Source organism: Arvicola amphibius, chromosome 10 (assembly GCF_903992535.2).
Source record: "Arvicola amphibius chromosome 10, mArvAmp1.2, whole genome shotgun sequence".
NCBI lineage: Eukaryota > Metazoa > Chordata > Mammalia > Rodentia > Cricetidae > Arvicola > Arvicola amphibius.
Window position 1 is genome coordinate 80,228,648 of NC_052056.1, and position 122,082 is coordinate 80,350,729.

General features: G+C 48.5%; 4 protein-coding genes across 8 annotated transcripts; 3 read left to right on the forward strand and 1 right to left on the reverse strand.

The window, feature by feature from the left end:
* The first annotated feature begins 28,306 nt into the window (after nt 1-28,306).
* Nucleotides 28,307-46,040, forward strand: Ppp1cc (protein phosphatase 1 catalytic subunit gamma). Its single transcript, XM_038346233.1, has 8 exons — nt 28,307-28,575; nt 39,956-40,087; nt 40,745-40,975; nt 42,710-42,814; nt 43,602-43,825; nt 44,019-44,153; nt 44,845-44,905; nt 45,749-46,040. The coding sequence occupies exons 1-8, from the start codon at nt 28,521-28,523 to the stop codon at nt 45,817-45,819; spliced, it is 1,014 nt and encodes a 337-aa protein (XP_038202161.1). The 5' UTR covers nt 28,307-28,520; the 3' UTR covers nt 45,820-46,040.
* An 11,555-nt stretch (nt 46,041-57,595) lies between these two features.
* On the forward strand, nt 57,596-84,110 carry Hvcn1 (hydrogen voltage gated channel 1). 3 transcript variants are annotated; one of them, XM_038345746.1, is made up of 8 exons: nt 57,614-57,660; nt 58,020-58,149; nt 63,387-63,508; nt 74,608-74,880; nt 78,940-79,044; nt 80,081-80,312; nt 82,005-82,117; nt 82,429-84,110. In XM_038345746.1, the coding sequence occupies exons 3-8, from the start codon at nt 63,488-63,490 to the stop codon at nt 82,492-82,494; spliced, it is 810 nt and encodes a 269-aa protein (XP_038201674.1). In that variant the 5' UTR covers nt 57,614-57,660; nt 58,020-58,149; nt 63,387-63,487; the 3' UTR covers nt 82,495-84,110. The 3 variants fall into 3 exon arrangements, with proteins under 3 accessions (XP_038201676.1, XP_038201674.1, XP_038201675.1); XM_038345747.1 differs by having other exon boundaries at nt 57,642-57,660; nt 58,095-58,149; XM_038345748.1 differs by lacking the exon at nt 58,020-58,149 and having other exon boundaries at nt 57,596-57,660.
* On the reverse strand, nt 79,393-109,917 carry Tctn1 (tectonic family member 1). Of its 3 annotated transcripts, none has more exons than XM_038345743.1 (15): nt 109,571-109,917; nt 105,667-105,787; nt 100,796-100,926; nt 98,716-98,867; nt 94,872-94,971; nt 93,142-93,251; nt 92,302-92,322; nt 90,731-90,865; nt 89,622-89,747; nt 89,228-89,313; nt 88,219-88,359; nt 87,230-87,392; nt 84,237-84,356; nt 83,440-83,602; nt 79,393-81,141 (listed from the first exon to the last, which is right to left on the reverse strand). In XM_038345743.1, exons 1-14 carry the CDS (start codon nt 109,881-109,883, stop codon nt 83,459-83,461), a joined length of 1,863 nt encoding a protein of 620 aa, XP_038201671.1. In that variant the 5' UTR covers nt 109,884-109,917; the 3' UTR covers nt 79,393-81,141; nt 83,440-83,458. The 3 variants fall into 3 exon arrangements, with proteins under 3 accessions (XP_038201671.1, XP_038201673.1, XP_038201672.1); XM_038345744.1 differs by lacking the exon at nt 79,393-81,141 and adding an exon at nt 81,266-81,553; XM_038345745.1 differs by lacking the exon at nt 92,302-92,322.
* Nucleotides 109,918-115,500: 5,583 nt separating this feature from the next.
* Nucleotides 115,501-115,746, forward strand: LOC119824561 (cytochrome c oxidase subunit 7B2, mitochondrial-like). Its single transcript, XM_038344753.1, has one exon. The coding sequence runs from the start codon at nt 115,501-115,503 to the stop codon at nt 115,744-115,746; it is 246 nt and encodes an 81-aa protein (XP_038200681.1).
* The last annotated feature ends 6,336 nt before the right edge of the window (nt 115,747-122,082 follow it).

Here is a 122,082-nt window from a genome sequence, read left to right on the forward strand (position 1 = left end):
CCTACACTTCCTCCCCACTTTTAAATGACAAGGCTGGTTCTGCAGGGATCCTGGATGAGTGACACGGTTTGTTTTAAAACAAGAATAAAGCGGGGCATGGTGGTACTGGCCGGCCGTCTCAGCATTTGGAAAGTGGAGGAAGGAGGATCAGGTGTCAAGGTCATCTTTGGCTGCAGTGCAAGTTTCGAAGCCAGCCTGTGATATGAGACCCTATCTCAAATAAATGAATAAATGACAAATAAATAAATATGAGGACGCTTGAGAGGACATATAGCTCTTTGGGTTTGGGGAGCATTTATGATGGCAGTGGTGGCCCCAGGCTTGAGGCAGCCCCTAGCCTCCGCTCCTCTCCAGCAGGGGGAGCTGTGTGCACTGAACTTACCACCCGCGGCTCCAAGTAGCCGGCTCCGCGAGCGTTTGGGCTGCAGCCAGCTCCACACCCCGCGTTCTCCGCCCTGGAATACCCGCCTTTGTGACAGCGGCGACTCGCGTTCTCTATGGATAGCCGAGACCACAGGACCCACGGGGAACACACAGCTTCCCCGAGGGGACAGGGCAACACACTCCTTAGCTACCCTCACCTACCCATGTGAAACCAGCCGCGCCAAGAGATCTCCCTGGCCACCAAGTCAGTTCCCATCCCCTTCCTGGGCCTTTCTCTCTTGTCCCCTCGCTTCTTCATTAAAGGCCTCCTTTCTGTAACACGGGGACCTAAGTAGACTTGTTTTCAGAGTTTAATTTATTTTATTTATCTGCCTGGAGATTGACCCTAGGGTGCTAGACCTCCCCGTCTTGTCACCGATGGTTTGGCTGCTTGACTCAGCTCTCAACTGTCCGCCGCCGCTGGGCGGGCAATGGTTAGAAACATGCTTCCCTGGGGAAGGCTTACCCTCGCGGTCTTCCTGGGTGCAGAGCTCAATCCTCTTGCCAAAAAGAACAAGCCCCGCCCCCACCCCCATTTGGCCTAAGCAAACAAAACTGCCAGCAGTAAAACAGAGCCAGGATGGAGCCAGCTGGGCAAATGGTGTGGGGGTCAGGAGCAAGGGGCCTGACGGCTTGCCCACCTCTGCCTATGAGAGTCAAAGGCATACGGAAACAAATGCAAAAGACTCCTCTATCAGATTCCCATTTACCCAGGTGACCCTCAGACACAGGGCAGAGCTCCATCAGGGTCAGAAGGCCAGGTCAGCCTGCCTGGTCAATGGTTGATCCAAGAACACAAGAGCCTAACTGGTACCCTACGGTTTCCTGGAGACTGCCACGGGGATGGGCTGCCTCATCAGAAGCAAAGGAGAGGCCCAGGGTTCTTTGCCATCTCTGAGAAAGAGAAAGGAAACAGGAAGCATGCTGCCTCCCGTTTGTTGCTGGCAGCTCTCTTGCAATATTGAGGGAAGCCGGTGTGAGATCGGATGTTGGGGGGGGGGGGCGGGGGCGGGCTCCTCAGATATTGCCTGGGGCCGCAGGTTAAAGCCCTGACACCCTCCGTGGCCATCAGCCGTGTAAAGCTGGAAGTGCAGTTTCAGGACTTTTCATTAGAGGCCAAAAGGATGGGCTCTGTCTGAGTCACAGTTCTGGCCTGGGTGCAGATGTGTCGCCTTAAGAGTCATTAATAGATAACTCTAAATCCTGCGAGATCCTTATCTAGCAGCGGGTTTAGTGATAAAGGAGGAGCTAGGATTGTCCTTTCCTGGAAGGGTGGATGCGATGGACCAGTCACTCGCCTGAACAGGAAGCCAGCATGGTGGGTTCTGGGAGCTTTAGGAATTCACAAGCCCATCTGAAGTACAGATAGTACTGGTAGATAGTGCTTGGCCTCCTGTGCACTCCCTGGAGATGGGTGTCTTGGTTGCTTGGCCCTTGTCTACTCCCATCCCGGAGAACATTCTCCACCGCCTCTTTTCCACACTCTGCTTGAATTCTTCAACAACATTCCCAAGAATTGGAGATCAAGGGCTGGAGAGATGGCTCAGAGGTTAGGAGCACTGACTGCTCTTCCAGAGGTCCTGAGTTCAATTCCCGGCAACTGCAAGGTGGCTCACAACCATCTGTAGTGAGATCTGGTGCCCTCTTCTGGCCTGCAAGCATACACACAGAACACTGTAAACATAATAAATAAATAAATTTAAAAAAAAAAAAAAAGAATTGGAGATTAAGCATGAGAGTTCAGTCTTGGATCCCAATCCTGGTGACAGTACTCAGTGAGGGAAGAGAGGTACAGGACAATGTCTGTAGACCCCCGCTCCATTTTGCTTATTTTATTTTCTCATTTTTGTTTGTTTGAGGAAGGGCCTCACTATGTAGTCTGGGCTGTCTTGGAGCTCCTTGTGTAGACCAAGGTGACTTCGAATTCACAGAGGTCCACTTGCCTCTACCTCTTCAGTGCTGGAATTGAAGGTGTGTGCCGCCATGCTGTGCCTCATGCCTTCATTTTATCGTCCCTTTAGGTCACATTCCTGCTTAATTCATCAGTGTGCTGATCCCTTGGTATATTGCCAACCTGGCTGAACTCAGGGCCTGAGAGTCTGAAGATGCAGAAATAAGAGTGAGGAAATAACCAGGCAGTGGTAGCGCACACCTTTAATCCCAGCACTCAGGAGGCAGAGGCAGGCGGATCTCTGTGAGTTCGAGACCAGCCTGGTCTACAAGAGCTAGTTCCAGGACAGGTTCCAAAGCTACAGAGAAACTCTGTCTATAAAAACTAGAAAAGAAAAAAGAAAGGAAGGAAGGAAGGAAGGAAGGAAGGAAGGAAGGAAGGAAACAAGGGTGAGGGAATAGCTGAGGTCAGCTCTCACAATGCCCTGCTCCAGAATGCCCTCACCAAGGTCTCTGGGCATTGCCCTAACCTTCAGTCATTTGGATTCCAGGAACAACAGAACTCATAAACATGACAGCCTCTAACCCAATTCTTCCTCTGTTGCATCCCAAAGCTCCCATCAGTGCCTCAGGGCGGAAGCCCAGGGTCACCGGACCCCTTTAACTCGTTTCTTCCAGGGTGGTCACATTGACTTCTATGTCTTTGTCCGTGCCTCTTTCTAATTGGCATGTTGAGACAGGTAGCCAAACCGATCCCTAATTTACCCCAGCTTTATCCTAAAACCCCACTAACAGCCATCACATCCCCTCCTCATTTCCCCCGTGACAAACAGGTGACCTTCTTGTGTCCTGAGCGTCTGTCCAGAGGGCAGTGATGGAGACCAGTCGGGGAGGGAAGCCAGCATTCAATTCAATTTGGCACCATGCTGCTGTCCATGACCCGCAAGACACTGGGGACACCTGGCCACCGTCTGGAGGTGGCAGGAGGGATGAGATGCCCCAGGCTGCTCTGAGGAAAGGCAACTCTATCTCTAACTCTATCTCTAACTCTGAGGAAAGGCTCCTCAGCAAGAAGACGGAACCATTCTCCCCATCCCCTCTTCTCTGTCTCCATGCTCACTTTTAGGATAACAGGAGGAGTCCTAAAATTACAATCTTAGCCAGGCACTGATGGTACACGCCTTTAACCCCCTCACTTGGGAGGCAGAGCCAGGCAGATCTCTGTGAGTTCAAGGCCAGCCTGGTCTACAGAGCAAGTTCCAGGACAGGCTCCAAAAGCTACACAGAGAAACCCTGTCTCAAAAAAACAAAACAAAACAACAAAAACAAAAGAAACTTAAAACACTACAACTCCCAGGATTCTTTGCATAATAGGTGGGGCCTCACAAGAAGATTAAGCAGTGTTAATCTATACAGCTGGATGGTTTAGTGAGCCCAGCAGAAGTCCTAAGACCTCAATTGCAGGGACAAGTGCCTCCTTGTCTGCCATCCTCAACTCCTGCCATACCTTGTTGTGCTAACAGAGAACTGGACCCTGCACCAGAGGGAAAGCCAGAAGTCCCTGGAGTTTGACTTCCTCACAGCCTCTTCCCCCTAGCCAGGGTCTGAGGGGGTGGCACACTGGGCCAGTCTGTGTCTTCTGTGGTATGACAGGGTGAGCTGCCACACACAAATCAGGAAGGAGCTGAATCCAAGACCCCACATGCCTTCTCCTTCCTTCTCCTCAATCCCAGGAGGGTAGCACCAGGCAGGGAAGATCGTTCATTCAGTAAAGACACTTGCTGCCAGAGGTCAGCCTGAGGTCAGCCTCTGGGCCCCGCTGGTAGAAGGAAAGACCCATTTCCAGCATGCTGTCCTCTGACCAGCACACATGTTCTGTGCTGTGCACTTGCCCCTACTCAATCAATAAATAAATGTGACATAAACATTTTTAAGTGAATGTCATCTTGCTTCTCTTGATAGAGGAGAAGCACTTTTCAGACCTCTGGAAAAGTGGAGAGCTCTGAAGAACACATCAGTCATGGCCCTTCTGCAACACACCCTGGTGGCCCAGTCCATGCCCACAGAATTTCCTAAGGCTGCCGCTATGGTCCCATCCTCAGCACAGCTTGGAGAGTTAGCTAGGTCCTATAGTTACACAGACCTGGGCTGCCAGTAGCTAACTAGCTGTGAGCCTTTGGGCTAGGCTTTGGCTTCTTTTGGACTCAGTTTCCTCGTCTGGGAATTGAGGGTAAGGAAGCTAGCCCTCCCATCATTTCACCTTCACAGCCTCCTGCTCCTTCACAGCAGCTCCTGCTGGGCATGCCCAGTCCTGGGGTTGGATTACCGTGACCTCTGGCCACACCAGGCATATGGGGACCAGGGTTGGGCAAGCTTCCAAGCAAGCGAGGCTTAAAGAAGCCAGGAGGAGGTGTTCTGGCAGGAGAGGCACCCCAAAATGACTAGACTCTGTTGCCATGGCTTCTCTGTTATAGGCCATCTCTCATGATGGCGGCTCAGATCAGCTGTGCTCAGTAAGCCCTCAGAAAGGCTGGAGGAACAACCCAGTCATGGCTTATCATAGTGACAAGACACAGACTGAACTCAGCAAGATTAAAGACAAGGGTCAGAGTCCGGGAAACAGTGGACCTGAACTCCCAGAGGAATCTCCTGTGTTGAGTTCACGAAGCTTTAGCCTGTGGCTCAAATTACTGACAATAGGAAGATACCCCAAACTTTGGCATCTACAGTGCTTATTGAGGGTCAGACACGTGAACACAGATGACCCTGCATGGCCAGTCTTTGTCACTTGGTCTCACTTACTCCAGAGGCCCCACTCAAATACAAGGCTGGGAACCCACAGCAGTTATTCTGGGGCTGGAGGTTGTTTTCCAGGAGCCTAGCGACAGGCACGCCTTCCTCAGGGTGATGAGGTCTGAACAACCCAGATCTAACTAACAAGTCTGCACCTTTGCTACACCGCCCACAAAGGCATTTCGCTCACTAACGGCATTATTCATCCAGAATGGGTCAGAGAAGGCCTTAAGGCCCCAGGTCGCCCCGCCCACACCCACTTTTCCTGCTTCCTCCTCCAGGCTCTTTGTGATCTGGGCTTCTCACCCACAGTGAGGGGCTCAGCCTCAGGGAAGGATTTTCACATGGCATGGGAGTTGTGAATGTGGGGAGGGGGTTCCCAAGCCTGATTTTCATGTCCTGGCCCCTAGGCCGCCTTGAGAAGATATCTTCTCTGACAGATTTAGATGAATCCCTTATCCAAGAGCTCAGGTCACCTGCTTCAGCCTGGCCAGATCCGATTACTCGCTGTGACCCCAAAATTCACTCATGCACACCAGCCAATGATCAGTCCCAGCGGGGATGGTGAGGATGGGGGGGGAGGAGTGGGGGAGTTGTGGGGGTGGATTTGGGAACACCTTTGCTTCTGTGCAGAAGCAAGTGAGGCAGAGTTGTCATGTCAGGACACCCCCTGCCCTGCTCCAGATCTGGGTCACCTTAAACTGATTTTAGTGATCTAGAAAGATAAAAGCTGAGACAAAGTCAGAGGTCACTTAATGAATTAGAGTTGCCAGCAAGCTCCAAGACAGCTCAGGATGCACTGGAGAGGTGGCCCTTTTGAAGGCAGTGTTCATCTTTTGTTGCCTTTTTGTGATTTTATCTTTGGGTGCTGGGAATGGAGCCCAGGGCCTCCCACATGCTGGGCAAGCACTGTATGCTCTCAGCCACTGAGCGGTTCTCTTTAATGTTTAGTTGGCATGTGCTTTTTTCTGCATGCCTGTGTATGTCTGAGTGTGTGTGTGTGTGTGTGTGTGTGTGTGTGTAGAGTTCTCAGGAGCCACCCATCTCTGCCCTCAGTACTGGGAGTACTGGGAGTACTGGGAGTGCATGACCATGTACCATGTCTAACTTCTTTATGTAGGAGCTAGGGATTCAAACCCAAGTCCTTATGCCTTCAGAGCAACTGATTTTGCCCACTGAGTCGTCTCTCCAGACTCTAACATGTTTGTTTGTCTTGTTCTCCTTCGTCTCTCAGCCTCATGCCTCAGACCCTTCCAGTCATGGGTCATTGCCATCAGCACCTGCCTTTTAGGGTTCCCTTCTACCCTGAGCTTCTGGGTTGGGACGATCTCCTGGCAGCTCTCATCCTTGACACCCAGGTTGGCTCTCAGCCCTCACTGCCAAGGTGTGCCTGCTGCACCCCAGACGTTATGAAGGCTGTGGTAGGTAAGAGCTCATTCTCTCTGCATCCATTCTAGGAAATCCATGTGGGGAATTCAGCCATGGGTGTTGTCATAGTGAGCTGGAGGACATGTGACAGACTTGGATGGACCTGAACTCAAATCCCACCTCTGCTATGTGCAGGCTGTGTGACTTGGCCAAGTGACTTAACCTCTCTGTGCCCTGGCGTGATGGGGAAGCTCAGCCAATCACATCTGGCTAGGGTGTGGCCGCCTGGAGCCCAGGTAGATAAACGGGGGAGATAGGTGCTCACCTGACCCGTTTGAACTTCGGACCTTCTACTCCGGTAGCGTGAGTTTCCCCGTTTTTCAATTATTAAATTATATCTGTTGTTTTGAGCTGGTCTGGTTATTTTAGCGTACCAATCAAATAAGCATTCACTGACACTGGCCTGGTGCAAAGACCTTGTGTTATACAACTCTGAGAGGCACAAAGACTGACAGGAAGTTGCCTGGATCCTGCAAAGTGAGGGCTTCTCGGGTCAGGGTTCTCTAGAGGAACTGAACAGAGAATGAGTCTATGTAGACATATATTTATAAAGGGATTTATAAGAATGGTTTATGGGGCTATGGTCTGGCTAGACCAACAGTGGCTGACCCTAAGATCAACACTCCAGCAGTAGTTCAGCCCAGGAGTCTAGGTGTCTCAGTTGGTCTTCCATGTACGTTGGAAGTTGTCTCAAACACGAGTGAATGAACGTCTCCAGCAGAACATATGAACTTGCCAGCAAGAGCGAGGGCAAGAAGACAAGGAGCAAAAGTTTCCACGTCCTTCATGCGGGCTGCCACCAGGAGGTGGGACCCAGATTCAGGGTGGCTCTTCCTACCTCAAAAGACCCAATCAAGAATAACCCTTCACAGGTGTGTCCAGCTGCTTGGTTTTAGTCGGCTCCAGGTGTGGTCAAGTTGACAGTCAAGATTACCTATCACAGGCTCGTCTCGATACGACCTCAGTACCCTCGTCACGCCCCCTCCCTGGAGTCCTGTCCTCCAGCCCACCTACTTCTAAAGCTGGCTTCTTCTTATCCCCACCTCATACTGGAGCTGCCCATGCACCCGCCGGCAACCTCATCTTGTCAGATTTCCTCCCCAAAGCCCAACACCATCTCTGTGTCTGTGCATGCACAAGCTGCCGCATGCATGCAGAAGTCAGAGGACAATTTGCCGGTGTTGGTTCTCTCTTTCCACCATGGGCTCTAGGAATCAAACTTGGGTTTGGTCACAAGCACCTTTCCCCGCTGCTGAGTCTTGCTCTTCTAGTGTCTTGTTTTCCTCTCCTTGGTTGTTCATCTGTGTGGAATGTTTTCCCGTTGACACTTCAGCTCCAACCCAATCTGCTTTGCAGGGAGCACCTACCTGGGACTCACCTGGGACAACTCTCTCTCTCCCTCAGTCACATTCATTTCCTAATGAGACTCTCTGGCTCAGAACTCAGGGAGCACCGGAGGCAGAGGGTCACTGAGACATCTTGGTCTCACTGGGCTCTAGCTCAGTCTCCTCCACGATCCAGCTTTGCCCTTCTCTGTTTGAGTCTCTATTTCTCTAGCCTTCAGGTGGAAACAATGACACCCACGTGACAGACACTCTATGAGACCTAAGTAGGCCACTAGACACCCTGGTTAGTAGTGACTCCAGCACCCCTTGACAAGGGGTGACCACCGGACTATCGGACAGTGTGGGCACAGGCCGGGGTTGCCACAGCTTCAGAACAGCTGGATATTTGTGTGAGTGGAGGCTGGAAAACAAGAGAGGCTGGGGAGGGGACCCTAAGGCCAGCCGGTGACCCACTTGGACACCGGAACAACAGAAAAGAAGAAATGAACAAGCCAGGGAAGCTTCACGAAATAGTGAGGGGACAGCTCCAGGGATAAGGAAGCAGGACGCAGATACTGCCACCTCCCAACTAATCAGAGCCTGTCCCCCTCCTGTCTCCTCTGTGCCCACTGGCCAGGGCCACAGAGAGAAATGGTGGATACAAAGACTCCAGGTCCTTCCACGTGGCAGATTCTGTCCAGAGACAGGAAGAGAAGGCTGGTTTCTGGGTGTGTCCTCGTGGGATGTGCTGTTAATTAGAAGAGTTTACTTTCAGACAGGTACTCCCTGTGTAGTCAGATCAGCCTAGGCTACAAAAGGCCCTGACATACACACACAGACACACAGACACACACACAGAGACACACACAGACACACACACACACACACACACACGGATGAAGGGGAGGGAGTCCTGCAGAAGACTTGGGTTTGGTTCTCAGAACTGACATAGAGGATCATAACGGCATAACAGCCTGGAGCTCCAGCTGGTGCCCTCTTCTGGCCTCTGGTGGTACTGTGGGCACACAACACAGCACACACACACACACACACACACACACATATAAATCATGAAACAAAAACAAAAATATAGCTCCCAGGTAAGCATACACTTTTAATCCCAACATTTGGAGGCAGAGGCAGGTGAATCTCTTGAGTTCGAGGCCAGCCTGGTCTACAGAACAAGTTCCAGGACAACCAGGAGTACACAGAGAAACTCTTCTCAAAAACAAAAACAAACAAACAATTAATTAATTAATTAATCAATCAATTAATTAATTAAAAAACCAGTCCTCAAACTTCTTTGAGTCCCACTGTCCTTAGAGTAATTCTCCCCATGGTGCTTAGCCCTCCCCGACTGCCCCATCTATGAAGTGCCATGGCCCAAGCAGCCTCAGAGAGTTGCTGACCTAGCAGATTGGCATCTGCGTGGAAAGACACACTGAGAGGAGACATCAGGGAAGGGGGTATGTGCCTGCTGGGCACTGCACAGGTCCTCACATGCCAGAATCAGATCATACGCTGCCTCATTTCCTGCGCTACACTGGGCTTGGGGTGGTAATTGCTGTCTATTCCTGGAAATGATGTCAGGGAGGAGGAAGCACGCTGTAGTGCTGAAGCTGAACAAACCGAGCTGCCAGTTGGAAAGAGATGCCAGTTGCCAATGCATTTCTCCCAAGATGTTGGGCATGACTGTATCTGCGGCTGGGCAATTCAGAAGAGCCTGGAAGTCCTGAGCTGAGGCACCTGGGTGAGTCCAACCTCAAGTTCTTCAAGGTCACCTGTGGGAGTTCCAGGTCTGAAGAGACAATGCCCACCTAACCTACCTGCTTCGCCTCCTAATAGCATATACGGTGACTGCTGGCATGCTCTGTGACCAGGCTGCTCAGAAAGGGCTCAGCCCCCTTGAACAGGTGGGCTAGGGGCTTGTAGACAAACCACAATTAATATCTTTTCTTTCTTCTTATTTTCTCTTTTGAGTTAGGGTCTCACTATGCAGCTCTGGCTGTCCTCAAACTCACTCTGTAGACCAGGCTGTCCTCAAACTCATAGAAATCCACCAACCTCTGCCTCCCGGGTGCAGGGATTATAGGTGTGTGCCACCACACCTGGCTCATACTCAGTTTCTGATGTGTCCAACTTCTGAGCATTTAGACCCATGCCCAGTTCATTAGCTAGTACTCTCCTGCCTGCCACTGTCTGTTCCAGGCTAGCAGGCAGGCAGGAGATTCTGAGACAGGAAAAGCTAACAGAGCTGGGCCTCTTTATCCTCCATCCCCACAGACAATGAAATCTAAGGCAGCAGCCAGGCACGGCAGATAGCTAGAGGGAGTGTGCATGCCTGGAATCCCAGCCCTGCGGATCATGAACTAGGCTGAGCCATATAATGAAACCCTGTCTCAAAAGTGAAGAGTAGAGATCTGTGGGTGTGGCTCAGCTGGTAGAGTGTTCACCTAGCAAGCGTGAGGTGAGTTCCATTCCCCAGTTCCATGTGTGTAGTAGTGTGTGCCTGGTGTGGTAGTGCTCACCTATAATCCCATCATTAAGGAGGTGGAGGCAGGAGAATCAAGAATTCAAGATCATCCTCAGCTACTGAGGAGTTCAAGGCCAGCCTGAAATGCTCTCTCTCTCTCTCTCTCTCTCTCTCTCTCTCTCTCTCTCTCTCTCTCTCTCTCAAAAAAAAAAGTGATACCACCCCCAGGCCCATCTTTCTTCACACTCAAATTTGCTGCCTTAACTACTGTTCCTAAATACTTTCAACACACACAGCTGTTTGAATCTGCAGCCATGGAACAGCAAACCCACCCAGCCTGCCCTCGCCAACCTAATGGCAGACATTAACAATCCATACTGAACTCATTCATCTGAAATCTGGCTTCAGAACTCCCCACCTGCCACCCCAAACCACCACTGCTCATCACCTATTGGAGGGGACAAGGAATTTTCCTTCCCTGTTTTGGAACTTTCCACACGACCATCTTCTCTGTGCCCCACAGCTGTCGTCAAAAGGCCCTACTCTTGCAGGAACACATTTCCCCACATCCTGTCATAAAGAAACCACAGACGCTCTGTGTTTGGAGAAGAAAGCAGGTAACCGCTTTGGCACTGTCCTTGGTCCTCTCAGGAAGTCCTGTTGTTACAAAGGAGAGAGCCAACAGGCCTGTGTGGGGAGCAGCCCACCACTTATGTTAAGAACCTTTCCAGGCCCGCTCTTACTCAGAAGAAATCAGCACTTAGCATTAAGGCCTGGCACAAACCAACTCCAGTTTTGGCAGAAGAGAGAAGCCCAGTGGCTGTTTGTGCAAATGAACTTGTTGTCCTTCCCTCTTCCTCCTCCTCCCTTTCCCCCTCCCCCCTCCTCTTCCTTCTCTTCCTCTGCTCCTCCAGCAACCCTTTGCCCCTCTTCTCCTTTTCTGGACTGCCTCCCCCTTCTGCCCTCCTCCCTCCCTTCTCCCTCCTCCTCCCTCCTCCTCCCGCCCCTAGAGCCAAGCTCAAGCCCAGACAGCAGCAAGTCAGTGACTATGAAATCACAGGCAATTTCTCGGCCACCAGATGTGCAACATATTTAGACTGAAGCAGCTGGATAATCGAACAGCTTCCTGGTCCCCTCCCCCAAACATCCCCTGCCGGATGTCCTCTGTCTGCTTGAGGACACACGTGTACACTCTCAGCTCTCTGAGCCCGGGTGCCGAGCCCTGGTTCCATCAAGCCCCAAGCAGCATCCCTTAATAGCTCCAGTTGGAATTTTGCCCCTGGACCCTCCTACCCACTCTCCTCCTCTCTAGTCCAGCTAAGAAGCCTGGTGCTGATGAAGCAGCTTGGCCACCTTCCCCTGGTGTCCTGAGACCTTCACATGACTTCCAGAGATGCTGGGAAAGCCAGCCGTAGCCCTGACCCCATTGTAAAACAGAAGAGGTTCCAAGCTCATCAGATCCAAAACCCTCCCTAGACCGATTCCCAGCGCCAGGGCCTGGCAAGCCAGAAAGACCTACAGATGGGGCAGGGTAGGGTAGTGGGCTCCACCAGCAACTCCGGGACAGGTGGACAACACTGACCTCACACCCCTCCAGGGATCTTTGATGCTGTGTAACTGTGTGACCTCAGCTGGTGACAAATGACTCAGTGGGTAGAGGCGCTGGCCGCCATGCCCGAGGACCTGAGTTTGACAGAAGGCAAGAAATGACTCTCATGATGGGAGCCACTGCATGCATGTTGTGTGTGTGTGCATGTTTAACACACTTAAACAACAACAATAATAATGCAATAATAACAAAATCAGAAACAACTGTGTTGCCTCAGGTAAGTTGCTGTCCCTCTCTGTGGCCAGTCTCCTCACCTAGGGGACGGGAGTGCTCACTGCCCATCCTCCGGAGAGTGACTGTGAAGGCTGGAGAGGACAGCAAACATTCAGCACAGAGTCTGTGGTGCGGTTATCACTGCAGTAAATATCGTGTCCATCTTTGTGTAAACCAAGACCTGGAGTCACAGAAGGATCTGGCTGCCTCATTTCTTACTAGCCTCCCTAAGAGGTTCCCACTGCCTTACCCATGGCCCAAGAGCAGTGACAATGGCCATAGCATTAGTCTCCCTGACACTGAGCAATTATCATGCATCAGACTGATCCCAATACCCTGTTCCTGTCTGCAGGGTCCTCAGAACATCCCTGTGACGTGGGTGCCATTATTAGCCCATTTTACAGATGACACCACAGAGGCCCAGAGAGGCTAGGGGGTTTCGCAAAGTCACACAGATGGCAGATGGCAGGGCTAGAGTGCCATCATAGGTAGGTGACACTAGAGTCCATGTGGGGACCCCACCCTCGTCCTGTTTGCTGCTGAAATTTGGAAGGATGTGCCCTAAAGCATGGCTGCTCTCATTTGCTATTTTCTTTCTCTGCTTTCACCTACACATGCAAAACATCAAGAGGTCTTGAATGGAAAAAACATTGCTGGCGTCAGAGATAAAACTGGATTGCTTTGATCTTGCCCACACTTGCCACTGTGAATCACGTGGTGAGGATTCTCATCTGCTTATACCCAACCGCCACCTTCCAGATCCTTCTACAGCCCCCAAGGCTTTAGAAACAGTAGGGAGAGTAGGTGAGGTCCTTGAATTTACTGTGTAGCTAAGAGTGAGCTCCACTTTCTGAGTCTGAGTCCTCTGCTGATCTCCAGAGTGCTGGGATAACAGGCATACAACACCACTCCTGGTTTACAGTCTCTTAAGTTGCTCCCAGGGCCTCATGTATGCTAGGTAACCACTTTGCCAACTTGTGCTACTTCCCTAGTCCTGTTTGTCTTTTGTTCATTTATATGAATCTGTGTGTGCCCATCTGGAGGGCCGATGCGCTTCCTGTAGCGACTTGGGACAAGAAATCGGTACACTCTTGAAGCCTGAGGACTTTTGGCTAGCCTGGATGACTTGGAACATTCAAGCCTGGGTTTCCGTGGGCCTGTGCACACCAGCTTCACAGCCTTGCATATTTATGTTTGAGCTACAACACCTCTCCCAGAAGCCCCCAAGGCCTTCCATACCAGCACTAAGAGAGCCCAGAGTTTCTCTCTGTCACTGGGGGGAGGTGAGGATGCCTGGGTTGTTCTGTAGATTGGGAGGCTGGGAGAGGAGACAGAGAAAGACAGCAACTAGGGAAGAAGTTAACAAAAGAACGCTGTGAATCCAGGTCCACACTTGTACTTCCAACACTGGGACCAGAGGCAGAAGGATTACTGTGAGTTCAAGGCCAGCCTGGCCACTGCAGAGTGAAATCTTGCCAAAACAAAATGCAAACAACAATAACAGGTACCGTGGTTTGTAAAAGTGACCCAGGCCATGCCCACGTTTTAAAGGCTTATTCAGTGGGCTCTGAAACCACTGGGAGCTAGTGGGCCCTTTAAGAGGTGGAGCCTAACCAGGGAATTGGTGGTGCAGGCCTTTAATCCCAGCACTTGGGAAGCAGAAGCAGGTGGATCTCTGTGACTTCAAAGGCAGTCTGGTCTACAGAGCGAGTTTCAGGACATCCAGAGCAACATAGTGAGACCCTGTCTTGAAAAACCAAAAATAAAGGGGGCGGGGGTGGAACCTAGAGGGAGGAAGTTAGCTCACTGGGGGCTCGTACTTAAGAGGATACTGGGAAGCCTGTGGTTCTCTCCTTGTCCCTCCCTTCCTTCCCTCTCCATCTCAATTCCCAGCCACGTCTCCCACCTTATCCCAGAACTAGCAGCCACTGAGTCAATAAAGGGTCAACAACTAAGTCAAAACAAACTTCTTCTTTTAAACTCATTGTCCGGGGCTGGAGAGATGGCTCAATGGTTAAGAGCACTGGCTGCTCTTCTACAGGTCCTGAGTTCCATTTCCAGCAACCACATGGTGGCTCACAACCATCTGTAATAGGATCCGGTGCCCTCTTCTGGCATGCGGGCACTCATGGAGGCAGAATGTTGTGTACATAATTAATAAATTAATTAATTAATTAAAAAATTCATGGTCGGGTGTTTTGCTGCAGTTTGGAAAGCTGACTAACACAAAAGGCAGATTTGGTCAAATGTGTTACCTCTTCAGGTCGCTTCAGCTCAGAAAAGACCAGGACAGTGCAGCTGGAGACACGGAAGCTGGGCTTTCCTTACCAGCTCCTATCACTCACTGGGGGGAGAAGGTGGGGGAGAAGGTACTCTCTTTTCCTTGCTGAGCAATCACACTTATCCTCTTGCCTCCACCTCCTGAATCCTGGGATGCCAAGCGTGTACAACAAGGTCAGGTTTATGCAGTGCTGGGAATGGAACCCAGGACCAAACTGTACACGCTAGGTGAGCCCAGTACCAACTGAGCCACATCCTGGTACCCGGTACTGACTCTCTTTAAATGCTGTCGCTTTGGAGCCTGTCCTGGAACTAGCTCTTGTAGACCAGGCTGGCCTCGAACTCACAGAGATCCGCCTGCCTCTGCCTCCCGAGTGCTAGGATTAAAGGTGTGTGCCACCATGCCTGGATAAATAATGGTTCTGAAGCCAGGACTTGAGAGCACCTGGGAGGTTGGGGCAGGAAGGAGCAAGTCGGACATGGAGGCATTTGACTACAATCCAGGCTACATAGTGAAGTCTGAGCTAGCCTGAGCTACTTGACATCCTGTCCCAAAAAGCAAAAACAAATAAATAAGAAAATAAAAATGAGACTGACCCAGAGACACCATCTGTGCTGAGCAAGGACTTTGTTCAATTGTGGCCTTATCCATGGTGGGACTTTCAGCCCAGAGCAGCCCTGTCCCGTTCCTGCCAGGCACCTTCATAAAGCAGCTGGGCCTTTATTTCCTCACAGATGATTTTTAAAAAATTAGCAGGTGACAGCAGACCTGAGTAACAATGTTCAGAAATAATTTTCTGATGCAAGCAGGGGTGGGCAGCTGGGTGAATGCCGGGAGAGAAGTCAGCACCCGCCTTCGAGCTCAGCTACCGTGTCCTTGACCCTGTGTCTCCAACCAGCACCCCATCTTTTCTTCAAAGACCCCAGGCTTTGCCTTAGGACACCATCCCAGTATTGTTGCACTTACTCAGTCCTGGATGTGCTAATTGCACTTCCAGAGACTCAGGCTGCCCAACCAGAGCATCCCATGACTCTAACCACTGTGACTCCAGTACCACATGGACCACCGAGTACCAAGACCCAAAAAACAAAATTTCTCTGTATAACAGTTCTGGCTGTCCTGGAATTCACTCTGTAGACCAGGCTGGCCTCAAACTCATAGAGATCCACCTGTCTCTGCCTCCTGAGTGCTGGGATTAAAGGTGTGTGCCACCACTACACAATCAGGGCCAAAAATTTTGCTTCCGTTGTTGAATGGATGAAGCTGCCACCTTCTCACCCAGCTTTTGGGTATCAGAGTGGAAGGATGAGGGAGACGCTTGCGTCAGGCTCCTCTCGCAGAGAGGAAGGCCTGACTGAGGGAACCAGATTGACATGAAGCCAAGATGAACTGAATGATGGGGAGACAAGAGACAGAGATCAGCCCTGAGAGCATTCCAGAACTGATAGATCAAGCCATACCTGAATTTTGTTGTTTTAAATCATTCATTCACTCTTTCTTTTGTGTCTGTTTAGTTTGGGTTTTTAAGACAATGTCTAACTGACCCAGGCTAGCCAGAACTCACTGTGTAGAGCAGGCTGGCCTCAAACTCCCATGGTCCCATGGTCTTTTGTCTTTCCTGTGCTGGGATTAAAGGTGTGAACTGTTCTGGCTGCCTGCACTTATGCACTGCCCCCATGCAGGTTGCCTGAGTTTTCTGGTTCTTGCAAGTGGCAGTGCAGTGCTCTGTTCTCCAGCTGCCACTGTGCCATAGTCTAACATCATCTGCGGCTCCCTCTCTCCTCAGTTAGTCTGTGTCCCTGCTTCCGTCAGCTGTGACATGAAAAGGTTATCTTCCCCATGAAAGGTGTGTGGGGGAAGGGTCTGTTTTACTCATTGCCCCAACCCTGTTTGGCATGGTGCTCAATAGGCGCTTTTATTTTGTGGGCGTTTTCATGTGTAAATGATGTGTGTGTACACGGGTGTGCATGTGCGTGTGTGTGGAGCATTCTTTCCATGTGTTCGGGCACACATGTGTCTTCCTAAACTGTTTTCCACTCTATCTACCGAGGGAAAGCTCCTTCCTCCCCCTCCCTCCCTCCCTCCCTCCCTCCCTCCCTCTCTCCCTCCCTCCCTCCCTCTCTTTCTCCCTCTCTCCAGCTTGCCATGGGAATGTCCTGTGTCCCCTCTTAAGGGCTGGGGTTACAGCCACCCTCCAAGTCTGCCCAGCTTTTAGTGAGTCCTGGGGATCAGAACATAGCCCCCATTGCTGGTGCAGCCAGCATGTTATTTTCTGAGCCATCTCCCCAGCCCAAGGAGTGGTTTTCTGAGCAGACTGGTAGGGAGCCCTGCCCTTGGACCTTGCCCCACTTTCCAGATAAGAAAAACACAGCCCAGCAGCTTGGTGTAAGCAGGGTGTGTTCACTAACAACCTGCTGTATATCTGAAACCCCAAGGTTCAAAGTCCATTGCTTTTTCCAAGTTCCCTCTATCATCCTAGGGCTTGACAGCATAGTCACCATGGCAACCATTACTTACTGACATCTTGCTGCTGACAGGCAAGTCCTCAGGCATGAGTCTCCTTGATAGCTCCAGTTTCCCAAGTGTCACCACAACAGATAGCAGCCATACAAAGGTTCAGAGAGGCCCGAGTCATAGAATTGGAAACCAGCAATTCCAGTGTGACAAATGGCCAGCTATTCCCCCTCGTCCTCTTCTCCAGTGCTGGCCCACAGTGCCGTCAATACACACACTGAAAATACTTATTTCCCCGCAACTGTCTTTCTTGTCTGGTGAAGACTGAAGGGAAATCTCACAAGAAGTTTCTAGAACAGTTCACTGAAATTTTTTTGTAAGTTATGTTTTTTTATTTGTTTGTTTTTGTTTTTCGAGACAGGGTTTCTCTGTGTAACAGCTCTGGTTGTCCTGGACCTCACTCTGTAGACCAGGCTGGCTTTGAACTCACAAACATCTGCCTGTCTCTGCCTCCTGAGTGCTGGGATTAAAGGCATGTGCCCCCGCCACGTAAATTATGTTTTAAGGACACCTCTCCCTTTCTTGAATTAACATTGTTGGAAGTGTCTGTGATGTCAAGAGCCGCAGCAGCCACTTTGTGATTAAGAGGCGGCCAATGCTTTGAGATAGTAAAACAGCTGTAAAAGATTGCTCCGGTCAGACATAGTGGCACCTACCTTATACTCAAGAGTCGCAACCGGAGGATGAATAGTTTGAGGCCAGTTGTGGCTACAGAGTGAGACCCAGTATCCCCCCCCCCCCCGCAAAAAAAGTCTCCAGATATGCTCAAAACTGTTGATGTCACTCCCTTTAAAAGTATTTCTCTTTATTCTATGCTGAAGAGTGTTGGACCTCACATGTCTGGTGCCTGCCAGCTCAGAAGAGCTCATCTGACTCCTGGAGCTGATCCACAGCGAGGGTGCTGGGATTGAAACCAGGCGCCCTTCGAGAACAACCCAGACCCTTGGTCATTAAGTCTTCTCTCTAGCCCTTTTATTTCCTGCTAAAATGCCAATCATCAGCCTAAAGGGGTGGGCAGGGGAGTAGTTTAAGGAGACAGAGTAGCCGCAGTGGAAAGCTATGAAGCCTATGGAAGAATTAAGGGGGTATGCATTGGGAGGAGGGACACCTCAGACAATCTGATCCTCAACTGCTTACCAGGGAAATACTGGGAATTTCTAAGATTTTAATGAAGGGTTTATAAGGGTAATGAGGAGCCGTAGGCCAAGAGAAGAAGGGAGATAAAATTATTTTCACACATTTTTAAAGTTCCAAAACCTATTTATACCACTAGTCAAAAGGTCATATTAAGCCGGGCATTGTGGGTTTTAGTCCCAGCACTCAAAGGCAAAGGTAGAGGGGTCTCTGTGAGTTCAAGGCCAACCTGAGCTACATGACCAGCTGCAAATCAGTCAAGGATACATAGTGAGACCCTGTGTGGTGGCTCGACAGAAAATGACCTCCATAGGGAGCAGCACTATTAGGAGTTGTGGCTTTTGGAGTAGGTATGGCCTTGTTGGAGGAAGTGTGTCACTGTGGGGGTGGGCTTTGAGGTCTCTTATGCTCAAACTACATTCAGTGTAGTACACAGTTCACTTCCTGTTCCTGTCAGATCAAGATGTAAAACTCTCAGCTACCTCTCCAACACCATGTCCGCCTGCACAGTGCCTTGCTTCTCACCATGATGATGATGAACTAAACCTCTAAACTGTAAGCCAGCCCCAATTATATGTTTTCCTTTATAAAAGGTGCTTTGGTCATGGTGTCTCTTCACAGTAATAGAAACCCTACCTAAGACACCCTGTCTCAAAAAAAAGTTTTAGGTTGAGTGTTTGTTGCTCAATCATTAGGACCAAAGTTTAGATCCCAGGATTCATGTCTGGTGACTTACAGTTGCCTGTAACTCCATCTTCAAGGGACCCAAGAGCCTCTGGTGCTGCAGGCGCACACAATGGATGTACACTCAAACACACACATAAAAAGAAGTTGGGGTTTTTGTTTTTGTTTTTGTTTTGGGGGGTGGTTTCAAGAAAGGGTTTCTCTGTGTAACAATCCTGACTGTCTTGGAACTTGCTTTGTAGACCAGGCTGGCCTCCAACTCACAGAGATCGGCCTGCCTCTGTCTCCCGAGTGCTGGGATTAAAGGTGTGTCCCACCACCACTCGGCTTAAAAAGAAATATTTTTAAGACAAAATTTGGGCTAGAGTTGTAACACAGTTGGCAGAGTGCATGCTCAAGGTGTGTAAAGTCCTGCAATTCAGCCCCGGGGATGCATGAACCAGACACAGTGATGCACTTGTGACCCCAGTGCTTGGGAAGTGGGGTCAGAGCACCAGAAGTTCTTGGCTCCCCTCAGTTACTTAGGAGTTTAAAGACAGCCTGGGCTACGTGAGACCCTGTCTTAAAACAGTAAAGGCTTAGGTGGGGGGAGATGTACACCTAGAGAACTTCCCAACAACTTGGGAAGCTGAGATAGGAGGATTGAAGGCCTGCTATATAATATGCCTTTCTTCAAACACCCAAGGGCTGTGATTACTGTTAAATGGCAGAGCACTTTCCTGGGATGTTTGAACCCCCCTCCCCACTCCATTAGGAGCCCTGCAAAGAAACCTGAGCCCTGCAAAGAAAAAAATTTAAATTATTGGTTTAAGACCCTGCTACATTTCACCATTTCTCCTTACAATCATGATTGCATCTAATGAAAAATATGAATACAGTTGAAGAGTAAACCAATGCTCAAACCCTAAGCTTGTCTCATGTTTTTATAAATAAAGTTTTATTAGAACACAGTCACAGCAGTGTATTTGCATATGGACTTGGCTACCTCTGCCTTATGCTGGCGGTTGAGTATCTGAGTCTTTTCTATCGAATATTATAAAACTTATGTTTAGGACAAAGGGTTTAAATCTTTTAAACCCCCTAACTTTGTAAAATTTCTATGTAAATGTCTCAATCGCTGTCCCACCCCACTAAATCTTTTGTTCCCACACAGCCCCACTGCTGTCTTCCAGGAATCTGATGGGCTGGAGCAACGACTCCTTTCTCATTGCCACAGTGACCCTTCTCTCCGTCCTTCTTCATGTCTCTGCATTGCAGCTTCTTTCTGAGGGTGCTCCTCGGCGGGCAGATGACCACACTCCCAGCATCCTTCATCCCTGGTCCCCTGTGCATCCATAGCAACTGTGTCATCACCACCCTCTGTTTTTGCTTCCACTCCCATGTCAAACTACCAGTGTGAAGATCAGAGGCTAGCTCATAGGAGACGGTCCTCTTTCCACCAGCAGGTTCCCGGTAGGAACGCAGGCCTGGGGGTTTGGTGGCAAGCGCCTTTACCTACTGAGCCATCTCATTGGTTCCCTCACTCCCTCTTCACATCCTGAGGCTTGCGGGATGGGGCTGAGGAAGGCAATGCAGAACTGGGAAAGACTCAGTTCTGTCCCTGGCATAGACTTTACTTACAAAACTTAAAAAAGCATGGTCAGTGCTGGAGAGGTGGCTTTGCAGTTCAGAGCGCCTGTCGCTCATTGCAGAGGATCCAGGTTTGATCTCTACCATCCATATGGTGACTCACAATTGTGTGTAAGTCCAATACCAGGGCACCAGGCTTGTACATGTTGCTCTTTTATATATATATATATATATATATATATATATATATATATATATAATATATATAATATATATATATATAGGCAAAATGCTCACAAACATATGTTGCTAAATATTTTCATTTTGTTTAGAAGACCTTGTATTTGTTACCTATGTGTGCTCTGTACACATGTAAATCCAAATGCTGGTGGAGGCCAGAAGACAGCGTTGTTGGACCCTGGCCCTGTAGTCATAGGCATTTGTGAGTAATACACTCTGTTCGAGACCAGCCTGGTCTACAAGAGCTAGTTCCAGGACAGGCTCCAAAGCTACAGAGAAACCCTGTCTCAAAAAATAAAAAAAATTAAAAAATTAAAAAAAAATACACTCTGGGACATCTCTCCAGTCCCTGTTATTTTACTTTATTTCTTTTGTTTGTTTTTCTTTAAGTTAAAATGTATTAAGTTATCATGTACCAAATACTCAGGTTCAAAGTAATTTCAAAATATATACAGGCATTTAATTAACTTAAGTGAGAAAACTGGATGGGAAAGCTCAAAACTCCTGACCGATGGAAATGAATCTTAAAATCAATGTCATCATCTGTTACAAACTGTTTTCCCCAGTACACAACATTCAATTGGTTCAAAATTATCTAGGTCTTTAAAGAGGAAAATTTATAGTAAAAGCACTTGGTATTCAATAGTGCTCATAACCCTAAATTTGTTCATAAATTGAAATGTTAACTGAATCCATTGTTTCTATAAAATAAGTTAATTTTAAGCAAAATTACCTCAGTGACATTTCTTTTGGTTTTTTGAGACAGGGTTTCTCTGTAGCTTTGGATCCTGTCCTGGAACTAGCTCTTGTAGACCAGGCTGGCCTCGAACTCACAGAGATCTGCCTGTCTCTGCCTCCCAAGTGCTGGGATTAAAGGCACGCACCACCACCACCTGGCTGTGTGGAATAACAATTGAGATATTTTAGCCTGAAAACTGTGTCTTTTACATAATGTCTGTTTGGAATGTTGCAAATGTGAACAGCATGAAGGACCCCTCTGTCCCTGGACACTGGGGTCACAGGTGTGACATATGAGCAGAAAATACATTTAGTCTAAAGGAGACTCTGGACGCTTTCTACTGATTCTGCAGATCCTGACATTGGGCTGGTGGGGGGACCACCAGGATGATGACCAGGGACTGGTTATGTTGGGACTGTGGAGGGCAGTTAGCCCAGGACCCTGACATTAGCCTGGCTTCTTCACCGCAATAGATGAATTTCTTGGAAAAGAGGCCTGGCTAGCGCACAGACCACAGAGTCTCTGGGGACCCTGGCTGCTCTGTCTGTGGCCAGTATTTGATGGTTTTGTGATGCATTGCTGAGAAAGGTTGGACAGGGGACTGTGGCATCCCACTGGACAGGGGACTGTGGCACCCAGACTAGCCAGGACAGGGGACTGTGGCATCCAGACTAGCCAGGACAGGGGACTGAGGCATCCCCAAATGAGAGAGCCGGGGATCTGTCCCAGGAGGTGCTTTCTCTTAAGATTTTTTAAATCCTATTTCCCTTCTCTTTCTGTCTGTCTGTCTTTTTCCTTTGTTTCTTTTTTCTTTTCTTTCTTTCTTTCTTTTTTTTGGGGGGGGTTTTTTTTGGGGGTTTTTTTTTTTTTTGGTTTTTTTTTTTTTTTTTTTTTGGTTTTTCGAGACAGGGTTTCTCTGCAGCTTTTTTAGAGCCTGTCCTGGAACTAGCTCTTGTAGACCAGGCTGGCCTCGAACTCACAGAGATCCGCCTGCCTCTGCCTCCCGAGTGCTGGGATTAAAGGCGTGCGCCACCACCGCCCGGCTCTTTTTTTTTGGTTTTTTGAGACAGGGTTTCTCTGAAGCTTTGGAGTCTATCCTGGAACTAGCTCTTGTAGACCAGACCAGGCTAGCCTTGAACTCGAACTCACAGAGATCCGTCTGCCTCTGCCTCCCGAGTGCTGGGATTAAAGGCATGCAACACCACCGCCTGGCTCTTTTCTTTTTAAAAGCAATTTCAGGTTATAACTTTTTTTCTGCTTTGAAATAGGGCCTTATATTCCCAGGTTGGCCTCAAAGTGACCCTGTAGCCAAGGGTGATCTTGACTTTAGGATCTGCCTGTCTCCGTTTCCTGAAAGCTAAGGTCACAAGCAGGCACCAACATTGCCTATTCTTTTGTTTTTGTTTTTCCCCCTGTGGTGCTGGGAATGGCTCCTTGGCTCTGTGTGTGCTAAGCAAGTACTCATAACTGAGCTATATCCCCACCAGAACCACACCAAGCATAAAAATGACAGCCAATTCTCAAAAGGGAAAGGATAAACCGCCTGCTAACAGGCCGAGGGAGACACGTTCTGCTTATCCTAGGGAGGAAGAGCATCCAGGTAAAAAGCTGAAGTCCAGCCTGGTCTACAGAGTGACTTCCAGGACAAGGAAGAAAGAGGAAGAAAGGAGGCAGGAAAGGAGGCCCTTACTTTGTGATCCTGGCAATATGAGCTCAATTCCTGCAATGCACAAAGAGAGACCTGGAACAAAGTGCCACCAAAAAGTTGTCCTGTGACCTCTGCACCTGTGCTGTGGGAAGCATGCACACAACAATAGATAATTAATCAATTGTATAAATAAATAGTTAAAGGAAGGAAGAGGAACACAGGCCTGCTAGTCTGTTTATTCTGGGACCAGAGGGAGCCAATTAACATTCCTGGCTGTAGGGGTCGGAGACAGCTCAGTGATTAAGAGCATTTGCCGCTTTTCCAGAGGACCTAGGTTTGATTCCCAGCACTCACGTGGTGGCTCACAACTATCTACTATTCCAGTTCTAGAGGACCAAGTTCCCTCTTCTGACCTCCCTAGACAGGCAGGTCAATGTGCATGTACATAAAATAAAAATAAATCTTTAACAAAATGCTGCCAAAAAGGGATGTGACCCTGCAAATGTCAACCAGCAGATGAAGGAATGTCACACAAATGGACACAGCTTTGATGCACATTGAGGTGTCTGGGAACTGAGAAGTCGACGGGAAAAGCCACCTATCACATGACATTAATTGTCCAGAAGGAAACAGATTGGAAGTTATCCGGAGAGAGACTAGCAGACGGGAGGTGATTGCTAATGGAACGCGGTTTCTTGCCTTTGATGAAGATATTTTAGCAACCAGGCCGGAGGGGGAGGTGTGCCATCCCAGCTGCTCCCGAAGCTGGGGCTGGAAGACTACAAGTTCAAGGTCAGCCTGGGCTTCTTTGTGAGAAAGTGGCTTTTCAACAAATATTTGAAATCAGCTGGGAGGTGGGGCTACAGGGTAGAGGGTCAGGGGGCAGTCAGATCCCATAGCCTCAAGGGCTTCAACAAGACCGAGAGAGCCTCAAGGAAAGGCCCAGTTAGCCCAGGACTGATGGAGGCTAAAACAAAGAAAATGACCTTCAATCTGAACAATGAAGTGAATAATCTCAGAGGGAATGGGGTCCTCCCGGGGGTTGAATGGGGTCCGCCAGTGGTTTGGGGTTGGGGGTGTTTATGGACAGAGAGGCTTCTAGCATGGAAGATTCCTTTTACAGGTTTGTTACCCTGCCTTCTTGAAGTTTTAATTACCAATGGAAGCTGGTGCGCTGGTTATCAGGAGGGCGGCTGTTCTCCTGGGGAAGGGGAGATTCCTTAGTGTGTGAACCTGCACGCCCACCACTCTTCAGGCTCCAGGGACAGTTAGAGGCCTGCAGATGCTATCAGAGTCCTTAGCTTAGGAGGCCACAGCACTTTGCACTTCCTTGCCAGGATCTTCCTTATTAATCCCTTAGCCCAGGAAACAGAAAGTCACAGGAAAGAGGTGTCCCAGATCCAAGACCCTTCATCCAAAATTCTGCCAATGTCCTCAGTGGGTTAAACCCCGGATGGCTCAGGGCCTTCTAGACACCTCTCCGTCCAGTCATGTTGACAAGCACGGTAAACCAGCACGTGTTCATCTTAAAATGCGGGAGGGTGAAATGGGTGAAGTGACGCTCGCCTTTACTCCAGCACTCCTGAGGCAGATGGAGGCAGAGCTCAGTGAGTTCGAGACCAGCCTGGTCTACAAGCAAGTTCCAGGACAGCCACGGCTGTCACACAGAGAAACTCTGTCTTGAAAAACCAAAAAAATTAACAAACAAGCAAGCAAATAAATAAAAATTAGCAAAATAAAAGCTGAGAGAGCGGGGTGGGGTGATGGTCTTGTATACACTTAATCCCTGTACTTTGGAGGCAGAGGCCAGATGAACCCGTGATAGTGTAGTCCAGCCTGGTCTACACTACAAGCTTCTAACCAGTCTCAGAAAAAATAAAGTTTTAGGAGACAGATGTTTAAGAGACTCTCAGTGCTACAGAAATCAAGAGACCTGACTTCCTCTGCTCTGCTTCCCAGGCGCTGGGGTTAAAGGTGTGCACCTCTATGCCTGGAGACAGGGTTTTTCTGTGTAACCACCCTAGCTGTCCAGGAACTAGCTCTTGTACACGATGCTGGCCTCGAATTTACAGAGATCCAACTGCCTCTTCCTCCCCAGTGCTGGGATTAAAGGCATGCGTGAACTACCAAAGGCTTTTTTAATTTACATATTTTGTGTGTGTGTGTGTGTGTGTGTGTGTGTGTGTGTGCCCATAGAGGTCAGAAGACCGTATTGTATTGGTAGCTCCTGGGACTGAGCTACCACGTGGGTGCTGGGAATTGAACCTGGTCCACTGGAAGAGACAGTGCTAATAACCACTGAGCCATCTCTCCAGCCCCCGCTGTTTTCGTTTCGAGAAGGGTTTCTCTGTTTAACAGCTCTGGCTGCCCTGGAACTCACTCTGTAGGTCAGAACACTGAATTTTAAAACCTGTATGTTCAAATTTCCCAAAGGTACTGTGACGTGACTCTGTTGGTAGAGTGGTCTCCTAGCATGGCTTCTGTCTCCACTATGGCAGCTGCACCAGCAATTTCAACATTCTGGAGGTGGAGGCAAGAGGATGGCTAGCTGAAGGTCATTCTCTAACAGCTTTGGGTTCCTGGACGTAGTTCAGGCTCTTAACTTGAGCTTTGCCCATTCTCAAGAAGCAGGTGTGGTTATGGACTTTGGAGGGGAACTGTCCCCTGAGGTTGCCTGATTCGCAGAAATTGTCCCCCGTATCAGCTCACTCTGTTGTTTTCCTTCAGCCGTCACCATGTGGACAGAGTGACCCACACACCTACTGTTTGGCATCTGGAGAATTATGAGTGTGGGCATAAACATTTAGATCATGCCATTGGTTTTCCCATAGTGATGCACAGTGTATGCCACGGTTTGTTGGGCTCCTGAGGCCTCATTTAGGGATTTATTAACAAAAAGCTGTGGCCGGGCGGTGGTGGCGCACGCCTTTAATCCCAGCACTCGGGAGGCAGAGGCAGGCGGATCTCTGAGTTCGAGGCCAGCCTGGTCTACAAGAGCTAGCTCCAGGACAGGCTCTAGAAACTACAGGGAAACCCTGTCTCGAAAAACCAAAAAAAAAAAAAAAAAAAAAAACAAAAAAAAAAAAAAAAAAAAAAAAAAAGCTGTGGTTTCAGGCTCTCTCCTGTTCTAGCCCTGCCCTGGAACTCACCAGCTGTGTGACCTTCAGCAAACCACCTAACTTCTCCGTGCCTAACTTTATCTGTGAAAAATGGGAATGACGGGAATATAAAATCTCTAGGATTGTTTTGGGATTTCAGCCTCCACAGTGATGGGATTAAAGTTTTATAACCAGCCTTGAGGTAATTTTTCCATTAATTTTTTTGTTTGCTTTTGTTTTTTGAGACAGGGTTCTTTGTAGTGTTTTGTTTGTTTGGTTGGTTTTTCGAGACAGGGTTTCCCTGTAGCTTTGGAGCCTGTCCTGGAACTAATTCTTGTAGACTAGGCTGGCCATTAAAATATTTTGTTACATCTTATTTAGTTTGTATATATGTTTGCTTGAAGGTCAGAGGACAACTTGTGGGCATTTTTCTCTCTTCCTCCATTAGGGTGTTGGGGCTGGAACTCAGATTGTCAGGCTTGGTGGCAATCACCTTTACCTCACGGAGTCATTTAGCTGGCCCCCACAATGGGACAATTTTTGGTTCATACAAATAAGAGTGTAGTGTATTTGTCTCTATATGAATCTCCCAGGAAAGAGAAAGGTTTTCTGTCTTGCTCACCATGCTCCATACCTAGAAAAAACTCAGAACAGAGTAGTCACTCCGTAAATATTAGACTCCTGAGTGAACCTGTCTTTCATATTCCTTCCCCCAAAGAGACATTGGAAAGACACATCCTGCCCTGGATGAGCCCAAGGTCCCAGAAACTCGATGAGAGCCACACAAGATATTCACAGCAGGGCTTGGCATCGACCCCAGATGTCAAGATGTCTACTGAGCCAGGTGCTTTGGGCTGACAAATAACACTTGTGAGACTGGTAGGCAAAACCATAGCATGGGAGAGTGAGTTGGTGACTGAGCAAAATGGAGCAGACCCGTGAGAGGCACCGGGGTCATCTGAAGCTCCACCGTGGATGGCAGCCAGCAGCAGGAAGAGTGCTCGGGATCGGTGCACCCCATGCCATGCTGCTGCGACTTGGGAAGGCAATGCTTACAGAAAATGAATCTCCAGATGGGGAAGCCACCTCGCAGGGCGCACAAGAAAGGGAATCCGTGCATCCCTCCTGCATTGAAAATCATGAGCTTCTGGAGTGGGGATGGGGAAGGGGACTTTGTAAACTGTGAAGTGTTGCTTGGAGAGATAAATGGGTCAGGTGGGTGTGCAATTCCAGATTCAGTTAGCCTTTGAGGCTGTAGAGTTGAGCGCTCCCTGGAGAAGGGTGTTCTGGGGAGTCAAGGAAGCCAGAAGCAAGCAACGGCGAATATGCTGAAGCCCGGCGGGCGCACAGCAGCCTCTAACCCGGCGAAATGTGCAAATTCCCATCTTATTTTCTGCCGCACGCTCATTCAATCCAGCTCGGGCTAAGTCCAGGGGAGAATCTTTCAGCTATTATATAACTTTATGAGTTCAAGAAGAATAATTCAAAGATAATTCTGACACCTTACAGAATTCTCCCAACCTCTGCCTTAAATGTAAAATTGCAAGAAGCGCAAGCAAGAGGTACCCAAGTTACTGAAATATATGCCACTCACGATGGATTAACATTTTGGTTTATCTGAGGGAGGCTTTCTTTTTTTCAAATACTGGATGTTAGATACTTTATTGTAGTATTACAAAATCTTGGCAGTGCTTGAACCCAGGATCTCACACATACTAGACAAGCGTTCTTATCATGAACCATATATTTAGCTTCTCTTGTTCACCAATATGATCCATCGTATTTGAATCCTCAACGCTCTAACCTCCTTATGATCCTTCATGGGCAACCTCAACCCAGACTGGTTTCGAGGGGTGACTCCCTGGTGGGCTCCCACCCCGCCAAGTCAGCCGACATCTGTCTGTCCAAAGCAGCAGGACCGAGAGGAGACCTTCACCCTTGCAGCGCGCAGCCGATAATAGCCACCTCCAACTCGCGCGCGCCAACTTTGCAACTTCACTCTCCAGCCATGGGTGGGTGTTCTATTTCTCTCCCTGCCCGTTTGGCGGAAGGATCCCGCGCGCGGATGCGGTGTCGCTCAACCGTTTCTGCCAGGGCCCCGCCTCCTGCGCGCGGAGGCCCCGCCCCCTCCAGCAGCCGGCCCCGCCCCCTCCCGCGTGCCCTATGGGCCTGTAAAGAAGTCCCGGCCCGGCCGCTGCACTCCCGCGCGCGCATCCGTGCGCCGCCCGAGGCTGGCCTGACGAGTCGGCGGCCATTTTGTTCTTCTCGTGGTTCCAGTGGCGAGAGGAGGAGGAAGCCGGGAGCGGGGCGGCTGGGGGGGGGGACCCGCCGCGGCTGCTGCTGCCACCGCCGCCGCCACCACCTCTCGTGGGGCTCGTGGCGTGAGGAAGGAGGACGTGTGAGACCCGGGCGCGAGCCGGCGGCGGCGCCGCTGCGGGAGGGTCGGTGGCGGGACGGCGATGGCGGATATCGACAAACTCAACATCGACAGCATCATCCAACGGCTGCTGGAAGGTGAGCCGCGCGCAGGCGGGTGGGCGGCGGGCGGGGGCCGGTGGGCACCAGGCCCGGGGGGGTGGCGGTCCTTCTCGGAAGCCTCTTGGTTCTGGGGCGCGCACACAGCGCCTCCGGGTCTGGGGACCCCGTCTTTTTATTACCCCACCCTCCCCGCCCATGCTTTCACATTATCATAATCTGGAGAGCCCAAGGACCCATCGATGTGACTTGGCGGGCGACGTCCCAGGGCGATGAGAGCCCGGAGTCTGCATTCTCCTCCCCACTCAAACCATCCTCCCTCCCGCGCTCTTTCCCCTTGAACGTGCATCTGCACACGGACCCAGCCCCGGCCCGGGTGACCGTATCGCTCTCTGCTCATCAGATTGTTGTCCTGAGGATAGGGGCACGCTGCTGCATTCATTCAGCGAGCGCCCTGCCAGGTAGGTGCTGTTATCCTGGAAGTGTTTCGCTGGAGAAACTTCAAAGACCTCGCTGGACCAAGGACACAGTCAACAGTCGGGTTTCAAACCCCTGGCAGCCAGGATCTAGACAGAACCTGATATCATTCACTGTTCACCCTGTGGGAGCGCAGGGCATACCCTGTGACATAGGAAAGGTTAAAGATAAAGCTTTCCTTTTGTCCGACTTAAGACGGAGTGGGGGGGGGGCGCTGCCGTGGGTTCCTGCTTGTGAGATTAAAATTTTACGTAGGGTCTCAAAATCCCGCTCCCCACTAATTCCCGAGCAAATGCTGAGGTGTTCCGAATCCCTTTCTGGATTTGGGCCCTTGACAGTGTTACCTAGCTACTTTGACTGCTTTTGCTTTTGGAGTGTAACATGCAGTATGTACATGGTGACGGGCTGCATAGTTTTGCTGGTGGGTGTTTTCAAGTGAGGCCTTGAAAGAGAAGTAAAATGTCTTTTTAAAAATTTGTGCATTTTCTCCCTTTAATACTTTGTTTTGTTTTTATTGAGACAAGGTCTCTCTGTCCTGACTGGTCTGGAGCTCAGTATGTAGACCAGCTAGGGTCAAACTCTCAGATCCATCTGCCTCCCTCCCCTTCCTGAGTGCTGGGATTAAAGGCTTTTATTACCATCCCCCTTAGATAGAGTCTCAAGGAGCCAGAACTGGCCTTGAACCTCCCAATCCTTCTGCCTCCCTAGTACTAGAATTTATAAGCCACCAAGCCTGTGTTTATGAAGTGTGCTGGGTATTGAACCCAAGCCTTCCTCTATGCTGAGTAAGCACTACACCACCTGGGCTGCATCCCCAATTCAGATTTGATTTTTTTTTTTTAAATTTTATTTGTGTGTGTGTGGTTTTTTGAGACAGGGTTTCTCTGTGTAAGAGTCCTAGCTGCCCAGGAACTCACTCTTGTAGACCAGGCTGGCCTCGAACTCACAGAGATCACCTGCCTCTGCCTCCTGAGTGCTGGGAATAAAGGCATGTGCCACCACCCGGGCCTCATTTTTTTTTTAATGTTTAAAATTATGCTGAAAGTTGGCTCATCTTTTGTTTTTAAATTTGTTTACTTTTATTTTTGTGTGTGGGATGTGTGTGGGTGCATACAGGCCACGGCACATGGGAGTGGAGGACAGTTGGGTATAGTTGGTTCCTATCTTTGTGTAGATTCTGGAGATCTAACATAGGTCAGACTTGCCTCACTAGCTTTCCTTTCCCCGCCTTTAAAAAACTTTGTTTTTAGATTTTATATTTTGAGTTTTGTCTGCATGTGTGTATGTGCACCACATGCATGCCTGTGCCCAAGGAGGTCAGAAAGGGGCATTGGGTCCTCTGGAACTGGAGTTCGAGATGGTTGTGAGCTGCCGTCTGTGCTGGAAATGGGACCAAGAGTAGCAAGCACTCTTAACTGCTGAACCATCACTTCATCCCTCCCCCCACTTTTCTTTCCTTTTTGGGGGGGTGGGTGGGTTTTGGTTCAGGGTTTCTGTTGTATAGACCAGGCTGGCCTCAAACTCACAGAGATCCACCTACCTCTGCCTTCCAAGTGCTGGGATTAAAGTCATGCTCCACAGTTGGCCAGCCCCTGTAGTTTCTTTCCTGTTACTTTTTAAATTTGAGTCTGAGTATCACTACGAAGCAAAGACTACCCTGAAATTCAGAGATCTGCCTGCCTCTGCCTCCTTAAGTGTTGGATTCCAGGACTGTACCCCCATGTCCAGGCTGGTGTTTATTTTCTTTTGAACTTAATAGAGTAAGACACTATCTAAATGCTTTGATGATAACCTAGCTGCACAGTGTATGTTTCTTTTTACCTCTGTACATGAACTTAACAGAAACCATAGCCATCTGCTGAGAATGTGTGTACATCTTTAGAGAATGTGGTATTTATTATGCTTTCTGTAATGCCTTCAGAAACTTTATCTCTAAACACTGGAAGTAAGATTTAAGTAATTCTTAGACTATAGCGATGGCTCACCTGATAATGGCTCTTGTTCTTACCCCAGAAGACCTGATTTGATCCTCAAGGATCCATATGAAATTGAGAGGAGAATCAGACTCTTGGAAGTTATCCATTCACCTCCCCTCCCGGCAAGTGTGTATTTGCACACACATAATACAAATTTAAGAAAAATTAAGAGTTTAATTCTAAAAGGGAGAAATAAGATTTGTCACTTGATGAGGCATTTTCTCACACTGATAATTGATCTTTTGTAGTGGGGACTCCTTGCTACCCTAAGCACTTTGGCATGATAATCCAGACATTCTAGGCCAGGCTGTGTTGGGTAGCAACCAACATCTGTCTCGTGAAAGTCCTAGCTTGAGAGCTGTATGAACTAGTTAAGGGGTTCTTTAGTAGTAAAAGGTGACACTGGGCATGGCAGCATACACCTTTCATTCCAGAACTGTGAGTTGAAAGGCCATCTTGGTCTACATAACAAATTCCATGCCAGCCAGCCATACATAGAACCTGTCTCAACAAACAAGGGCTGGAGAGATGGTTAAGAGCATATATCCTTTCAGAGGATCCAAGCTCAGTTCCCAACACGCACAGCAGGCAGCTCAGCGCCTATCACTCCAGTTCTAGGGGATCAGGTACCTGGCTTCTAATGGCATATACATACAGGTCATAACTCTAACAGACAGACGATTAGAAATAAATTTTACAATGGGCATGGTGACACACCTTTAATCTTAAGTCTGGAAAGCACAGGTGGATCTCTGAGTTCAAGGCCAGCCTGGTTCACAGAATAAGTTACAGTTCAGGCCACCCAAGGCTAAATGGTGACATGGTATACCCGTATTCCCGGCACTTAGGTGGAGTCAGGATGTCAAGGCTAGCCTCTGCTACATAATGAGTTCATTAGAGGCCCGCTTGGACTACAGAGACCCTATGTAAAAAAACAAACAGGAAATTGGGTTTGGGTCATAAGCACTACAGCTTTGCATCACTGAATGTAGTAGCTTTTCTCTGAGCCCAGCCCGTGTTGTCCATGGTCAGCCACTCTGATGGAAGGTCTGTATGTTACTCCTTAGCTCATTCTGATGTTAGCACATTGCTGCTTCTGTGCTCAAGCAGAAGAGATTTAAGTAGAAAGTAGTCTAGCAGTGTTTGGACTTGGCCTTCTGCTCTGTTGTTTTGGTTTTTAAGGGGGGGTTGGAATTGGGGTGCGTCATGAAACCGCTAGCATTTTTCTTGAGTACCAGGTGATTGTAATTGCTTCACATCTCAGTGTGCGAGAAGCCTGTTTCTGAAAAGGAAGGTCATGGCCAGGGTGCAAGGCAGGGGAAGTGGCTGCATCATTCAGAGTGCTTACCAGTCAGTTTTCATCTTTCTGAAGACAGTCTGAAGTCCTAAGTCTCTAAATCTGCTTGTGGCTCTTCAGGGCTCCTGCTCTAGATCTTCCAGATGGCTGTAGCTAAGGTCCTTCTGAAAGATAAGTGAAGATGATGGGCTTGGCTGTCTTGAAGCAGATCTTAAAACTGAGCAGAGTACACAAGCAAGATCATTTTAATAGGGACTTCCTGACTTAAAGGTTGGCTCTCAGCGTGGACAGGTGTGTCCTCTCATACTTCAGCTGGAAGACAGGGCAAGACTGATCTGCAGGTACTTTGGGCCTTTTTAAAAACCCCACTTTGGCAAGAATGACTCCCAGAACCTTGACTGCCCCTTTGCTTGGGAGACGTGGGGCAGCAAGAACAATCCTAGGCTTTCATTGATTTATGCTGGGGCTGCTGACACACTTCACAGCCGAAAATATGAGGGAGAAGGGTCCAGGTGGGAACTGCCTTGTAGCTGCAGAAACCCCACAGGCCCCTTCAAGTAAGGCAGATCCCATTTCCCTGAGCAGGAATTCTGGAAGGAATTTTTTCTTTTAATTTTTTTCTTTTTTCTTTTTCCTTAATCCCAGAAGCCTCCGAGTGCTGGGATTAAAGGCTTGCGCCACTACCGCCCCGCTCTGGAAGGAATCTTGTCTTAGTCTTGAGGTCACAGTTGTCTATCAGGAGGATGAAGGCAAGATGCTTCCCCCCTCCAGTATTAGGGTTAGTGACGTCTGTATTTTTGAAAGGTATGAGTATTTCTAGGGCTTACACAAGAAATGGAAATTCATAGGGTTAGATGGGTAAGGCACTGATGCCGAAATGTGTTCACCTGTGGTTGAGAATGACCTTGAACTCTTGATCTCCTGCCTCCTACCTGAATGATGAGATTGTAGAGGTGACAGTGACAGCCCAATACCAGGCTTAGGCAAAATACTCTGTTTTCATTGAATGGCTTCATGTTCAGCACAGAAAATAAAATGAGTCCTTGAGGGTGTTGTTGTTTTTGTTTGTTTGTTTGTTTTTCTTTTCCTTTTTTGGTTTTTCGAGACAGGGTTTCTCTAGCTTTGGAGCCTGTCCTGGAACTAGCTCTTGTAGACCAGGCTGGCCTCGAACTCTCAGAGATCCACCTGCCTCTGCCTCCCGAGTGCAGAGATTTAAAACGTGCGTCACTACTGCCCGGCAACTAGAACTTTTTTAGGCACATTTCAGTTTTCCACATTGAGGAAATGGGAGTCATCCTTAAAGTCTGGAGTGTGCATGATGGCAGCAGGTCCCAGCCCACTGGCTGGGATGGTGTGTAGCAGTGAGGTGGGAAGAGTACTTTTCTTGTTTGTAGTTGGGAGAAAAAGAGGATTCTTGGAAAGTTTTTGTAGCTTTCAGGTTTTTTCTCCCTCCCTCCCTCCCTCCCTCCCTCCCTCCCTTCCTTCCTTCCTTCCGTTTTTTGTTTTTCGAGACAGGGTTTCTCTGTAGCTTTGGAGCCTGTCCTGGAATTCACTTTGTAGACCAGGCTGGCCTCGAACTCACAGAGATCCGCCTGCCTCTGCCTCCCGAGTGAGCTTTCAGGTTTTGTAGAAAATAACTTGGTTGTTATTTGTACAGTGTTGCAAATATTTACTAAATTTATTTGGTTTAAGATCTCTTTATTTATTTATTTGTTTGCTTGTTGAGACAGGATTTCTCTGTATCAGTCTTGGCTGTCCTGGAACTCTCTGTAGACCAGGCTGGCCTTGATCTTTTTCTAACAAATTTTAAAATACTATTAAGGTAGGATTTTTTTGTTTTTTTAAACAGGATCTCACTGTGTAGGTCAGGCTGGCTTTAGGCTCCCAGCAGCCTGCCTGATCCTTCCTCCCAAGCACTGGCACTAAAGCTGGTGCACTTGGCTGACTGCTGCTTGAGTAGGGTTGTCTTCAGACAGCAAGGGCTGCTGACTTCTTCCTTTGTGCCGCTCTTGGTTTCCTGTGTCCTAGACTGGTCTGGACACTTCTGTGTAGATGAACATGGCCTTAAGCTTCAGATTCTCTTGGTACCAAGCCCAATTTTATGCAGGAGTGAAACCCAGAGCTTGGTGCATGATGGGCAAGGAAGGGTTGCACCAACTCTATGGAGAAGGCTTTTCTAGCCCCCATTACTCGATCTCCTCTACTCCTCCTGTTATGCTGTCTCCTTTGCTTCTTGCTAGGCTGTGGAACTGTCTGGAGAGATGTTAGGAGTGCAAATGACAATTGATAGCACCCTGATTGACCTTGGGTTTATCGCTTGGGTTTATTAACAGTGGAGTTTTCGGTGAAACTTCTATGATGTACTGATGATGTTAGTGATGTTTGGGTGAGTAGTTTCTGCATAACAGCCTTTGCTGTTAGCTATCAGCATGCCTAGGTTCCCTTCTTGCCAGAAAATGCCTCACTGGGAGTGGCAGGCAGACCCAGCAGCAGTGAAGATCTATAGCACCAAGCCAGGCAGCTAGTAGGTCCTCCAACTTAGTTTTGGGAGTCATTCTGCTTGGCACTGAGAGGTAAAGCAGATCTTGCTGATTTGGCAGTTTTTAGAACATACCCAGTGCTCACTGGGAATGCCTGGCAAAGCCTGTTTTGAAGAGTGTAAGCCTGTGTTTGGGGGGGGCAATTTTTTGAGATAGGGTTTCCTCTGTGTAAACCATGCTGGCCTTGGGCTCTGTCTGCCTCTGCCACCCAAGTACTGGGATTAAAGGCATGTTTTGTGTTTTGATTCTAAAGTTTTAAATTAACAGGAAAGATGGGTGCAGACTCTCTCCTACATTAGGGGGTCCCAATGAGCAGGCCAATCAGACTGACAGTTAGAGCTGGTTGCCAGTGGTTCAGAAAGTGGTGTGTTCTTGGGGCAAGGAGCAGCCTCCAGTTGAAGAGAAGTCCCTGCAGTTAGCAGCTGTTGCCAGCTCTGGCAGCAGATGTTTTTGGTAGTTTGTTTTCCCTTGAACTACCTAGATGTCAGAGTTAAGTAAGCTCTGACGCCATGAGTAATGTGTACCAGTTTTCAGATAGAGATAAATCGGTTGTAAGAGATGCATCTAATCTTTACATCTCATCAGAAGGGACAATACTCAACTCCTGTCCCATTCTGGGGGCAGGGGGTGGAAAAGAAGCCAGGTGGAGGGGGTGAGGCTACAAGGCTACAGGAGATTTTGAATTTCAAGATTAGTCTGGGCTTGGTGAACTCCTGTGTCAAGAATAACTGCTGGTAGTGGTGGTATATCTTTAGTTTCAGCATTGCAGAAGTGGAGGCAGACAGATCTCTTGAGTTCAAGATTGATCGGGGTTATGTAGTAAGATCTTATCTCAAAAATCTTAAAAATAAATAAAAGGCTCATAAACTGTCTAAAGTAGCAGTGGATGCTTTGAGAACCAAGGAATATTAGCAACATCTGACTTTCTCCAGTAGAACCCTGTAACAAAGGAAGCCTGTGAGCTGTACCAGAAGTTAGATAATGAAGATTCTCATCAAAGACATAAGAATGGGTCACTCGCCGGGCGGTGGTGGCGCACGCCTTTAATCCCAGCACTCGGGAGGCAGAGGCAGGCGGATCTCTGTGAGTTCGAGACCAGCCTGGTCTACAAGAGCTAGTTCCAGGACAGGCTCCAAAGCCACAGAGAAACCCTGTCTCGAAAAAACCAAAAAAAAAAAAAAAAGAATGGGTCACTCATTCACAAGTGTGGGTTCTGCTGAAGAAAATTCCTATTGAAACCAGAAGCTTCCAGGAGTTCCCTTGTAACCAAATATAAGTCTCCTGCTGGGCAGCTTGCCCAGGTTTCTGGCCAGTAAGACAGAGGTCCCCCCTCGTCTCTGTCCTGAGTGCTGCTTTTTGTCTGTAGCTTATCTTGTCTGTAGAGGGGAAAGAAAAGCTTTTGTTGCTTGGCTGCTGTTCCTACCTCTCTCAAATGCTTATTGCTGGGCTACTTTATCTCTCATAATTGGTCAGGCCTGAAGGCTGCTTGCTCAGCCTGGACTATACCAACATAGAAGGGGGACTGGTGAGAGATGGCTCAGTGAGTAACCTTGCTTGCTGTGTAAGCCTGGAGACCCTGGGTTCAATCCCTGGGACCGCACAAAAGGGTGGAAAGGGGATGGTGCTAGGGAAGATGGCTCAGTATCTAAAAATTGCTACAGATACAAGACCTGTGGCCAGGCGGTGGTGACATACACCTTTAATCCCAGTACTCGGGAGGCAGAGGCAGGCAGATCTCTGTGAGTCCAATGCCAGCCTGGTCTTCAGAGTTGAGTTTCAGTTCCAGTTCTAATGCTACACAGAGAAACCAGGTCTCGAAAAACAAACAAACAGGGGGCTGGAGAGATGGCTCATTGGTTAAGAGCACTGGCTGCTCTTCCAGAAGTCCTGAGTTCAATTCTCAGCAACAACATGGTGGCTCACAACCATCTATAATGAGATTCTGGCGTGTGGGCATACATGGAAGCAGAATGTTGTATACATAATAAATAAATAAATCTTTTAAAAAAAGAAAAACAAAAAGTGAGACTTGTGTTTGGCTCCACCAGACTCTACTTTTTAAGGTTTCTATTACCACAGTACTTGAGGCAGACAGGATCCCTGAGTCCTCCAGTGTAACCAAAAGTAAGGTAGAGAATAGAGAAGGAAGGACACCCAATGGTGTCAGTCAACTCCCAGCCCACTTTTGTCTTTTAGTCCAGTTATATTGGAGTGAGTGCGAAGCTGCACATAGGGTCCACTCCTGGCTGGCTCCCTATCCCTTCTTGTGCCTTTTTTTTTTCTTCCCTGCTTTGAAAACTCACCCTTTCCTTGTTCTTCCTTGCTCATTTTTCACTAAAAACTGATGTTGCTTTGCATACCATTCCATTCCTGATGAACTTGTTCCTTCAGAGAAATGGTGAGGAGTGTGACAGTGCAGGCTGAAGGCCAGCTTCCCTAAGGCTCTGGTTTTCAAGCATAGGTGCAGCCTTGAGTGGACACGGCTTTACACAGCAGGAGATAACTATCAGACCTCTCTGGGAATATCTTCTTCTGCAGAACCAAAAGCTGCGTGAGCCTTGGTTAGACTTTCTATTGTTACTTAGCTATCAGGCCAAATAATTTTTTTTTAAATATCTATCTATCTATTTATTTATTTATTTATTTATGTATACAATATTCTCTCTGCATGTATGCCTGAAGGCCAGAAGAGGGCACCAGACCTCATTACAGATGGTTGTGAGCCACCATGTGGTTGCTGGGAATTGAACTCAGGACCTTTGGAAGAGCAGGCAGTGCTCTTAACCGCTGAGCCATCTCTCCAGCCCCAGGCCAAATAATTTTTGATTTGAAGACAAAGCCTGCAATTTGAACAAAGTTTAAGCCAATTTATTTATTTATAATTTTATTTATAAATTTTATTAATTTTATAAATTTATTTAGGTTTAGGGTTTTGCTAAAAAGAAATTCATTGACACTGGCTTATGATGAATAGGTGCAGTCTTAATTGGGCTGCTTAGCCTGGCTCTGAGGGACCCAAGTGCCTGCTTCATCAGTCTTCGGTACCAAAAAGCAGAGATTCTAGCACACTGAGGGGTCAGGCCCCTGGACCAAGCAGCCGCTTCAGAACTAAAGAGTTCAGAACCTTGGCAGTTAGAGCTGTTTCTTCAGTCTACATAATGATTGTCTCAGCTCTTGTAACCGGAACTTGCACAGATGTCTCCACTGCTGTCATACTTGCCTCCTGAGGTGTGGGCTGTGGCCAGACCTTACTAAGGCGGTGAGCAGAGTTCAGGGCTGACTCTGGGCTCAGGAGACTTTTCTCTCAGCCAGCGCTGACCTTTCTCATTGTGTTCACAGTGTATACTAAAGTATACATAAGAAGCTTATGGCAGCTGGGTGGTGGTGGCACATGCCTTTAATCCCAGCACTTGGGAGGCAGAGGCAGACGGATCTCTGTGAGTTCGAGGCCAGCCTGGTCTACAAGAGCTAGTTCCAGGACAGGCTCCAAAGCCACAGAGAAATTCTGTCTCGAAAAACCAAAAAAAAAAAAGCTTATGGCATATTTTGGATATGGATGCCAGAGAACAGCCTCAGAGTTGTTTCATATCATTCATTCAAGAGCGCCCCCTTCCCCCTTAGATGGATTTCTCACTGGCTCGCCAAGTAGATTAGGTGGCTGGTTGACTGTCCAGTTCCAGGGATCTGTGTATTTCTGCTTCTGCAGCACTGGAATTGTGGATGTGGGCCATCAGGCTGGCTTTCTTTTCTTGAGTTCTTGTGCTCAAACCTAAGTCCTCATGCTTGCTTGCAAAGCAGTTTTTACTAGCCAGGCCATCTACCTATCTAGTTTCTAGTGCATTTTTAAAAAATTGTTGTATTATGTGGTTGTTTTGCCTGCATGTATGATTATGCACCGAATGCTTGTCTAGTGTCCTCAGACGTCAGAGATGGTGTTGGACCCCCTAGAACTGGAGTTACAGAGTTAAGAACTGCCATGTGTGGCGCACGCCTTTAATCAATCCCAGCACTCGGGAGGCAGAGGCAGGCGGATCTCTGAGTTCGAGGCCAGCCTGGTCTACAAGAGCTAGTTCCAGGACAGGCTCTAGAAACTACAGGGAAACCCTGTCCTGAAAAATAAAACAAAACAAACAAACAAAAAAAACCCAAGAACTGCCATGTGGATGTTGGGAGTTGAATCTGGGTTCTATCTGCAAGAGTTGCTAGTGCTCTTAACCAATGACCTCTGCAGCCCCTACTGTGGCATTTTTAAATGAAATGCAAATAACACTCAGACCTCATAAAAGAAAGACCATGGGATTACACTCGATTCTGAAAACAATGATGGGGAGACGATTCTGGACATTTGTAGCTGTTAAGTCAAGCTGTTCTGAGGACTTAGTGACATCACATGATAGCGTGGCCTTTCCCAATGCAAAGTTAAGTTCATTCTAAAACTAGAGAGGCAAGATTCCAGCTGAGACCTTATAGGCCAGCCAACTTTTATCTAACAGGTGTTTAACATTAAAAGAAAAATTATATCACACCACTACCCCCTTCTCAAGTTAAGTTTTGAGACAGGGTTTCTCACTGTCCTGGAACTCCCTTTGTAGGCAAGCTAGCCTTGAACTTTAGATATGCCTGCCTCTATCTCCCAAGTGCTGGGATTAAAGGCGTGCGCCACCACTGCCTGGTCCCAGTTTTGAAGTTTTATTTATTTATTTTATTTATGCATATGGCCCTGTGTGTGGAGTTTGGTTTTTTGGTTTTTTTTTTTTGTTTTGTTTTTTTTTGTTTTTTTTTTTGTTTTTTTTTTTGGTTTTTCGAGACAGGGTTTCTCTGTGGCTTTGGAGCCTGTCCTGGAACTAGCTCTTGTAGACCAGGCTGGTATCGAACTCACAGAGATCCGCCTGCCTCTGCCTCCTGAGTGCTGGGATTAAAGGCGTGCCCTACCACCGCCCGGCTGGCCCTGTGTGTTTTGAGGGCAGGTGCCAGCCAAGGCTCCACAGATGTGTAACTACAGTTGCCTGCCACGGTTGAAGGGACTAGAGCTCCGGTCCTCTGCAAGAACAGTAGGGCTCTTGGCTACTGAGGCCCTAAATTAAACGTTTCTATGTGAAGCTGTGTCCTAATTGCCGTTCTTTCCACAGTGAGGGGGTCCAAGCCAGGCAAGAATGTCCAGCTACAGGAGAACGAAATCCGAGGACTCTGCTTGAAGTCTCGGGAGATCTTCCTCAGTCAGCCTATCCTTCTAGAACTTGAAGCACCTCTCAAGATATGTGGTGAGTGTGGGACTAAGTGCGTCCCCCACTCAGCTGACCCTCAGTTGGGCACCTTGACGGCCCTTCATGTTGAGTGAAATTATAGTTGTCAAGGAAATGTTCCAGCTTTTGAGTTTTAATGTTCTCTGAAGGATCATGGGTCCTGCAGCGGGGGTGGGGTGGTGGCCTGGTTTAGTTGGGCTCATTCTGCTGTCAGCAGGTACAGGCCATCCTTTAAAACTGAGCAGTCTGGGTGGGATGGGTAAGCCATGTATGTTCAGAGTGAGGCGCTCCTGGCTTTAATCTGGCTGCATTTAAAGATTGTGGCCACGCTAGTGCATGGGCTGCTAGTCTCACTGGACACTCAGAGGATGGACTGGCGCAGAACCCTGAAGCTGAGCCCAGGTTTCACGGTGATCTTCAGTTCACTGCAATAATAGGCAGGAAACTTGCTGAGACAAGATATTCTACCACAAAATAAATTAGTTGTATCTGTGGGGGACTCTGGACATGGTCTGTTGGACTAAATATGCTACAAGGTTGGGAATTAGTGTTGCCTGTGAACTTGTTAGAGGCCATTGTCATGTGTGATGGACGATTAAGGGGTGTTTTGCCAGGGTTTTTGTCATTGAGCTGAGGGCTGTGCAGATGGCAACACTGAGAAGTTCTCATTTCCAGGTGACATTCACGGGCAGTACTATGATTTGCTCCGGCTGTTTGAATACGGTGGCTTCCCGCCAGAAAGCAACTATTTGTTTCTCGGGGACTATGTGGACAGGGGCAAGCAGTCACTGGAGACGATCTGCCTCTTGCTGGCCTACAAAATCAAGTATCCAGAGAACTTTTTCCTTCTCAGAGGGAACCATGAATGTGCCAGCATCAATAGAATCTATGGATTTTACGATGAATGTAAGTACTTTGAGAGTCTAAGAACAAGGGGCTTGAAGGTGCTGTGGTGGCAAAGATGTCACCACTCCCTTGAACTGGTGAGAATGGAGCTGCCCTTATCCTAGTCTTGGGGATTGCTGCCTGAATGTGGGTACTGATGGTATTGGATGGAAAGAGCCCACTGTGACACCCTTGGCTTTGTTCCCAGTGTGGCTCTGCGAACCTGTCCAAATGGCTCTGCTTTTCACGACTTTGCTTAGGTCGGTTCTATTGAGAGCATCTGTTCCTGGCATTACTGTGCTGGGGGCAGTGTGTGGAAGTGGGGTCTTGCAATGAAACGGTTTGTTTCTGAGATGTATGGTGTGTTCTTTTAGCACAGCTGTACTTAGGAAAGGGGTATTGACTTTTCTGAAATAATGCTTAATGGAGAAAGAAATGCTTTAAAAATGACATTTTGTGGGGCTGGAGAGGTGGCTCAGCAGTTAAGAGCACTGTCTGCTCCTCCAGAGGATCTGGGTTCAATTCCCAGCATCTACATGGCAACTCACAGCTGTCTGCAACTAGTTCCAGTGGATTCAACTCCTCAAACAGACATACGTGCAGGCAAAACAACAATGCATGTAAAATAAAAATAAATCATTAAACAGCTGTTTTGGTTTTTTTTTTTAATTTTTAAATTGTGTGTTCGATGTGGAAGGGTACAGGAATGAAGGTCAGCTGTTTCCACCTTTAATTCAGTTTCGGGGGTTCAGTTTCGGGGGTTGAGCTTGGGTTCCAGGCTTGCACAGTGAGCATTTTAACCTTGAGCCATCACACTGGCTCTCCATTTTATTTCAAAATAATGTTTTGTGCATTTCCTGGTCTTTTGGATTTATCTCCTTTTACTTTGAGTTTTTCTGAAATACTCTTACTGAGTAGCCCATGCTGGTCTCAGGCTTGTGGCTCCTGCTCCAGTTTCCTGGCTATGAGGGCTACAGATGCCCACCCCACACAGCTGTGGATTATCTAGTGAGACTCTACTTTGAGTTGATCATTGACAGAAATGATGCCAAAGCCTTGAAAAGAATTAGTAAAGAAAAAAAGGAGCTGGTTTAGAGGATTGGGGTTTCACACAAACAAAATGTCTGGAGTTTTGAGCATTTGGCTGCAGTATCCTCTGGGCTATTTCTACCAGGAGAGGGTTTTGGGCTTGGGTGGCAGGTGCTTAAGGGAGTCTGGCGGCTTAGCACTTACTAATGTGGCACACACATACCATGGTTTGTAATAAAGTCATATGGGCCTTCTCACTGCAGACACAGAACCTTTATCTAGCCCTCATCAAAGGCAGTGAGTGGCTGCCCAGACACCAAGTTCAACAGAGAAAGGATACAGGACCAGTTGGATTTTGAAGTGGTGTCAGAGTCATCTGACCTCAGTTTCTGCTTGATCTTATTCCCATTAGCTGCTGGTAATTGGACATGTTAGCTGTGTTCCTTTCAGTTTCCAGGGTTATCCGTGGAATCTGTGGCTTCTCTAAGGATGGAGTGCAAGCCTGTACTGGGGAGGATCTCGGTGCTGGGGGTGCGTGGTCTGTCTAGCCTGAAAGCTTGGCTCAGAAAGGTTGTTGCTAGGCCCTGCTGTGACTCTCCAAAGAGTGAATCTAGGCCTTTAGATGTATTCTATAAAAAAGGCACCCTGGTTTGGTTTTGTGAGGTCTCTTGATGCTAGCATGTTTCAGTTACATGAACAGTGGAGTGACTGTCTGCATTCTCACAGGCAAAAGAAGATACAACATTAAGCTGTGGAAAACGTTCACAGACTGTTTTAACTGCTTACCGATAGCAGCCATCGTGGATGAGAAGATATTCTGCTGTCATGGAGGTATGTGGCCGCCTGCACCCAAGTAACTTCCACCCCTTCTGAAAGGTAGACTGGGCAAGATGGCCTCTGCCAGACCACTGTTGTACACACACTAGGACTTGTCCATGGTGACATAACCAGTGTCATTTTGGGTCAAGTGTGAGGGAAGACTGAAAATAGAGCCAGTCTAGTACATCTATTCAGATGTGTTTTCCTAGACTCTTCTGACTGGGGCTCCTTCCAAAAGCAGTTTTGCTTTGCTCCGTTGGCTATGCTGTGTGTGAGGTATACAGAGATTGAAAAGATGTGGGAGTTGAGGGTAATGTTGGAAATTAAGCAGCTATCAAAAAACACAGGTTATATTAAGGCAGCACAGGGCACATGAATAACAATGTGTCATGGCTGTTCGTGTAGATGTGGAGGTCTGTGGACAGCAGAGGCTTTAGAGCTGCCTCACAGCCAAGCCATGTTCCTGGGCCCAGCCATTGCATGTGGTATGGTGGCATGTGGTGCGTCTGCCTTGCTGCCCTCTGTTGGGAGGGGTCTGGATTCAGAGTCACTGGCTGTTGACGGTACAGTGTTCTGTGTTGAAGTGACTATCCCATTGCTCTGCACACCAGGACAGTAAGTTTGTGCATATTTGGTGGCAGGTTTTTGTTGCTGCATTGTTTTCACCAAAACCAAGTAAATAAAAGAGCCACGGTCTTGACTGCAGCATTGGCAGCACCAGCCTCTAGACAGGAGGGGCTGCCAGTGTGCTTAGAACAATTCTGCTTGCTTGACTGTTCTTTCCTGTTTTCTTTAATAGGTTTATCACCAGATCTTCAATCTATGGAGCAGATTCGGCGAATTATGAGACCAACTGATGTACCAGATCAAGGTCTTCTTTGTGATCTTTTGTGGTCTGACCCCGATAAAGATGTCTTAGGCTGGGGTGAAAATGACAGAGGAGTGTCCTTCACATTTGGTGCAGAAGTGGTTGCAAAATTTCTCCATAAGCATGATTTGGATCTTATATGTAGAGCCCATCAGGTATTGATTTTGAATTTTACATGTACACTTAGAGCATGTGTGTGAGCAGATTCTCCTTGTTGATTTTGGTGGGTAGGTATGGCTTGCCACACAGTGTGCCTCTGGGGAGAGCGGCAGGAGGCCAAGCTCTGTGGGGAAGGAGCGTGGCACAGCTCAGGCTCGCAGCGCTGACACTGACACTGTCTCTCTGCAGGTGGTTGAAGATGGGTATGAGTTTTTTGCAAAGAGGCAGTTAGTCACTCTGTTTTCTGCACCCAACTACTGTGGCGAGTTTGACAATGCAGGCGCCATGATGAGTGTGGATGAGACCCTCATGTGCTCTTTCCAGGTGAGACAGCGGCTCTTTTCATGAGCTTGCGGCTATGCTGACTTCCAGAAAAACAGTTGTCACTGTTTCCCTGAGCAGGCTCTGTTTTCTTTCCCAGTAACCTGTGTTTGTCCCATAGGAGTAATGTGTGGACTCTTTCTAAAGGAAGGAAAAAATAACAGGGACCTTTCCCCAGTAAACAGTCTGTGTGGCCCTTGCTGGCCCAGAACTCCACATGTAGACCAGGCTGGCCTCTGATGTAACAGAGATCCACCTGCCTCTGCCTTCTTAGTGCTGAAGTTAAAGGTGTGCGCCATCATATGGGGCTCCTTTGCCATAACATCTTCTCAGTTGTTGGCTGTTTCTCACATTTGCTCAGTGTAGTAGGCTTGATGCATTTCAAGGTCATTCAGCTGTTACTGCAAACTCCAGTGCCTTCCACAGAACTCCACAAGGCTATGGGAGCTCTCTAGACCTTTTTTTTTTTTTTTTGGTCCATGGGAACTTTTTTTTTTTTTTTTTTTTGCTAAGTCACATATTTTAGCTGTATGTTATGGCATGTCTCCACAAAAATGCTCATGTACTAAGTAGCTCCATCTGTGTGATGTGCTAGAGGGGTTTTCTGAGTTTGGGGGTGGGGACGGTGTTAGCAGGAACTTCTGATAGCCTGAGTGCATTTCCTAAGGTGCCTGCTGTCTTTTCTTGTTTGCAGATTTTAAAGCCTGCAGAGAAAAAGAAGCCCAACGCCACAAGACCCGTTACACCTCCAAGGGGTATGATCACAAAGCAAGCAAAGAAATAGATGTCACTTGACACTGCCTAGTTGGGACTTGTAACATAGCGTACATAACCTTCATTTTAAAACTGTAATGTGTAATGGTCAGCTTGCCCAGGTAGACCTGCTGGGCCCTCCTTCATTTTGGTTCCTGCTGACACTTGCTGGTTATAGCAGCGAGTGAAAGGCACTTCATTCAAGAAAGCGTTTTTGTTCCCTTTGCAGACAACTCTGATGATGGTATTAAGCTATGCACCTCGGCAGTTTATCCTGACCGAGGGAGAAGTGTACAATTGACCCTTTTTTTTAATTTAGTATGAATCATGAATAATGTAAATGCTTGTTTTCTTTAGGATATAAAGAAAGCCCTAGGGTGCGTGAGTTTGTACATGTATTTGTCATAAATGCATTCTGTTGATACGAACCACTGTGAACAATTTTTTTTAAGTTTGTTTGAAAGGGACTGCTTTTCCTCTGTCTTATCATGTACAAAGTGTCTGCAGCGTTGGTGGCAGGAGTGACCTGCTGCCCACACTGCTCAGACTGTCTGAAGCACACTCCCTCCCACCGCACTCTTAATGACGATTAAAGCCATTCTTTTCAATGTTTGTGATTCCTTCCTAAAGCCAAAGTTTCTGTTGGACTGTATTGGCACGCCCTGGACATGAGGTGGCCAGGGCATCGAGGCTGCGTGCACAGGCTGCCTCCGTGGGGACTCAGAAGCAGGTTTTTACTTTAAATAGCAATAGTGATATAGTGCTGGGTAAGCTATTAATGATGGAAGTTAATGACAATTTGTACAATTCCCAGATAGTCTATTTACTGAGTGATCTTTTTACAGTTGGATCAGGCCTGAACCCGTCCATTCAGAAAGCTTCAAATTATAGAAACAACACTGTCCTATACGAGTGATCGATAGCGCTTTCTTTGGCTACATTCTTTATTCTGCGGTGACGCTGAGGCTTATAAATCAAAAGGAACTAACTTGCCGTCCACCCGTTTATACAGAACTCACAGTATCTATGACTTTTTTAAACGACGACCTGTTAAAAATGAATCTGTTTCCACAGATGCCTGTGTACAATGCCATGTGCTGAGAATGACTTCAGACTTATTAAATGCGAGCTTGTTAACCTGTTTGTGACTGTCTGTCTTTCTCGCTGCAGCCCCTCTGAGTTCACTTTTGTCTTTTCTTCATGTAGTTAGTTTGGTGGTGGGGCCTAGCTCTTTGCTGTGTAGCCTGGAAGAGGGAGGAGGGGCTGTCTGCAGAGCTCTGGCCTTAGTTCCTGACTGTCTTGAGCTCCACTATTGTTCTTTGATCTCACAGTTCTGGGAGATGGTGGTGGTTCTTATTCTGCTGCTGCTGCTGTTTTTGTTGTTGTTCTGGGGGAATGCTGTATGTGTTACGCCAGGTGCTCTCTGCTCCAAGCTGGGGACAACCTCTGGCCTCCCAAGTCTATGTGTGGTAGTGGGTGGTGGGGCAAGACCAGAGATGGGGTCTTGGTCTGGCCTGAGAGCTGACCCTGGCTGCTTTTCTACTCCCCACCCCCTACACATTTGCTTTGTTGAGCTTGAACCTAATGTTCTGTAGACCTCTTCAGTGAGGAAGGAAAATGGGAGCCATTGATTAGGTCAGAGGCAGTTCAAGGGCATCAGCCTTGGCCTTCTGACATAGGACCCTGAGCAGAGAAAATAACTTGTACAGGGTCTTGTCCCTTCATCTGCATGCGCCCTTGTAACCTGAAGGGTCATGTTCAAGTTCTGGCTCTACAGCTAGGTGAGAAGCTTCAGGGCAGAACCAGGAACCCGGCTATACCGTGGGTGAGGTGACTGACTGCCTGGCCTTTACTGTCCCAGTTGTAAGTGGATGGGCATTTCTGCTGAGTGATAACTACTGACAAGTATTCCATTCGACAGGCACCATCGCAGCAGAATAGCGCAGAGGGAGATGATGCTGCCCCTAGATATTGAAGCTGTGGGTGTCAGAGCCTCTGAAACTGGTTTGGGCAGTCAGCCATACTGCTCTATACAATATGCCATAGTTGCAGAGACCGCCAAGCAGCACACACCTGTGTAACAAGTGGAGGCCAGGGACAAGTGCTAATCTAGGAGGGAAGGGCTGGCTTTAGACTGTAGGGGAGGAAGCAGAGCCCTCTGCATCCCAGTGGGGGCTAGCCCGGCAGCTGAGAGAAGCCAAAGGCAAGCTGAGACAGGAAGCTCGGGAGACAAGTGTAGGGGATTGTAGGTCCAGTGTAAGGTGATTGGTAGAAAAAAGGCAATGGTGGGACTCCTGAGGATGGAGAGTTAAAACAGCGGGGCTGGAGCATGACAGGCCCTGTGGTCCTGGGCACCCAAATTAGAGCTCAGGCTCTAGGATTCCAGTGCCTTCTGGCCTTTGTGGTGCACCAAATTTTTTAACTGAAAAAGGCTCAAGTTGGCTAGTGGGCTCTTTGAGAAAATTGTTTTTTACCAGTGAGCCACCTGTGGTTTGGGCGTGGGACTTGGGAGGAACAGCTGAGTCCTTTCTGCATGTCACGTGTGTGCACACCAGCCCAGACTAGCTTCCTGCCCCAGGCTGACAGAATAACCAGAATATTCCCTGGCAGGATTAACTCAGAAAACTAATCCTGATTCCACACATAACAAGCACACAGGCAACATCAGCCAGAGTGACAGCAAAGACTCAAGGTCCAAGCCAGTGATGTTGTGTTAGGGAAAGCAGACACAGCAAAACTCACTTCCCAGCAGTTCCCGGGAAAGGATGGACTGCAGACTGCCTCCTCGGCCTAAAGCGGAATTGGAAAAGAATGCTTTCTGAATTGCTGTCTCGTGCCTACCTGACCACAGGTTCCTCCATCCCCTCAGAAGAGTATACCCACAGGCTTGGTGTTTATATTGACTTCTGAGTAATTTCAAATATGGGCAGATGTTTTTCACGATTTGCATGTTTTCAGTTTTTGTCAGTTACATAAAGTACAAATAAGGGTTCTTAATAAAACCTTAAACAATTTGATGGTCAAAAAGTCAGAACTGCTAGGGTTGGAAAGATGGCTCAGCAGTTAAGGGCACCGACTGCTTTCCCAAAGGACCCAGCTTCAAATCCCAGCACCCATACAGCAGCTAACAATTGTCTGTAGCTCCAAGACCCTCACAAGACTTTTAAATTCAGAGCCAGATGGTGGTGGCACATGCCTTTAATCCCAGAATTTGGGAGGCAGAGGCAGGTGGATGATCTCTGAGACTTGAGTCCAGCCTGGTCTACAAGAGCTAGTTCAGGACTGGTTCCAAGACTGCAGGTAAAGTAGCTGTACAGGCATGAACCCCCAGCTTGATCTGCAGAACCCTTAGAAGAAAAGGCTGATGTGATGCTTGTAGTGCCAACACAAGGGAGGACGGATCTTGATGGCCTGGCCTTGTTGGTGAGTTTCATGCCAAGGAGAGGCTAAGGTCATGGTGGCACAAATGAATAGCATCTGAGTTACGACACTCAAGGCAGCCCTCTGGCATCCATACGCATATATACCTGTGCTGGTATATATACAAAAGTTATGGGATGAGAAAGCTTGCAAGAATTTAATAAATACTAACCTAGATAAATTCAAAAGCTTATCTTGAGCTGATTAAGATCTTAGATGAGCCTGGAGATGTGGCTCAGCAGTTAAAGGTATCAGCTACTCACACCTGTGACTCTAGTTCCAAGCCATCCAACACCCTCTTCTGACCTCCACAAGCACCAAGCACACATGTAGACAAAATACCTGTACACAAAATTTGTTAACCCACCCGTAGCACAGGTTTTGGGGGTAACTAAAACCTCAGATTTACCCTAGTCCCCAAAACCAGCTCCCTGACTTATTTAGGTCCTCTGTGTGTGTGTGTGTGTGTGTGTGTGTGTGTGTGTGTGTGTGTGTGTGACAGAGAGAGGTGGGTGCATATGTGGCATGTGGAGGTCAGAGGGTAATCCACACTGGTCTCCTGTTCATTGCTGCATACTATGCATTCATCTTTATATTGGTCCTTAGGAGCCAAATTCAGGTTCTCAGGCTTGCAGAGCAAGCAAGCCCTCCACCCCCTGAGCCACCACCCCCACTTTGAGACAGTCGACCTGTGTGTCCCTGGCTAGCCTGGAGAGCATCATACAGATCAGGCTTTCATTGGGCATGGATCCTCCTGTCTGTACCCGCTTCCATCCAAGTGTGAAGGCATGTGACATGGCTCCTGGGACAGGTACTAATTTTAATATTCACTTGGCCAAGATGTAATTGGGAAGCAATTCAAGGTGTCACTTAAAAACACTTCCACCTTTTCTCTTCCAGCCACCCAATTAGCACAGTGGCAGATATTGTGTCCCCAGTGAGGACCAACCCACACACCAGTTGTTCAGGGCTGGTGATGAAAGTAAGCCTGCCATTATATTGGACAACCTGGCGACTTGGCCTTTCCAGCTGTTCCTGTTACTATGTACATGTAGTAGGGACATTGGGTGGGCTAGAGAGGCTCCCTGGGGCCTTGACAGTGAATTTCCCATCTGCTGAATTTAGCCATCAGCTCTTTGGGACTTTGGGGGAGTCAGATTCTGAATCTGAACCCCAAGTCACTTCCTACTAAGCATGCAGTTCCTTCATCTTCCCCTCACACAACCACATAGCTTCCTTCTGGTGCCAACACTGGAGATTAAGAGAACTGAAGTTGACAGGCCACGGACTCCATCTGTCTCCCAGGTGGAGGGATTCGCCACTGCAGTCTGATAAGATGCAAGCTCCGTGGTCTGGAGTGGGTGGGTGTAACTGGGAGCCTGACTTGGATGGGTTTAAGGTCTGCTGCGGCCTGTCTCAGGTTTGTGTGGGCATGTGAGTGCAGGTGCCGCAGAGGCCAGAGGTGTTGGGTCGTCTGGAGCTGGAGTTTACGGGTAGTTGGGAACCACTCAACATGGATGCCACATCTTTCTGTTTCTTTTTGTTGTTGTTGTTGTTGTTTGTTTTTTGTTTAAATCACATGTAGTCTACAGCTAGCTCCTGAGAGACAGCAAATGTGGCGGAAGCTCTGGGCACTTGGGACTTCCTCTCACAAGTTTACCAAAGACACATGTGAGGCACTGCCCTCAGCTCCCAGCCCCCCTTCACCTGTGGTCAGGTTCCTCTGCAGCACTGTGGGGTGAGTCCGACTCCCCTCTTGAGGCTGTTAAGTGGGAGAGCGGTTCCTTTCTCTGTCATTCTCCTCTCCACTTTTGGTGTTACATTCTTTTTTTGTTTGTTTTGTTTTGTTTTGTTTTTTGAGACAGGGTTTCTCTGCAGCTTTTGGAGTCTGTCCTGGAACTAGCTCTTGTAGACCAGGCTGGCTTCGAACTCATAGAGATCCGCCTGCCTCCCAAGTGCTGGGATTAAAGGTGTGCGCCACCACCGCCTGGCTTGGTGTTACATTCTTTCTGACTCCTTATAGCGGTCGCCTAGACATTTTTTAAGTTTTAATTTGTGTGTGCACATTCCACAGCACGCATGTGGAGGACAGAGGACAACTTGCAGGAGTCTCCTCTCCCCCTCCACCGTGTGGGCACGAGCCATCAGGCTTGGCTGCAGGCACCTCTACCTGCTGAGCCATCTCACCAGCTCTCTTGCCCACCATACCCTCAACCATGTTCCGGGACTACTGTAACATGACCAGCCAAGCGAGGTGTCTACAGCGTTCAGCAACATCATAGTTTGGAGCTTACAAACACACACAGCAGCTTCCCAGTGAATGTCCCATCTCAGTCACTCCTGGGCTCCCTGTCTGTCTTGACACCATAGGAGAATCTGAAGCAGAAGGTTCCGAAGACTGCAAGCTCAGAGCCTGTGTGTGTGTGTTTAGCTTCCTCCCATGTTTTGGAATTGGCCCGTGAATCTGTCACACCAGTTGTGGCTTTTAAAAACAAAAAGCAACAACGTGGGGTTGGGGTGGCTGAAATGATGGCTCAGTGCCTAAGAGCACTGTCTGCTCTTCCAGAGGACCCAAGTTCGATGCCTACCACCAACATGGCAGCTCACAACCATCTGTAACTCCAGTTACAGATGATCTCTGGATCTGCTGGCCTCCACGGGGACTGCACACACATGGTACACAGATAATGTATGCAGATAAAACACATGGAAAATAAAACCAAGTCTTTAAAACCATGGCCTTTGGGGGCTGGTACTGGGCCTGGAACCACTAACTGACAGCCTCAGCTTTCCTTTTGCTTCTTGCGACAGGGTCACACTAAGTTTCCCAGGCTAACTTTGAACTTGTGATCCTCCCACCTTAACCTCCCACTGATCTGGGTGACAAGTCTGGCTAGAAACAGGTTCTTCATCTCTCAGCATTTCCATTGTTCTATTTATTTGTTTTTATTTGCTTTTTTGAGACAGGGTTTCTCTGTAGCTTTGAAGCCTGTCCCAGAACTCACTCTGTAGACCAGGTTAGCCTCGAGCTCACAGAGATCCGCCTGTCTCTGTCTCCCATGTGCTGGGATTAAAGGTGTGTGACAGGACACCAGGCTATGTCCATTGTTTTAATCCAGAGGGCTGTGTTCTCTCTGAGTCATCTCCCAGTGTCTGCTGTGTGTGGTGGGGTCTGGAGTCAGACTTTCAGCCCCTGAGAGGCTGGAGTCCAGGTGGCTGTGGATGTACCTCACACTTCTACTTTAATCCAGGTCCCTACTTCAAGTACAAATTCTTAACTTTGTACTGAATGTGTGTGGTGAAGTCGCCCCCAGCAGGTCCTATGAAGGATGTTTTGCTGGGGTTATTTCCCACTGCTCTGTGATTCTCTTCCTTTGAGTTTCTTATGCATTTGGATTCTACTCAAGAAAGTGAAACCTCTATAACGAACAGACTGTCAAGACTTTCAGGGCCCGTAGGGGCTGGGGATGTAGCTCAACTGGGAGAGTACTTGCCTAGCATGCATGGGGCCCTGGGTTTGATTCCCAGCACTGATAAACTAGGTTCACCCCTGTAATATCAGCATTCAGGAGGTGGTGGGAGGAGGATCAGAAGTTCAAGGATGGACCAGTGAGATGGCTTAGTGGGGAAAGGAGCTTACCACCAACCTGAGTGATGATGATCCCCAGGAACCTACATGGAAGAAGGGAATCCTGAGAGTTGTCCTTTGACTGCCACATGTGGTGCAACCAGCTCCCTCCTGACCAGGCCATGCCACGCCAAGGAGGGTCATTTCCACCAGTGACCAGCAGGGGGAACAAGGCAGAGCTGGCAGAGCTGTTTGCCAGTGAGGACTCTGCCCCATGGGATGTCCTGTCTGGAAGACCCCAAGAAGGCTCAGGATACAACCTATTCTGGCACATGGCTCCACTCCCTCTAGGGGCCCTCCTAGCTTCCAGAGCCCTGAGTGCCCAGAGATTTCCCTTCTGCTTTGGCCTCCTCTCTGTCCCCAGCCTCTCCTTCACCTTCTCCAACAGTCTCAGTGTCTGTGATAAGCTTCCAGCCCAGTTCATGTCTGCAGCACCTGCTGTGCACCAAGGATGCTCACACACCTCAGCCCAGCTCCAGATTCGACTAATTGGTGGGATGTGGTGGTGCCTATAATCCCAGCACTTGGGAGGTAAAGGCAGGAGGACATCCTTGGGTACTTAGGAAGTCTGAGGCAAACCTGGGCTATATGAGATGTCTCAACAACAGCAATAAAAGGAGCTAGAGTGTAGTTGGCAAATGCTAGTCATAAAAACAAGAGGACCTGGGTTCAACCCCCAGCAGCCATATGAAATAATCCAGGCATGGTGGTACATGTTTGTGATCTCAGCACTAGGGAGGCAGAGACAGCAGAAGCCTAGACATCATTGGTCAGTCAGCCTAGCCTAATCAGTGAGCTCCAGGTCCATGAGAGACCCTGTCTCACAAAATAATGTAGGTGACTCTTGAGGAACAACACCCAAGGTTGACACACACTGGCCTCAACTTCACACACATACACACACACATACACAATCAAACCTACTGCCTGCCTGACACTTGCCCAGTGACTTCAGATCACAGGACTGCATAGCTAGGATAACCCCTCACAGACCCTCCAGCTCCCCATGCTCACGGATGTCTCCCCCCTCTAGCCAGCCCCCAGTTGTAATGCAACAGTTCTTTGCCCTATTCCTTCCCATCTCCCCTCAGGTCATTGTTGACCCGCACTTAAGATCTTATCTCCCAGTAATCCCCATCCACCAAGCAACCAGAGCCAGGGTTGAAGTTTTTGTTTAGACTTTAATACTTGTATTTATTTATTTGTATATGTGATGAGTGTGTATGTTTATGGGTGTGCCTCAGTGTGTGTGTGTGTGTGTGTGTGTGTGTGTATAAGTTAGAGGGCAGCTTGTAGGAACTGGTTCTCTCCTTCCACCGTGTGCATTCTAGAGTTCGAACTCAGGCTTTCAGCCTTGGCAGCAAGCACCTTTACCCACTAAGCCACCTCCCCTCCCCAACTACATGTTTTATTGTGGCTGAAATGTTAGCATTCATGCCAGCCCTTTCTCACTATAATGTTTTGTTTTTGTTTTTGAGAAATGGTGTCATAATGTAGACTAGGCTGGCCTCAAACTGACAAAGCTCTGCCTGCCTCTGCCTCCTGAGTGCTGGGATTAAAGATGTGCACCACCATACCTGGCTCTCTTAACGTTTTTGGTCTTAGCTGGCAGTTCTTGGTGACCTGGAAATCTCTATGTATTCTAAGCTGGTTATGATCTTACCCCCTATATCAGTGTCCCCAGTGTTAGGATCATAAGTGTGTCCCACCACACCTGGCTCATGTTCTGTATGTTTTAACATACACATCACAATCAGACTGTGTTCTTCCCTGCTTCAAAGGCCCATGACTTCTTGATCCATCAGTAACCCTGGGTCTCCTTTAGTCTTAACACAGCCTTTACCCCCTCAGGCCCTTTGCAAGTGTTGTTTCCTTACTACAAAGGGTGTTAAGGGTGTCACTCGCTGGACAGTGGTAGTACCTTTAATCCCAGCACTTGATACACTGAGGCAGGTGGATCTCTGTGAGTTCGAGTCCAGCCTGGTCTACAGAACTAGTTCCAGTACAGCTAGGGCTGAGAAATCCTGTCTCAAAAAGCAAGCAAACAAACAAAAAACAAAGGTTGTGACTCATCTCAGGGTGGGTACCACCTCAATTCTAGTAGCATTTAGATGTCACCTCCCTGAGAATCCTCTCTTGACCTTTATACCTCAACGGTCCTCACCTCCACCCCCACCCCCAGCTGCCATGTTTGGCCATGAGCTCCCCTCATCCTTCCTTTTACCATGCTCTTTTGTGTCTCTGTACAGAGCAGTCTTGGTGCAGACTGGTGGCACCCACCGGCCTCCGCTGTTTTTTTTTCAGATTTATTTATTTATTATTATGAATACAATACTCTGCCTGAATGTGTACCTGCATCCCTGAAGAGGGCACCAGATCACATTATAGATGGTTGTGAGCCACCATGTGGTTGCTGGGAATTGAATCAGTACCTCTGGAAGAAGAGTCAGTCCTCTTAACTGCTGAGCCATCTCTCCAGCCCCTGCCTCCGCTGTTTTAATGTCACTTAGGTGACACTCAGAACTATCTGTTGAATGAATGAAAGCTCGCCCAGCTACCACAGGCAGGATGGAGGCAGGACTGAGCCCCAGGCCTCATGCCAACTGCTGCCCTTCTGTTCTTGTATTCCATTCTGAGCAACAAAGCTGAAGTCAGCATCAGAGAACACACTTTGGTGGTGCCCGAGATCGAACCCAGGGCTTCACATGCTCGGCAAGTGCTCTAACACTGAGCTCCCTTCCCAGCCTTCCCATGATGCATCATCACACACAGTTCCCCGACCTCATGCAGATGTGGTCATGGGGCTATTACAGCTGGTGGTGAGTCACATGGAGTGGGCCCAGGCAACAGATGTAAGTCTGGGAAAACCCTCCCACCCGGGGCTGAGACTGTATCCATTTCACTCCTTTTTGGTTTTCTCATGTTCTCTCAGAGCCGGGACCCAGCTTGTGCTCCGCAAAGGGAAGTGGTCAGTGGTCGGCTGCTGCAACTAGGAGCACTGGGGACACGTGAACCCCTGGAGGCGGCCTTCTCCTCGCGCTGGGGGAGAGGGAAGAGAGCTCAAGTAGACACATCCTTCAGGGACGGGGCTCACATCTTCCTGGATATGCTCTATGAGCATCAGGAGGGAGGGCAGGACCACTACAGAGAGCTACTGAGACAGTGGCTGACTCTCAGGCAAGTTGGGGAAGATGTGTGAAGAGGGGGGCAAAGGGGAGCAGCAACCTTAGTTGAGAACAGGTTGGCAATGTATAATCACAAAGTTCCCTAGCTTCCCCTTCACGCCCAGTCCACTAGCCTTTCTCTTTGCCCACGCCCCCACCCATTTATTTAACTCCTTGGCCACGCCCCCCAAGACCCAGAGCCTCACCCACCTCCATGGCTTTTTGCAAACTGTGGCCTCTTCTCAGAGCAATGTTCTCGCTGTGCACAAAGTTACTTTGAAATGCAGTGTTGAATTATTGTTCTTTGTGAATATTAACTATAAGCATGAAAAGCCCAGCACTCGGGAGGCAGAGGCAGGTGGTCTCTATGAGTTCAAAGTCGGCCTGGTTTATATTGTAAGTTCCAGGACAGCTGGGACTACATAGGTCCTATCACAAGGTAACAAAAGCAAACACAAGAATGAAAATCCAACCAGCCTGGTCTACAAGAGCTAGTTCCAGGACAGGCTCCAAAGCCACAGAGAAACCCTGTCTCGAAAACAAAAAAAAAAAAACAAAAAACAAAAAAAAAAAAAAAAAGAATGAAAATCCAATTCATAGCTAGTCTTAACTACTATGATTTTGAAGTTATATTAAGATATTTACCTGTTGTGATTTTTATTATTGTGGTTGTTGGCTTTTTGAAACAGGGTTTCTCTCTGTAGACCTGGCTGTCCTAGAACCCACTCTGTAGTTCAGGCTCGCCTTGAACTCAGAGATCCTTCTGCCTCTGCCTCTTCTGCCTCCTGAGTGCTGGGATTAAAGGCATGCACCACCACCGCCTGACTCTTGTGATTTCTGACTTGCTGCTTACCACAAATGACTGGAAATAAAGACCATATCTCACCTAAGCTCATGGGCTTCTTGAACTTGTTCTATCTCACCGAACGGTGGCCTCACCTCTCTACCCAGCCGGAGCGAGAGTTCTACGGGGACTGAAGTCTCTATGACTGTCGCTGAGTAAACAGGACCGGGTGTCTGCTGTGTCTGTGGGACGTCCCACGGCAGGGATCACAATGGCGTCAGAGGACAGTGCCTCTCTTTCTAATCTTTGACCTTCCTTGTTTCTTGCCTTACTGCTTTGACTGACTGGTTTTTTTTTTTTCTTTTGGTTTTCTGAGACAGGATTTCTCTGTGTAACAGCCTTAGCTGTCCTGAAACTCACAGAGATCCACCTGCCTCTGCCTCCTTCCTGTGTGCTGGGATTAAAGGCGTGTGTCGCCACTGCCTGGCTTGACCTGGATCTTTTACAGTGTTTAATTGCAGCAGCCACCACAGGTGGTCAACTCCCAGTTACTAATTTATACGGTGTTCTAGCTTCATCTCTGTTTCTGTCACAAATACCCTGACAAAAACCTCACAATTCAGGCCATTATAGTGTGGACATCAAGGCGGGATCTTAAATAGCCTCATGCTCACAGTCTAGAGTAGGGAGAGAATAACTCATGAATCCTGCTTGCTTTATTGCTCTCCACTAGCTTTCTCCCCTCTCATACAGCGCAGGACCCCTGCCGAGGGAATGATGCCACCCACAGTGGGCTGGATCTTCCCACACCAGTGAACAATTAAGAGTCCCCTACAGACACGCTCACAGGCAACCTGATCTGGACGTTTCCTCGCTGAGACTCTCTCCCAGGTGTTCTAGATTGTGTCAAGTTGAGAGCTAAAAAGGAACCAGCCCATACAGCAGGGGGTCGGAGCCTGAGGAGGAGGAGCTAAAGGCACCTCCTAACGGTACTGTTTGTAACTCCCAGCAGGAGCTATTGCTGAAGTCAGACTGTAGCTTTGAGGTAGTTCACTACATGAGGGGGGAAGGGAGGCTAGCCCACAGCCTTCAGGTGCTTACAGTGAAACAGGTGTTGTAGATGGTCTACTTAATTAGGCTGGACTGGCATGTTGGCTATTTGAAGCACTGGAACTGTAGAAGGCTTTTAGTCTCACACGCAGTAGCTTTGAAGGGCTGGGGCTCTGAAAAGGTTGGAGCATGCTCAGAAACCTACCCATTTTATCCCGCCCCCAACCCGAAGAGCATGGGTGCCGTCATTCCTTCCTCAGCTACATCCTGGACTGACTTCTTGGGGCCATCTCCATGGGCACAGAAAAATTTACTCTTTAACCTTCTCTTGAATCAATTGCCCCCGTGAACCCAGCTAAGGAGTGCATCTCGTCCAGTAAGCACAAAGGCTTTGGAAGAGGGCGGGAGGAGGTGGTCCTTGGGATGGCCCACGTAGTCAGGGGAGCACCCAGTCACCTAGGAGCCTTGCAGAAGTGTCCCAGCCCTGTGCATACCCTGGCCTTGGTCATTGGAGAGCCGCTTAAGTTGGGGCCTCTCAGCGCGCTGGTGCCTCCATAGGGCTCGAGTTTGCAGCAAGTTAGAGTTAGCTGTGGAAACTCCCGCCACACCACACCCCCAAGGACATAGGACCGCCCCCTGGGCTCTGCAGAGCAGGGCTGTGTCTAAGTCTCTCTTCTGGAATGAGAACAGAGCTGAGAAGATTGCAGTCAGGTAATGAGGATGGGGCTGGGGGAGACAGGGGCGCCCCTCTTCTGTCCAACCTCAGCGGTATCTCAGGCTAGGGGGGTGTCCTGCCCTGCACGCGGCTGCTGCGGGGCAGCCGACCAGCCTGGGGGCCTGGAGGGAGGAAGGAAGCCCTGGCCACCCTCCATCCTCGTGATTCGCGTCTGCCCCTAGGCTGGACCTTTGTCAGTCACGGCTGGGGCCTGGTTGGGGATGTTGGGGGAACCAGGCCAGGCCTGGCGGGCGCCATGGGGTGACTGAGGTCCCGTGCTACTTCGTGGACTGTAACTTCCCACCCCACTATCCTCCCAGGGGAATGGGGCATTGACAAGCACCTCCTCTCTTAGTGGGTGTTACCAGGAACCACATACACCCATCATTGTGTGACCGGTGGAGGAGGTAACAGTGTCCCCCTCCTACAGTTGGAGAGAGAGTCAGCAAAGAAGGCACAGCCAGCTCAGCCAGCAAGGCCAGCAGGTGGGTGTAAAGCCCTAAGCCCTGTTTTCCATCCCAGAGCCCCAGCCACTCCAGGGAGACAGCAGGAGGGAAGGGGGTGCGGGTAGTGCTGGTGCCCCAGGAGACCCCCAGAAGTCAGCCTACCGGTGCATCCTAGCAGGAGGAATCCCAATTCCGCAGCTTCTTCTGTAAACAATTTGAACCCCCTGGTGGGAAGGCTGGAGGACTGAGAGCAGCATGCATTCCCTCCAAGCCCCACACCTTTACCTAGCGCCTATGTCCACTGAGTGCAGGGCTCTACACACCTTAGCTGTGGGGCTGGGCCTCTCTGTGTCTTAGTGTACTTTTCTGCTCCCATAGCATTCTTTTTTTTTCTTGGGGGGAGGTGGTTTTTAGAGACAGGGTTTCTTTGTAGCTTTTTTAGAGCCTGTTCTGGAACTAGCTCTTGTAGACCAGGCTGGCCTCGAACTCAGAGAAATCCGCCTGCATCTGCTTCCCCAGTGCTGGGATTAAAGGCGTGCACCACCACCGCCGGGCTCCCAGGGCATTCTGAGTGGCGCCTGTCTCTCAGGTCTGCTGAGATAACTGGGGGAGACTTAGCCCCCTCCCCATCTAGCACAGGGTCACCTGGGAGCTGTATTTCTCCACATCTTGCCTTACCCCTCGGAAAGTGTTTCCGCATCCTGGTCGCTTTGCTTCAGGTTGGTGGGGACTCACCGAGGTTTGCAGTATTTCCTGACCACCCACCAGCAGCTTAAGGTTTCTTGAGTAAGGCAGCCAGCAACTTCTGCGTCCAGGACTCCCCTGGCCGAAAGACTGGTCAAGGCAGGGTTTGAAAATCTCTAGGCTGAGACTTACCCAACTCCAGAGCTTCCTTTGGCCCACAGCCCTCCCTTGACCTTGGTTTAGCAAGGAGGAAGCTCGGACTGCTTATGTCACCAGACTTCTTTTCCCAGCTACCCCAGTGTGTGGCTGGAGTCTTTGTCACCCCATCCTAACTCCCACTCCATCTAGGCGAAGTACAAGTTCTGGCCTACACAGATCGTGAGTCTGGCCGCTTTGATGCCCAAGTCCAGACCTCCATCCATCGTGTCCCTACCACAACTCTTGTTCCCCCAGCTCCTCATCATTCTCACAAGCTGGGAGCCCTGGTAGATCCCCCACCTTACCCCCACTTCCTGTAATTTATCTTAATTCACATCTCTTGCCCATGCGTCACTCTGTCCTCTTAAGTTCTCACTGTCAAAGGACCTTCCTCTTGTCCCCACAATCTTCTTGAAATCCAGGAAGCCCCTGTGTCACTTCCTCAGGAGCCTGGCCCCTCCACCTGAAAGAGCCAAGCTTCTCATTTTGTGCCTTTCTCCTGTCACCCTCAGCACTGTGTGTTGCCCTTGTGGTGTTTGTGTTTCCAGGCTCCATCCATCTGTGCTCCCTGGGCCCAGCACAACACCTTGCATGGAGGAAAGGCACACAGGGCTCCATATCTTTGCAAGCAATGAGCACAGACTTATCGGTCTGGTTGCTCAATGGCCTGCTTTCCCCACCTCTGCCCAGACCCTCGTGTGGCCTTCCTCCCCGCTCGTGTGGCTTTCAGCTTCTTCTGTGCAGGTTTTTGTGGTTGGTCACACCATCCGCTGTGCTAGAACATTGCTGCCCATGGATTTGCTAGGAAGTCCTGTGGGATGGTTTCTGAAACAGAGTGGCCAAGTCTAGGACATAGCCATTTGGAAGGTGCTGGTCCCTGTTGCTAGATGTCTGTCTAGGTCACATCTCTCCAGCCATGGCGAAGTTTCTCCATAGCCACTCAAGCATTGGGTTTTATCATTTTTATATTTGGACTAGTTTATTGTGGAAGACATGAGAGTTTGAACCCCTCAGTCAGGGCTGGAGAGATGGCTCAGGGGTTAAGAGCACAGCCTGTTCTTCCAGAGGTCCTGAGTTCAGTCCCCAGCAACCACTTGGTGGCTCACAGCCATCTGTAATAGGATGTGATGCCCTCTTCTGTCATGCAGGTGTACACACAGAACACTCATACATATAGTAAATAAAAAAAAGAAACCCTCTGTCCTTGGCTGGCGAAGCCATGTTTTTCTATATGTGAGTTAGTTCTGTTTTGAAAACAAAGGGATCTCAAGTGTTCTTTTTTTTTTTTTGGTTTTTCGAGACAGGGTTTCTCTGTAGCTTTGGAGCCTGTCCTGGATCAAGGGTTCTTTAACTTCTCTTTTTACCTACATGGAGGGAGGTTGTTGATTTGTTTTAGTTTTTGTTTTTGTTTGGTTTTTCGAGACAGGGTTTCTCTGTAGTTTTGGAGCTTGTCCTGGAACTAGCTCTAGTAGACCAAGCTGGCCTCGAACTCACAGAGATCCTCCTGCCGCTGCCTCCTGAGTGCTGGGATTAAAGATGTGTGCCACCACACCCAACTTTGTTTGTTTAACTACATTTAGTGTGTGTGTGTGTGTGTGTGTGTGTGTGTGTTTGCACAGTGTACTACACACATGTAGAGGTCAGAGAACAATCTGCCAGAATTGATTTTTCTCCATCCACTCTGTGGGACAAACTGAGGTTGTCAGGTTTGGTGGCAAGGTCCTCTACCAGGTGAGCCATCTCTCTGGCCCTTCCCCTGCAGGCGTGAAGGTTGCATTCGAGTTATCTCCTGTCTGTGTAGTAGCTGAGCTCCACTGTTGCCAAAGCTGCTGAGGCCCCCTGGCAGTCATTGGGCTGGATGGAGGGCACAAGAGAAGAGAGAGGCTCAAAGGAAAGGGAGCTTTTGGAGGGGTTAAGTCTTTGAATATTTTTCTCAGACTGATGATATTTTGCTTCTGTAGCTAGAAAAATAACTCGGGGGGCTGAGACGATGGCTTCGCTGGTCTCGCGTGCCAGCATGAGGACCTGATTTTGACCCTGGTTCTTACATAAAAAGCCGTTGGTGATGCTAGCTGTCCAGAATCCCAGTTCTGGGAGGTAGAGGCAGGGAGATGCAGGCTCATTAGCAGTCAGTCTCGCTGAGCTGCTTGGCTCCACGTTCCCTTCCGTTCAGTCTCGCTGAGCTGCTTGGCTCCATGTTCCGCTCAGTCCTACTGAGCTGCTTGGCTCCACGTTCCGTGAGGGGACTTGTCACAAAACAGTCATGTGGAGAGAAACTGAGAAAGATGCCCGGAGTTGGCTTGGCTCACATTTGGGAATATGTACAAACACACACAATGCAAGGTGTGTAGGGTTACCCACTGGGGTTCTGGGATGGGAAGGAGGTGGGACACATCCCTTGTGACCACCAGCAGCCTGGCTGCATTCCCACAGTGGAGTACCTCCATCTAGAGTGAGCCACCACAGTGCGGTCCCCAGAGACTGTAGTGTTCTCAGTTTGTAGCAGGGACTATATATATACATTTGGTGGTTTTAAAAAAGCCCCATCTCTTATCTCATAGTTCTGTGGGTCAAAAGCCTAAAAGCAATTTCCATGGTCTGAACGGAGAGGCCCCCAAGCCTTCTTTCCAGAGGTCTGGGTGGATCTGAGGGTCCTTGCTAGTTTTTAAGGGTGCACATAGCATGCATTAGCCTCCCTCCATAGTGGGGGACACCCGACATCTTCAGGCTTCTCTCTGCTGGCAGCTCTGTTGCTCTCATACCTCTGCTGCTAAGACAGACCCTTCTGGTGACAGCGTGTCCACCTGGGCAGTCTCCTCTTGCACAATCTTGAATTTAATGGCTGTGCACACATAAAGTGACAAACTCCTGGGTTCCAGATGAAGGAGCCTGGGTGCTCAGGGGGTCTGTCAATCTACATACTACACCCTAAAAGGATGTAAGTATGGTTCTGAGAGAGGAGCATGTCACTCATGTTTGTGTGAGAAGAAAGTGAAGGGGGAGCATGCACACCCCCTTCGTGAGGAAAAAAGTGAACTCCCAGAAGGTCACTTAGTTGCTGGTCAGAACAGACACTTCTGGGAAGGAGGCGCAGGGTAGAGACTGACTCACTGGCATGTATCTCTCTCCATTGTTGAAAGTTTTACTATATGTCTCTGTCACCTATGTTAAAAATAATCTTAAACAAATCACACATAGTCATTCCAGAACCAAAGAGAAAGAAAAGAGCTACCAATGCCCAGAGTTTTCCTTTAAAAGGTGGGCAAGGGCCTGGAAAGATGGCTTAGAGGTAGCATGTGTGCCGTACTTGCTGAAGGCCTGAGTTCATTTCCCAGCACCTACGCTGAGCAGCTGACAACCACATTAAACTGCAGCTTCAGGGGAACGTCTGTCTGGCCTGTGAGGGCATGTGCGTTCACATGCACAACCCTGCACACCACACACCCCCACACACACGCGCACACACACACCCACCCACACACACGCACGCACACACACACACGCGCGCGCACATACACACGCACACACTTTAAAAATAAATCTTAAACTTATTTGTTGGGGGGTTGCACACCTTTAATTCTGTGCTAGGGAGGCAGAGGCAGGTGGATCTCTGCGAGTTCAAGGCCAGCCTGGTCTACATAGCAAGCTCCAGGCCAGCCTGAGCTACATGTTACAAGAATTTCTTTTCAAAGTGTGTGTGTGTGCGTCCCACAGCACATGTGTGGAGGCCAGAGGGAAACCTGGGAGAGTCTGTTCTCGCCCTTCCCACCATGAGCTCAAGTCGTCAGATATGGTAGCAAGCACTTTTACCTGCTGCACCATCTCACCATCTCTGATTTATTTTTCTTTTGGTTTGTTTTTCAAAACAGGGTTTCTCTGTGTAACAGCCCTGGCTGTCGTGGAACTTGCTCTGTAGACCAGGCTGGCCTCGAACTCATAGAGATTCACCTGCCTCTGCTTCCAGAGTGCTGGGATTAAAGCCCAGCCCGATTTTCCTTTTTAATTTTGAGACAGGACCTCACTATGCAGTCCAGGCTAGCCTTGAACTCATAATCCTCCTGCCTCAGCCTCCTGAGTACCAAATTACAGATATACCACCATGCCAGGCTCAGCATACAAGGTGCTAAATCTAGTGTTTTCCCTTAATGTGGTGTTCTCAGGGCTCGTGAACTGTAGCAGCTGTTAGTGGTTCCTTTTTGAAGGCTAGATAGTATTCCATTCTAGCCCTCCATTGGCGGACCTGGTTGTTTCTGTTCACTGGCCACAGTGACAACTGTACACATCTCACAGATGCCCGAGGGTGGATCTAGAGCTCAAACAGGTGTTTATCAATATTTGTTTGACTGTCTTCCCAGATAGTACCCTTCCAACACATTTTGTGACCTTATTTTCAGGTGCTGTTCAAACTGTGAGAACAGATTGCAGAGCATACCCTCGGTGACAGCAGGGTGACACATCGGTTCTGTCATTGTTGGATCCTGAGACAAAAGGGAAAATGGCTTCCCAAGACCAAAAGGTAAATGTTGTCTGGAGGCTCCCGCTGTAAGAGGAGCAACCTGTGGAAGTTTCTTGCAGGTCAGAGAGAACCCCCAGTGTAAGGGTTGCACCGTGCCTGCAGTCAGAGCAGGAAGGCTGCGGCCAGGTTTCACAGGACCCGGAGGCAGGGGAGCCACGGTCCACCATGCAAACCCTGATTTCTAGTTTAAGAACCATGATGTCAGAGCTTGGCTGGGTGTGGTGGGGCAAACCTACAATCCTAAAACAGGAGGGTCAGGGTCAAGAGTTCAAGGTCATCCTCAAGGCTACACAGGGAGTTTGAGACCAGCCAGAACTGGCTCAATGAAGCAAAGTCAGGATTCCTTGATGCCCAACTGCGAGAAGGCACAGCAGGGTCTCAGACTTGGTGCTGTGGGTATTTGTAGTGAGGAGTGGGCTTGGTAAAACTGCTGGGCTCTTCAGGAAGGTTCTTGGCCCCCAGCATGGAAGGCTACCTACAACGAGTGGGATGAAGTTGTCTTCAGTCTTTGGTTGTCGTGAGGGACAGGTGACATGGCGGGGATGATGGCAACACTGGTCCAGGTTGCGTTTTGGTTTGTGTGTGTGTGTTTGTACTAGTGACCATGAGCATTGATATAGGCAGAGGTGTCCTCAGATGGAGCAGCCACAGCTGAAACTAAAATAGGGGTCCAGGTGAGTCTGGGGCAGAATGAAGAAGGACAGTTGCAGGGATAAACTGCGAGGTGCTGAAGGCTTGTCACCGGCCTGTACCAGGATGTGGGCCAGGAGGGGAAGTAGATCCTGGAATGCAGAACCCAGCTAGGACACACTTTGGGGAACTGGAGTCGGGTGGGGCATACTCTCACCACAGAGGGGCTATCTCCATTGTTGACTGGCTGGCCAGGACCTCTTATGGCAGGCAGCATGCTCCTGCCCTGGCTGAGCCTGGCCTGGTACACCATGCTTTGCCAAGTTGTCCAGCATGCCTAGATTTTTCTTTTTTTAATTACACTTATGTATTTATATATTTGTGTGTCTGTGTGTTCGCATGTGTACTGTGCCGTGGCATATTTGTGGCTGTCCAAGGACAACTTGTGGAAGTTCATTCTCTCTTTCGACCAAATGGGTCCCGGGATCAAACTCTGGTTGTCAGGCTTGGTGGCAGGTACTGGGGACAACTGCCACTTATGTCGCAGGCTGCCGACTCCACAATGGGACAAGCAAGGGTTGTGGTACATATTCTGGTCTTATTCCACAGTTCAGATGAATGCATGTGCCCGGCCCATCTGCAGGGCTTGGAAGCCAGGTGCGCAGAGCTGGGGGTGGGCGCCCCATTGGATCACTTCCTCTGGAGGAGCTGAGCTTGGCTGTGGCTGTCAGCCTCGCTGCACTTTCGGGGTGCTTGGGAGCTCTGAGTGTGACCGTTGTATGCCAGGTAATCCTGGGGTGTGGCTCAGCCATGGAGGCTTATCTGCTCTGCATGAGGCCCCCCAGGTACCATCCCAGCTCTGCAGGAATGCTTCCTGGCCGTTCTAACATGCAGCTGGCCCTCTGTGAACGGCCAGCGGCACTGGCGGAACACAGCTTTGAGAGCTTCCTTCCCTGTCGGGAAGCTCCACTCAGGTAAAGTCAGGCCCTTGACCATGACATAGATAAGAATTTCAGGACAAGGCAGACTGAGACAAAGGTAGTGAGTTCATTAAGTATTTAGACTGACAGACAGACAGATGGAAGGACAGACACAGCCTTAAGGCATGGGTTTCAGCTTCTTCTTTTTTGGGGGCGGGGGCGGGTGCCTTGGCTGCCCTGGGATGCACTCTGTAAACCAGGCTGGTCTCAAACTTAACAGAGATCTGCCTGCCTCTGCCTCTGCTGACTGAGTGCTGGGATTAGAGGCGTGCACCACCACCACCTGGCAGGTGTCAGCTTCTTGTGAGAGGTGCACTTAGGTGTGTTTGATGGCTACATGTTTAAAAAGTGGTTGCACTCTTTAGGCTGAGGAGGCTCAAAGTCACACACGCCCCAGCCCTAAGTGAGCACAATCCACTTGTCCTTGACATTCATGTCTGAGGTGTCTTTGGAGCAACATACACTGTCCCTGTAGGTCATCTCTGCTCTGTCAGCTGTGCTGAGGTTTTCCTCAGGTAGCTGGAGACACAAACTGGATGACGGAGAAAATGGCTTCTTTCCCGTTACATGACTCCTCCATGTTCCTTGGCTCATTCCAGAAGGGAGTAGCAAGGAGGGGCCTAAAGCCTTTCTTCTGCGGCCTCCATGGCTGGAGCATCACCCTCACACTGGTAACCAGGTGACAGCCACACAGCTTCCAGATGGGAAATTTGCGCTTCCTCTGCCTTTATGAAGCAGCCCAGCTTGTGATACCGGGTGATGTGGTATGGCTGGTGTCACAGGCTTTGCGTCTGTCTCTCATTCCCTGAACATCATCCTGTCTGTCCTCTAGGGAAAGGAGCAGGACACTTCCCTGCCTGTTGGGACAGGGTGGCCATCAGCCCTTTAGACAGTAGAGGGGTCCACCTAGGGTAACGTGTCAGAGTGCCAGGGATGAGGCATGGTAATTCTGTCTGGGAGAACTTCTGTCCCAGGCTTGGCTTCAGCAGCCCTGGGCTACATCTTGAGTGGGGAATGGGAAGCAAGGGCAACTCCTCCAGGCACCCTGGATTACAGTCCAGCTCTGTTTCCTAGCTATGTGACTTTTAGCAAGTCTCTTATCCTCTGTCTTCGTTTTTGGCATCGGCAAATGAGGCCGATCTGGAGCCATGTGGTCGGGATGTGGCGTTGTTCTAGGCAACTCTGAATAGAGGTCCTGAGTTAGTGGCTGTTCTAGGGTTGGGGAGGACGTGCCATCGTCCCATTCTTTTGTGAAAGTCATTGTCCCACACAGCCTCCAAGTGTATCCCTGACCTTCCAGGTGAAGGTGAGTTGAGCATGGCTCTCTCTCGACAGACCTGGCTCACAAGTCCCCCACACCTGAGTTAGTCAGCCATAGAGGGGTTGTTTTTGCAAACCTCAAACTTCCTCCCCACCCTTGAGAAGGAAAGACTTCAACGCCTATTTACAGACTTCCCTGATTTTATAAATAGGCATTCCTCAGAACACACACAGAGCCAGGGTGGGGGCAGGGCAGGTGGGCTCACTGCCTGCTGCCGCTCACGGGGAGACACTTCCAGTGGAAGATATGGTGTGTGTAGGAACCTGTGCAGCCTGCACCCTGGGGTGTTCAGTCGGGCGTGAGGGTGACAGAGGAGGTGCAGGAGTGTATGATCAGGACAATCTGGCCAGCACCCCTGAACTGGGTTACTTGGAAGGAACCTAAAAGAGGAAAGAAAAGCTAGATACAGCACTAGAGAGGTTACATATTCCAGGCCAGAGGAAGCCACATGTGCAAAGGCCCTGAGGCCAGGCAAACCTGCCTAGAACAAAGGCTGAATGGAGGCAGTGTGGCTAAGCAGGGAGAGGCATCCGAGACCAGGTATGTGGGCAGAGCTACAGCTGGAGGGGGAGACGGGGGAGCTGTTTTTACCATTTAGAGTAGGGGGAAACCAGAGACATTTGAAGCAAAGGACTATGGGAGGGTCACAAACACCATCTTGTGTTCAGTGCCTTGCTGGCAAGGCTGCAAGAAAGCAGACATGAACCCCAGGTGAAACCAGCCAAGGGGAAGGCATTGGGCTGAGACCGCAGGAAGCTGGCCACACGCAACAGACTTTCCTCCCTGGGGTTACAGAGGGCACATTGCTTCCTCTAGCAATGAGCTGTGACAGGACACAGGGTGTTCAGGACCAGAGAAGCCCGTTAGACACCAGACCACACCCACAGGGGTTTTAGTTTTATGAGACAGGCTCTTGTTTTGAATTTTCAATCCCCCTGCCTCAGCCTCCTGAGCGCAAGAATCCCAGGTGTGCACCAGAAGGCTCGGTCCTATGAAGAGGTGATCTCTTGGGGACTCCCCTGGCTAAAGGGACAGCAGGAGGTCAGGGTAAAGGAGACTGCTTTCTATAGGAGGGAGGGGCAGGATACCATGTCCCTTAGGGAGCATAGTTCTGAGATACCAGAAGGCAGAAAGGCAGGCAGGCTGTCTAAGGACAGCAGCTGCCAGCCACCTAAGCTCTCTCCATTCTGTACAGATGGGGTGGAGCTGGGGAGCCAGCTCTGAGTTCGAATCCCCAGAAACCAACACAAATTTGGGGTGGGCCTTCACATATATGTGCATGTGCCCTCACACACATGCAAGAATGAAGGATGGGTGTGAGGCTTGCTGTGTGAGCATAAGAACCTGAGTGCCAACCCAGAATCCTCACAGAAAGCCGGGCATTGTTGGTACATGCTATAATCTTGGGGCTGGGACGAAGGGGACTCACTGACCTAGCCTGTGCACCCTAAGTTCAGTGAGAAAGCCTATTGGGGCAGGGAGGGAACAGTGCCTAAAGATGGCACCTCAAGTTGACCTCTGGCCTCTACATGTGTGTGTGTGTTGTGTGTGGTGTATGTGTGTGTGCACACACATGTATAGATGCAGGGTGGCAGCAGGAAGCTATGGGCAGGGTCATCCTTCAAGGACAGTAGCAGATGTTGGGAAGGCACAGATGACAGGTCAAAGGTCAAGAGTCATTCAGTTGCTGAAGTTCACAGGCTGTGGGGCCTGGGAGGGGATAGAGGTCATGCTTGAGGATGAGCTTGCCTGCCTGAACGTGGACACAGCTGACCCACTGACGTGCTGGCTGCCATGTGACAGGGCCTCAGCTTCCCTATCAAAGAGAGAAGACAGTATATTCAAACCTCGATTTTGCCCCTCGTTCAGGTAGCTTGAAGAACCAGCTTTTCTGTAGTTGGATACGGAGGCACACTCTTTTGTGATCGCCACAGTCAGGAGGCAGAAGCAGGGGGATTTTGAGTTTGGCGCCAGCCTGAGCTACATAGCAAGAGGTGGGGGCTTCCTGGCTACATCTTCTTGTCTGCTGCATGCCACAGGGCTCCTGGTTGCTGCAGCTCGTGCCGCTGTCACTTGTCACTTCTAGCTTTGGTCACAGTTAGAAATTCGCACACTGAAAAATTAAAGCAGGGGCTGGAGCCATGGCTCGGCCGGTAAGAGCACACTCTGTCTCTGCACAGAAGCCAAGTTCAGGTCCCAGAACCCATGTCAGCAGCTCCAGGGCATCTGATGCCCTCTTCTGGCCTCTGCAGCACCTGCACACACACACACACACACACACACTCACACACACTCACACTCACTCCTATGTGCTGCGGTTAAAGGCGTGCTTCACCTTGGCCTGGCTGGTTTTTAGCTTTTTGATTGTTTGTTTTTACACAGGGTCTCAGGAGCCCAGGCTGGCCTTGAACTCACTATGTAGCCCAGGATGACTTTGGATTCTTGAGCTTCCCGCTGGTACCTCCCATGTGCTGGGGGTACAGGTGTAAACTGTCAGGCTTTCTAGTTTGTGTTGTTTATTTATTGTGTGTGTGTGCATGAGAGGAGATCAGATGGCAGCTCTGTTCTCTCCTCCTCCCATGCAGGGTCTGCTGATCACACTCAGGCCATCACGCTCAGTGGTTAGAGCCTTCGCCCAGAGCCGCCTCGAAAGCCAGCTTTCCAGTATGCTTTTAGAAAATGGGCATGGTGACATGTACCTGGTCCCAGCTATCAGGGAGGCTGAGGCAGGAGGATTGCTTGAGCTCAGAAAGCCAGCCTGGGCAGCACAATGAGATCTCACATTAAAAAACAAAAGGGGCGGGGCTGGAGAGATGGCTCAGAGGTCTTCCAAAGGTCCTGAGTTCAATTCCCAGCAACCACATGGTGGCTCACAACCATCTGTAATGGGGTCTGGTGCTCTCTTCTGGCCTGGAGGCATACACACAGACAGAATATTGTATACAAATTAAATTAAGAAATAAATATTTAAAAAAAAACAAACAAAAGGGGCTAAAAAGCCAGTGTGGTACCGCCTTCAAAGCATTGCTCTCTAGGGGCTGTAGGAGTGTCCCCTCTTTGGCACCTGTCTCCCGCCACTGACTTGTGACATATGACTATAGGCCAGTGTTTCTGCCTCCTCTGACCTCAGTTTCCCCTCCTATGAATGCAGAAATTGTGTCCCCTGCCCTGCTTCCTTCTCAGGACTATGTAAAAGCAAGTGGGGTTGCCTGTGTGTCCCAGCAGAAGAGAGGGGCTGGAGTTAGCTTCAGCTCCTCTTGGCTTGTAGAATTGCTGTCTCTGTCATCATGTGACCTGGTCCCCTGGATCTCTTCTGCTCCTACGGACACTAGCTGCCACCATCCAGAGTGATTCCATCTCAATAGCTTAGTGACTTTGTCAGCAGAGACCCCATTCAAAGAACGTCACTTCCCATTGTTCCAGAGGGACCCCGAAGTTCAGCCTGTTAATGCACTGGCAGGGAACCACTAGCTGCCTGGGTTCTCTTGACCCTGTGTTCTAGAACATGGTCTCTGAGTCACACAGCCCTGAGGCTAAGCCTGACTCTGCCATCTTCCCCACACTGAGCCCCTCAGTGCTGGCCTGGGCTACTGTGGGAGAGAAGCTCATTTGTGGTCATGCTATATAACATGATGCCTGGGTGTGGTGATGGCAGGTGCTCCAGGGTCTTGCTGGAGTTCTGGGTCGAGGGTTGTGGTCAAGGCCCCCAGAGTAGCTCTGAGGGGGAGCGGGGACATGGGGAAGGCTTTTGGGAACAGGGACTTGGGAGTTGGCTGTGTTTCTTAAAATGTACCTTTTTCTGTGGTGTTGGAGGTCATTCTGCAGGGAGGGAGGGACTTTCCCCTCCTCCAGGTGGCAGTTTGGCCCCTGTGAGAATACAGACAGCCTTAGGAGGCATGTGTATGTCTCCACTTACCCTTTCCCAGGTTAGTCATTTGTCTGGTGTGACACCTGTCACATGTCATCACATTGCCTTGGAGGGACAGCTCCCCGGTTCCATTATGTGCGAATTTGTTCATTAACTATTTATAGAGCCCTTCCCTGGGGTACAGGGGTACAGGGGTACAGTGAATTGACACTGTGTGTTAGCAGCTAGTGATGGGGGGAGCTGGGGAAGGAACACCTAGGTCCAAGACCTGGATGATATATAGGGTAAGATGGGTCCCAGTCCTGAGCCAGTGAGACCCTGGAGTTGGAGTGTGGTGGGGACAGTGGGAAAGGTAGGACCCAGCCTGGCTGGCGCTGTGTGGGAGACACAGCAGGAGTGAGGGGAGTGGAGCAGTCCAGGCCAGAGGCAATGGCCGCAGCAGGGACATAGGAGCTGGGAGCTGTTAGGTGACATAGAGCAGGGACAACAGGAGGGAACCTAACCGGATCTTCAGCTCTCTGCTTGGGCACAGTGGCAGTGATGCTGTGGCCCCGGGGGAGCAGATTTGGTGGGGAAGTGAGCTGAGTTTGGGCCACAGCATGCTACCAACATGGCGGCAGCTGAGACCAGGCTGTGTACTTGAACATGAGCAACACAGAACACAGGACTGCTGAGACCACAGGAAGTGGAGATGCCCCAGCCTGCCAAGGTCAGGGTCGGACTGCCAAGGAAGTCAGCGTGAGAGACCGAGCAAGGAGAGGAAAGAGGTGGAAGCCTATGGTGAAAAATGGGGTCAGAGTCTGGGTGATGATTGACAGATCAGAACCTGGTGGGCTGAACTCTGGTGAGAGAGGTGTGTGTGTGTGTGTGTGTGTGTGTGTGTGTGTGTGCGTGTGCGTGTAAGTGTGCACTCTACACAGGTGCAGGGTGAGGTTAGCTGCACGCTGGTCAGGAGCCACCAGCCATGTGTTGTTTGCTTTTGAGAAAGAGCCTCTCACTGGCCTGGAAGTCTCCCTTTAGGATTGTAGACTACCATACCCAACTTTTTATTTAGTATTTTATTTTTATTCTTAAAATTCTCTGTATGTGTGTGGGTATGTGCACATGAGTGCAGCTGCCGGAAGAGGGTGTCAGATCCCCTGAGGCTGGAGCTACCAGCAGTTCTGAGGTGCCTGCCCTGGGGGCTGGGAATTGAGCCCCACTCCTCTGCAAGCGTAGCCCTTGCTCTTAACTGCTGAGCTGTCTCTCCAGCTGCTGTGCCAGCTTTTATGTGGGTGCTGGGATTCAAACTCAGGTCCTTACACTTACACAGCACATACTGCTGAGCATCTCTACAGCTCTGGCCTGGGCTTTGACCACAGGACGAGGAACACCAGGTCAGAGAAGAATATGGATAGCAGGGATTCCTGGTGTCGGTGCCAATCCCTCCACTGTAAGGTCTGCAAGTCCTGGGCCCATGTGACAGAACCCACAACTTCAGGGGACAGTGGGGGGGGGCGGGGAATGATTTTCCATATTGGTGACATAGGGTTGCCACTGAGGCCACAGGAGCCTGGCCTGGGCAGGTGCTCAGTGGGTGTCACAGAACCCCTCTTTCTAGGTTTGTGAGAGGCCGGGGTGAGGACAAGGGCTGTGGTCAGCCCCTTTCTGGAACTTTCCTGCTTCTGACATGGCAGTCTTGACTTAAAACCAGAATTCTTTTCTGCTCTACTGGATACCACAAGTATTTTCATCCCAGGTCACTCAAGTCACTTCTTGACTGTTCAGAAAGTTTCAGAGCGAAAACTTGCCTCTCCTGTGAGATGCGGTTTTGGCAGAGAGCCTCAGCGACTTTTGCCTGAGGGGTAAGGTATTTCCTGGGGGAATTCATGGCTGTCCTGGGAGGAGGGAGCCTTGGGCAAATGTCACAGTGGGCTCAGGATACACAGCCCCTCCTCGGTACTGAGAGGAGAATGGAAGGAGAGGCTGTGGAACTGGGAGAGGAGTCTGGCTATGGCTTATGATCCAGAAAGGACCACTCTGAGGAAGAGGCATTGCAGCCAGCTGAGACTTCAGGCTTGGGGATGAATAAACCAAAGTTAAAATGAGGTGAGGGCAGCAAGGTTACAGTGCTCTGAGGTGCAAGGGAGAAGGGGCAGGCTGCTGGAAGCAGAGAGATTGAGCCTCGCAGGGCTGTGCCTACCACATGAAGGGGCTTGGGTGTTTCCCTTGGATTTTTCTGGAGAGCACAAAGGAACAGTTGTTAGGGTGAGGAGGGCTGTGACAGAGCCAACGTGAGACCTGCTCAGGCCTGGGTAGAGAATGGAAAAGTCAGGGATCAGTAGGAGGCCATGCAGCCTTCCTGGGTCACCAAAGTTTAGACTAGAATGCTGGGTGAGAAGGCTGAGGTGGAGGAAGGATGCTAAGATGCAGGCCTCTGTGACTGGGGCATTAGATGGAGCTGCTCCCAGCAGGCCATGTACTATTTCAAGCTTTCCTTGGGCCTCCTAGCCTTTGAAGAAATCTGCAGTCTGCGGCTCTTGAGGTACCATATAATATGGGTGGTGGGGCAGCGAGGCAGCCTGGGATTCAGATGCCTGCAGAGTCTCCGCTTCCACACTTCAGTTGCCCCCCAGCTACGACAATGGGGTTTCCCCCTGGCGCTTAGCTAGGAGATGTTGGGGCTGTGGGAGGGGGTCTGTTGACCAAATCTAGAGCCTGGAAACATAAGGCCACACAGAACCCTGGGCAGGGTGTGGATGGGGGCAAGACAGACTCCCTTTCTCCAGTCCGACCCAAGGGCACAGTTCTTTATTTCTTGTGTTGCTGAGGATACTGCCAAGGCCAGGAGTGCTAGGCAGGCACTCTACCCATTGTGCTTACAGGCCTCTGTCCATTTCCTTGTATGGTCCTCCTGCTTAGAGTTCTTGTGTTTCAGGCTATGTGCCTATTCTATCAGACGTGAATATTGTGCACCACCACCGCCCCTGGCTTCCTTTCAAGTCTTTCAGCTAAGAGGGAGTCCAGATTTGAATTCTCCTACATGCTCCCTGCTTCTTCTGTCCTTTGTGGGAACCTGTGCCTGCTGAAGAACAAAGCCTTGAGAATTTTCTGTTCCTGAGTGTGACAGTGTGTAACTGTGCCTTTTGTGTGTTTGTCTGTGTCTACTGTGTGATCTCGCGTGTCTATATCCCACAAAGGGCTTCTCTCTGTCCTTATTCAGCAGCACAGGCAGCACCACATGGGGGAGGGATGGGGCACTTACAGGGATCTTACCCAAAACCATACAAGGATCATGTCACTGCCTTCAGCCGATCCCAACTGACTCAGACAATAGTGATACAATGATTTATCAACAATTGTCCATAAATGGATATTCATGTTAGAAAGACACTTTAAACCTCTGTACTTGCTGCTTTCAGCAAATGACACCCATGTATGATCTGGAACAGGGGCATGGAAGAGTGCATGATTTAAGATTACAACTATGTGTTAGCTTAGGTGTAAAAGTTGGTTACACAGGAAGTCCAAAGCAAATAAGGTCAGTGGCTACGTTGTTCACTCTTTTTCTTGGTTTTTGTTTTTGGAGACTGGGGTTTTGGCTGTCCTGGAACTAGTTCTGTAGACCAGGCTAGCCTCAAACTCAGAGATCCACCTGCCTCTGCCTTCTGAATGCTGGGAAAAGGCATGGGCCACCACCACCTGGCGTGCTACATTGGTCTCTTAGAGGCAGATTAAACAAACAGGCTGCATACACAGTGGGATAGCCATTACTCTTGGTTTTTGAGGTAGGGGCTTATTATGTAGCCCAGGCTGGCCTCGATTCCTCATCCTCCTTATCCTTGCCTCCACCTCTCAAATGCTGGGATTACAAGTGTGTGCCATGTTGGATAATCCTGGAAGGAACTCCCCTTTCCATCTATCTGGCCAGGAGTGGCCTGCAGAGTGTAGGGTTGGTATCTCTGAGTTTCCTGTAACGCTGGACTTTTACTTTCGGATGCTTCCTCCACTGCCATCACCAGCTCTCAATTTCTCTGAGAGTGCACGGCTCTTCTGGTATTCACACGTGGGCCTCCTGTTGGGACTGGGCTGTAGTACCGTTGGTGACTGCTGGCCAGACCGCAGGGACATGTCTGGTGGGATTGGGGTTTCCTGTTGCCTCATATACAGTGATATTAGGTTCCAAAAATAAGTGCCCCCCCAAAAACCCCTTTTTTTGACCTGGGCTAGGGTGCTCTGTGCACCCTGGGACCTGGTTTGGGTCCTGCTCCCCATCACAGCCATGGGAACCTCAAGTGCATGTTCTGCCCCGCCCCTCCAGGCCATCACTCGCAGAGCCAAGGTGGCTCCCACCAAGAGGATGAGCAGGTTCCTGAAGCACTTCACAGTGGTTGGGGACGACTACCACACGTGGAACGTCAACTACAAAAAGTGGGAGAACGAAGAGGACGAGGAGGAGCCAGCCCCCACATCGGCCCAAGGCGAAGGCAGTGCCGTGGGTGCAGATGCTGAGGCTGGCCCTGTCCCCACACCCAGGCCGACCCTGGACTTTCGGAACAGGCTGAGGAAACTCTTCAGCTCACACAGGTTTCAGGTAAGAGGGTGAAGTCACCATGTCCCCAAAGAGGGAGCCCCCTCTGCCACTGCCACTCGTGCACCCCACGGGTGTTTCTGAGCACCGACCACATACCATGCTCCGTGGTCTGACCTGGACTGACAGTGGGGGAGGAAAAATGATAGAGAGAGAGAAGGTTAAAGGTCGTTCCAGGGGCCTGTACCTCTAGAGGGCAAGACAAAGGAGGACACGTGGATGCATGCTGCCTCTTAGAAAGATAATATGACTTGAGTGGCAGGCCAGACAGGGAAGGTCCCAGTTGTGTGTGATGCCAGGTAGCTGAACAGCCCAGAATACTCACAGCTGGGTAAACAGATGGGGGCCGTGGGAGGAAGGAAAGAATGGAGGGGGCGGCTGCTTGAGAGAGATGGGATTTCCTTTCGGGTGGTGAAAGTACACTGGAAGCAGACAGTGGCGGCTGCAGGGCCTTGCGACTCCACCCACCGCCACAGAGCTTTAGGCAGCCTAGAATGGTCACTTTATACTGGCTATTCTCCCATTGGGAATCTGCCTGTGTGTAGTCTCCACGTCCACCGAGAGAAGCCTTCCTTCCACAGTGCCTGCTTCTGGACAAGGCCACGTGGGTTTCCTGACTCAAAACCTCATCACCATGGGGCCTCAGACCCGTTTATGGAGAATTAACAAAAATACATAGGGCTGAGGTGATGGTTAAATGGGTAAGGTGCTTGTGTAAGCATAAAGACTTGAGTCTGGTTTCCCAGCACCCAGGGGAGAAGTTGGGTGTGGCAGTATATACTGGGAGGAGACTCCTTAGGGCTCACTGGCCAGTCGGTGAGCCCCAGGTTCCATGAGAGAATTAGGTGAAGAGTAACTGAAGGCACTAATATGGACCTCCGGCTTCCACGTGTGTGCATGGGAGAGTGCACGCACACACTCACACACACGCACACACTCACGCGCGCGCACACACATGCACACACACGCACACACACACGCACACACACACACACACACATGTGCCTGGCTCTCACTGTCACTGCCTCTCTCCGGATTCTGCCATGGGGAGAGGGAAGGGACTTCCTGGCTGAGCTCTGTGGGGGCCATCTATCCCAATCTTGTGAAAGGCAATTTTTCAAAAAGATTTATCATCTTATGTATATATGCATGCGCCTTCACAAGTTTATGTGCACCATTTGTGTGCAGGAGCTCTCAGAGGCTGGAGGGTGTCCAGTCCAGCTGGAGTTCCAGGTGACTGTGAGCCACCTGATGTGGGAACTGAACCCAGGTCTTCTGCAAGAGCAGTAAGCATTCTTTTTTAAAGACGGTTTCTTTGTAGCTTTGGAGCCTATCCTGGAACTCACTTTGTAGACCAGGCTGGCATCCAACTCACAGAGATCTGCCTGTCTCTGCCTCCTAAGCGCTGGGATTAAAGGCATGTGCCACCACTGCCTGGCAAGCAGTAAGCATTCTTAGCCACTGAGCCATCTCTCCAGCCCTCTGAACAAAGGCAGGCTTCTTAGGTAGCAAGCTGGTGTCCAGAAGCATGGCTGCTCCAGAAAAAATGCAAGAGACCAAGGGCATGGGGACAGTCACAGCTCCTGGTGGGTCCAGTACTACAAAGAGGCACTTTGGTGATGCACTGGGGCATCAGAGCCCAACTCCCTTCTGGAAGCAGGGAGCAGTAGCTTCACTCATTGCTGACACTGTTCTCGGGGTGGGGAGGTTATATTGGTCTTTTTTTTCCCACTTAAAGCAAGCCAACAACCCAGCATCCCTTGCGTTCTGCCAGCCCCTCTGTGACTACAGCAGGAAACATAGTATTATGTTGTTGGGGTTGAAATCCAGACCTGCAATTCAAAGCAAACAGGGGGAGCCAGCTTCCTTCCAGCTGTATAGGGAGCCCCAGACCCACCCCCTGTAGATGTCCCTGCCAGTCATGGGTCTGACTCTCAGGCTGGGAAAAAAACGGTGACTATCATAAAGACATTTATCCTCTGAGAGGACAGTGACCCCCTCATTTGGTCCCGTTGTGGATGGCAGCAAGCTGGACGTGACAGTCTGTGGAGTGGCAGGGATACTCCTTAACATCTTGGCTAGCTGTCCCCTGCAGTGGTAAGGATGAAGTCGATGAGCACTGGACAAACTGGGAGTCAAGAGGTCGCCGGTGATTGTCACCTGACACTCAAGCATAGTGGGCCTCGGGGTTGAAGGGCATGTTTCAGTTGGTCAAGGGATTGGTAAGAAAGGAGACTGTGACCTACTGAGTTGGAAAGTAGAGGAGGGGTGTGAGGTTCTTGTGGATAAAGCAGCAAGGTTATTTAATGAGGCAGGGGCTGCTGTGGATGGGCCGTGTGGGGGTGACATGACCAGACAGGTTGAGGATCTTGGATGGAAGCCAGATGGGATGGGAGGAGTCTTGCTCTCTGCTGGTAGGATCTGCAAGACATAGTGACAGAGCATGCTGTCACTTGTCACATGAGCTGGTAGAATCAAGAGGGGACATGGCTGGGAAGAGACAGCTAGAGCAGCATACTCTGCAAACCTAGCCTCATGTGCCCATCGTCCCTGGGAGTAAAGAGCATGGCCAGCTGAGCTCTGGCTTCAGGGTAGGCTGATGGAACCCTGAAGTTGGCACCCCACAGGGGAGAATATGGGTTAACAAAGGGATGTGACTCCCCTCCCACAAAAAGTAACCAGGTAGAGGGGCAGGTTTGAGGTTTGGCTGATCAGTTCATAGAGGTCAAGCATTAAAATTGTCTTTTCTTGGTTTCTCTTTCTCATTTCCAACTTCAGGTGACAGTCACAAAATGTAAAATTAATCTTTTTATTTTGTTTTGTTTTTCAAGACAGGGCTTCTTTGTATAACAGTTCTGGCTGTCCTGGAACTAGCTCTGTCGGGCAGGCTGGCCTTCGAGCTCACAGAGACCCACCTGCCTCTGCCTTCCAAGTGCTGGGATTAAAGGCGTGGGCCACCACCACCCGGCTAAAATGAATCATTTTAAAGTATTTCTGTGATGTGTGGTGCACAGGGCGCTGTACAGCTCACCACTAGCCAGCTCCCTGTCCATCCTGCCCCACCAGAACTGCAGTCTGCATTGTATCTGTGTTCTGGGGGTCACATCACACGTGGCTGAGGGTCGGGTTACCTGCACTCAGTGTAGCACAGGCCCACGCTTCATGCCCTTTGGTAGCTGTGTGGTAAGTCTGTTCTCAATACAGTTGGGCTTTGGTTTTAGACCATGTGACTTTGCTAATCCCCGTGGTTCTAAAATAAACAAGAAATTAAAAAAAATTTCAGGCTGGGAAGATGGTTCAGTAAAGTGCTTGCTGTCCGAGTCAGAGAATCCAAGTTCTGGACCAGAAGCCAGCCTTAACAGAAGACAGAAGATCCTGGTGTACTAGTGCTGAAGAGAGACAGGAGTCCTGGGGTCACTGGCTGGTTAGTCTAGTGAGCCCATGCCACTTGGGCGGTGGTGGTGTACGCCTTTAATCCCAGCACTTGGCATAGGTAACCTGATCTACAGAGCTAGTTCCAGGACAGCCAGGACAGTACAGAGAAACCCTGTCTTGAAAACAAACCAACCAACCAACCAAAAGAATGAGACCCCTGAGTACCCTGTGGGGAGCTTGGGAACTCCTCTCCCTGAGGGGCCCACAGTCTCTCCTACTCCCTGCCCCTGGGTCACCCAGTCTGTTTCTCCTGTACTATCTCTCAAAGCAAATGCCACTCCTAAAAGGCAAATAGGGTTTTGTTTTTAAGTTTCATTTTTCTATTTCTGTGGTTTGCTGTTGGCTGGGGCACACACACAGAGCATGCTTAGTAAGTTATTTAACACATCACTGCCTTGGGACTCTGAGTTCCAGAAGGGGCCCCCAAAGGCTACCTGTCCTCAGGGAGTGGAGTGGTAGTGTTCTCACCCAGTGGGCAAGCTACTCCCAGAGGGTGACATGCCTACCCTGGAGAGTGGGAGGATGGGGAAAGGGGCCAGGATCCCATTCTTAATGTGTTTCCCGGTGGCTCCTGAGAATGAGAGTGGTCCCATCCTGGTCTCATGTCCTCTTGCTCCTCCCCACCAGGTTGTCATCATCTGCCTGGTGATCCTGGATGCCCTCCTGGTACTTGCTGAGCTCCTTCTGGATCTCAAGATCATTGAGCCAGATAAGAAAGACTACGCGGTCAAGGTATGCACATGGCACAAGCACATGTGGTGCGGGTATATAGGTGGTACAGCAGCTACACACCAGCCCCCCCAAGTCACGCATGTACACAGCTCAGGTCCATATGCAGCCAGGGCTTATATAGGGTGCTGCTGATGGGGTCGTTATCTGCAGGCGGGGGTGGGGAGGTGTCGACTGAGCCACTGGATGCTCAGTGCATGTGAACGCGCCCATCCTCCTCCGGCTCTTTCATTTCCCTTGGGTACAGGCCTTACTGTGGTCCCCACTGTGGTCACTGTGAGCCTCAGTATCACCACAGGAGTTGGAAGACCCCTTTGCCTCCTGGCTTCCTTAGCAAGAACCTGGGAACTCTTCAGGTACCACTAGTCTTTATTGCTCCCAGGGAGTGTATGACCCTGCCCGTCATCAGCAGTGGAGTAACAGGTACAGGAAGTGCCAGCATCTGTCTAGCAGGTGCATCCATCCATCCATCCATCCATCCATCCATCCATCCATAGACAGGGTTTCTCTGTGTAGCCCTGGCTGTCCTCGAACTCACAGAGATCCGCCTGATTCTGGGATTAAAGGTGTGTGCCTTTTACTGGACACTGACATTGTCCCCTCCACACAGACTTGGGTTTTGCCCATTGTACTGCAGTGACTGACCATGTGGCTCTGAGCAAGTGCCTGCTCAGCCATAGAACATGTCCCTCTCAGTTGGGTGGCTGGGGCAAAGGACACTGGAGAGCCGAGGTGGTTTTCTTCAACCCTGGAAAGCACTCATGACAGAGTTGTGGCCAGCCCATCTTTACTTTTTAGTTAAGACAGTTTCACTCTGGTCCAGGCAGGCCTTGGACTCTTGATCTTCCTGCCTCACCTTTTCAAGTCCTGGGTTGACAGTCAGGCCTGGCCAGGGATGTCTAATCATCTTCCAAGGATAGAAACCTTGTCTCCAGCACTGAGTCGTCCCTGGTGACCAGGCAGGCATGCTTGGGGTAGACGGTGTGGGCAGAGACGACCATGCGACAGTCAGTGCTCCTTGCCCTTCTGTTCCCCTCAGGCGTTCCACTACATGAGCTTTGCCATCCTGGTCTTCTTCATGCTGGAGATTTTCTTTAAAATCTTTGTCTTCCGCTTGGAGTTCTTTCACCATAAATTTGAGATCCTGGATGCCACTGTGGTGGTGGTGTCGTTCGTCCTCGACCTCGTCCTCCTGTTTAAGAAGCATCAGTTTGAAGCTCTTGGTCTGCTGATCCTGCTGCGGCTCTGGCGGGTGGCCCGGATCATCAATGGTGCGTCTCCGTCTCCTTTGCTCCTAGACTGCATGGGGGTGGGGGGCTGGGCTCTGTGGTCGCTACCAAGGTGGCAATACAGTCACCAGATGCCCGCGATCTCATACCTGGTTTGTGTCACGGCTGCTGCCCTTTGGAATCTGGAGAAAAGTGGATGTAATATTTGGCGCGAGCTGCAGAGCATGATTGCACCAAAGTTGTCTCCCACTCTGGTCATGTTTTCATGGTTACCAGAAGGTAGTCATGGAAGCACGGGACCCTTGCCCCGGGCAGCACAGAAGGGCATCCTCCAGTAGGGAGGCAGGTGGATGAGCAGCTCTCTGTGCTGGCTGCCCAACCCCAGAGTCCCCTCATGGAGCTCCCCGTTTCCCTGAGTTACCACTCCATTGCTGCCATGTGTTACCATCCTCTGGCTTCTAGAGAGAACACGAGGAAATCCTGCTCTGCCCACCTCCAGGCACAAACGCTGCCCCTGGTGCGCATATCCAAAGAGCAGCGCTTCTGTGGGCCCTGGCTGGTCGGTGTTGAAACTGTTCAGTCTTCCCAGGGAAGACAGTGTCCACTTTCCAGCAGTCCCTCCGCAGAGGGTGGCGGGGTGGGGGTGGGGTGTAGTCAGGGGATCTAGATAGTCGTCAGCCAGCTTGGGAAGCCTGAGGTGAGAGAATGACAGTGTGGCCGGTTTTTGGTGGGTGTATCCTGATGGGGCTGTGACCTCAGGAGCCCTAGCTGGTACCTCCTGTCCCACAGCCCTTTGAGCTTGGCAGAGCTGCAGGTTAAGTGGACTGCTGCGACTTGAGATTGAAGCGGTCACAGGTCAGGCAGCTTAGGTCTGGGGAGAAGAGAAAAAAAGCAAACAAGGAACATTCCTTTGTGTCATGTGGAGACAAAGGTGACAGGCCGGTGACACATGGAGTTTAAATGGATTTATCAAAAAGAAAGAGGTAAAAGGTTTATTAAATACACCATAGTGCAGCCACGGTGAGTGGGCTCCAGAGGGGTCTCTCGGCTGAGTGGAGCTGGAAGCCTCACTTGGCAGCTGGGCAGGTGACCTTGTGGTATTCATGGCCCTTATCTGGGTTTGTATCTGAGGGCAACACTGGTCTTTCTTGAGACTGGCCATGGGTCACTGGGGCTGTGTAAGGTATCCCACATTAACAGGTATGCGCTAACCAGTCAGGGCCATGCTCCAACACAGGCGTCCTTGCTTTACTTTTGGTCTTTTTGTCTCCATACTCTGAACTCTGGCCAGGGAAGACAAACAAACAGCTTTCAGTTACTCCTGGGGATGCTTGTCCTTGGGGAATGGGAGCACAGGGGCCTGCAGAGACTGTGCCCATGGGGACCACAGGGAAATACTACCCAGCTGCATACTCTCTGGCTTAGAAATGACCATCTTGCCCTCCTCACTGAGGTTGCCAGTAACAGGTGTCTTGTTCATCTGTCTCTACACATCCCAAGTATATACATGAATTTGAATACAAGTCTTGGGGCCGACAAGAGGACTCAGTGGGTGAAGATACTCACCGCTAAGCTTAATGACCTGAGTTTAAGCCCTGGGGCCCACAAGATGAAAGAAGAGAACAACTGACTCCCACAAGTTGTCCTCTGACATCCACACGCATCCCCCTCCCCCACGCACACAGCATAATATTAAAGCAAGCTGTTGCACCACAGCCCTCCCCTCCCTTGCAGGCATCATCATCTCAGTGAAGACACGCTCAGAACGGCAGATCTTAAGGCTAAAGCAGATAAACATTCAACTGGCCACCAAGATCCAGCACCTGGAATTCAGCTGTTCTGAAAAGGTGAGACTTGGGGGACCGGTTCCACGGCTGTCCCCTCCAGCCCACTACTGCCCACACTCCTATGGCCTACAGCTCTGCCTGTTGCTCCCTCTTCCTGGTCTTTCTGGCTTAAGCATGGGCTCCTGGAGCCAGGCCCAGTTCCTCCTCTGGGCATCTTGTTCTTGTCATCACTGCTTAGGACCCTTCCTGGGAACGGCTCCCCTCAGCAGCTGGAATGCCACAGACTGCGGCTCTTAGCTGTCTGTAGCCCCAGGCCTGCAGGAATGTGGCTCAGAAGCTCATTGCCCAGTGTGTGTCTGCTTTTACCATAGGAACAAGAAATTGAGAGACTCAACAAGCTGTTGAGACAGAATGGACTTCTCGGGGATGGGAACTAGCCTTCCAGAAGCTCTACCCTAGAGAAGCTGGGTGGTGGCCAGAGAGCAATTGTGTGCTGCCAAGTCCAGTCCTCATCTTTGCCTTGGCTTGCGCTCCCTGGATGCTGGGGACACATCTTTGTCAGCTCTGCTGCCTCTTCGGTGTGACCCAGAGCCACCTGTCCACGCCCTCCTCCTGCAGCAAAGGAATCATAGCCACCTTTTCTCAGCGGACTCTGCTGTTGCTTGAAAATGGACAAGGAAGCTGGCTTGTAAAACTTAATGCCATCGCTCCTCTGTGTGTAGGGGACCAGCACATCCTGAGAAGGACAGAAGCTGGCACTTTGCACCAGCCCATTCTAGAAAACCTTTCTTATTTCCTGCTGCACCCCTGGGGGAGCCATCCTGGTGCCCAGCCCCTCCTGGGCAGCACCCAGCTGTACCATCAGCTTCAAACTGGCTCTGCACCCACCACATCTCTCTCAATTACTGTGCAATTAATGTATAAAATAAGCGCTCTCCTTCCCCTGGGCCCGCCTACCACATTCTCTCCTTGGTGGCAGCCCACACCAGCCCACCAGTTATAGAGCTAGCTCACTGCGGGGGCGGGGGGGGGGGCAGACTGCCCTGTAATTAGCATCATATTGGGGTACAATGCCCTCGTGGGCACACATTTTTACACAGCCTCTTGCTGGTTTGTACTTCTCAAAATGCTGATGGGCATTTTGAAGACAACTCCCGACAAATAGGGGATAATGCACTGTGGAGGCCTGTGACCTGTGTGTGCAGGGTGCTGGAACCCTGACCCAACCCCCTCATTCAGCAGAGTGCAGTTCCTGGGAGGAAAAGGAGGTGGAGGGGCAGAGTGCTGGTTTAAGGGTAATGAGCAACTGGGTTGGTGTCCGCCAGAGCCTGGGCCTGGGTGCCCACTGCTGCAGAGGGAAGACCGTCAGGGTGGGTACTCACTCCTGCAGGTCCACTTGTATCACACAAATGGGAAGAAGAAGCTGAAGGGCAGCCTGGCGTTGATGGTGGGTGGGGCTCGGAAGCCTGCCTCTGCAGGGGCTGACACGTCCACAAATGTCACTGTAGTAGAAATGACAATCGTCCTCTCAGGCCCTGGGAGGGGCTGGAATGGAAAGACAGAACAGGCTCGCTCATCATCTTCCTCACTCAGCCACTCTCACTGTCAGCTTGAGGCCGGCAGGTATGCAGAGTTAGCGGGGCACAGCGCAGCCGAGTGCACAACGCTCCAGGCTGATCCAGCAATAGCAACCATGGCTCAGTTTCACAAGAATTGTGACCACAAAGAAAACCCATCAGTGAGTTTTCCCCTCTAAGTACAAGTTAAAGAATGATTTTGAAATTGTTCTAGGAGTCAAAATTACAGTCAGGCATGATGGCACTTGCCCGTTAACGCTCAGGAGGCTGACGCCAAAAGTCACAAGTTTGAGACCAACCTGGGTTACATGAGAAGATCCTATGTCAAAATACCAAATCCCACCAGGCACAGCAGCACTAGCTAGCTTCCTGTCCCTGAACATGGGAGCTATGACGTGACCCTGTCTTTAAAAAAAAAATTGAAATCCAAAAAGATATTATAATCTCTCATACCAAGTAATAAACTTTTCCCGTCACACTGGCTGTCGCCTTGCCTTCCGTCTTCACCTGCTCCTTTCATTTTGTTGTGGTTTATTTCTTTGGGTGCAAGGCCAAGGGTTGGCTACATCCCAGCCCATGGAGACCATTGTCAGAAGGCCTACCTCTGGGATGGAGATGAGCTGGGCAGTGACGTTTACTATCCTGGCTTGGGGGTTCAGCAGAGACCCATACTTAGTCCATTTCACTTCTATACCCAAAGCCACAGGGAGCTGGCAAGGGCCCTGAAAGAGAAAACTAGATTATAACAGAATATCACATAGCTGCAGATCAAACTCAACCTGCACTTCAATTATAAAATGTTTGCCATCTCAGAGTCTTCGAACACAAGGGTGAGCACACTACACGAGCTCAGGCACACAGCTTTGCAGAGCCCTGAGCTGTCACAGCACCCTCCGCTCCCACTTCTCTACCACCAGTGAGAAGCAGGGGCCAAGCCCCTCCTGTTCCCAAAGAAGGCCTAGTCACTGTGGAGTGGTAGGACCTCAGAGGAGCCCCTGGAAGCTGGCCAGAGGGACAGCAGGGAAGATACTATAACTGAATGTAACAGAGAGAAGGTGAATTTGGTTGTAGCTCATGTTGCATGCTTTTATCTAACTTCATCAACTAGCAGTGAAAATACAACTTGGGGCTAGAGAGAGGGCTCTGTGGTTGAAAGCACCGGCTGCTCTGGGTTCAGTCTCCAGCACCCACACAGCAGCTCACGACCACCTGTAACTCCAGTTCTGGGGGACCCAACACCCTCTTCTAGCCTCGCAGGCTCTAGACAACCCATATGGTACACATACATACAAACACTCATATACAGAATTGTTTTTAATCTTAAAAAAGAAGTCGCTGGGCATGGTGGTGCAGGCCTTTACTCCCAGCCCTCAGGAAGATCTCTGTGAATTCAAGGCCAGCCTGGTCTACAGACAGCCAGGGATTATATACAGAGATACCCTATCTTGAACCTTCCCCAGCACCACCACCCCCATCCACAAAAACAAGACAAAACAGCACGGGGCAGAGTCAGTGTCTGTACATTATCAAAGGTAATAGAACAGGGTAGGTGTCGTGGTTGAATTCAAGGCCAGCCTGGCCTACACAGTGAGTTCCAGGACAACCAGGACTGTATAGAGAGATCCTGTCTCAAACAAACAAAACAAAGGGAACCGCTTCATCTGCATTGAGGGGGCCAGCATGGTGTTATCTGTGCTAAGGCTGGAACCTGGCTCTGTCCTAGGACCTTTGCTTGGACAGTCCCGACATAAATGTGCATTGGGCCCTCCAGACCATCCTTTTGCTAACTGCAGACCTGCAGAAGCTGCACAGTGGGGAGATGGAGAGCCCACTCTGCTATGGTGCTTCCACATATGTCTGACTTTCCACATATTTTCTCTAAATTCTGTCCTGGCATAGAAAGCTAGCAAACCACTAAACTGGAGTTAAACTGCCAAAAGCAGTAACGGGATTCCTTAGCTGGCAAGAGCCTTTAGAAACCTTAGCACTGGACCAGCTTGCCAATCTCCCGTTGCTAGGAGAAGCTGCAGGTGCAGAGTGGGTGTGAACAGCAGATGCCCTGGGCCTGCTTCCCCCAGCACTAATGACTGCTGTCTTTACCCAGTGCCAGAAAGCCGAGAGCCATACCCCAGGTTCACAGGGGTGAGGCGGATCTCGGAGTGGGATCTAGTGAGGTTCTTCTCCCCACTGTGCCACTCCTTATAAATATACAAAGCAGATAATGAGAGGCCAGGAGCAGCTGTGACAAGAAATAGCTGAGCAATTAGGGGAGAATGGAGTGCACACCTCCACTGGGGACAGCCCACACTTTGCCACTAAGACAAAAGGAGGAGGTGGGCGGAGGAGTCACGTGTGACCGGGAAGCTATTTGTAGGCTGTCAGCTCCCATTAAACTCTTTGGGGAACTTTGGAACTGAAAGAGCTCATGTGTGGGTGGGCTGCCATTCCAGCCCAGAGGGCATGGAATGGAAGTGGCAGAGACAGGAGGTCACATTCCATGTCCCCTGTGTCACCAGATGCCTTAGGAAGACTTACTGTATCACTGTTGTCCAAGTTGACCATCCTGGATTTTGGAATATTTGCATAGCCATGATGGCTGAGAAATTCATGAGGCTAGACAGAATCCATTGTTCGGTCCACCCCACTCAGTCAGTCTAGAGTTAATGGTATCTCATTGGGCCCAAGTTTTGACCTTAACCATCAGGCATTGGTGGTGACATGTTGGCACTAAGAAAGTTTCAGGTTTGGATGTCACATTTTTTGGTTAGGGGATTTCTCAACCGCAGTGACTGTGATGGTCACTCGTGCTTCCAGTTTATGGAGTGACCACTGTGTCCTGACAACAGCCAAACAAACTTAACCCTCCGAACAGCCCTGTGAGGTCAGTGATGTTGTTTCTGAAGGGCTTTAGTAGCCCTAGAATGGCAAACATGGCTCTGGCAGGCCTTGCCCTCCCCCATTCCCTCTGCCTTGCTGAATGTTAGATCACATTCGTAAAGCTAGCCACAAAGGGCTACTCCCTTACTTGGCCACTTCCTCCTTCTGAGACTGACTACCAAGGTCCAGCTATCAAATATTGAAGTCCAGCAATCAGAAGCCCCTTCTGACTGCCCTAGTTAACATGCCCAATTAAAACAAACCAACTCATCCTAACTATAGGGTTTCCCTTCTTCCCTTTATAAACTGCCGTTTGCCCACGGGCAATGTCTGTCTCCTCTCTCTCAAGAAATAGGCCTTTATCTCTCCAAAGCAAATATCCCATCCCCCTTCCCTTGCTCCTTTTCCCTTCTCCCTCTAGCTCCTGCTTTTGTGTCATTCCCTGCCCTTTGACCCTCTGGGGCAGATAAATCTCTGCACTGAGAACCTGGTCTTGGGGTCCCTGTGCCCACTCTGCTCCTTTCAGTTTTCGTGTCACAGGGAAGCAAGCAGAGGCTGAGCACTACTGACTGACAAAGGCATTGTGAAGAGGGGCAGAGCTGGAAAGCCTAGCTTAGTGCAGCCACCCCACTGACTCCCCTGTGCCTCCCTCCCCACCTTGACCCACCTGGCAGAGGAGGACACACTAGCAGATGGCCAGCAGCCTCTCGCTCTTTACCTTCATGTTGGAGGAGTGGGTGACATAACGCACAGGCACCCAGTCCTGTACATCCTGGGCCCGGGAATTCCCAAATGCAGCCACATAGTCAGGGAAGGCCTGGCCTCTCAGTAGGCCCTGAATCTTCTGTGCCAGCAGCTCACAGGGGATGGTGCCTGTCAATCTTTGGGAAGGAAAGAGAGGCCAACTCAGGGAGGCACTGACAAGCTCCAGGACATGCTAAACTCTACACTTCCATCCTTTCTTCCTCTCCAAAAATGCGATCATCTAACTCCTGGGGTGGTCCTGACTTTGGGACACCCTGGTCATGGAGATGACCCCAATAGTTTCCCAGCTTGTATTTCACCATCTCTCTCTCTCTGTACCACGTGCATGGCAAGCAGTGGCCTTCCCATATCCCGTCCTCCTGAAGGGCGCTGGCACATGCGAGTTCCACAGGAGGGAACCAGGGTTTATCCGGGCTGCTGCCTCCTGGCATCCTGTGGGAAGTGTTCAGTGGAACCCTCAGAAGAAATGCTGTCTGAGATCAGAGCTAGCAATCAAACTATTGACAGAGCCACGCCAAGGATGTGGGGAGGGTATGAGTAGAGAGGGGACAAAGGCACGTGTTTGTACAGAGTGGGAATTTGGCAACAATTTCACAGAACCAAAGATCCAGAAATGCCACTGCAGCACTCAGGAGGCTGCGGCAGGAGGACCAGGAGTTTGAGTCAAGCCTGAGCTGTGCAGGGAGACCTTATCTCCCATGTCACATTCCAGGTTTTGTTCAGTGGTTCTCTTATGCTGTAAAATTAAAAATCCAGAAATAGGAAGGACTTTCAAGGGTTTTCTGCTCAGAACTCAAAAGCTATTTAACCTTAACCACGAAGCACACAAAGCTCTGCCATCTGTCCTCTGCCGTGTTTGGAACCAAAAGGCTACAGCGGTTTTGCTGGTGACTTGGTTAAAACAGGAGAAGGCAGGATGCTTTCTCCTGCAGTCACTCTCACCTGAGTTGACAGCCAGATTGTACATTGTAGCCAAACAACACGGGGTCCCGGAGCCCCTCGCTGGCAAGGCAGTCTTGCTCGCCTGTGCTATGAAGAATGGTAAACTGTTCTTGTCTGTTTGTTGTCTGAATAATCCCAGACATTCACAGGTTGTTAAGGGACAGGTAACAGTTCCAGAGCAGCCTGACTGTCCAGGAAGAAAGGGGCATCACTATATGACACGAGACACGAGCGAGGTGCAATCCAGCCCTTTCTCTGGGCCTCTGGTTGTTCCCAGGATGGGGCAAAAAGGCGCCAGAAAATCTTTCTACTGCCTCACCTTCAGAATTAATTCCAACCAGGTGTGGTGGCCAGGCCTGTAATCAAGACACTAAAAAGGCTAAGGAGGGCTGTGCATTTGAGGATTCCTGAACGAGAACGAGCTCAAGACTAGCCAGCTCAACTTGCCAAAGCCTTGTTTCAAACGAAGAATAAGGAAAGGGCTGAGGCACACACAGTTCAGCGGCAAGGCGCACAAGTCCCAAAGGGAATCTGAGTCTGAGGCCAGCCTGGTCTACATGGCGAGCTTCAGGACACAGAGATATCCTGTCTCAACAAAACAGAAACAAAAGTGAACAAATTAATGATTCCAACCCTTCTGCCTCCAGGTGTCCTTGTTTTTTGTTTTGTTTTATTTGTTTGCTGCTTTGTTTTGTTTTTTCAAGATAGGGTTTCTCTACGTAGTCTTGGTTTTGTAGACTCACAGAGACCCGCCTGCCTCTGCCTCCTGAGTGCACCACAACGCCCAGCTCAGGTGCCCTTTTAAATTCAGTGTTCTCTTCCCCTAAAGTACCAGTCTCTATCTACTCCACCCCGCCCCACCACATTTCACTGGCTCGGAGGAAGCCCTGGCGAGTCAAGTACCTCCCTCCTACAAGCTGCCTACAGCATCCTTGGCAGCAAATGGAAGCACAGCCCATCCATGCAGACAGGGAAGGTGACCTTCTCCACAGATCCAAAAAAAGGATACCCCTTCTGAGGCTGAAAGCCAGCGGCCAGCGGGAGTCCCACCCTGTAACCAGGGTTGCCGCTGCGAGGAACAGGCTTGGTGTCATGCTGAAAAGCAAGGGGACATCCTGTGCAGCATTGCTTAGGCACAGCAGGGGCAACGTGGTGCTCCTTACAACACCTGGAGGAACAGCGCCCCGTTCTGAAGTATAAATGGATCCCCAAGAGTGGGAGGACAGCCCCCACTCTGTGAGCCCGCGAAGCACGGGACAGCACCCAGCTTCCAGGCAAACCCCACACACCACTGCAAGTGCAGGCTGGGGAGCTGGGTCATGCTTCTAGACTATACCTCCCCCAGAAGTCAGGCTTTCCTTCAACTTGGCAGCCAAATAACTGAACAGAGCACTCAAACCTACCTGAATAAAGTGAATCTCAAACTTCTGCTGCAGGAGAGTCACTGTGCTGCTGAATGTCCCCAATACGAGGGAGAGGCCGGCTTCCTGTATCTGGCCTGTGGCTGTGTACAGCAGGCTGTACTTCACCTGGAACAGAATGGGGCTCATCAATCTCTGCCCACCACTGCTCAGCAGCCATGCTACTACCTCTGATGAAGCAGCCCCAAAAAAGCCACAACCCCCAACTCTGCTGTCTAATCACATCAGTGATGTCCCCCTAATGTCCCACTCAGTCTCTGTAACCAATTTTTTATCTTTCAGATCAGTTGACTCAAGCACGATTTGAACAGACTATTTCTTCAGCAGAGATGATCTAATCAATAAATGGTAGTGACAATAAATTGTGGGAGGGCAGAGGGTAGTGGCACACACCTTTAATCCCAGGACTCAGGAGGCAGAGGTGGGTGGATCTCTGTGAGTTTAAGGCCAGCCTGGTCTACAGAGCGAGTTCCAGGACAGGCTCCAAAGCTATAGAGAAACCCTATCTCAAAAAAACCAAACCAAAACAAACAAACAAAAAAACCCCAAAAAACTGTGTGTGGTACACATATGTGTGTGTACATGAGTGTGTGTGTGTGCCCATGCACACACACATAGAGGGCAGAGCATGACGCTGGATGTCTTCCTCTGTAACTCTCTGCCTTATTGCCTTGAGACATGGTCTCTTATTGAACCATAAGCTCTCAATTTCAGCCAGGCTGCCTGGATAGTGCACTCTTGGGCTCTGCCTGTCTGTCCTCCAAAGCTGGGGTTACAGCCAGGTATAGTAGCCATGACTGGCTTTTTACATGGGTGCTAGGGCTTCGAAATGAGGTCCTTATGTGTGTGAAACAAACATTCTTAATCCCCATCTCCTCAGCCCCTGACAAGGAAACTTTGCTGTATCCTTGCAAGGAGCTGGATTTACGGAGACACAGAGAGATGTGTCCTTTGATGACCACAGAGCAGCAGAAGCAGCGGGAGGTCAGACCAAGAAGTACCATCGCAGTACGGGCCAGAGTTTTCCCTGGAGGCCAACAGGCTGGAGTCAGGCGTCAGAGCAGGACTGCAGAGTCACACTGGGCACCCACCTCGAGAACAGCATTGCTGCAGAGTCTATCTTGCCCAGTGCTGACCAGAGATGGCCGCAGGACGCCATGGCCTTCTAACCGGGTCAGCGTGTGATTGAGAGATCGATACAGGACAGACTGGATCTTGATGGAGACCTGGGAGGGAAGACAGCCTTGGTTGTGAGGCTACTACAGGCTACATATAGCACAGGCGACTCTGTTACAACCAAAGCCTAAAACGAACCTTTAGTGACAATAATGCAAAGTAGAGGACATGCACACTGCCATGCCCTGTGCATGCTGCGGATATTTCCATATAAACACACATATACACATGGTCAGAGAAAATTTGGAGAGCAGTGTTCTAAGATCCTATTCATCACAGAGATAGAAATAGCCCAAGAGTCCATTTCCACAAGGAACGCTATTCACCCACAAAAAAATCAAATCCCAAAACATGCTACCACATGGGTGAGTCTTGAAAACATCAAGTGAAAGAACCCAAACACCAAAGGTCACACATACTGCAGACTCCACTAAACATGGAATGTCCACACAGGCGAACCCACAGAAACCAAAGTGGTCATCATAGACCAGAGCAAACAGAGGAAATTGCTGAGTGACACGTAAGGGATATGGGGATTCTTAGGGGTGATGAAAACATCTGGGGTTAGACTGCAGTACTAAATGTCACAGAATTGGTCAGAACCCCAATTTCAGCAACCCCTTGCCTCAGGAGATGGACCTCACAGGCACCTCACACAGTTGCTGGCGAGGTAGGCAGCAGGTTTGAGGAAAGACAGAACCAGACAAACTTTTTAAGGGACATTTGTCACTGTGACCAACACCAGAAGAGTGATGAAGTGACCAGCAATCCCCTGAAGACAGCCCAGCCGCTTCTGACAGGATGCTCCACTTCAGCTCTCGGGGGCCTGTCTGAGAAGGTGCCCAGAACACCTGCTCTTACACTGCCTTCAGTTAACGCAAAGATGTTTCTAACTTACGCCTGCTCCCATGACCAAGACAACCTACAACTGTCCTTCCAGCTCAGATCACTCGCTCCCATGCAGACACAGTGTGGGGACACGGGTGACAGAAAAAGAAAGAGGCTATCTCCACGACTGTCTGCCTACCAAGCTGCCCCAGCAGCTGGAGTCTGTAACTTACAGATGCCATGGTGACTGGGCCAGTGTGGGATGGTAGAATCAAAGAACTTTCTAGAGGCTGGAAGGATGCCACAGAAAGGCCTGACATATCTTTTGTTTTGTTTTGTTTGAGAACAGGATCTCACTGTGTGGCCCTGGCTGGCCTGGAACTCTCTATGTCAGCCACACTGGCCTTGAACTCACAGAGATCTGCCTGTCTCTGTCTTCCAATTACTGGGATTAAAGCCATTTACTTCTATGCCTGGGTAAATATAAATCTTAAAAAAAGTGAATGACTTGTGGAATGTAACACTCATGGGTTGACCCCTGGACAAAAACATCTGCACACACATGTACACACACATGTGCAGATCCCCACCCCCAAAGAGACAAAGAATGAGAAAGAGAGAAAGAGAGACAGAGAGAGAGAGAGTGAAGTGCTTTTACCTGTGTCGTTGAATTAGGCACCTAGACAAAAATAAACCACAATAAACTTAGGCACAAGAAATAGGTGCATTTCTACAGCCATTTCAGGCTTCAGCTAAAGGCCACTGTCATCCATTAGAGTCATCACTAAGACAACAGCACTCTCTCCACTTAGGACTGGTCCTCTCCTGCTCCTATCTATGTGCCAATCACCGTATTTCCTTCTACAACCTTGTCCTTCCCATGAGAAGCACCACTCCAGAGGCCTGCCTGCTTGGTGTCACTACTCCGTACCACCTCACAGCCCTGCTGCTTCTGAGAGCCCACGTTTTTTGGTGCCCACAGGACTGTTAACACCAGAGGCACTAAACACCAGACTTCCAAAGCTGTTCGCAGTCACTCAGAACCTGGCCTTGGTCGGCTGTTATCAAGGTGAAAGAAGGGAGTTTTAAAACTGAATAGAAACAAGATATAACCCAAGTACAGACAAGCTTCATAAAGATCACTTCAGCAGGGGCTGGAGAGATGGCTCAGAGAGGAGAACACTGGCTGCTCTTCCAGAGGTCCTGAGTTCAATTCCCAGCAACCACAGGGTGGCTCACAGCCATCTGTGATGGGATCCAATGCTCTTTTCTGGTGTGCAGATGTACATGTAGACTCATATACATAAAATACATACATACATACATACATATATATATATATTTTTTTTTCTTTAAAGATCACTTCAGCAGCCACTGTCACCACAGTGCTAGAGAACACAAGTGCCCACCCAGGTCAGGCATGTGCTAAGATCACTCTGCATCTTTGAGGGTGTGAAAACCAGAACACAGACAGAGCTGTGCACCAGCTGATCCTTACCCTCAGGATGGCAGGGCTGTTGTAATGAGCCATGCTGAGGGCTTCCATTCGTTCACACTCTTCTATGTCCACCCTTCTGCTGCATTCGAAGGCCTGGCTCACCAGGAATGCTGGAGAAGGTGACATCCCGGGGTGGGGATGGGGGAGGGGGAATACAGACATGTTTAGCTAATGAATGGGAACAAAAACTGTGTAAGAGGCAAAATAATCTACAACACAAATGCAGCATGTTTAAAATGGGGCTTAACAACTGGGTTTCAACTAGGAAATACACGCACAAAATATTCTAAACTTAAAAGACACAAAAGATACTGAACAGTGTCTCTCCAATTCTGTCCACCTCCCAGGTCCCTGCCCAAGGGAGTGTCGCGCCTGCCTGCTAAAGCTTTCAGAGATACTATGCAAATAAAACACATACGTAAAAGGTTTTTTAAAAAACAATTATTTCCCCTTTTGGACACAGCTGTGCACATGATGCACTAAACTGCATTTTTTCCATGAGCAATGAATGCATCCTGAAGACTCTGTAGCAGCCACGATGAGATAATTAGTGTTCTCTTGTGGATGTAGCATAATTACTCCCCAGCTCCCTGCTAATGGCCACTGCAGTTGTCTCTGCCTTGGCTGTCACTGTCACAGTCCGCATGGGGCTTTTGTATGTGGGCCAAGCCTTCTTGCAGGAGCTTCGCTAATTCTGATTCATATGTTATACCGCCCTTGGCAGGGTGGGACCAATGTTCCACCAGCTTCTGCAGGGGAATATCTGTTCCCCACAGCTTCAAACTCTCTGAGCTTTGTCACTCTGAAAAGTGGAAATGGCTTCTTAGTTTGCCTTGTTTGCTTTTTGAGACAAGATCTCACTATGTAGCTCAGGTGGGCCTCAAACTGGTCATACACTCTCCATCTCCCAAGAGCTAGGGTCTGAGACATGCCACCTCACCAGGCTTCAGCTGGTTTTAACTGGCCTTGGTCTACTTGTTCAGAGAAGCTTCTTCTCATCAGCACTTGTTAGCCAGTCATTCATCACAGTTGCTCACAGCCGGCTGAGGGTTAGAGAGCCACGGCTTTGGCCCTCTTTTGCCCAGGCCCTAGGCCTTAGCTTCTCTGCTCTCCTGGAAGAAGTGGTTCTTACCCAGGCCCCTGAGCACAACGGTCTCAGTGCTCCCACTGTGAGACTCAGCCAAAGAAATCCTACACAAGCAGGCATGGGGTGCACACTTGGAATCCCAGAACTGGGGAGACAAAGTTGGAAGGACCAGGTTGAGATACACCAAAAGACCCTGACTCAGAAAACAAGCGAGAGCCAGACATGGTGGCATGTGAAGGCACAGGGAGGCACAGAGGCAGGTAGGTCTTTGTGAGCTCAAGGTCAGGAATAAAACTCAAATTGTCAGGGTCGGTAGCAAGCACCTTTATCTGTTGAGCCATGTCACTGGCCCCTGGGTTAAGGTTAACTGGAGGAATCAGCCTCATGCAGCATGGTGACCAGCACACATAAGTACTTAAATAAATGCTGTAGAGATCTATAATCCCCAAAATGTGTACCCGCATGTCACTGTTTCCATGTGCTTACCGCAGGGTTCAGGCAGTCACTGACCAGTGTAGAAAGGACCTCTTCAGGCAGGCAACCTTCGAGGCCTTTCTACCTGAAGAGTCTTTAGGCTATGAAGCCTGTTTAACTGGCAAGCTGAAGTGACTGACTAACAGGAAGAGCAGGGGCACTCTCTTACCTGCAGGGTTCTCATCTGTGCACAGAGATGACGTGAGAGGCGAAGGCAGTCTAAGAAATGAACCTGAAGATGTGCCTGCAGTCTGCAGAGGAACTCCGTACTGCAAACACAGAGCACACAGGTGAGCCAAGCTGTTCCTTCAGCATGTGCTGACACATGGCAGTGCCCACAGAGCTGGGGGTTTGGGGACACAGTGCTGAGCACAGTCCCTGCCACCCAGGGCTCATTCTCAGCTGTCAACCACACACAAACATACCTTTTTAAAATAAATTTTGAGCTTCATGTGGTGGTGTACATCTTTAATCCCAGCCCTCAGGAGCAGAAGCAGATGGATCTTTATGAGTTTAAGGCCAGCCAAGGCTGCACAGCTAAAACTGTTGTGTAATGGTTTCCTCCAAGACTGAAACATTCTGCCCTGCAGGGAAGCTCCTTAAGCAGGAAGGTAAACAACTCTAAGGAACTTCAGGAAATCCCTGAAACTGACCAGATTCACTAGGCCCTCCCTGCCAGAGTAAGCAATAAAAGCTAAGAGTCCCTCTGAGACTAAATGAACAGAGCTGCAAAGGAGACTCGGACCAGTCAGCAGCCTGGAAGAGGCAGAAACTAGCTGAGTTGTGAGGAAGAGGCCTAGATCAGTGGTTCTCAACCTGGAAATTGAATGACCCTTTCACAGGTATTCCCTAGGACCATCCTGCATATCAATATTTACACTACCATTCATAACAGTAGCAAAATCACAGTTCTGAAGTAGCAACAAAAATAATTTTATGGTGTATTAAAGGGCCACAACATTGGAAAGTTGAGAACCACTGCGCTAGCCCCTTAAATTTTCATGTATGTATGTATGTATGTATGTATGTACGTATGTACGTACGTACGTACGTACCTATCTATCTATCTATCTATCTATCTATCTATCTATCTATCTATCTATCTATCTATCTAGAGATGAGGTCTTACTATGGTGCCCAGGCTGGTCTTGAACTCCTCTAGGGCTCAAAGGGCTCAAGTGGTCCTCCTGCCTCAGCCTCCCAAATGATGGGATTAAAGTTGTTTAAGGCAGGTGTGATGGTCCATGCCTTTAACCCAGGTTTAACTATAATCTTCTCCTACTTGGGAGGCAGAGGCTGGCAGATGTCTGTAAATTAGAGGTCAGCCTAGTCCACATAGGAAATTCTAGGTGAACCACAGCTACATAATGAAAGCCTACCTCAAGTAAATAGAGGCTAAAAAGAACATGTGCACCTGTGTGTGCCTGTCACTCTAGTGTCCCCTGTTTCATTATGGAATGCCCCTTGGCATAGGATGGGAAGCTGAAGTAGTGTTTCCCTCTGTGAACAGGAATCGGATGGCTGAGCACAGGTGTGAACAAATCACTGTTCAGTAACATTCATTTAAATGGCAGTTGTGATACTCATTAAAATCTTACAAAATTTTGTGTGTGTGGATGTGGGGGAGGGGCCGTGGAGGTCAGAGGTCAACTGGATGTCTTCCTCAATTGCTCTTCACCTTAGTTTTTTGAGACCAGGTCTGCTTGCGTCTGCTAAGAAAGGATGGTGGGGCAGATGCTAAGAGTACATAGTGCCTTTGCAGAGGCCCCAATTCGGTTTCTAGCCTGCCCCCATCAGACAGTTCACAACCACCTGTAACTCAGCTCCCTCTCCTGGCCTCCACAGGCACTACACTCACTTGCACATGCCCCCCCCCAACATAATTATCTCGGTGCTAAGGCGCACATCTTTGATCCCAGCACTCAAAGGCAGAAGCAGGCAGATCTCTATGAGTTTGAAGCCAGCCTGATCTACATAGCAAAGTCTAGAACAGTCAAGGCTACAGAGTGAGACCCTATCTCAAAATAAAGAAATAGGAACACATAATTAATGTTTCTAATTTAAAAAAAGAAGAATGGAGAGCAGCTGGTGTACTCTTCCGCTCAGGAAGTAGAGACAGGAAGATTATCATTTCAAGGACCAGCTGAACATACAGTGAGAATCAAAGAAGGAAAACTAAAAACATATAGAAGGGCTGGGGCTGGGGTGCTGGGATCCATGAGCAGTGTGGTTCCAGTCCCAGTGCTGCCAAGACTGGAATGATGGGACACACACAAGGCGGGCTTGTCAAGATGCTCTGACACTGGTCCACAGCTCTTCTCCTGCACCCATTTCTCTCAGTTTAGTGGGACAGCAGTGAGTTCTTCCCAGGCTGTATTCGGTAATGCTGGGAAAGCCTCTCACAGTGCCTGGCTCGCAGGGAATGCTCAAAGAACAGTAACTGGCCTTCATATTGACATGGCAAGACACAAAGGTTATTGCAGAAAAACAAGAGAGCTTTCTAGAACAATGTGGCCATGAACCCCGCTTCTACAATTATGTACAAATTTTAGAGATACACTTACAGACCAGGATGAACACGGGCTAGCCTTTTTACAAAGGTTTGCAATATGGATTTTTTTGTGGGGGCTGGGGGGGTGGAGCAGGTGGGACTGACACCACGGTCTGGAGCACACTAAGTATGCACTCTACCAATGAGAGCCTTCCATCTTTACTGAGGCTCCTCTGCTGCTTCCCACTCCAACTAGTCTATATTAAACTTTCCTTTCCCAAGGATGCTTTTGAAAAGGTTATTTTTGCCTTTCCTTTTCCATACACATGTGTGTATATAACTGTTTGTATGTGCATGGGCATGTGTGTGTCTCTGTGTGTGTATGAGCACATGGATACATGGGCAAATAAATGGAGGCTGAAGGTTGATGTCAGGTAGCATTTTCAGTCATTCAACTACATTATCCAACGAAGCAAGGTCCCTCAATTAACCTGAGTGTGTGGCTAGAGTTAGTCTGTAGACAGCTTTCTCCTGGAGATCCCATGTCTACCTTTCGAAGCTGACCTCCTAAAGCATTTACAAGGATAGTGGAGATCCGAACACCTGTCTTTGTGCTGTGGCTCAAGTACCTAACTACTTAGTGATCTCAACACCCCTCTTGTTTTGTTCGGAGGCAGGGTTTCATGTAGCTCAGGCTGCTTTAAATTTCAACTCCTGCTTCTTCTGCCTCCACCTCCCAACTGCTGAGATTATAGGTGGGCACCAGTATAGATCTAATCTATATGGGAAGTGGAAAAAGACAAGATCTCCTGAGTAAATTGGGAGCATGGGGACCTTGGGGGAAGGTTGAAGGGGAGGGAAAAGGCAGGGAGGGGAGCAGAAAAAAATGTAGAGCTCAATAAAAATCAATTAAATAAGTACATGCATCATTAACAGGTCATATTTTACTGGTTTGCTAATGAAGGGATATATAAAATAGCACACAGCTTCCTAATATCTGTAAAAGAAAATATGATCCTGAGACGAGGACCTGGCACCCAGGCAGTCCCTCCCCATGCCCAGAGGCAGGCTTCAATCAGTTTGCTGTGGTCTCTTGGGCTGAAAAGAACAGAAAATTTTGAGACATAAAATTCAACCACAGAGCCAGGAGGTGGTAGCATGTGCCTTTAATCCCAGCTCTTGGGAGGCAAAGGCAGGTGGATCTCTGGGAGTTCGAGGCCAGTCTGGTCTACAGAGTGAGTTCCAAGACAGCCAGAGCTGTTATACAGAGAAACCCTGTTTTGAAAAAACAAACAAACAAACAAACAAATAAAAACAAAAGAAAAGAAAAATTCAAATGCAGAAGTGGCCTCAAATCCTGGGTTCAGAATTTGAACACTCACTTGGCTTCCCATGATCTTTGAGAGGAGCAGCAATGACTCTCTGTGGTGTCAACTATGTCCCAGGGCCGGCAGTTTGGCATTCTATCTTGACACTGAAATTAGCTGATATGTGAGAGACTTCCATCACGTTGTTGGCTCACCTTGTATTTAGTGGGCTGTGGGGCATCTGAGGTGGCTGTAGAAGGACTGTCAGATGTGGCACTCAGTGTAAAGCCACCCGATGCTTGTGTCAGTCTGTCGAAATTGTCTTTATTAGGCACTTCCGGATTAGCAAAGGACAGAGCAGGCTTGTCTGTTTTTAGACAAAGCATTGAAAGTCAGCAGAAATGTATGGAGTATGTGACATCCCTACTGTAGAAACCCATTCTTTGTAGCAACAAGATGGATCAATGTTAAAAGCTGGGTGGTGGTGGTGCACACCTTTAATTCCAGCATGTGGGAGGCAGAGGCAGGCAGATCCCTGAGTCCATTAGAGGCCAGCCTGGTCTACAAAGCTAGTTCAACAACAGTCAGGGCTACAAAGAGAAACCCTGTCTCAAAAATCAAAACAAAAAGGCTGATATAATAAAAGGTTTTCTGGACTTTCTTCATGGCTCAGTAAATAAAGGCACTTGTCGCCAGACTTGACAACCTGAATTGGATCCCCAGGACCCAGACAGTGGAAAGAGAGAACTAACTCTAGAAAGGACGCCCTCTAACCTATGCATGCATGTGCACACACATAAATAAATCACCCTCTAACCTATGCATGCATGTGCACACACATAAATAAATGTACTTTTCAATGTTTTCTTGTCGGGTGGTAGTGGCACATGCCTTTAGTCCCAGCACAGGCAGAGGCAGGTGGGTCTGAGTTCAAGATCCATATAGTGAGTTCCAGGACATCTAGGTTACACAGAAAAACGCTATCTTAAAAAAAATAAAAAAGTTTTCTTTTATATTTGCCTCTCCTAGGATTTTCTTTCTTTCTTTCTTTTTCTTTCTTTCTTTCTTTCTTTCTTTCTTTCTTTCTTTCTTTCTTTTTTTTTTTTTTTGAGACAGGGTTTTTCTGTATAGCTTTGGAGCCTGTCCTGGAACTTGCTCAGTAGACCAGGCTGGCCTTAAATTCACAGAGACCCGACTGCCTCTGCCTCCCAAATGCTGTGATTAAAGGAGTGCACCACCACTGCCCAGCATCTCCCAGGATTTAAGGCTTCTTAAATGAACAGGATCCCTATCATCATGACTTTAAGGCCATCCTTGTCTATATGATGAGTTCCAGGCCAAGACTCTGTCTTGAAAAATTACTAAGCAAACAAACAGGATCACTAGACTTGGCTGCATCTAACAGTGTGGTTGGTAGTAATTGCTTCGAAGGCCTGCAGGAAACAACATAGCAGAAACCAAGGGACAGAGCTGGTCACTTTCTCCAGCACACAGACAAGTGTCTGCTTCTTACCCCCTTCTGGGGACATTCTCTCTGGGTGGCTGTGGGAAGATAAGACTTATTCATCTCTTGGCAGCTATCTCCTGTGCTGGGCATGAAAGGCAAGGAAGAGGCAGGCTCCATGTCCAGCTGCTGTTATGGCTTAGACAGTCACTGTCAGTTGTCACGTAGGACAAATCAGAACACAGTCTCCCCAAGTCTTTAAGCACAAGGGAACAAATCCCAAATAGGGAAAGATCTGGAATGAGATGATGAAGTTTAACCGACAGAGCCTTAAGTGTGCCTGTGTTCTTTGATATCCCAAGAACAGCACACCCTCAGGAGCAACTCACTGCCTAGGCTGACTGCTCAGGTAAAAATAAAGATCCTGTATTCATGCAAATACTCTGAGTAAAAATAAAAAAGAAAAGGGAAATGGAAACCACAAGTAACATTTAAAGATGAAACTGATTCTCAACTTTTTCTCTTAAGAGGAAATAAACGTGCACACACATACACGTGCACACACGCACATGCATGCACACATACACACAACCTGGATTCCCATGGTTACTTGGCATAAACATCTTTGAAGTCAAGTGTAAGATAAAGACAGCAACAGCACAAGGACTTGAAGACACTGTGTGCCAAGGGTCTATAGAGTTACCCGTGAGTCAGCCTCCAGCCTTGAATTATTCACACAGCCGAAACATAGAATGGGTGCTTTAAATGGAACTGAATGAGGTGTTTTCCCAAAAAGCAACTTTTCAAAGAAAAACAGGGCTTCACAAAATCTATCAAACTCAAATACTTACAGTTTGAAATATGGATGCAGAAGACGGAAGGGTTGATCTGGTCAATGAGTTTAAAGACCCGGTGAGGAGGGTCTGCTGTCAAATTCATTGAGTAGACAGCTGCCTTCTGACTACAAAACTCTCTATTACCCCTGAGAGTGAAACAAATCAACAGCAAGTTTTCAGTCCACAATCTAAGGCAGATCACCCTAATCTTCCAGACGCTGTTACTACCCTAAGAAGAACCACAAGGGCACTGATGAGGTCTGGCGTCCAAACAGGATCCATTTGTATTTATTTGCTGTTAGAGGGTTTCTCTCTAACAGGAAGAGGACAAGCAGAATAACTCCTGCCAAGCATGGTGGTGCACACTTTATTTCCAGCACTAGGGTGGTGTAGACAAACGGGTCTGTGAGTTCAGGTCTACACAGCAGTTCTACATCGGTCAGAGCTACACAGTGAGACTCTATCTCAAAACTATAATAACAACAAAACAACAACAATAACATTAAGGGAAGGCTGCTGGCTGTGGAACATAGTGCAGAGTACTTTCCATAAACTTGGTCAGCATTAAGATTATGATATTTTGGGAGCTGGAGAGGGGGCTCAGTGGTTAAGCATTTCCTGCACTTATAGAGTACCTAGGTTCAGATCCCAGAACCCACATCAAGGGAGCTCATGCCTGCAACTCCAATTCCAGGGGATATGATGCTCTCTTCTGGATTCTGTGGGCACTGCATGCATCTAGTGCACATAGCACACACATATATAAATCAAATAAATATAAAAACATTCTAGGAAGTTTTAAAAGTATTTTTACTATATTTGTCTGGTTGTGTGTGGGGGGGTTCTTTTTCCACAGCAAATGTAGAAAACAGAGGACAATTTATATGAGTTGGTTTTCCTTCTACTATGTAGTATGTAGGTGCTAGAGATCAAGCTCAGGCTGGCAGGCTTGGTAGGAAGCACCTTGACCCACTGAGTCATCCTGCCCTGCTCTCTTGCCCATTCTTCTCTATCTCAGCTACCTGCTCAGCCTATGCCACAGCCTAGAATGCCTATCCACAAACTTATGTTGCCCAACTTGTACTTGTCCCTCAGGACTCAACACCGCTTGGGACCATCTTTTCTAGAAAGCCTTCCCTGGCCTAGCTGAGTATTCTGGCATCTCTGGTGTTCCTCGGGGCCCTGCCTCATTCACCCCTCTCTTTCATCTACCAGTAAGCTCTTAAAAGTAGCATGGCAAACTCAGCTTTATGTCTCTAGGCTCAAAAAGGCACAGAAGGTGGCCAAGTGTGGAGTATCTGCCTAGTCGGTGCCAGGCCCTACTGCCATCCTGCCCCCTCCCGCCCTGGTATCTGCTGAAAGGTGACAAGGCAGAGGTCACACCAGGACTCTACTCACTTAGTCAGCTGGTGTGTGTTACCAGGGACCACACACACCTAGAGCCTTGCACGTGCCAGGCCAGCACTCTCCCACTAAGCAGTGTTCCTGCTAGTCCAGACAGTTTAATGAAGGCCCACTACATGGTATCAGCTGGGCTGGCACTGACAGCACCGATAATAGATACTCCTGTGCTCACGAAGGTTCCATCTGATAAGGGACAGATTCACTCAGGATGCCCACCAAGTCATTATATGACCGGAGGAGTTGTTGGCAGTTAAACATAATGAAACCTTTATGAACTGAAGCCTATATAATGGGGCACTCTACAAATTAGCATATGACTTTTGCTATTTTTTTCTTTCGATTTTAGAGATAAGGTCTCCCTATTATTGTCCAGGCTATTTTCCAACACCAGAGCTCAAATGACCCTCCTGACCCAGGCATCCCCAAGGAGTTAAGGTTACAGTAGAGTTTAATTTGGTTCACATTTTGGGGGGAGGTTGTAAGTTTTAAAAAACCGAAGTCTTTTCCTGAAAGATTTAACCCTAACCCTTGTAGCTGTTTTTTGATTGTTTTTTTTTAAAAGAAAACTCTTTTGGGGGGCCTACCACCCAGCTCCCAATAAATACATGGTGACTTATTCTTTCTTATGAATGCCTGATCTTCATTTGGCTTGTTTCTAGACAGCTTTTCTTAACTTAAATTAGTCTGTCTACCTTTTGCCTCTGGGCTTTTAACCTTCCTTTATTCTACATATTTTTTCCCCTTCTTACTCCATGGCTGCCCGGCCATGTGGCTGGCCCCTGATGCCCTCCTCTCTCTTCCTCTCCTTCTCTCCTCTCCTCCCCTCTCCCCATCTCCTCTTCTCTTCTCTTTATTCTTTCTGTCTGGCAGCCGCACCTATCCCTCTCTGCTGCCTAGCTATTGGCCATTCAGCTCTTTATTAAACCAAACAAATGTTTTAGACAGGCAAAGTAACACAGCTTTGCAGAGTTAAACAAATGTAACATAATGCAAATCTTTGCATCTTTAAACAAATATTCCACAGCATTAATGAATGTCACACATTTTAAACTAATTCTCCACAACAAACTCTTAAGTCTACAAATGCAGTCTGTTTTCATAAAGCTTTACACAACACAGGGCACCTGCTCATTCCCATATCAGTGGCAGCTTTTGCTCAGCTGCAACAGACACCCAAGTGACTCACACAGACTAACATGTTGCCTGGTTACTCCTCAAAGCTTGCCATCATCTGTTCTAAAAACTATTGTTTACATCCAGAATTACCATATTTGGGGGGTCAGCAAGATGGCTCATAGGGTAAAGGTCCCTGCTGCCAAGTCTGATGACCTGAGTTTGACCCCTGAGACCCACATGATGTAAGGAGAAAACTGACTCCCGGAAGTTGTTCTCTGACCTCCACATGAGCACCAAAGTATGAACATACACACACAAAAAAAGTAAATAAAAACGTAACTTTAAAAAGTTGTACAGGGGCTGGGTGTTATGACATATGCCCTTAATTCCAGTACTCAAGAGGCAAAGGCAGGCAGATCTCTTGAGTTCAATGCCAGGCTGGTCTATAGAGTGAGTTCCAGAACAGCCAGGGCTGCATAAAGAGACCCTGTCTCAGAAACTTAAGGGGGGCACCAGAAAGGTGACTCATCAGTTAGTTAAAAGTATGTACTGCTCTTGAAGAAGACCTGAGTTTGGGTCCCAGTATCCATATTGGGTGGCTCACAACCTCCTATGACTCCAGGTTCGGGGATCCAGTACTCTCTTCTGGCCTCAGCAGGCGACCATACTTATGTGCATTACCGCCTCCCTCTGCCTAAGACACACATCCATACACATAATTAAAAATAAAAATAATAAAGGTAGCTGAACAGTGGTGGCTCACACGTTTAATCCCAGCACTCGGGAGGCAGAGACTGGTGGGTCTGTGAGACTGAGGCAGTGTGGTACATAAGAAGTTCTCAGCCAGCTGGACTACCCAGCGAAATCCTATCTCAAAAAAACCCTTAAATTACTGTATTTTAATAAGTGGCATTCCAATTCAAAAAAAAATGAGTTTCTTGTAGGACTGGTGGTGCACGCTGGCAGACCCGAGACAAGAGCAGACTGATTTCTAGAAGGGTAAATCCTGCTCTGGTCCTGAGGCCAGAAGAGGACCCCCCCAGCAGCCTGCTCTGCAGACTTTGTTACATCTGAGGGGATTCAGTTTCTCCACTGGGTTGATAAAATGGTTTCTCATGGGAAGAGTTCATTGTGTTTCTAAAAGGACTAAGCTGTCAGGCGGCTGTCACTGAATTTCAGTCAGCTCTCTCCGCAGTGAGCTGGTCCCACCCTGAATGCACGAGCCTTTTCAAAGGGCTGCTTTTTTTCTTTTTTTGAAAAACCTCTGAACGACAAGTTGAGATCACTCAGAATGGATCACTTCTTCACCTTGTACTCTCATGAGAATCTCTCTCTCCATCATTGCCCACATACTGTGAACTGAGAATCCTCGCTTGTTTACAACCAGAGAGGCTCACACAAACCATCCTAGTTAATGTTTACAGAAAGAGCTGGGAAATCCAGGGGCTGAGAGGTGGCTCAGTGGGTAAACTGCTTGTCTCAGAAGCATGAGGACCTGAGTTCGGATCCCAGCATGGATAAAAGCTAGGCATTGGTGGGTACCTATAACACTGGGCAGGAGAAGAGACAAGTTGTTAGCCAGTCAGTCTAGCCAAAAAACCAAAAACCTTGTTCAATGTGAAACCCCATCCCAAAAATAAGGTGGAGCCGGGTGATAGTGGTGGATACCTTTAATCCCAGCACTGGGGAGGCCAGCCTGGTCTACAGAGTGAGATCCAGGATAGCCAGAACTATATATAGAAACCCTGTCCAGAAAAAAACAAACAAAATTAAGGTAAAAAGAAATAGATGATGAAACCCATGTTGACCTCTGCCAAAACACACGAATGCAAAGATTACATGCATACACTACACACACAAAGGTGTGCACACATACCTAGGCTGTATGACTAATTCACAAGTACAAAGAGATGACACATTATCTATGCATCTATTACTCTACAGACACAGAGAGACTTACTTCATAACATAGAGCAGTGGTTCTCAACCTTCCTCATGCTATGACTCTTTAATACAGTTCCGCATGTTGTGGTGACACCCCCCACCATAAAATTATTTCATTGCTACTTCGTAACTGTAATTTTGCTCCTGTTACAAAAGGCAATGTAAATATCTGATATACATAACATTGGATATGCGACCTCCAAAGGTCATGACCCACAGGTCAAGAACCGCTGCTCTAGAGGCAACAACGCATGCCCTTCCATTGCCCATACTCTTGTGAGGTTGCAGGCAGACAAGCCACAGCTTCTGACAGTACAGAACTTTGCACAGTAGGGTTTCTGAATAGCAAGGAACATTCTTTCTGTCCCCAAATTTTATTGCCCTAGCCAACCTGCCATCAAAAGTCCCTGTCATATGCTTACGTGACAACTGGGACTGAGCAGGCAGAGAAGACGCTGAAATCTGTGGGGCTGCAGTCAGGGTCACAACAGCAGTTGACATCACACCGTGCTGGAAGCAGGTCACAGACACACAGAGCAGCAACTGAGGAAGAAAAACAGTGGGGGTCAGAGGACCACAGTAGGCAGGCTGTTACTGCTCCCTGCCACCAAAGGATTCCAGAAGTCAATGTCACAAAAGGTCTGCTTCCTATTGTGCTTGGGGGAAAGTCACCTGTGGACATCAGTGTCTCCCTGAGGTGACCACAGATGCCTGCGCTCCTACTTCAGAGTAGAGTCCAAGGAAGGACTCTTGGCCACCTCATCCCTTTCCTTATATGTCCTGGTTGCTTTTTATTCTTAATTTTTTTCTTTTCCAACTTTTTTTTGCCTTGTCTATCTTGGAATTCACTCTGTGAACCTGCCTGCCTCTGCCTCCTGAGGCTGGAATTAACTGTTAAGATTAAAGGCTTTTTTGGCCAGTTGGTTTGAAACTATACACTCCTAGTCATTAAGATCCTGACCAATAATCAACTGTTCCTATTTTGGCTTAAAATGTCCTTTTTTTTTTCTTTTTTCCTTTTTGAGACAGGGTTTTTCTATGTAGCCCTGGCTGTCCTGAAACTCACTCTATAGACCAGACTGATCCTGAACTCAGAGATCTGCCTGTCTCTGGGATTAAAGACATGTGCCACCACTGCCAGTCAAAATGTTCTTTAAAAATTTATAATACAGGGTAATAAATTTATGGCAGGATAATACAGCATGGAGGAAAAGCAGGAGCCCACCCCATAGCAACTTTGCCTGTGTCCACTCTGCTGGTCATCATGACTCCAGTGCTCCTCTCCCAGTCCCTTTAGCGGACAGAGAACCTGCACAAGTGCAGAAGAGAGCCTCCTCCAACAGTCTTCAAGAGCTCTGGGAGCTGAGAATGTGACAGACACACTGTTTCAATTTAGCATTCATTCTTGTCAAACGGAGAAAAAACCCTTTGAAAGAATAAGAGAGCCCAAAGAGATGGCTGGGTGGCTAAGAGCACTCATTGGCTGCCCTTGCCATGGATCTAACTTTGGTTCCTAGAACCCACTTGACAGCATACAACCATCTGTGACTCTGGTTCCAGGGCATCCGATGCCCTCTTCTGACCTCAGGCACACTTACAACACACAGTATACATGCAGGTATAAGACAACATCCATCCACATAAGATAAAAATGAATAAATCTTAAAAAACAAAATAGTACCAGAGCATGAAAATAACAAACTGAATTCATGACACAGACTATTGTGAGAGGGAGGAAATAATAAATTCGGGGCTTCAGGGTTTTTTCTTTCTTTCTTTCTTTCTTTCTTTCTTTCTTTTTTTTTTTTCTTTTTGGTTGTTTTTGCTGTTCTGTGTTTCCTGAAACAGAGGCTCACGTGGCCCAGGCTGGCCTCCTAATTGTCCCACCACTATGTAGAAAATTCAGGATCACAGATGTGTACCGTGGTTCCCCCCCTCCCCCAGCTTGGGCATCACTGAATCTTAACTGTAATGTTTTGTTTCCTTTTTTTTTTTTTTGGAAAATAATCTTAAGCTACAAACAAACAAAGAAAAGAATTTTAGTCAAATGCTTATAGAACGTCACACCAACATTCTTGATTGTCTGAATGAATGGTTTCACAATTAATAGCCAGTTCTAGAGATGGGAGGCTCAACACCTCCCATCAACTGGGAGGCAGAGTCAAGAGGGTATGTATGCAGGTTATAGGCTAGCCTGGGCCACTCAGCAAAACCGTCAGGAAGAAAGCTGGGCAGGAAGGAGAAGGCGGGAGACTGGAAGAGCAGTCTGGAGATATGGTTCAGGAGCTAAAAGTACATTCACTTGTGTACAGAACCCAAGTTCAGTTCCCAGCACCCAAGTCAGAGAGCGCACAATCACCTAACCAAGCTCCAGGGGCTCTGAGGCCCTTTTCTGACCTCTGAGGACACCAGCACACATGTGCACATACTCACACAGAGATACACAAACATACACAATAATTTAAAACATTTAAAATAAAATACTTTTTAAAAGTTTTAGATTCCCCCCCAAAAAATGGTATAACATGCTTTAGAGAAGCATGAAGAGAAATGAAAGCTTATTGATAAATGCATAAGACTTTCTTAGTCTGAGGGACAAATGTACTCCCTCTAAAAAAGATTCTCTCTCTAGCCAAGGACACCTGTGTATGCTCATTAAATAATACCAAAATTCCTGAACCGCAATGAGAAAATAAAGTGAGCAATTAGGTCCGCTTCCTCATGTGTCTAAGACTGTAACCACGATTTGTTGTCAAAGCTTCGACCTTTGTAAGTAACTAGATGAGGATTAGACACATCATGGGCTTGATGTGAGGATTAAATGAGTTACAGCCCAGTAATGTCCTTGGCAGGGTGCCTGCCGCACTGCAGCTAATAAGTGAGATAGCAAAAAAGATGAAGTGCATATTTGTCCCTGGAATGCCAGCCCTGAACACGAGCCCTAGGCATGTCAGCTCGGGCACATCTGGGGGAGAAAAATCACTAATGGGCGCACTGACCTGGATTGACAACATTCCAGTTCAAAAACCTTAGAGAGGCCAGGCAGTGGTGGCGCACACCTTTAGTCCCAGCACTCAGGAGGCAGAGGCAGGTGGACCTCTGAGTTTGTGGTCAGCCTGGTCTAAGAGTGAGTTTCAGGACAGCCAGGGCTACACAGAGAAACCCTGTCTCGAAAAAATAACTCCCCCCCGAAAAGCCTTGTAGAGTTTCAGACACGAACACTTGGCTATATTGTCCCCACATATAATGACGGGATGTCTCTGCTAATTCACAAGTCAGCGGGTGAAATATAAAGCAGAGAGTTTAATTTATATATTAAAGTATCAAGTATATTTCTCATTTGTTTCCCCCTTTGGTGCTGGGGATTGAACCCAGGGCCTCCTGCATGCTAAGCGAACACCCAATCACTGACCCGCACCACCCACCAGCCCTCGTACTTTTTCTCTAAAACAGTAATAAAAATAAATCACACACACACTCTCTCTCAATCTGGACAAGACTGTCTAAAGTTCTTTTTTTGAAATCACAGCTCCATGGAGAACCTAAGGACTGCTACAATCCCTCACCCTAGAAAAATGCGGTTACAAAATTTTACAAACTCAAAGGGTCACAGAGCCCTGAAGCCACAGGTGTAAAGTCAGATTATAAAAAATTCACTAAATGTGTAATGCAAGATGAAAAGATCAGTTTCTGGGCTGGTGAAGGCACTTACCAGAAGGCCTGGTAGCCACTTGGTTTGGGAGCAGCAAAATTCAAGCTGTCCTCTGACCTCCACATGCCATGGTATCTCATCACCACACACATAAATGAGTAAATGTAATATTGTTTTTAAGTAACATCAGTTTCTGATGCACTCATTATCCATAAACACAAATCCTAATATCCGGACCTAAGCCCTCACCTTACACTTTTTCACATCCAAACAACATACGAGGCACGCTGCAATCAACAGAGAAGGGCCCTCCCTATTCATTCTAAGTGAGCTACACCTTTGGCGTCTGAAATGTACGAACTGAAAAGTTCAGCAGAGTCTAAGCGTTCATTTCCTCCACGTTCCAGAAACTACCTAATTTTATCTTCAGCTGGGCAAATTTATTCATTATAAACTTTGGCATTAAACTTTGTCCGGGTCTACTGAAGTTTTCCAAGATCTGAGAGTGTCTCATTTAGGCCCCCCTGCCTTCCACATTTGTGTGCCGGAGATCCCATCTCTTTTTCAGGGTTATAACAGGGAGGCTAACAAGGATGGAACTTTGAGCGGTTATCATTTTGGTTCGTTCTCAGTAGTCTTTTACCCGCTCTAGGGAGTTAACACTCTGTACCCACCGTCAGTGACCGGGGTGGGCCTGGGGCCTGAGAGCTCCGGGGCCCTGGGAGTACCCGGGGTCCTAGGCGACCCGGAGGTTCTGAGAGTGGCTGTAGTGGTGGAGTTGAGGTCCTCCTTCGTCACGTCTGGGGTGGTGGCCTCGGTGGAGTTGAGGTCCTCCTGCGTCATGGCTGGGGTGGCCTCGGTGGAGTTGAGGTCCTCCTGCGTCATGGCTGGGGTGGCCACAGCCGGCGTGGCCACGGCCTGGGTGCTCGCTGAAGCGCAGCAGCTTAGGAGCACCAACAGAAGCGGCGGGAAGCCCCGCGGCCCCATGGCCGAACACAGCAGCCAGACCTGTGAGTTGCCAGGCAACGGCCACAGCCGAGCGCAAGGTATCACGGGAAAGGGTTCCCGAGGCCGGGAAAGTCTGGAGAAGGTGGGGCCTGGGGCCAGGCCAGTGGGGATAGGCTTAAAGCCGAGGATTCCGCAAGGGGCGGAGGCTACGCCGAACCGGGAAGAACGGGGCTGAGTGGGCGTTTCAGGGGCGGTGCCACGACCCGCCGGGGCGGAGCCTGAGGCTACTCTTTCGAAGGAACTTTATTGTGAGACCCTGCGGGTCTCATGGCGGTTTCATTAAATATGAAGAGTCCCAGCTACAGCCTCATGGTATTTACAGTCAGTCAACTCTAAACAGAACCTAGAAGTGAGTATTTCTAATAAAAAATCCGCTGCTGATGGGTGGAGGGAACTTTAGAAGCGACTTGGGACCTTTGAAGGAATATGGAGTTCAGTCATCTCCACCATTCTTGAATTCCCTACCCCAGGACATTGCCTTCTTTGCCTATGGATACACCGCAGGAGGTCACCAGACTACTCTAGCCACGTATTTATGATGAAGGAACAAAAGAACCTTTAATTTTTTTTTGTTTTAGACAGGATCTCACTGTGTAGCCGGACTGACCTCGAACTCATGACAGTCCTGCCTCAGTCTCCAATGACAGGCATGTGCCATCACATCCAACCTCCATTTCTGCCTTTATGATTGATTATATGAATTGGGAGGTTTCCTTCAAGTCGTTTTTTCAAAAAGTTTATTTATTTATATATTTTAATGAGTGTTTTGTTCATATGCATGCACACCAGAAGAGGGCAGCAGAACTCGTGAAACTAGAGTCATAGACAGTTGTGATCCACCATGTAGATCCTGGGAATTGAACTCAGGACCTCTGGAAGAGCAGCCAATGCTCTAAACGGCTGAGTCATCTCTCCAGCCCCTCCATAAATCTTTTTACTATTTATTTATTTTATTTTTATTTTTGAGACAAGGTTTCTCTGTGAAACAGTCCTGACTGTCCTGGAATTTGCTTTGTAGACCAGGCTGGTTTTGAACAAACTCACAGAGATCCACCTGCCTCTGCTTCCCAAATGCTGGGATTAAAGGTGTGTGCCACCACCATCCAGTTCTCCTCAAGTCCTTTTTCTTTTCTTTTTTTCTTTTTTCTTTTTCTTTTTGTTTTGTTTTTTGGGTTTTTGAGACAGGGTTTCTCTGTAGCTTTGGATCCTGTCCTGGAACTTTCTCTGTAGACCAGGCTGGCCTCAAACTCACAGAGATTTGCCTGCCTCTGCCTTCTGAGTGCTGGGATTAAAGGCATGCGCCACCGCCGCCTGGCTTCTCAAGTCTTAGAGCCCCATGCTTTCAAACATTCTGTGAAAAGTCCTCGAAGTCCTCTTGTCCAATTGCAATTCCTGATAAACTCAATGTAATATTTTGACATTTGACTTCTTTAAAAGTCAAAATATAGATTGCATCTGCTCCTACATTTTGCAAGCCTTAGGGACAATGGTGACCATTTCTGTTAGACTATTTTTTTTTAAATCACAGTTCCATATTTTGCCCAAAATGCTGGTATGTGGGTTACCTAAACTGTCCACCTAGGAGCTAGAGAGATGACTCAGCAGCTAGGGGCACTTGCTCTTTCAGAGGACCAGGGTTCAGTTCCCAGCACCTGCATGGTGTCTCACTGCTGTGGAACAATCTTTGTACACTGTAAATATATATTACTGTCATCGGTAACAAATAGCTGACTGGCCTATTGCTGGGCAGGAGAGATTGGGTGGGAGAGCCAGACTAGGAGAATTGTGGGAAGAAGTGGACGAGTCAGGAGAGTAGCCGTGAGAAGCAGAGGGAGCAAGACATGCTGGAGGACAGGTAAAGCCATGAGCTACCTGGCAACACATAAATTAATAGAAATGAATAAATTTAAGTTGTAAGAGCAAGTTAGTAATAAGCCTGAGCTATCAGCTGAGCATTTATAAATATTAAGTATCTGCATTGGTTATTTGGGAACTGGTGGACAGGAAAGAAAGTTCACCTACACCTCATAACCTCTGCAGCTCCAGCTCTAAAGGATGCAAAACCTCTTCTGGCCCCGTGGGCACCTGCATGCATGTGTGTACCCACAAATAAAAGAGCAAATCTAAATGTGACACTTCAATTATTAAAAACTAAGTAGGGGGCTGGAGAGATGGCTCAGTGGTTAAGAACATTGCCTGCTCTTCCAGAGGTCCTGAGTTCAATTCCCAGCAACCACATGGTGGCTCACAACCATCTATAAGAACATTGCCTGCTCTTCCAGAGGTCCTGAGTTCAATTCCCAGCAACCACATGGTGGCTCACAACCATCTATAATGAGGTTTGGCACCCTCTTCTGGTCTGCAGGCATACAGGCAGACAGAACATTGTATACATAATAAATAAAAAATAAATAAATAAAATTAAAACTAACTAAATAAAAATAGCCAGTAAATCTACCTATGCTGGAGTTTCTTCCCATCCAACATTGTTATTAACAACAAGTATTCCAAAACTGAATGTATTGCAGTTGCTCATCCATTTATTTGGTAGTAGATTTGGTTTGTTTTCAGTTTTCAATGATTTAAAAAAATTTTTTTTTGTTTGTTTTTTCCAGACAGGATTTCTTTGTGTATCTTTGGAGTCTGTCCTGGAACTTGCTATGTAGACCAGGCTGACCTCAAAATCAGAGATCTGCCTGCCTCTGCCTCCCGAGTACTGGGATTAAAGGCATGTGCCACCACTGCCTGGCTTCAGTGATTTTTATAAAGTCACTCTAACAGGTTCAATATAGACTTTAAGTGGGCACATGTTCTCTTTTCTCTTGGATGCCCTAGGGGTGTGTTTTATGGTCATGTGTGTTGGAAGTTTATAAGAAACTGCCCAACTTTTCTCCAGAGTGACTTCCCAGTTTTTCCCTTACCTGTATGCTAGCTCCTGTTTCACAAGCTCTTGAAACACTGGGAGTTGAGGTCTACTCAATTTACTCAATTTTATTTCCATTTTTGGTTTTTTGCTAACTTGAAAGGCCATTGTTCCATTGTTGTTATCTCATTGCTGGTTAACTAGTTGACTTCTTGTCCTTAGCAACAGTGTAGGCACTGAGGAGAACCCTGCAGTAGTATAGGGGAAAGGGCATGTTAGTGCCCACCCTCCTTTCTCCTAACATTAGCCTCACCCTCGGGGAGGAAGCCAACCATCCTCTCCTCTCCTTCAGCCCTCTCCCTCTCCCTTGAACATTTAAGCCAATCTCCAGTGGCCCTTGAAATACTGCCTACCTCCTCCCATGCCCCCAAATTAGGGGCTGACGCCCTAAGATGGATGCTTTCCAGCTGAGGTTATGCCACCCTTCAGACCGTATCCAAAGCTTGAAAGCCATGACAAGAGCCTCTGGCTGTATAGAAGCCCCCAGAGTACAAGCTGGCTCACTTGGTGGGGGCAGTGTGGATATTTTTTTAGACAGGATCTCTCACACAGCACAGGCTGCCCTGAATCTCAGTGTATAAATAAAAATGACCTTGAACTTCTGGTCTTCCTGCTCCCACCTCCCCAGTGAAAGGGCTAGCATGTGCATGTCATCATACCCAATGTATACGACACCAGAGATAAACCTAGGGCTTCCTGTGTACTAAATAAGCACACTATGAATTGAACCATATTCCCAGCTGCTCTTTGTTTGGTGTGTGTGTGTGTGTGTGTGTGTGTGTGTGTGTGTGTGAGAGAGAGAGAGAGAGAGAGAGAGAGAGAGAGAGAGAGAGAGAGAGAGAGAGAGAGAGAAAGTCTCACTGTGTAGCTTTCATCCTTTCTGAACCAGTTTCCCTGGTGATGGGCCTGCAGGTGTGTGTATCTTCAATCTAGCTTCAGTTGGCTCTTAATCCCATTGACGTGAAGTGACATGTTGACTTTGTAGTTTGATGTTGAGGTACCAAAAGCACCCGGAGTCTGAGGTCAGGTGTGTCATAACACGCTTGGAAGACTCAGGCAGGAGGATCGTCCGAAGTTCAAGGCAGCCCCTAAGCTAATGGAAAAAGCTTGTCTGAAAGAAAGGGAAAAAAAGGAAAGGAAAGAAGGTACATATAATTCCAGTACTCAGGAAGCAAAGACAGGAAGATCCAGAAGTCAAGGCCAGCTTCAGCTGCATAGCAAGGCCAAAGCTAAGTCTGGACAGACTTAAATGCAAAACCAAGACTGGAGAGATGACTCCGTGATTAAGGGTGCTTGTAGAAGATTGGGATTTGAGTCCTAGCACCCACTTCAGGCAACTCACAACTGCCTGCAAATCAAATCTAGCTCTAGGGGATCGGACTCTCTCTGCTGGTCTCTTTGTGAACCTGCACTCTCATGTACATATACACACACCCAGATGCACATGTATACATAATTAATAAATCCTTAAAAGAAATCATATAAAATGCATTATTAATGGGCCACTGTGGAGTTTATTAAAAGCCAGGCATGGTGGTAAGTACCTGTAGTCCCAGCACTCAGGACCCCAAAGCAAGCAAGTTCAAGGCTAGTGTGGGCCATATAGTGTGACCCCCATCTCAAAGACAAGCAGTCACAAATGCCCCAGAACTCTAATCCAAATGAACATCTTTACAAATTAAAGAGAAAAATTGAGCAAATACAAGACAGGATAATAAATCTTTCTTTTCCCCCCCGAGACAGGGTTTCTCTGTGGCTTTGCAGCCTGTCCCGAAACTCACTTTGTAGACTAGGCTGGCTTCGAACTCACAGAGATCTGCCTGCTTCTGCCTCCTGAGGGCTGGGATTAAAGGCATGCACCACCACTGCCCAACAAGGAAGTAAATCTTTGGGTCCTGAATTTGCAGATGTCCCTTGAATTACTGGGTTTTGGTCCCCATATCACCCCAGGAGCCTTTCTGGGGTTCATCAGCTCCAGCTAGCTTATCGCTCAGCAATTCCACTCAGCAAGACCATTGGTCCTATCTTTCAAGAAGTAGGTGGGTGTCTGGTGAGCAGTGTCTCCCATCTTCTGTGTGTGTTCACTTTTGATCCCTTTGTCGTCATTTTAGGAGCATGTCTCTGGAGACTGACAGCCATGGACTGTCTACCAGGTTTCTGTGTTTTAGGGAACATCCTATGTCAGGCATGGAGAGGCAGAAGAAAGATGAAAAGAACACATTCTAAGAGCACAAGGCTGAGGTGGGGGAACATATGACAAATATCTCTCTACCTTCTGTTCGAGTCTGCTGTGGATCTAAATTGCTCTTAAAAATGTTAAAGATGAGCCGGGCGGTGGTGGCGCACGCCTTTAATCCCAGCACTCGGGAGGCAGAGGCAGACGGATCTCTGTGAGTTTGAGGCCAGCCTGGTCTACAAGAGCTAGCTCCAGGACAGGCTCTAAAAAAGCTGCAGAGAAACCCTGTCTCGAAAAACCAAAAAAAAAAAAAATGTTAAAGATGGGGGCTGCCACAGGAAGTGCAATATTGACGGTTACTGCGTTTGCCTCAGCGACATTTTCTTCTGGATTGTGCCTGTGGCATAGCTGATTCCTGTCTCCTAGTTTTGAAGCCATCAGCCAGGTCACTAGAAATAGACCCATTGCTGCAATCAATAGTAATCATATCACACGTCATGATGTTTCCCTTGGCCAGATATGCACTAAACCATCTCAAGATTCAAAGCGTTTGGCAAGTTGTGGCAAGACAGGGCCACACAAAGCCCTCATCGGATTTTCATGACAAATACGGCAATATGCTGCTAATTAGTGGATCCATTTTCTGTTTTGTTGGATATTTGTTTTATATGACACAGATGAGTGTAGAATGGAACCTGTCTCCTGTTGTCAGAGTTACCCCAAAAGAGTGGAAGAATAAGTAATTATCTCAGATATCATAATGCAGAGTTGTCTCAAAACAAACTTGTCATGAAATGCTTTGTTAATTAAATATAGCATAACAAAAGAAATAAAATTCATTTGAAAGTTCTAAAAAGAAATGTTAAAGATCAGACATGGGCCAGGCATGGGGCACACTCCTTTAATCCTTGCACTCAGGGCTGGGAGGCTGAAGCAGATGCATTTGTGAGTTTGAGGCCAACATTGTCTGCATAGATAATGACAAGCCAGTTGAAGCTACATAGTGAGACAACATCTCAAAAACAAATCCAAGTGCAACACACACACACACACACACACACACACACACAGCCATCCTGATGAAGGTTCATTGAGTACAGGCATTTACCATCAAGCCTGATAACCTGAGTTTGACTTGTAGCACCCATGGTAGAAAGAGAGAACTTCCATAAGTTATCTTCTGACCTCCTTACGTGCAGTAGCATGTGCAGCCATGCATGCTAGGACCCTAGTTCAGTTCCTGGCACCAATGGGCTAGTGACTCACAACTGTTTGTAACTCCAATGCTAGGTAATCTGATGCCTCCTTCTGACCTCCACAGGCATTACACACATGTGGCATACACATGCACATACAAATTAAAAAGTAAAAACTTAGAATGCATCTCAGAGCAGTGATTGGGCTCAACCCCCCCTTCTGCCACTTGTTAATCATGTGACTGTGGATTTGTTCTGTGTGCTCAGATTCCTATAGGAAACAGTGACAGTGGTAAAATGTGGGGTGGCATGGCACTAATCATTTAATAAGCTCTCAAAAGGCTTGAAAACATTGCTGGGAAAGGGGTAGAGTTACAGATCTGGAAATGACAGACGCAGGCTGAGAGAGTACACAAAACACTAAAGAAAATGAAACATGGCTCTGAAGTTGACGGAACTTTGCTGGGTCTTTCCAAACTGTTCTGAACATTCCAGTTCCACATTCTACCTGCAGGTGGCAGCATTTATCATTAAAATTGTTCTCCAAGCCCAGCTGGCGGGGGTGGGGACACGACTATTTTTTCATTGGCTCCTGTTTATTCCACGAATGTTAATTGAACACATCCTAGGCATGGTGACCCACAACAGGAACTCCAGCACTTGGGAGGCGGAGACGAAAGGATCAGGAGTTCAAGGTCATCCTATGTTTCTCAGCGAGTTCTAGCCAGCCTGAACTGTGTGACACCCTGTCTCAAAAATCAAACAAATAAAAAAACCCTTAAGTGTAAAAATATACAAACAAGTGAACACGCTAAGAAAGAGATCAGTAAGGTTCCCTTATCTCTACCTTCAGAGGAAAATGCAGAAATACCAGAAGACATTGATACTATCACCTGTTCAGTGAGGGGAGAGGAGGGTACAAATGAAGATACAGGAACTGGAGGTGAGAGAGCATGCTCAAAAGTGCTGCCGGGACTGGAAGCCAAACTATTTCCCTTCTAGGAAGAACATCCAAAATTCGGAAACAAAATCAAGAGATAACAGTCTCCTTGGAGCCTGGTATGTGACTCCCTTGAGAGACTCACAGGGCTCCACCTGCCTTGGCCTTCAGAGTGCTGGGATCAAGGTGTGCACCACCACACCTGGCTAGCTTCACTATTTGAACTGTTTGGTCTTTGGCAAGCTGAGTACCTTCCTGCAGTGTGTGTGTGTGTCTGTTTGTGTGTCTGTCTCTGTGTGTGTGTCTGTGTGTGTATCTGTCTGTGTGTGTCTGTCTGTCTATCTCTATGTGTATCTGTGTGTGTCTGTTTGTGTGTCTGTCTCTGTGTGTGTGTGTCTGTGTGTGTATCTGTCTGTGTGTGTCTGTCTGTCTCTCTCTGTGTGTATGTGTGTGTATCTGTCTGTGTGTGTGTGTCTGTCTGTCTCTCTGTGTGTATATCTGTGTGTCTGTCTGTGTGTCTGTCTCTGTGTGTGTGTGTCTGTGTGTGTATCTGTCTGTGTGTGTGTGTCTGTCTGTCTCTCTCTGTGTGTATGTGTGTGTATCTGTCTGTGTGTGTGTCTGTCTCTGTGTGTGTGTGTGTCTGTCTGTCTCTCTGTGTGTATATCTGTGTGTCTGTGTGTCTGTCTCTGTGTGTGTGTGTCTGTGTGTGTATCTGTCTGTGTGTGTCTGTCTCTCTCTGTGTGTATGTGTGTGTATCTGTCTGTGTGTGTGTGTCTGTCTCTGTGTGTGTGTGTCTGTCTGTCTCTCTGTGTGTATATCTGTGTGTCTGTCTGTGTGTCTGTCTCTCTGTGTGTGTCTGTGTGTGTGTTTGTGTGCGTGTGTGTGTGTGTAGGTCATTTTTTGTTGTTCTTCAGGCACTGCCCATCTTGTGTTTTGAGACAGGGCCTCTCATCTACTGGCGCTTGTCAAGCAGGCAGGCTGCGTGGCTGGGGAGCCCCGGGAGCCCTTGGGAGTCTGCCTGTCTCGGGACTGCAAACTACACACCTCCCATCTAGACATCTAGCATCAATCAGGTAGGTTCAAAGGCTCGAACTCAGGTCCTCACGCTGTGCAGCCTTCTCTTCAGTTCTTCTGTTTCCACTTTCCATGTTTCACCGAAATCATGGTTCAAAGTCAAGAGCTCTCCCTATGCTGTTGGAGCAAGCCTCTGTACTGCAGGCACCTCCTGTGGACTCCTTGGAGCAGGTATCTCTTTTTATTCAGGTGATTGTAGGTGTGTGGATTAATATTTGGGTTTTTGATTTGGTTCCATCGGTCCTCCTGTCTGTTCTTATGCCAATACCAGGCTGTTTTCAGTACTGTAGCTCTGTAGTAGAGTTTGAAGTCAGGGATTGTGATGCCTCCAGAAGTTCCTTTATTGTACAGGATTGTTTTGGCTATCCTGGGTTTTTTGCTTTTCCATATGAAGTTGAGTACTGTTCTTTCGAGGTCTTTGAAGAATTTTGCTGGGATTGAACTTGTAGATTGCTTTTGGTAAGGTTGCCATTTTTACTACATTAATTCTACCTACCCAAGAGCACGAGGGATCTTTCCATTTCCTGGTATTTTCTTTAATTTCTTTCTTCAAAGATTTAAAGTTCTTGTCATACAAGTCTTCCACTTGTTTGGTTAGAGTTACTCCGAGATATTTTATATTTATTTTATTTATTTGTGGCTATTGTGAAGGGTGATGTTTCTCTGATTTCTATCTCAGCACATCTGTGTACAGGAGGGCTACTGATTTATTTGAGTTAATCTTGTATCCTGCTACATTACTGAAAGTGTTGATGAGTTGTAGAAGTTCCTTGGTAGACTTTTTGGAATCACTTATGTAAATAAACTATCCTATCATCAGCAAACAGTGAGAGTTTGACTTCTTCTTTTCCGATTTATATCCTCTTGATCTCCTTTTGTTGTCTTGTTGCTCTAGCTAGAACCTCAAGAACTATATTGAATAGATATGGAAAGAGTGGACAACCTGATTTCAGTGGAATCGCTGGGAGTTTCTCTCTATTTAGTTTGATGTTGGCTGTTGGCTTGCTGTATATTGCCTTTATTATGTTTAGTTATGTTCCTTGTATCCCTACTCTCTCCAAGACCTTTATCATGAAGGGATGTTGTATTTTGTCAAATGAGATGATCATGTGGTTTTAATTTTTCAGCTTGTTTATATGGTGGATTACATTGACAGATTTTCGTATGTTGAACCATCCCTTCATCTCTGGGGTAAAGCTGACTTGACCATGGTGAATGATTTTTCTGATGTGTTCTTGGATTCGACTTGCCAGTATTTTATTGAGTATTTTTGCATCAAGAACATTTATATTCTTAAAATAGATACATCTTTTTAAAATAAAAAAATAGCCCAAAGGGACTGAAGAGATGGCTCAGTGGTTAAGAGCATTTGCTGCTCTCAAAGAGGCCCCGGGTGCAGGTTCCAGTACTCATATGCCAGCTCATATCCATCTGCAATTCCAATTCCAAGGATCTAGGAGATCCTATGCCCTCTTCTACCTCTTTGAATACCTGGCACACACATGGCACAAAGCAAAAAAAAAAGGAAAAAAGGAGTGTTTCCCAAACCATGGCTTTTCTTCCTTTCTTCCTTTTTTTCCTCTTTTACAGCATAATGGGGTGAGGGCAGGTCCTGGGGCTGGAGTCCAGAACCTTATGCATATTAGATAAGAGGTCTGCCACTGATCCCTAGTCCCCGGCCCTGAGGTTTTAACTCTATAACTAAAGATAAGGGTTGCTGAGACGGTTCAGTGGGTAAAGGTGCCTGCTACCAAGCTTGATGACCTGAGTTCAATCCCTGGAACCCATCAAAGATGGAAGGGTAGAACCTACTTCTTCAAGATATCCTCTGGCCTCTGTATTCATGATGTGACACACACATATGCCAAACACACAAATAAGTAAATAATAAACAAATGTAATTTTAAGAGGGGTTTGTGCCAGATGTGGTGACACACATCTTTTATTCAAGCACAGGAGAGGCAGAGGCAGGCAGATCTCTGTAAGCTTGAGGAGGCACAGTCTATATAGAGAATGCTAAGCCAGCCAGGGCTATATACTGGAACCTGGTCACACAAAACAAATTGCAGGCCAGTAAGATTGCTCAATGCATTAAGACACTTGACTCACAAGCCTAATGACCTGAATTCTACTCCTGAACCCCATATAGTAGAAGGAGAAAATGAACACACACACTCAAACCCACATGTGAATGCACATGTGTAACCACTAATATGTAAACGTAGTGAACAATAATATGTTTCTAATAAATGAACAGTGAGATGACTCATTGGGAAGTGCTTGCCAGACAAGCTCCATCTGTAATTGGAGTCAGATCCCTAGGACTCACATAAAGGTGAGAGAGAACCAACCCCACAAAGTTGACCTCCACACACATACACACCCCCACAAACATTATACACACACGTAAGAGTAGATAAAAGTTTTAAATAATAAAAGGTTAAAATGTTTTCTTTTCATGAGGGCTGGAGAGATGGCTCAGCAGTTAACAGCACTGGCTGCTCTTCCAGAGGACCTGGTTCAATTCCTAGCACCCACATGGCAGCTCACGGCTGTCTGTAACCCCTGTTCCAGGGGATCTGACAGCCTCATACAGACATATCTGCAGGAAAAAAACCAATGTACATAAAATGTAAATAAATTAATTTTTTAAAAATTTGCTTTTACTGCTTGAAGTTTATTTTCATTTTCCTTTGTTTCTTCTTCATTTTGTTGAATTTACTATTTATTTATTTATTTATTTGGTTTTTCAAGACAGGGTTTCTCTGAAACTTTGGAGCCTTTCCTAGAACTAGCTCATGTAGCCCAGGCTGGCCTTGAACTCACAGAGATCCACCTGCCTCTGCCTCCCCAGTACTGGGATTAAAGGCATGAGCCACCACCGCCCGGCCTGAGTTTATTTTTTGTTTTTGTTTTCTTCCCGGAGGTGGGATTTCTCTGTGTGTGTTCGTGGCAGTCCTGGAACTCGCTCTGGTCTCGAATTCACAGAGGTCCACTTGCCTCTGCTGCCCAAGCACTGGAATTAGTGTCCACCACCACCACCCAGCTCTTTTTGTGGAATTTGTACATAAAGTCAGAGATCAAATTAACTTTTATTTTGATCCAAAGTCTCTCTATATAGTTTAGGCAGGCTCTGAACTCTTTGTGAAAAACAATGACCATGGTGTGTGTATTTATACAGGTACCATAGTGCAGATATAGAGACCAGAGTTCCAGGGACCAAACTCAGGTCATTAGTCTTGGTGGCAAGTGCTTTACCTGCTACTTCAGCTTCCAGAGAGTGGAACTACAGGCTTAAGTCACAAAACCCAGGTTTCCGTTTAAATCCTCCCAGAGGGATGGATGACTAATCTTCACACACACACACACACACACACACACACACACACACACACACCTCAATTTCTTCTTGGGTTTCCTAAGACTTGTGGGTCTTTTGTCCCCTCTTAAAGCCTCTTCGGGGGCCTGGAAAGCTTCTTTCCCTCTCAACCGTGCCGGGTCTGTCTCCTGGGTAACTCCAGCTTGAACTCCTAGGCCGTCCTGGCAGGTGACAGGAAGCATATCTTTTAGAACAATTCAGTCCTCCTTGACGTCAGGAGCAAGCCTGTTTCCATCTGCCTGAAGCTCTCAGGCATCAGCTTCCTTCACTCTTTTCATTTTCTGCTTTGTGTGGAAAGACAAGGACCTACTTCCACATGTCTTCCTTACATATTTTACTCATTTATGGTCTCAGCATGTAGCCCTGGCTGGCCTGGAACTCTATGTAGACTAGGTTGGCCTTGAAAGACTTATTTATGTGTGTGACTACTCTCTTTGCATGTATGCTTGCATGATGGAAGAGGGTACCAGACAGAAGAGGGTATCAGATC

Coding starts and splice junctions, on each gene's coding strand:
- Tctn1 (XM_038345743.1), bottom strand. CDS start 109,883: ATGGGGCCGCGGGGCTTCCCGCCGCTTCTGTTGGTGCTCCTAAGCTGC. Junction 94,972..98,715: donor CACAGCCCACTAAATACAAG/GTGAGCCAACAA, acceptor CTGTGTTTGCAG/TACGGAGTTCCTCTGCAGAC. Junction 87,393..88,218: donor CAATCTGGCTGTCAACTCAG/GTGAGAGTGACT, acceptor TCCTTCCCAAAG/ATTGACAGGCACCATCCCCT.
- Ppp1cc (XM_038346233.1), top strand. CDS start 28,521: ATGGCGGATATCGACAAACTCAACATCGACAGCATCATCCAACGGCTG. Junction 42,815..43,601: donor GATATTCTGCTGTCATGGAG/GTATGTGGCCGC, acceptor TTTCTTTAATAG/GTTTATCACCAGATCTTCAA. Junction 44,906..45,748: donor ACCCGTTACACCTCCAAGGG/GTATGATCACAA, acceptor ATCTTTTTACAG/TTGGATCAGGCCTGAACCCG.
- LOC119824561 (XM_038344753.1), top strand. CDS start 115,501: ATGATGTTTCCCTTGGCCAGATATGCACTAAACCATCTCAAGATTCAA.
- Hvcn1 (XM_038345748.1), top strand. CDS start 63,488: ATGGCTTCCCAAGACCAAAAG. Junction 80,313..82,004: donor GGTGGCCCGGATCATCAATG/GTGCGTCTCCGT, acceptor CCTCCCTTGCAG/GCATCATCATCTCAGTGAAG. Junction 82,118..82,428: donor AATTCAGCTGTTCTGAAAAG/GTGAGACTTGGG, acceptor CTTTTACCATAG/GAACAAGAAATTGAGAGACT.